The sequence below is a fragment of the Oryzias latipes genome, chromosome 21 (assembly GCF_002234675.1).
Source record: "Oryzias latipes chromosome 21, ASM223467v1".
NCBI classification, from domain to species: domain Eukaryota; kingdom Metazoa; phylum Chordata; class Actinopteri; order Beloniformes; family Adrianichthyidae; genus Oryzias; species Oryzias latipes.
In genome coordinates, this window is record NC_019879.2 from 24342269 (window position 1) to 24486447 (window position 144179).

Genomic DNA, 144179 nt, shown 5'->3' on the forward strand with positions numbered 1-144179 from the left:
GGAGACTCATCAGACCAGACAACGTTTTTCCAATCTTCTATTGTCCAGTTTTGGTGAGTCTGTGTGAATTGGAGCCTCAGTTTCCTGTTCTTAGCAGACAGAAGCGGTACACGGTGTGGTCTTCTGCTGCTGAGGCCCATCTGCCTCCATGTTGGATGTGTTGTGGTTCTGAGATTCTCTTCTGCAGACCTCGGTTTTAACCAGTGGTTCTTTGAGTTCCTGTTGTCTTTATGTCAGCTGAAACCAGTCTGGCCATTCTCCTCTGACCTCTGGCATCAACAAGGCATTGCCGCTCACAGGATATTATCTCTTTTTCTGACCAGTCTCTGTAAACCCTAGAGATGGTTGAGGGTGAAAATCCCACCAACAACCATGCCATGTTTAAAGTCACTGAAATCCCCTTTTTTCCTCATTCGTTTGCTCGGTTTGAACTGCAGCAGACCGTCTTGACCATGTCTACATGTGTAAATGCATTTAGTTGCTGCCATGTGATTGGCTGATTAGAAATTTGCATTAACGAGCAGTTAGACAGGTGTGCCTGACAAAGTGGCCAGTGAGTGTATGTTACTTTACCTCCACTCATCCATCCGTCTGAATGCCTTCTGGGTTCACTGGGCTGCTGGAGCTAACCAAGCTACTCTATCTTTGCCTGTTGGATGTATGTTTGCATTTCATTTAGAATTTTATTTTTGTCTTTCTCACTCCTGTTTTTGAGGTTTCTGTACTTTTTCTCCCCCCCCCACCTTTAGTTTTCATCTCTGTTGTGGTTCCAACTGTTTTTGTTGGCAAACAATTACTTTGGGGGGTGCCAAATATGTCAAATTTGAAGGTAACAGCCACTGTTCAGCCCTTTTTTTTAATAATTCAAAGTGACTGAATAACTGAGAGCTTTGTGTACTTTGCTCGAGGTGTAAAAGAGTTTAATAACACTGTACCTGCTTTGAGCTCAGTCAGGCTGTGTGAAAGGATCTCCGGCTGCTCTGATTCTAAAGCTTTTAACTGCCAAGCTCACCAGTGTAATAATCTAAAATTATATAAATGTAGAGCATTTCTTGCAACTATGTACCATTTAATGGCTCTGAAATTATATAGTGTTAGTGTTGTAGTGATTTTTACAACAAGGGGACATTATCAACAACAAGGTCTGATGTCACTACATCTACTTGGAAATCTATCGTAGCAAGATGTGTGCTGCTGGAAGCTGTCGTCCGTGTACACCCACCCACCCACCCTCACACACATAAACACCACCGCACGTACTTACTGGGCAATCATAGCTTAAGAGAGTCAAAAAAAAACAGAGGATATAAAGTGCTAAAATTAGAACAAAGTTTGGAGGAGAAAAAAAGACCGTCAGAGACGAGAGGTGGGAAGAAGATTCAGACCAGATAGATGGGAGAAGCCTGACAGTCATCTCATATTAATACTCTACATTAGGAACCCTTGTGATGAATAATCTGCAAAAAAATGTGATGATTTGTGCTCCTTGTAGTCTAATGTAATGCAAAAAAAAAGGCTAGTGAATCTGTATATGTGAGTTTAAAGTGCACTGGAAGTTTGGAAATCTGAGCCTGCTTTGCATCTTATAAAAAAAAAAAAAGAAACATGCTCATGCTTGACACTAAGCAACATGACACGTTAAACCGCGGCAGTCTGCTGTATTTAATGATTGGTATTCTGACAAAGCAGCGTATAATCTCCTGAGCTGATATGAACTCAGCCGTACAACGTGCTACACTTTTATCATCAGCAACCCAGCTCACATCGCATCTTCAAAGAGTCTGGCACACTCCATTCCTCCCCAAGAAAGACAGTTTTTCTTCCAAAAAGTATAAGTTTAAACCAGATCTTTAATCTGAAAACTATTTCTTGTCTGTTTCTCTATCGAATGGAGTTATTTGTCACTTTCCTCAATGCCTTAGCACCTATCTTTCTCTAACTCTTAGTAAGAAATCCTTTTAAAATAAGCTCACAGATCCACTTTTTTATTTTTATTTCTGATACCTCTACTAGAGCCAAAGAACTTCTGCTCACTTATTTATGACTCTCTTAGTTGTTTCAGATATCATTTAAGTCAAAAAAGAAAAAAACTCAAATTCTTGAGTAACTTTAGATTTCAGTGGGAGACTTAAAAGCAAGTTCTGTATTTAAAAGCCATTTCACATTTCTGAGTTAGCCATATTTTCATCTCTAATCTGAGGTGGCGTTTACTTTTCATTTTTTTTCCATATAGTCCTCACATAAAACCCAAAAGTGTGAGAGTTTGGGCATGACTCGCCTTTGTGTCTGCAGGCAAACTCCCCCCCCCAAAAAGCTCAAAGGCACTTAATGAATCATTCATATGTTGTCAGGATGCAGAATAAAAGTACATATTCAGTGAAATCACTCCACAAAAGACAGTTTCCCCCCAAAATTTGCAGCTTTCATCAATGCGATGCAAGAAGCTCAGCAAATACAGCAACAAGGCCACAAATATGACCGAAATACTATAAAACAGTGACTAATGCCCACATTAAAGCTTTATTTGATGACAGATCCCATTGTAAAAAGAACATAATACAGCCTTCTGTTTCTGGGAGGACTCATTGTGATCTCTTCTTCTGACTATGAGCTCAAACAATGATGCATCTGCCTTTGAGGGAACCTGCCTGTGCAAGCTGTGCCATCATTTGGCCGAGCAGTGAGGAGTCTGTGGAGAACTGAGCTAATTTTAGGTGCAGGAATATGTAGACCAGGTGTAACGCACTGGCCTACCTAACAAGCCCTACTTGTATTGTTGCAGCAACAAAAGAGAGACTTTTTGGGGGAATTGAAAACACAAAAACCCACCGGCATCAGTTTAATCCCACTCTGAACTGCATTTTGTTTACATTTAACCAGGAGTGACACACTCAGGGTCAAAGATCTGTTTTGCAACGCTATGGTCCAAAGAGGGCAACAGCACAGCTTCAGCCCAACCGCTCAGCATTTTTCACTTCAACTCAGCAGTGTGGAACACAAAACAAAAAAAGACCACAGAGGTGACCTTACGATCATAATACATCAAAATAATGTTGCTAATTTAAAAACAATAGAAGAAAAGCAGCTGAAAATGCCAATAAATGCAAACATGAACCATCTGCCTTTGAGTCACATGAATAGACTTTTAATCTTACCACTGAAAATGTCATAAAAATCAACATAATTTGGACATTTTTTAAAATATCAACGTAATTAAAAATCTTTTGAGCCATTTTAAAAGCACAAGTATCAGAATGGAGCGAAGCTGTAGCAGCGTCTGTCACACCTACAGGAAAAAAGGACTTTTTCTTCTTTTAGTCAAGTTCTCTTGTTAAATGTCACACAAGGTTATGTTAGTGATGAATGTGTTTTATTCCCAACAATTCCCCCTCTGATCATCCTTTATGAGTGCTCTGTATTATCTTCCCCTCAGAGCCTGGAGGCCCACGCCAACCTCTCTGTTTTTATGAACTTATTTATGTTCAAACCTATCATCAGGACGAAGTGAGAATGATTTATATCTTTACCATTCCTGCAGCACAGGCCAAAAAATTTCCATCAGACTCCTTCATCTACAAACTCACATCTTTATTATTATTTTTTGTTGTGAAATAAGAACAGTTCACTAGAGTCAGGAGCAAAACACACCAGAAGCTGCTGGTTTGTCTGCTGAGGATCAAAAACAGGTTTGGTTATTGATGGAACGTTTCCTGCAGCATTTTCCTTAACAGAGTGGCATCTCATAATGTTCACATGAGCTTTGTTTGTGGCGAAGGAAAGGGGGGTGCGCAAAAAATTCATCTAATTAAACAGAAGAAGGTCACTTATTGGGGGGGGGGGGGCACAAGTAAAGACCCTCTCCAATGAAAATTGTGTTTGTTTTTTTTATGATGGAGGACATTTATAAAAAACATTAGGATTAAAACTGAATTACTGAATATTTCTTTATGTAGATTGTTGTGAATAAGGAGCAGACAACAATATGTCATTTGAAGAAGTTTGTAGCAGAGATGTAGGTGCTTTAGTTGGTGAGCTTCAAGCTCCCCGCTCTGCTCCATTCTGATGCATCCAATTGAAGATGACTGGATCAGCATACGTCTCCATTTTCCTTGTCTGAGCTGCTATTTTGTTCAAAACTTTATGGCTGGATAGCTCTGATACTGCTAGCCATTTGTGTTGCATCGCTAAAGTTAGGTTGGGGTTGTGAGGGGCTGTAAGAGAGTGTAAACAAAGGGATTATGGGAAATGAGGGAAGGCTCACTCCCACTAACAGTCCTGCCCACAACTCAGAGGCAAATTTTCTGATGAACCACCAACGCTCCCCAGGAAGTACGTATGTCCTAGAAAACAACATCCATTTTCTTTATTTTCTCTAAAAATGGCAAACTCATTATTAAAGACCATTTGGGAACGCTATTAGAATAGAATCAAAAGATGCTCTTATTTAGATATTTATTTAGATATATATTGGATCTTATGTGGAAGTAAACTCAACCTTGATTTTATTCTGTTGACCCAAACAATGCATCTCTGTCCTTTTTTTTATTAACCCAGAAATGCTAATTCCACCCCTCCCACAGTCGGCCCCACGCGGTCGGGGCGTGGTCTTCCGGGGGGTGGGTGGGACCACTCGGGACGCCGTTAAGTTTCAAAGTAACAATGTGCTTTCCCTGAACGGAAGGAAATAACCTTGGAAAATAGAAAGACAGCTCTGCCGTGTCCGTGTGAGGTCGTGAGCGCGCGGGTGGATTTCTCCGTCAGCTCCACAGCCTCACGTTTACGCGCTTCAATTAGAGAGGAGTAGCTCAGGTAAATCGAACAGACCTATTGTGTTCGAGCACCGGGCCGGTCTGCCTCATCCGAAGCGCCCGCCCACCGGGCTCAGCGGTGCTGGAGATTGATTTAGACGCTGAGATTTACGGTGGAGAGTCAGGAGGCGGCGGCTGCTGCGCTCTCCCATCACTGGAGGACACCGACCAGGGCTTGCTCCGCTTTGCCTTCGGACTCCAAACCTATCTGGACTCTCCGACGTTCAGATTAGATAGCAAGTCCACATCAGGTTGTCTGCGTTATTTTCTTTGAGGAGGTGGCGGTGTGCGGGGCGCCTCCGCAGTCTTGGATGCGTAGTAAGCAGGGTTGGGTCGCCGTGGCGACTGGCACACGTCGTCAGCCATATAAAAAAAGCAGAAAGGTAGATTGAAGAAGAAGCGACAGGAGACGGGCGGCGCGCGCCAACACACCACCGGACTCCCCAACTCTGGATTTGACTGGAGAAAACAGCTGTTTCTCCGCCTGGTGATCGTTCCTCGTCTTCCTCTTCCTCCAGCGCTTGACCACACTTGCCTGACCCTTGCGGACATCAGCTCCTCGACTGTAGTAGAGGAGGACATAGCAAGTGGAGCTGCAAGAAACGGCGCACACAATGGCAACCGGTGCGCTCCTCCTCGCCTGCGCGCTGCTCGGTAAGTCATCGAAAACGTCTCTTTTACGCAGGATGAATGCCGTGGACGAACAGCTGCTGCTGTCACCTGCGTGAGGGATGTGAAGGGTGGAGGAGTCATTGTGAGTGTGGTGGAAGCATCACTGCCCTAAAGAAGCCCCAGCTGTGTGTTTGAAGTAGGTTAATGTGATCTGGACTCCAGTCACAGATTTAACCCCTAAGGCTCACCAAACAGACGACCTGCTGTTGTTTAGGTCTTTAATCACCAACAACACTGATGACCGTGAAGTCACTCATCAGGTGAGCTGCACAGACCTCTCTTCAGGTGAAGTCACCTTTGGTTTTCGCACTTTCTCTAGATTTCGTTGAAATTCCCCCCCCAGCATTCACACTGGCACGCCTCCTCCTGACACACATTCATGTGAGCTGTCCCAAACACCAGATGGTTTCTCTGTCCCTGGATGGGACGTGGGGCTTTTCAGCGCTGCTGGGGGGCACAGAGGATGCGAGGAAGTGGGAGTAGATAAGACGCATGTTCATTGGAGGCCCTATATATGGCCAAGAGGATTTACTTGCTTGCACTCTTGCTTCTCCTGATTTCAGCACAGTCACTTTCTCTGGGCTGAGAGGCTGTGAAAGCAAAGCAAATGCAAGTGAAGTGGAGATCTAACACTTCTAGAAGTGAAGGAGATAACAAAAGCTTTCCTTTTGCACACGCATTAGGACAAGGGAGTCGATCCAAGGCGTTAAAAAGGTTTCTGGCAGAAGAAAGTTTTGTCTTCTATATCCTGTTATACAACATCATTACCTTTTGATAGTAAAATATTAAAATGATAATTGAAAAACTTCAATATAGCAATATGAGAAATTCTTATAGTTCTGAAGTCTAAAAGATAATGGCCCCTTTAAGGATCAACACAGACGAAAACTGTTTTTACGTGTTCTGAAACAGAACACGTAAAAAGAAACATCATTTTTCTCTTAATGAAGGACATGTAATTAAGCTTAAAATTGCATTTCAGAGTATTAATTCACTCAAATCTTATTTGTGACGTAGAAAATATGCTGGGCGGGCCACAAGCTCCCTGCTCTGCTTCATTCCGATGCATACACTCGTAGACGACTAGATCCATGTACGTCTTTTGTTTTCTCCGTCTGAGTTGGCATTTGACTCAAAACTGTAACTTTAACCCCAATAATGCTCCCCAATTTTTGTTACAGCGTTAATGTCATTTTGGGGTTGTGAGGAGCTGTAAGCTAGCTGGAGAGTGTGTAGACCGAGAGCTCTCAGCAACAGGAAGGGGAAGAGGGGCGGAGTTGCTCTGCATTAACGGTCTCGCCCATAACTCGGAGGCATGTTTCTAAAGAACTACTGCTGCTCTGCAGAAACTATGTCCTGGAAAACGACACAAGTTTTTGGGTTTTGACTAAAAATGGCATTATTAAAACACCCCCTTTATGATATTGGTGTTTAGTTTTACCAAAGTGTCTGTGTTAATCAAATTCTGCCTCCTGTAGTGTTTTCCTCAATGATTAAATCTTCCCAATTACCAACTATGGTGATCAATTACCACTTAAGCGTCTTTTCGAGTTGTTTTGCACTATTTGGTTAAGTTGCATGAACCAGTTTTATTCCAAATCTCAGCAAGCTGTCCATAACTCATTATGCTACAGAGGGAGCTACAAACAAACAATTTGACAAGTGGAATTGGTTTAGTGGAATCGCTGCTGGTGTCAACAACATTAATTTTTTTTTTCCGCGTAAATTGTTTTTATGTTTCTTTACCTGTCTCTTCTCCATACAGCTTAGTTGTAAATTGAAGATCAAACTGACATTTACTTTAGAAATGAAGTCATTGTTTATATAAAAAACAATACCAGTTCTCTGAAAAGGGTTTTCCTGAATTGAAAAAAAAAATGCATCCAGCTTGTGTATTGCCATTACACAGAATGCATTGCAGTATGTTGCCATTACACCCAATGGCTAATTTAGTTGAATATTGACAGAAAGTGGTTTGTTGAGCAATACTGTTGCAATAATTCTGTGCATTAATAGATAAAAGCATAATGGAGATGCCTTGCTGAAGTTCAAACTGTGCATCAGGCTGGGAATTTAAGTCACTTTAAGAATACTAAAAACGGCTAATGTACTTGCATTTTTATGCCCAGTCACTTAATCCTGGGTGTCTAAAACCACTCCTTAAGTGCAACCTTTCTTATTTTTCTGATATTAATTTAACACGTAATACCGATGACCTAAATCAGGTATATTCCACCAATGAGAAGCAGCAAAGATGAGTAGAAAAAAGCATGGAGCCAGACACCAAGAACTGCACTTTTTTGGTGAAGGTCACCCTGATGTAGAGTTTTTTTTGTGGAAAAAAAAGGAGGATGGTTTCCAGTAATCAGCTGTTGTGTTAATTAAAATGTCCTGTGGATGTCAAGAGAAGAATGGGGCAGACTGTTCGAAGATGTTAGAAACCTCTAGATCTACAGCTAAGAGAACCACACGAGAACCCCAGGAGAAACAGTAACTTCCTGTAACTTTCACAGTCTCGGCAAAACTTCAACGGAAAACTTGATAAAAGCTGCAGTGGACGAGTCTTGAGTTCTTGTAACTTGCAGATGGGGGGGGTCAGAGGATAGACAACATTAAAGCATTGATCCGTACTAACTCGTATCAACATTTCAAGCTGGTTGTGGTGGGATTAGGGGTATGCCAAGAAAAGGATGCTCTCTTTTTTATTACACTTTGCAGTCTTTTGGTAATCTAAGAACCAGCTGAATTTAATTGAAACACAGATTTTTGTAGTGTTCTTACCATGTCTTTTTATTCAGTGTACTTGGCTACTTTGAGTGGAAAAATCCACCATTTAGCAAACTCCAAGGCTTCTCCAACGAATTGTTTTTAGATCAGATCTTGGGTTGTTTTGGTCCACACATCAGTTTAAGACCTTGGATTGTCTGTTTTCTTTGACACAAATGAAAGCTCATTTGAGTTCCAAAAGCAGACCAAACACCTGGTTTTTACCTGACAAAGAGGGTCTCTGTAAACTTCCACGTTAAATCTGTTGTTAGGAATTATTGGATAGTACAGAGGAAAAAGAAAAAGAAAAGATGGGCCCATTCACGCTGGCAGGTTTAATTTGGACTAAATCTAGTGGATTAAATATAGCAGGTGATGAAGCAGAGTGGTTTTAGGAGGAGAGGGAGCCGAAAAATTTGAATCTGGACAACAGCAAATCAAGAAAAGTTTGAAAATGTCTTCAACAATCCAGGCGTTGCTAGTAATGTCTCCAGTGTTTTGCTTTGCTCCATGTGAAACCAAAGTAAAGGGATGGAAGAAGTGAAATTTGTCTGCATTTGTTACCCGTTTGAAGAGAGTCCATTAGTCAATCCTCAAAAGAGCAACACATGGATCACCATTATGGGTCATCGTAATTGTAGAAAGTGCATGACTCTAGAATAAAACATTAATTACCATATTTTCCGCACTATAGGACACACCAGATTATAAAGCGCACTATAAATGAATGGTCTATTTTCAAAATTATGTCATTTCTAAAGCCTACCAAATTATACAGCTATACACACAAGGCATATGATGCAGATTCAAGGACATGCTAAACAGGCATTCGTGCTTCTAGCATAGCATACAGTGTTCACAATGAGCTGTCGCTACCCAATATTAGTGAAAGTAATTAGTTGGAAGTAGTTGGAAGAAGCTTTGTGTGAAATATCTTGAAGCGGTGCAAATCTGGCTCCAGGCTTTTTCTTTCACAGCTTTATTCCGATATATGAAAGGCTTGGTGTCATAGAATTCCAGCTGGGCACAAACCGCAATTATTAATTTTTCCATCATGATCACTTTTCAAATGGTTGGCACTTCCAAGAATTGATATGGACCCTTACCATACATCACTACCAAATCCAATTCCCTGATCGGTCAAAGTTCAATTGGTTTAACTTTCAATACACTTTCAGTGGAGTTTTGTACGCAGAGCCCCAAAATGGACTTAAAATTAAACAAATGCAGACCTGAATGCTAGAGTTTTGAACGCGCAAGTCTGAAACGCTTACATAGACCTTTTCGTTGAAAGTGACCGCTTGAACTCACATTGCCGAGGTTGGTGTGAATGGAGCTTTAGGCCCATGAAGTGAGACAAGAGTCAGAGACAAGTCCATCAGTCAGACTTCATTAACTGCTTTCACGGTAATTCTAGAACTTTTTTGTGACAGGTTAAAAGTTAGAAGCGTTGGCCATACAAGAGTATTTACAAGAACTGCAACTCTCAACTTTGTTAGCAACACGGAAAAAAAAATCACTGTTTGAAATTGCTACACGTCAGCTGCATTATTTACAATCTTGCCCAACTTTATTTACAACTTGTAAACCAGACTGACATTTTGACAGAACCCCTCTCAAAATTGCTTTGACGTCAGTAAGCACATTCAGAATTAATCTGGTGCTTCGAATCATAAGGTGCACTGTCATTTTTTTTAAATAAATAGTGCGGGAAATGCGGGACTATAATTAGACCTTGTTTGATTAATACTATGGTGACACTAAAGCAGATCTGAAGGCAAAAGTTACTCCAATGTTGATGTGTTGGTAAAAGAAGTGGCCAGTGAGTGTAATTTGTTGTTCACTCAACAAAGGTGTACTCTGGTGAGCCTCTGCAATCAGCTCCATGATTTATGTGCCATGTGCCCGGCAGCGCTCATGTCTACACCTGACTTTGTTTACAGATGGAAAAAATAAAGCTCTGTGACAGCTGTGTTAGGTGGAGACAGTATCAGTCATTGTTCAACCTGCAAGTGCCTCTTGAGAATTTTTTTTTCTTCTTCTTGGCAGACAAATCGGATATTGGCATTATTTATGCTGCTGAGTTTGCAGTCAGGTGTTGAGTTCATGTGCTTGTTTTTTTTTTTTTTTTTTTTGTTTGTGGCACCAGCACTGATATGAAACCTGCAAAAAAAAGGAGTTGCGTTAGGGGACGAATACTTTACAACCGTTACAAACAGGATAACTTCCTTCACCTCCTTGCAATGAAAGGGATGTCATGCTATGTGGAGTGTCTTTTTTATTTTTTTATTTATTGGTACAGTGATGTGTTTGCAACAGGGAGCAAACATGAAATTATAGTTTATAAGTCTAAATTGAAAGCTGAGTATGTGCAAAAGCTGGCTGCTTTAGGTCCTACATGTCTCTGTGCTTCCCGTTCACTTGGTTTGACAGGATCTCCTGCCGAGCTTCTGCGGAGCGGCGGTCGGTCCCGTTTATCAGCTGGTTTGAGAGCAGGTTCAGACTGCAGAGCGAAACCTCCGAGATAAGGTCCATTCCACCACCTGCGTTTGTTTATCCATCTGTAGCAGAAAAAGAAGCATTCCTATGTGAAATAAAATTTAAAAAAAGAATCACTAAAACATGCAATTCTCCTCTTTATTTTCATTAGCCCCTCTAATGAAAATAAAGAGGAGAATTGCATGTTTTAGTGATTCTTTTTTTAATCACTAAAACAAAATTGTACAAACGCAATGAATGTTTCCACAGGCCCCCCGTTTCCCTTAGCTGCAAGCAACAAATAATAAATAGCATTTTTTTAGGAGCAGAGCTGGCTATCAATGCCACATTCCTGAATCATTGTGGTTTAGATTCACAAGGTCTCCACTCAGATACATATTGATTCATTTTTGTAGATTTATTTCTAAAATCAATGTCAAAAATCAGTTTCCACAAAACTGTGTTTATTTATTATTATTTTTACCTTAATAAAGGTTATAAATTATTACATAAGAAGAGATTAAAAATTATTGTTGCCTGAAAACAGAACGAAAATTTGCAGACTCACCGTGTATTTTTCTGCAATGGCAAAATATTCAGTCTTATTATTTTTATTTTAACCCATTTAGTCTGCCAAGAAAGTTCTGAACAGGTCTTTAAATGAAAATTAGATTTATGTATTTAAGAAAAAGCGTATTTTGAAATGTTTTTCTTAGAATATTGAGCCATTGCTGATGTCTCAAACATCTTATTTTAAGGCTCATCAGCATTCATTTAGCATTAATTTTTAACACTAGGGTGCCCAAAGATTCACATTTTTTGAATTATTTTATTTGGGATATTTTCATATGTACGGAGGCGTGTTTAATTATTGCTGCTTTTTTTGCTCCCATGAGAATAGATTCTATAAAATGTGGAATGAATCTACCTTTATTGAAGATAGACCTATGCTGTTCTGTTTTATGTTGGTCCCTCTTCTGGCGCGATTCAGAAGAAAAGCTGTTGTGGAGGAAAGCAGAAACGAGGCAGAAATAAACAAAGACCGGTGTGATTATATTTTAGCCACACAAGCAGATAACTTTACCCTGTTTCAAACATGATTTGAGTTTTAGTCATCGGAAAATCCCTCAGTGCTTAGCGTGAGGAGTTGGAGATCTATGTGCTTCATATCCTCTATGCTGGTGTTTGTTTCTTCCTGGTCCTTTCTGGTTTTGACCTCCCAACCAACCAACTGTTGTAACCACACAGTGCTGTCCATGAGTTTAAGATAACATTGAAACAAATCAAATTGGTAATATCATTCAACGTTTTCTGCCCAGTCCTGGAAAACAAACTAGTTTCTTTGAGTCAAAAAATGTGAGATATCGGGACTAATTTGGGAAAAAAAAAATCTCATTGAGTTTTAGGTTCAATTTTTTGCTGAGACTCTTGATGACATTTACATATTCAGATTTTGTATAGGTCCAATGCTCATTATCTTGTTGCTACTATACTATATATTACAATAAGTCATCGAGTGCTATAGACGTCAGCTTCAGAGTGCAGTTTCACAATGGGACATTCAAACCAAAAAGTGACATTTTCTGTATTTTTTAGAGTTGAAAAGTTTTGTAGTGATACAAAAAATGAAGACAAATGATCCTCAAAAGTCTGAATCATTTCCAGGCTGATGCGATGGATACTTAGCTCTGCTGGTATGTTTCCTGGTCTAACCTGGATTTGTCGATGTGTTTGAAACGATCAGAGGTTCCACATAGTCTGCAGCGTTGGAGGTACTTACACATAAGGATGACAAGCGCCTCTCCAGAATGACTTGCCCAATCGATGCGGACTGCAGCCGCTCTGATACTTAGCAGGGTTGGATTTCCACTTCCGCCTTTGGTTTATTACGGCCTGATTATCCACTTGTTCTGTCTCTACATGGTAGGCAGAAAATTAATCGTTACAGAGGTGAAATGTTGTTGGTTTTGGAGCTCAAAAATTGTTAAGATCAATCAAACACATGCCATATGTAATCACGCATTTTGCAATCTTTAAAGCATCTGGCAGCCTTAATAATAACCATACACAAAAAAAACGTCCTGATGTTTTTTCTTACCTTTGGACAGCCTAGTTCTTAAACATTATATTTAAATGATTTACAGAAGTTGAAGTTCATCATGCAGATGCCGACTGATCCAGATGTTATTTCATACGAGACTTTTCACCGTTTCACAACATTTTTGATCAATTATCACAAAAAGTAGCTCTAAGAAAACCAACCTTCTTCTGGTTCCTTATTACTGGTTCCTTAAACTTTCACTGATTGTCTTAATATTCTAACTCTAATTTATTTAACAAAAACAGAAAAATACTGTGTGATTGTAACATTTGGGATTATCTGCAGAGAATAGAGTCCGCCCTCCATAACTGAGTCAATTAAGGAACATGAAAGTAGTTAAAAACCCATTTTTGGTCTTTTTTTCAGTGCAAGAAGAATGTTCTTCAATCCAATCAGGAATTGCATTAATTATTCTCCCCAAACCCCTGGAAGTGCTTAAAATTTAAGTAATTCTGTTTTTTTTTCAATAAAAAACTTAATGTGTGAATTTATTAAAGGGACTAAAATCTACAGTGAAACATGAAAAAAAAACCTCAAACAGAGTCGTCTCATCTGGTGGTGCTTTAGGACTCCTTTTACGAAGAGCATTCCAATTATCAGAAGGTTGAGAGGGGGTTAACTTTGGGGGGACATAATTAGATAAAAAAAATGTTTTTGCAGCAGAGTTTCACTCGGGCATTGCAACCCTTTTCAGTATTCAGAGTTTGCAGTGCTGCTCCCTGATGCCCCAAGCTTCTCCACTGTCCTAAATAAGAATGGCAGCTGAATGACCCCACCCAAAAACAGGACAGATTGTAGCTTGTGTGGCCAGGGGGCCCTCTTGGTGAGGACCTTGCTAGAGCAGCACTGGGAATGGGTTCTGACATTGAAAAGTGTGGCCTAGACAATGTTTTCCTACTGTATTTTTTACATCTTTAACATTGGATTTTCTCTCATAATATACAGATGTATATTGTTGACAGCAGAATCAGACGCTCTCCGTCAGCCTGCACTGGTTTATGCAGCTGATTGTTGCACTGTTTGCTCACCTTGTTAGATTGTGTGCCTGCTTGCTGTCTCTTCTGCGCTTGTTTGCATCATCCAAACTGCTAGCAGACCTTTGTCTTTGTGTTGCCAACGACACCATCTCTTTTGTGTTTTTTTATTTTTTTATTTCACAGCATGACACTGCTGGCTTAACTGACAACAATTAAAATGGTGGAAAAAGCAGTCAAATAAAAAGAAAAGACTGTCAGCGGGACTCCCAAGTTTCCGATCGTTATTTATTGAAAAGTGCATAATGGAAACATGTTCCAGTCAGTGTTACAAATGGATTGTCTGGTTTGACAACAGATATACTTTTCTTGCCACTCAAGTATAGATCAGTGGAAACGGATGAGGTGTGAGGCAGGAGTGATTGGGATGTTGTTCTGTGAACGGGGATTTTCTTGCTTTGTGATGACGGGTAACCTTTTCAGGATGTAGCCTCCCTCCATCTACCGCTTTCCGCTCAGAAAAGCTCAACAATTATCAGTGGTGAGCGGAGCTACAATGGTTCAGCCACACTTTCCTGATTGAAATTAATTGGAATGTTCTTCTAGAGCTGGGAAATGAATAGTTTTTATCGATTAATTTTAATTAGCCTTTTAGGGCGATTTATTTATGGGAAAATCTGTATTTTTGTTGTTGTCGTTTTGTTTGCCCTGCACCCTCCACAAAAAAATGGCAACTACCAAAAAGTAGATTTGTCCCAAAGAAGGAACAGTTTCTTGTGTTCTATAGAACTGGTTTGGTGTTGGAGCAACAAACCCACATGCTGCAAAATCTGCTTGATGGCTGTTGCAACCATGTGGGAGTTTAAAGGAATTTGTTTCAACACCTGAAACAGAAACTGTTGGATGGGAGAAGTGCTGCTCTCCGTGAGATGGTCAAACTAGCGGCAGCTCACAAAATCCATCACCTTGTTTTACAAGCATTTTTACAGCTTGTATTCAGTTGCACTTTGAGTTCAGGTCAACTTCCAAAGGAAATGTTTTTAAAATTGACGTGGAGTAAGCCCGCCCCACTTCCCATCCCCCACCTTTACACACTCTCCCATTAGCTTACAGGTCCTCACACACCCAAATTAACATTACTGAAGCCCCAAAAATGATGAGGAATATCAGAGCTATTCAGCGGACAGAGTTGATCCAGATTCCAGCTCAGACGAGGAAAACCAAGACGTTCATGAATCTATTTGTCTACAAGTGGATGCATCAGAAGGGAGCGGAGCAGGGGGCTTGTGGCCCACTGATTGTAGTGTCTACATCAACGAACTACAAGATATTTCCAATAACATTTTTTTGTCTGCCGTTGATTCACAACAATATTTCATGAGAAAAATGCCACAAGAACACGTTAAAAACACCAAAACCACTCTATTCATTACATTTTGTATAACATTTTAATTTTAGATAAAACCGTTCAGCCCCATTGTCTTCTAAGAAAAGCAATACATACATTTTAAATAATCAAATAATCAAAACTTCTTGTTTGTTGGCTTTTTAAAGGTGTCTTTTTTAGCATTCCAGTGTACGCTGTAGTTTTTTCTAATGCTATGGACCAGGCGAAAACAAGGAGACTTCCTGCTTCCAACAGTGACTTAGGAAACTTTTGGAGACAGAGCGGAGGCAGATTCTGCTTTTTATCTCCCTGCAACCTCCTGTATCACTTATGTCCGCTGTCAGTCTGGTAACTGCACTTCTCTGCACCTTAGATTTAATCTCTTGTTTTGCACCACCAACCCCAAACCGGTCTGTTGCTTTGGGCAGAGCCACATGGGTATCCGCCTGACTTGCCCACTTAAAAGCACTCCAACTGCCTCCTCCTTCCTTCTCCTCCTCCTCCTCTATTGTGGCCCTGATTTCCCTCCCACTTAAAAAAATAAATAAATAAAACAATGCAGTGTTTCGCTCACCTTTGTCCTTAAGGAAAACTAATTAAAAACTGATCCAAAATGGGATCCATCCTCCATAAAAGACAGAGCCTCTCATAAAAATGTCCCTTCCTTACAAAGGTAAAGGATGACAGCAACGCTCTCTTTCCTTTGGGAATCTGCTTGCTCCTCCTCCTCCTTTTGCCTCCTGTGTTGAGGAGCGGACTCCACTCCACTCCTCAGCTCAGACACAAACACCCACAGTGCTCTCCTTCCATGCCACCACACTCCCCTGCTCCCTGCTTGATCCTCCACCCGAGCAGATCCCACACTAGTGGGATGCACACCAGGCGCTGTAGCTATGGCGACCGCTCCCCGCACGCACTCTGCGGATGCGACACAGGCTCAGCTTGGTGTTCACGTTCCAATCTGCATGAGCACACCTTACTCGTTGTCTGTATCAATGTTCAATGTCATCTTCCCTTTAAAATCCTCCACCTAACAAATGCGATCTCTCTGCTCCCTTTGCTCCTGTGTTTAGTTGATGTGCATATGCCTTACAGAAAAGATGGGCTTGCTAGCGTGTCTGTGTGTCTAATTGCCTATGCATAAATGCATAAATTTTCCCGGTGCATGTCTTTGACAGCCTGAGAGGCAAAATGACTGACAATGCCTGGGAATAAAAAAAAGTCTGTTTGAAGAAGACTAATTAATACTTAATTAGTTCCCTTTGCAATCTGTGGCTTAACGCACAAACTTAAGGACTGATAGCAAGTTGCCAATCAGACAAAACTTAACAACTGTACGGTAAGTAGATGCAGCTGTTAAGCATAATTGTACACGGGCTAAAGATGGATAATGAGTGAAGATAGCTGTGTGTGACTTTCTCTGAGAGACAAAAGTGATTCAAGCATTCAAGAGGATAAAATGTGTTCAGATCTCCCCCCCCCCCCCCCCTTTGCCTTTTGTGTGGTCTGGAAAGTTTAGTCTAGAGCAGGTTGGAGGCTGGAGGGCTTTGTGATTCAGATGGTGTGGGGGATGGGGGACATGGTGGGGGGGTATGGGTGGTGGCGGCGGCTGGAGGGGGTTGGGACGAGGAGGTTAGTGGGGGAGCAGGTGTCCTCACGGGTTAATGGACTTTAAGGGAGGGGAAATAAATGGCTATTACTCAGTCATTATGGTAGTTGGCATAACCATTCCTGCCCTACTACCTTTTTTTAACACATTCTTTCTGTTCCTTATTTTTCTCATGATATTTTTTCTGTAGTGCAGTTTATTCAGTTTTAAAATGACCAATCAGATTTCTTAATAAAAGTAGGCCTATGTGGTGCCTGCTAGCCACGGCGTCAACTGTTCGAAACGTTTCTCCCAAACTCATTCGAGTGGCGAGAGTGGATACCATAGAAATATTGATTCGGACTAACCGCTGCTCACTGACGCTGTTTGGCTCCATCGTGGCGGAGTCCATATTGCGAAAAAATGGCGACTGAATTGAGTAGACTTTGTTGGAGCCAGAAGTTAGTCAGTATCTGTGGGTCGCCAGGTCCAGATCTCATATACAGTCAATGGAAGAAACCAGACTCTACAACCAAATGTTGTGAGTGACTGGGGTCAGCTAGCACAGGACAAAGACAAAAACCCTGGAACATCTGTCACAGGACAAAAGGGAAACAAATCAGTTCATCCTTCATTAGCACATTTATGGGTAGAGAGAAGAAAGATATAAAACACAGTGAGACATAACTCATTGCATCTTAGAACAGCATCCAGGTTTGTAGCAGGTTAATCAAAACCTCATGGCTCAGGGTCAATGTTTACTATAAGGTTTATGAAAAAGGAAAGTTTGAGCTTTTAGAAGGTATAATGCACATACTGTGATTTCTGACACATACTGCAGCTACAGGGGCAGCAGCTCTTCTTTTTCCTCATGGTTTCTATCCTTCTGAATTATTCATTCCCAGTCTGGTTGGGAGGAAGCTGTCTTGACACACTCTTTTTAGGTTTTAATTAAATGCATATGTGGCAATTCTTCCTGAGATGTGCTGCATTTGAGGACAGGGTGGCACAACCTCAGCTCTGCTTTGACTCTCCCTGTTGACTTCTGCTGCAGTGCTGTAAAGCCAACAGCAGAGTCACGCAGGACGGGATTCCAAACCGAGCTTGTTTACGCGACCTCCTCTTAACGTTGAAGGACAGGGCGATTAAACAACTTGTAACGTTCGATAAATGGCGCCTCTGCGAGATGAGCGCTTTCCTGCTCTCCCCAAAGAGATTGCTGATCCAAAATGTGTGCCGGATCATGTGGTGTACAAGAATCAGAGGAATCGCTGTGCACAGATCAAAACTGTAGCTAAAGCTCCTTTATCAAAGTGGTCAAACAGGAAGGCGAAGCAGCTGAGGGTGTAGGAGGGAGGATGAAGAGGCAGCTGTTCTCCACAGACGGATAGATTATGATCTGCTCTGTGCTGTTGACACAATCGAAAAATGTATCTAGCAGGATGGAGACAAGAAATACTATACAAAAAGATTAAAACAAGAACATTCTCCTAAGTGCCTCCTTTGATGACTATTGGAGATTCTGGCTTACAGTAATGAGTAAGAGTTGAATGCAGAAGTGTGAATAGGCCCTGGAAACAGTGGGGGGTTTCCATCCTGGTCTAACCAGCTGTTATGAGCAACAGTGCGGGTGGGGTTGTGACTGTTGTGACCCAGGGGGGCAGTAAATTAGGACTGGTTAGCACAGTGAGAGCATGACCCAGGTGTGATTCCCAGCTGGAGCTCCAGGTCAGAGATATATTGGAGGCCTGGAATTGGCAAATAAACTAGCATGACCCTTTATTTTTTTGTGTTGCTGCTGCTGCTTAGTTTTTTAACAGATTTTGAAAATCATATTCTGCATTTTGTTCCCGTGGCCATTGCCTTTGATGAAACATGGGAATGGTTCTGAGTACACTTGTCTTTGACATCTGTTATGGAAACTGTGACTCCTTTTTTGGACCAAACAGAAATTTGCATTCGATCTTCAGTCCCTACCACGCTAAATGTTTTTGTAGATCTAGTTTCGAATTGTCACATCAGAAGTGACAAAATCCAAAATTCTTCGGTCTTCTTCTGTTTTTTTATGACAGCCTGATTCAGATTGCTGTCATTGTTTTTTTTTTTTGTTTTTTTTTTAAAGTTCTTGTGAATAAACTGATATTAAACAGTGTGACCTTAGTCTATTTCCTTTATCTGACTTATATTACTGATATGCAGCAATCTTCAAATAATTTTTGATTGACAGCAAATATGAAAAATGTTGAAAAAGGACATTGTTTTTTTGCTGATCAAAACAAAGTTCTCAGATGCTGGCTGTCCCTTGAGGTCTGCTCTCCTCATTATGGCACATCTAAAGCTTGAACCGATCACATTTTATTCTACGGCACATAACAACAAACACACTGAATGCAGTGAATGCACTACTGTAAAGCTACACTCACATCAGGCTTGTGAGGCATGTTCTTGAATGCGCTTTTAGGATACGGTTAGAAGAGGCTTTGTCTGAAATGTCAAAGCGGTGCAAATCTAGTGAATTTTCTTTCACAGCTGTATTCCGATATTTGAAAGACTTGGTGTCATATCATCTCAGCCGGTACAAACCACAATTCTTAATTTCTCCTCCATGATCAATTTTCAAATGGTTGGTATTTCCATGAATTAAAGGGACCGCCTCTATACACCACTGCCAAATCTGAGTCCCTGATTGGTCAAAGTTCAACTGGTTTAACTTTTAACCCGTGGTCAGTGTTTACACGTTTTCTACGTAGAGCCTGAAAACGGTCCAAAAATGCTGAATCCCGAAAAGCAAATGTACATATATTTACAATGACTTTTCACTGGACGTGGTGGTTTGAACATGCGTTGCTGGGGGCGGTGTGTCTTCAAGCACCTCAAAGTCCATTGTACTGTTTCAAGGATGTTATAGGCTTTATCTGTGTTTGGGGGTTAACTCGTCTTCTGCAGACTGTTTACTTACGTCACATTTATATGAGAATGTAAATAATGCATGTATATTTTGATCTTTCTTTCTTTTTTTTAATTTTTTTTTTAGCAAAAAACTCTTTCAAGATATGAGTTAGCTCTTTTTACCCCAACTGCTTGGCTGAAAAGGAGCAGCAAAAGTGTAAAGTGACATTAAACATCTATGTGTTTGAAGTGAACTTGGGCTTGAGATGGAGAGAGAGAGAGAGAGAGAGAGAGAGAGTGCATTAAAAATGCACTTCTGATGCCCCACCCCCAACGCCGGCGCCCTTCCACAGGGAACTCCATGCATATCTGCCCTTATCTGCAAATCACTTAATATCTGACCGACTTCATTTACAGTACATTCCTTAAAGATATGCAGAGATGATATGGAGGGATACTGTTATTCTCCATGCGTCCGCATCTCTGTTGTTCTTGCTGTGATTAGAGCGACGTGGGTGTAATGGGCAGTTGCTGTGTTTGTCAGCTGCCGGAGTGGCCGGCCCGCCTGTCTTACTGGCTGCTAATGGAAAACACGCAGCCTTTATGCATCTGCTGCACGTCCCATTGTTGCGCCTGTTCCTTGACCCCGGAGCCTGCAGACATCAGAACTTCCAGAGCCAAGCTTTCCTCAGCAGTTCAGAGGAAGTGCCAAATTTAGCTTTAAAGATTAATAAATTAGGCAGGCAGGATGGGATTTGTTGAAGATCCTCGAGTTGGAAAAAGGGTCTGAGTTTGTTAATAACAGCCCTGCTGCACTGATTTCTGCATTCTGACGCAGATGGTGATTATCGCTGCGGGAAGGCCGAGGACAGGAGAAAGGAGCAGGAGAGTGCAGCTTCAATGGTGAAGCTTGATTCTGTCTCGCGCCCGTCACAGCGCACAAATGCAGCGATGACGTTAAGGAGAGGAAGAAGTGAGGGGCTCTCATCAACCCTTTTCTGCTTTACAGTAGAATGGCGGGTTTATTTGTCTTCCTCAAAGACAATGGAAGAAGTTTCTAAAAGCTCCTTCCTCTGTCAGTCCAGTGTGGGATCAAAAAACCCTTATGTCAAGATGGATAAAGCTCATAAAGCATCACGTGAGGCAATTCTTTTTTTGGAAAACAAACTCGTGCATTCTTTATGAGGCTATTGTAAGATATGGAAGGAGTTTTTTTTTCCAAAAAAGATTTCACTGAAGTCTTCTGGAAATCTTGCTTTCCCTCTTCCTCCAGTTTTCCTCTAATGTCTGGAAGTGTTGTTCTCCCTGGGAAGGATGTGAAAAAGTTCAAACGCTTTTGAGGGCCTGCAAGCAAAAAAGACAAAGTGCTTCTTTGGGGTGGTGGGGGGCTGTAAGCTGCTGCGTACAGGTATTCAGGAAGAGACACTAACATGTTCTAGCTGTAACTCATATTGGCAGGACATTAATATATTCTCCATGTTCACACTTTTTAGCAGCTTTTGATTCCCTGGGGGTAAATCTGGCTCTGACTTTCATAAAAGTTCCCCTCCTGCTGTGTGGCTGATGCCTGGAGAGGCCTGATTTCAGATCAGATGCAGAGGTTTGAATGTCTCATAAGACAGAGAAGAAACAAGTTCAAAACTTGCCGTGTGTCTTGTGTGTTTTCATGCTTTTGACTCCCAGCTTAGAACTTATTTTCAGATTCTCTTCAAATTAATGCTTTTTATTCGGGGGTCTTGCCCACTTTCCTTCATACTAAATAATGTGAACAAACATTCCTGTAACTTATGGGAGTTGTAAGCTGCTCATTTAAGACTTACTCTGATGAAAGTGGGGTTTTTAATGTGTTTTGTAGCATTTTTCTTATGGCATTTCTGAGTATTTTCTTTATTCCAATTGTTGTGAATTAGGAGCAAAAAAAATGCTGTTGGACAAGGCTTGTAAATACAACGTATGCCCTACAACGGTGGGCCACAAGCTCCTTGCTCCACTCCATTCTTTTATTTTTATTTTTAACTTGTCCTGTTCAACAGATGGGCAAAGAGATGAGAGCTGAAGGCCTCTTGTGTTGAACATATTTTAATTGAACAACAGCGGCTATGAATCTTCTGACAAAGCAGAGGCATGTTTGAATAAACCCCTTTTGTAATCGAGGCCAAACTTTATTCATTTTAAATCATATTTGAAAACGTCACTGAGGGCGGGACCTGTGCACACACATACTCAAATGTTATAAACATACCTGTTGGCTCCAAAAAAGTTCACCTGTTAACATGTACACAATACAAATAATGTTCACACACGCATACCTATGCATTCAAGCTAACTAGCGTGAAATATTTCATTCTATCACGCGAAATATTTGTGAGCTAACACCTGTGCTCGAGTGAGTGTTTATGTTCTTCTAAAATGGATGATGGAATGCAAAAAGAAGGAGGGAAAGTGCCCAGTCATCCCCACACCAAGACTCCCGCTGCAGCAGCAGCGGCAGCTATAACCCCCCCAACGCCTGTGCAGTAGCAGATAGAGAACAACCACCCCCCCAGGTGATCACATTCGCCACTCAGGCCAGGGCCAGCAGGACCGCCACGGGGGCCCCCAAAGCCAGAGAGCAGGGAGGCATGGGGGGACAGAGAGTGTAAGCTCCAGCCCAACTAGGAAAACGGCCCCCGCCACGCCGGGAGGGCCCAACGCGCGGCCCTGCTCCAGAAGAACGCCCACAGCCCCAGACGAGCACCCCACCACCACCCAGGAGTTCTGGGCATCCCCCCACGCCAACCCCAGGTACGAGCCAGGACCCCCCAAGGGAGACCCGCCCCGCGCTCCAGGCAGCCACCCACCTGGCCCAGGATTGGTCCAGGAGAGCAGGGGCCAGCCATACCCGCCCAGGAGGAGGTCCCCAAAGGGGAAGAGGGGGTCCACAAGACGTGTTGTAAACATGGCCCGACCAGGCTCGCCCGCAGTTGGAGATTTGGCGAGGCCCAGCTCCGCTCCATTCTGATTGCATCCACTTATAGACAAATAGATCCATGGGTACGTCTATGATTTTCTCGTCTGAGCTGGAATCTGGATCACAACTGTATGGCTGGATAGCTCCTATATTGCTCACCAATTTTTGTGGAGCTTGTAATGCTGGTTTGGGCTTGTGAGAGGCTGTAAGCTAGCAAGAGAGTGTAGACAGAGAAATAATGGGAAATAGGGGCAGGCTTACTCCATGCCAATGTTCTCCCCCAAAATGAATTTCTGATCAACTGCTGCCGCGCTGCAGTCAATCACTTTTTAAAAATTATTTTGGCTAAAAATGATATCATTGTAATTAAGACACTTTTAAAACAGATCAAAATATGATTGAAGTGGAATATTAATGCTAGGTTTATAACAGAAAATTAGAATATGCCGCAGAAATATTAACCATAACCTGACATGTTGACTGGAATTCCCTCCCTCCTGACCTCTGTAACATAGACTCTTTACAAACGTTCATATAAAACCTCAAAACTCATCTGTTTAAATCTGCCTTCTCATCTTGATTCACTTTTGATTTTCTGTCAATTTTTATTTATTGTGTTTTTAATGTTTATTTGTGACTTTTGCTTTGTACATTGTCCTTGAGTTTCTTGAAAGGCGCTTTTAAATAAAATTGATTATTTTTATTATTTACATTCATGCTGATGTTTACTAATGTACTTTGTCCCTGAGAAACTAACAAATAATAGTAAAATGAAAAATATAGTTGGTATTTTACTTTTGCTTGGCTAACCACATAAACAACATACTTAGATTAATTTTATTTTATTTTTACTAGATGTCACATAAAAATGAAATGGCAACTGGTATTATAACCTTTTAAATCCCAAGCTGAGTAATTTTTTTATTCTTTTTAAACTTTTTAAACTGACCCTAACTTTAAAAACAGAATTGGGGTTAAGTTCTACTAGCATTAGAAAAGGCCATTTTTATTTTTATTGCACTTTAAATACATGGTGGTAATGAAAAGTGATTTAGAGAGATGTAAAAGCTTTGGCAGCATACAGAAAAATACAACAAATAAAAGGAAACTAGCAAATAAAGGAAACAGTCGGGGTGCAGTATTTCAAACAAAGGCATTTCAGAAGAGCAAACAGATGACACAGAATCTAGCCACAGGGGTTGCAAGCCAGTAACTTCTGTGCCGGTCCCAAGCCCGGATAAATAGAGAGGGTTGCGTCAGGAAGGGCATCCGGCGTAAAAATTGCCAAAATAACCATGCGAATCATCCACGAGAAAGATTTAGACATACCGGATCGGTCGAGGCCCGGGTTAACAACGACCGCCACCGATGCTGTTAACCTACAGGGTGTCGGTGGAAATTTGACTACTGTTGGTGGAAGAAAGAGGGGAGGCAGAAGGGTCCGTGGCCAGAGAGAGAAGGGAAAAGGCAGGAACATAGGTTTGAGAATAGGGACTCTTAACGTTGGCACAATGACAGGGAAAGGCAGGGAGCTGGCAGACATGATGGAGAGAAGGAAGGTAGATGTACTGTGTGTGCAGGAGACAAGGTGGAAGGGCAGCAAGGCACGTAGTATTGGAGGAGGATACAAACTGTTCTATCATGGTGTTGATAGGAAGAGAAACGGGGTAGGAGTGATTCTGAAGGGGGAGTTTGTAAACAGTGTTCTAGAGGTGAAAAGAGTCTCAGACAGGATGATGAGCCTAAAGTTAGAAATTGAAGGGGTGATGGTGAATGTAGTCAGTGGGTATGCGCCACAGGTTGGCTGTGAATTAGAAGTGAAGGAGAGATTCTGGAGTGAGTTGGATGAGGTCATAGAGAGTTTTCCCAGAGGAGAGAGAGTTGTTATTGGAGCAGACTTTAATGGGCATGTTGGTGAGGGCAACAGAGGTGATGAGGAGGTGATGGGCAGGTTTGGTGTGAAGGAAAGGAATCTGGAGGGACAGATGGTGGTGGACTTTGCAAAGAGGATGGAAATGGCTGTAGTCAACACTTACTTCCAGAAGAGAGAGGAACATAGAGTGACATACAGAAGTGGAGGTAGGAGTACTCAGGTGGACTACATCCTATGTAGACGAGGTCATTTGAGAGAGGTTAATGACTGCAAAGTGGTGGTAGGAGAGAGTGTAGCCAGACAGCACCGCATGGTGGTGTGTAAGATGACTCTGGAGGTCAGGAAGAAGAAGAGAGGGAAAACAGAAAAGAAGACCAAGTGGTGGAAGCTACAGAATGAAGAAACTTGTGAGGAATTTAGGCAGAAGTTGAGACAGGTCCTGGGTGGTCAGGATGAGCTTCCAGATGACTGGGAAACTACAGCAGAGATTATCAGGGAAACAGGTAGGAAGGTGCTAGGTGTGTCATCTGGAAAGAGGAAAGACGGTAAAGAGACTTGGTGGTGGAATGAGGAAGTACAGGAATGCGTCCAGAGGAAGAGGTTGGCTAAAAGGAAGTGGGATGTAGAAAGGACTGAGGAAGGTAGACAGGAGTACAAAGAAGCGCAGCGTAGAGTGAAGAGAGAGGTGGCAAAGGCCAAACAGAAAGCTTACGATGAGCTATATGACAGGTTAGACACAAAGGAAGGAGAGAAGGACTTGTTCAGGCTAGCCAGACAGAGAGACAGAGATGGGAAGGACGTGCAACAGATAAGGGCGATTAAGGACAGAGATGGAAAGGTGCTAACAACCCAAGAGAGTGTACAGAAAAGATGGAAGGAGTATTTTGAGGAGCTGATGAACGAGGAAAATGACAGGGAAAGAAGGGAGGAAGATGTGGTTGTTGTGGAGCAGGAAGTAGCAGAGATTGGAAAGGATGAGGTCAGGAAGGCTCTGAAAAGGATGAAGAGCGGAAAGGCCGTTGGTCCTGATGACGTACCTGCGGAGGTATGGAAGTGCCTAGGAGAGACAGCAGTGGAATTTCTAACAAGGTTGTTCAATAGGATTTTAGAGAGTGAGAAGATGCCTGAGGAATGGAGGAGAAGCGTTCTGGTCCCGATCTTTAAGAACAAGGGTGACACGCAGAACTGCAGCAACTATAGAGGAATAAAGTTGATGAGCCACACAGTGAAGCTGTGGGAAAGAGTAGTGGAAGCCAGGCTTAGGAAGAATGTGGAGATTTGTGAGCAGCAGTATGGTTTCATGCCCCGTAAGAGCACCACTGATGCCATTTTTGCTTTGAGAATGTTGATGGAAAAGTACAGAGAAGGTCAGAAGGAGCTGCATTGTGTGTTCGTAGATTTAGAGAAGGCGTATGACAGGGTGCCGAGGGAGGAGCTGTGGTACTGTATGAGATTGTCTGGAGTGGCAGAGAAGTATGTCAGAGTAGTTCAGGACATGTATGAGAGAAGTATGACGGTGGTGAGATGTGCTGTAGGTCAGACAGAGGAGTTCAAGGTGGAGGTGGGACTACACCAAGGATCAGCTTTGAGTCCTTTTTTGTTTGCTATGCTGATGGACAGGCTGACAGACGAGGTAAGACAGGAATCTCCCTGGGCAATGATGTTTGCGGATGACATTGTAATTTGCAGTGAGAGTAGAGAGCAGGTGGAGGAACAGCTAGAGAGGTGGAGGTTTGCTCTGGAAAGAAGAGGCATGAAGGTCAGTCGTAGTAAGACAGAATACATGTGTCTGAACGAGAGGGATCAAGGTAGAAGCGTTAGGTTACAGGGGGCTGATGTGAAGAAGGTGCAGGAGTTTAAGTACTTGGGGTCAACAGTTCAGTGTGATGGGGAGTGTGGAAAAGAGGTGAAGAGGCGAGTGCAGGCAGGTTGGAGCGGTTGGAGGAAAGTGTCAGGAGTGTTGTGTGACAGAAGAGTGCCAGCAAGACTCAAAGGAAAGGTGTACAAGACAGTGGTGAGACCAGCTCTGCTCTATGGGTTAGAGACGGTAGCAGTGAGACAGAGACAAGAGGCTGAGATGGAGGTAGCGGAGATGAAGATGTTGAGGTTCTCCTTAGGAGTGACCAGGTTAGACAGGATAAGGAACGAGTACATCAGAGGGACGGCTCACGTTGCCTGTGTTAGCGACAAAGTCAGAGAAGCCAGACTGAGATGGTTTGGACATGTTCAGAGGAGGGATAGTGGATATATTGGTAGAAGGATGTTGGAGATGGAGCTGCCTGGCAGGAGGGCAAGAGGACGGCCAAAGAGGAGATACATGGATGTCTTAACAGAGGACATGAAGTTGGCTAACGTTAGGGTAGAAGATGTTCATGATAGGGTGAGGTGGAAAAGGATGATTCGCTGTGGCGACCCCTGATGGGAAAAGCCGAAAGAGAAAGAAGAAACAGATGACACAGAGGCAATAAAGGGCAGGTAATGCAGCTTTTTATTTGTTGATAAGTTAGGAAAGCACCAAGTGATCATCAAATGTGGTCATTTTCTTTCTATATATCAATTTTTAATTGAACGTTTTGGGGTAATCTGATTAAATACAAATTAAATAAAGAAAATATAAGAAAATATAGAAAACATAATAGCTTTTATGTATCTACAGCACAAACTAAACAAATTTATCTAAATTTAACTGAATAAATTCAAACTTAACATGTAATAAAAACACCAAAAGAATGCAGAAAAATGGCAACATCTTTTTTTTATTATTGTTTCCAAACCTAAACCACCACAAAACCAACCCAACTTCCATTTCCTCTTAGCCTCAAACCAATAGCTTAGAAAATGAGCTTTTCCTCTATATTTCATACTATCAGATATTATATTAAAATGTTCCTAAAAAGGGACATAAAATTCACACCCACACAAAAGAAAAGCCCTTTTATTGAGGGACTTTAGCGATATATTTGTAGCAGTCGGCGTGGTAGCTGTTAAATCACGGGGCTCGGTGTTTAACTGGCCGACCCTGCGCTGAACGCTGCTTTCAGTGGCATTTGTTTACTCTTCAAAGCTAAATGAGCACAAATGAAGCAGGTTCCATTATTACCTTGTTGTAACAAAAAAATCTGCTGTTGATATTAGCTGTGCTGGAAGACGAGATCTAATTATGATGTAATTAACAACTCTCTGAATATAGATGAGGGTAATCACACCGTTTGGAAAAAAAAATAGAACTGATTTTTATTAAGTATTTCAGTATTAGCTGATGGATGTTGTGAAATATCAGTCTATGAAGGTGGTACATGTTTTAATTTCTGCGTTCAATGGATCAAAATATCAGATGCCAATGATTCATTCTTGGTGCTCGACCTATGACGAAGCTAAAATGTTAAAACAAAAGAGGATGTTTGATTAAAAAGGTTTAAATTTCTACTTTTAAAACTGCATTTAAATCAGAATCCCCCCCATGAAAAGCAGCAGATCAAAAGAGTCTATGTACAAGTTCACAGACACCACCAGTGGTGGTGGTGATGGATTGCTCAAATCTTCACTTTAGAAGATGCCAACACTGCTGAGAGTTTCCTCCTTATTGCTCGCACCCTGCAGCGGTTTTATTATACACCTTTTCAGGTGTATAATTATCACTGGTCATGGAGGAGGGGTGTGAGGCGCAGGCATAAATGCGAGTGGCCTCGCTGCCGTTTCCGCTGAGAATAAGACACTGGCCATGAATGATTGGATTAGTGCTTAACCCCCACCTTCCAGTTGGTTTAATCCTGTTTGCAGCTTTGTGCGTGTGTGTGTCTGTGTATGTGTTGCGATGGAAATGATTTCACTCTCATTTGTGTGTACAGGCGGCGAACAAAAAGGACGATTTCTTTGTGTGGTCAGTCACCATCACGCGACAACGCTTTGCTGCATCCTGAGATGCTGTGTGGGTTTCTGCTGACGGCTAATCAGTGATGAGACATGGAGGGGGGGGGGGTACTGAAGGTGGGGAAGCAGGACATCAGCGGTCTGCACAGAAGGAGATGAGCTTTAATAATGGAAAATCTGAGCCGTTGTTGAGCAAACACCTGCACTTTTAGATCAAGGCTGCGCAGCCAGAGGTGAAGCAGTGGGGGGAGGCCTGGGGGTGGCAGATTATTGAGGGAAAGGCAGCGGAATACAGTGATCAGTTTAAGGTCTGCAGTGTTTGGTATGTCATTGTCGTCCTTTCTAAACAGCCTGCAAATCGATGAGCACTTTGAAGTTTCACATAGCTGCTTAAATCCGACCTGAAAGGATGCAGAGAACCGCGAGGCAAACAGAAAAGACAGGAGCGTGTGGAGAGAAAAGAGACTGGAGAAGGATTGGCGATGGCTGAAACATGGAGAGAGGGAGTGCGAGCAGTTAGACGCAAGGAGGCTTGTTTCAGGGGGGATGACAGGAAACAGGCGAGCAGAGGAAAGCTCTTAGTGCACCAACACAGTATGAGTAATATACTTTTTTTTTTGAAACATGAGAAGCAGAGATGCAGCGGTACAGTTCTGAGCTGATCGGAGTTGGAAGTGAGTAGACTGCCAGATTATCCCACTGACGTGCCGGAGAAGGAAAACAGGCATCCATGGTCTGACTTGGTACCAGTGGTTCCGTCTCCTTCAAGCCATTACACACTCTGCCAGGTATTGACGACATTTCTGAGTCAAATCTTTAGATTCCTTTGCTCCGTCTGGAAGAAAAAAAGCAAAAAGCGATCAAACATACCGACCAATAAGGACACAGATTACATAACATCTGAATAAATTACATATATATCATTTAGAATGTTTCAAAGTACAAAAAAAAAGAAAACGCACTGAATTGCTAATCGGTTTAGCTAACGTGCATCTGCACAGTGTATTAATCTACTCCCACGGAGCCGCAGTTTAATATTTCTCTCTGCCACAAGACCCTGGGGGACTCGTGAGGAAATATGAGTTTATATGTTTTGTTTTCTTAAGTGGTTTATTTATTCCGCTCCATTTCCATATGAAGCATCAAAGGAAGCAGCTGAAAAGGCTTAGCAGTTTGTAAAAAAAATAAATTGCAATATGCATGTGAGCAAACGGCAGCAAACTGCTGAAATGTCAAATTTCAACCATATTCCTGCAAATTGACCTCTAAAATGTGCATTCTAGGGCTTTGATGCGACCTTTATATTTTGTACGAGTATCAGCTGACAGTTTTAGGGATTCACAGTTTTATTTTCATCCATGACAACCTTAGAAAATGTTAAGTTGCTGCATTCAGGAGTGCATGATTCATGCTTTAACGAGTCCTGCTGGGTCTCCGCAGGAAAAGTGATGCCAAAAGGAGTGATTACTCTAATCAGTTTTCACTTTGAAATATCAGCATGACGGAGTATGAGATACGTTCAAAGGAAAGATTCAAAAAGAAATCATCTTTTCTAGGAACCACGTCTTTTTTTTTGATTGTTCATGATACATATAAATGTGTCCCTGAAAGCCCAGAACTGCAGGTTGGACATGAAATGGGTGACCTATCTATCGCAGTAGAATGTACCCCTTTCTTCCTGTCTTTTATTTTTTGTTTTCAGGGAGGCAAATCTTAGATATAATGAAGGGTCACAAACTCTAAAATAACTCAAGCATTATGTGAAAATGCAATGTTGTAATAAACATGGAGGATTCTTATGTGAGAGTTTCTGACATTGAACTTAAAGCGTTGAAGTCAGAGAAAACAAAATGTTTAACTGAATACAAAGTCCTTAAAGGTGCTTTAGTGCTTCTTTTAAAGCTAAAAGTCTATTTTGTGATGAGTTTATAGCATAGAAAACTTTATACGAAAAGATTTTGGAAATAAAGATTTTTTTATTAATGTGTGATTTCTAGTTTTTTCCTTGCTGATTTGGTTTAAAACGGCTCAAAGCCTCAAATCAAAAACGTTTTACATTCAGTTTTCATATATCAAAATACTTAAAAAGTTTTGTATTCAGGCTTGGACTCAGCCACTCCCACTATAGGGTGCAGCTAGAATATCAGGGGGTGGCAAGTCAGGGTGTGATAAGAGCTTGGGGTGTCATATCCCTTTGAGCCCCTAAAATGCATAGTAAATATGTTTACTGTGTTTGTAAACGTGATAACCTTTTTTTTTTTCTTTTTGATAATTTTGGATCAGTCATGGTATTTATTGCCCCCCCCCCCCCCCTTTTGTACACACCTATCTCCAGCCTTGTTTGTGATAACTTCTCCGTAAAAATTCAAAAAACAATAAAAAGAAAAAGCTTTATTTTATTTAATGTTTGCGTAGGAGTGCACTTTTTGTTTTTGAAGTTTCTCTGTAGAAACTTAAGTACAATCCCTCTGAAATTACATTTTATATTCAAAATCATTTAAACTGAAGAAATAAGAATAATTTCTGCTAACATAAAGACAAAAAAACATTAATTTGATTTATTTATATTAGTTTTGTCTTATTTCCATCACGTATCTCTTTTTATCCCTCACTTTTCAAAATAAATGTGTCACATTTGCATCACCCAGGGGCCACATATTTCCCTCTGTCCCATATGTGACCCGCCGAGATGAATGCATAGGACATGAATGTGTAGCTTCCTCTTCTTTATAGTCTTTGGGGGTGAGATGAATACGCTTTTCAGTATCTAAGTAAAGTTCTTTCCGTACATGGGTGTAAATGAATGGAATGAATAAAACAAAGCAGGTGGAGAAATGTGAGTTGGAGTGTAAGGTTTAAAAAAAAGTGTGACAGAAAGTTTCAACAAAATGGGAGAGGATGTTGCAGTTAATAAGCTTTTGTGGTGAATTATTAATGGCGAGCATTGTGCTTGCAAACACAGCCTCTTAACAGGCTTCGTTTCTCCCAGACGCACGTGCACGCGCACAGACACAGCTGCAATCCCCAGTTGCTCATGAAAACAGGAAACAGCGGCCTTGTCACTTTGTCTTGGATTTGGGGTATGTGTAAGTGCTCTGTTGTCTGCGGCTCCTGTGAGACGGATGTTTGCAGTTGTTCCCTGCGTGGCGCGTTAGCTGGCGTGAGGGAGGTTTAGGCAAGCTTCAGATATGCTGCGAGTCTGAATATACAGTAGTTTACAAATAAGTTAAATAATATAAAAATCATGGGGGATTTTGATGATCAGTCATGTTGTCTCAATGCACTGAACAGACACAGTCCTCTGTGCTTTATGTCAGAACCCACTCCATTCTTCTCAGAGATTAACAATATTTAAAGGTTTATTCAAATATTTGCATCTTTCATGGTTTTCTATTTGTTGGTTTCTGTGATGTTATAATTAAAACTTTTGTCTGTTTACTGATCATGAATCTGTACAGTCATACAACTTCTAAACAATGCAGATGAAAATGTCCTGATCAGTAAACCACCAGACCTTTTTAAATTCATCAAAAGAAGCATCAATTAGAGCAAAAACTCTGCAAAATCTCATTATTGCAACTGCTTTCTTTGTCCTAAACACACAAGTCTTAAAGTTTTGGTTACTTGCAAACAGGAATCAACAGGCAGGAGAAGCAAGCCGATCACAGTAATAATGGGTTTTGCTCTACCATTCAAATTGGCCAATCTGCTCTTGAGCAAGGCCTCTAATCTCAGAAATGCTGCTAACCCCCAGATCAAACTTCCTCTTGATCTTGCTATTGTCAAATGTGGAGAATTCATTTCTTTTTAGGAGTGTTGCTAAAAAAATATCATGGATAATACCACAATTCCATAATTAAAACAATTTAGTGGAAGTCTGAGGTTAACCAGACGGTCTAGACCTGCTCTGGACAGGTCTGCTAGAACCAGCAGTATTCAAATTACAGGCCTCATTAGTGTCTGTAATCAGAAAATGGAAGACTTCAGCAAAAGGAGCTAAAATATAAATATTGCGCGAGATAAAAAAAAAAACTAATAATCAAATTTATAACTGCTTAAGATCTTTTTTCTTCATTCTTTTTGGCAAATATCAAGAAAGTTTAGAAAAAATCTGGAATATAAGAATAAATGAATAAAATGTTTTAATAAAGTTTCTCTGAGATGGAAAGACCGTTTGAAGACATAAACGGAAATCTTTGCAGTTTAGTGGATGACCCACAATATTTGTATTTTTAATTAAACCACAGATTTTCTCTGGAATCTTGGTGCTTTCCTTTAAACCAATCAAATTAATAGAATTCAAATAAAAACTTACACTCGTTTTTCTTTTACAAGTTTGTATCTTTGTGTTCTACCCATTGACTGTCTATGAGAGTGACCGCCCCTTCCCCCCTGGTATTCCAAAAAGGAAGTACTCACTGGCTCCAGGAAGCCAAAATCCCATAAACTTCTATAGAGAAATTGAGAGGACTATTGCTGTAATATTGGGCTATATAAATAAAATTGAATAAAATTGTTAAATATTATAATAAAATTGTGGTTTTTTTCTCCATATTTTTTCTGTAGTGAAAGTTTTTCAAGTTATAAACTGGCCAATCAGAGCCATCAATACAAATATGTAGTATTCAAAAAAAAGTATTCAAAACATTTGATTGACAGATTCTCTCAGGCCCGCTTTAAGTGGTAGAGGTGTGGCCTTCCAAGAAGCTCACTCCTGATTGGCAAAAGTGGTTATTTTAAAAACGTCTATTCAGACCAATCACTGACGGTTTATGGCTCCAACATGGCGCTGTCCGTATCGCGAAGAAACGGTCACTAAATTGACTTCATTTGGAGCTGGAAGTTGGAAGCCGTTTTTGAGAGGTGACATTATTACGCTCTCTCGGTGTAGTTCTCTTATACAGCTAGTGCTTCTACCCAGGAACTGTTTTAATGTTTTAATGTATTCATAATTAAATATGCCAGGAAGAAATAATTCATTTGAAACCATTGGCTCTGCTGTGTCACAGCCTCCTAACTATTTGGATTTGCTGCTTCCCCTTTACTCAAGGACAATGCTGACATCCCAGCCACACAAACCTTGTCAGCCGACATGAAGCCAAATGAACAACAACAAAAAAAGTAAAATGGCCATAAAAAAAATTGGGAGCAGCAGGTTTTGTTTGACTCCTTCTGGCTAAAGATTTTGTGCAAATCCATCCCTGAGCTTCACCTTTTCAAACCACAACAATCTTGACATTTCCAACTTTTCTCTATGCTGTAAAATGGCTTAGAGGCACAGATTCCTGTTTCAGGTTATTACTTCTGCACTTTTATCGTAAATATCGGCATTATGTATGACATTATCTTTCCATTATTATTTTGTTTTTGTACCAAACCAGGCTTTAGTGATGGGCTCATGACCAAAGTAAATATCAGCCTCGAATTGCGTCACACAGAACAGTGTTTGTTGTCCGCTTCAAAGGGCCTGAAGACACTATAACCCCTGGAAGCAGCTCTTTTCCAGCCCCAGCTGAGCTCTCACCTGACTCCCAGATGGCTTCCTTTCACCTCTGTGTTGTACAAGCACATTGTTGTCCATAAGGTGAAGGGCTGAAGTGTAAGTGCTTGTAATGGCAGTGAGCAGGAACAAATGATGACTCTTAAAGAGTTGCCGGGATGTTGTGTGGTTAAAAGCTGTGTGCGAGTACAGGGTGCATAAACTCTGCCACTGATAAATATTTAAACTACAGTTTTGTAACCTGTGTTCTCCTTTTTCCCGTCTCCATCTTTCATCTTTCCTTCCCTCTTTCTCCCCCTTTTCTCTTCTTTTTCCACCTTCCCTTGTGTGCAGCCGGTGTTGCTGAGGCTCAGAGAGTGGTGACGGTGCAGAGTGGACCGCTGGTAAGGACAGAGGGCTCCCATGTGACCATCTGGTGCAACGTCACAGGCTATAAAGAAGGTCTGGAGCAAGATTTTGAGTGGTCCATATACCTCCCATCGGCGCCGGACCGGGAGATCCGCATTGTTAGCACGGCTCAGTCCAACTATGCCTACGCTGTGTACGCCGCCAGGGTGAACAGCAAAGAGATCTACGTGGAGAGGCTGAGTCGTGACTCGGCAATGCTCCACATCACCAAAGTGCAGGCCAAGGACCAGGGTGTGTTTGAGTGTTACACCCCCAACACTGATGGGAGGTTCCTTGGGTTCTACAGTGCACGCACCAACCTCACCGGTGAGTCTCCATACGCCATTACTGCTAAATGAATAATCAAGACATTAACCCTTAGTAGTCCAGGGCCTTTGTGAGCTCCTTTTTTCTGCTTGATATCAGTCTTTTTAGTACAACCCCAGCTTCTTTTTTCTTGACATGAATCTTTCATTAAGTTACGCAATAATTCCACAAAGAACCTGAAACTGTCCCAAAAAAAAAAAAACCTCAATTCAAAGGGGTAAATTTGGTCATTTTTCACTACAAAATGCACACGAATTGAGATCAAACAGTTGCATTTTATAAAAAAAAGATCAAACATTTAGAAGCAAAGCAAAAATGTATAAATTCACAAACAAAGCAAAGATGAGGACTGAATCCAAATAGCTTCTGTACCCCTCTGGCTCCTCCCTATTGGTCACTTGTTGGGGCATAAGAAGCTGTGGTGGCATCCGAAAGGATTTTAAAAAGGAGCCGTAGCAACTTAGGCCTTGCTATCCCTCCGCTGGTAGGGTGATCCGCTTGTGGGTAAAGGAGTAACGTATTTCTTCTCGTGGGTGGGTTCCGAACCACAGAAGTTTACATTTAAATGTATTTTATTAATCAATGTGACACTTAAATTATTTTTTGTTTTTATACGACCCTTTTTAGTTACAAAAGTTATGTATTTTGGTGATGTAGATGACTGGTTAAAATTGACGACATCAAATGGTAGAAACTTCAGAGTGTCAGAATGTGAAGACACGACCCCCCCCCCCCATATCTCTCTGCTTGGAGGGATACATTTACGAGTGGGGAAAAGCTGTAGGGGTAGGGAGGCAATTTGGATTCTGCCAAGGTCAAAACAATGTGAAATATGTCTAAAAAAGAACAGGCAAAGCTCCAAGGACTTATGTTTGTTTTAAACCAAAAAAGAACATTTTGCAAACGTTCTCTCTAAATTTCTCTATGGAAACTAAATGTGACTGGCAAACTCACCATTGTGTTCAGAGAATTCAGAAGGTTAAACAATAAATTAGACACCGCTGACCATCATCTAAAGCAGGTAAAGACTACGACTCTCTGTTTTAATGTAGCTTTAAATTCAACAAATGTGCAATCTTTATGAAAAGATGCCAGGAAATGTTTGTCATTTCTGACCTAAAAGAATCCTTATCTATGTCGTCGCTTCAGACATAATAATGTCTTCCCTCGTGGTTTGAACATCAACACACGGGTCCCAATTTTGATATTTGAGGCCATAAATAGTCCTCTAATTATTGTACCATATGTCAGTAAATGGCTTCACTGCTCTGAACACAAATCAAGTAAATTAAACATGAAGTGAAGCTAAATAAGACATAGTAGACAAAGTGAGATAATGAAGCTTTTAAATGCAAAATACTTCAGTGTTTAGCTTAAAAGGACTTTTGCTTTTGATAATATCGAGGAAAGATTTGTCTTGGAAGGTAGGGATTTTCTCACAATCCCTAAACTATGAATTTATGGGGTGACATTGTGAGAAATCTTGTGATTCCCACACCTACTCCCCACACCAGATGTGAGAAAAACTGCTCTGATCAAGACATTTTGTCAACCCCACTCCCTTTATCTCGACTTTGTTATGACTGGCTCTGGGTAAAGGTCTGTGTTGCTGTGGCTGTTTTTCAGGTTTTGTGTGTTGTGCACAAGTCAGAAGATTCTTCCACCAGCTTTGGGAGAAGAATAAAAATCTAGAAAATTCTGCAATTTTTACTTTAAGTGAAAGTAATTTGAGAAATAGGTAATGGTGATGGAGAGTCATCCCTGATGCTACGTTTACACCCGGCTTGAAAATCGTGTTCAAGATTCCAATGAAAAGTCTATGGCTTCACATACTAGGAAATACTACTAAAAAACTATATAGTGCACGACTATCTTGTGTCCTGGACACCACGCTCAATACTTTTTTTTTTTTTAAACTGCAAGCATCAAATCACAGATTTCACAAAGTAAAAACCTAATATATACGAGTATTTAACAAAGACTTTGATGAATACACCTTAATCTGATGAAGAAAACTTTGATGGATAATAAAAAAATAATTTAAATGGATATTTTCATAAACATTGTTCAAATGCAATCCATTGTGGTCCATATTTGCCAATCTAGTGTGCATATGCACACTGGTTTTTAGCAGAGACTTCTGGGAAATTTCTAGGGCACTCGATTTTGGAATTGTAGATTCGAGCACCCCTGCAAAATGGTGAACACACTATTTAGTACGCTAAGTTAGCAATTAGTGAAGGAATTTGAACAAAACTTATGTAAACACGCGTATATGTGCGTTTTAGGCTTCTGCGTTTAAAATTCTCGCGTTCAAGTTTTACGAAGTACGTTTTTAGGATCGTTTTGGGCTCTACCTAAAAGTTAAACCAGTTGAGCTTTAACCAAGTAGGGACTTGGATGTATAGGTGGCACCTTTTTTCAAAATAAGAAAGTACCAGCCAATTGAAAAGTGATCATGAAGGTTAAATTAATGATTAGGGTTTTTGCCTGGCCAGTAGTCTTCAGAAATTGTCATAGAGCAATAAAAGGAAAAAGTCTGGTGCAAGATTCAGGAGATTCAACACCAAGCCTCTTCCAACTGTAAGTCCACGCACTAGTAGTGGGTAACAGTCCATTGTGAACACAGTTTGTGTTTAAGAAAGCCCGTTGAGCGCGTTCTTAAACAGCCATCACATGCCTGAAGTGTACATTGCGTCATTGGCTTGTAATGAAACAGTGAGCCTGTTTACATATCCAGAAAAACTGGATATCTAAGAGTAATCAGACAATTGCAAACTGCCTTTGGAAATGCGATGTTCAGAAAATCCTGGTTTGCAATTCTTTGTCCTTTTAGCAGATTTATTTAGGAAAACGTATATTATGACTCAAGTTTCAAACATCCTAAATCCAGTACTTTAAAAAATGTTCTTTGTAAACACTCAGCTACAGCTATAACATCAGCTTTGCTAATTTGAGAACTAATATGTCTGGATAATGGACAGCACATTGCTGTTGTGCTCTATTTTTGCTGCGCAAGGAGGAAACAATGGTTTCCTTGGAAACACAACACTACCCTGGATCCCACATTTCCAATGTGCGACTTCCTCCATTTCCTGCCAATATTGGATAAAAAAAACATTGGATTATCTTGTTGACGTGATCACTTGAAAACTCAAATAATTAAAAGGAAAAATTGGATAATGTGATATTCGTTTGTAAACGAGTTCCTTGACGGATAGGAACAGTTTGATTCAGTCATTCAGGGCACAAAAAGGAACAGCTGCATCATTTGCTTTATTCGTGCAACGGTTTTGTTAATTTACAAAAAATGTATTATTCTGCAGGGTTCCTTTTTTTTTAATTCAGGCGGAACAAAAAGAGTTGTTACCACAAAATTGCACTCAGCAGACCCACAGCTGCTGAGACTTTTCTTCTGGCTCGCTCGCACTGCACTCATTTCATCTGTGACCAACCCACAATGAACAGCAGAGGTGGAAAGAAGGGCTTATTTAATAAAAGTACAATTCAAACAGTTTAGTGGAGTAGAAATCAGGAGGTTTTATGGATAAGACAAGTTTATATAGACATAATACGATGAAAGTGTTCGAGCTTTGAAAATTAAAATTCTATTTCTCATTGGCATTCATTGGTTTTTAGGGTCAGACAGATTTATTCGGTTTCTGCCGGTTGTTTGCCTATGTCTGCTTCCATCCTTTGACATTTTCCATTCCTGTGTGCACCCAAAGGTTTTTTCTGTATGCTGTTTTTCATTTAGTCTTTGTATTCTTGATCTGCACTTTAATGGACTCTTCCATTAGTCACGTCTCTCCTCTTGGTCTTGATTCGAGAAATACAAGGAGGCTGCTTTTGCGTAGGACAAACTTTATAATCCCTCATGTCAATTTCCACTGCAAGAGAGGAAATGACATGTAGAAACGGCTCTAAGTAACTGTTAACGTCAGTCTAGTTTCACACGATCCCATCTTCTTTGGGAAAAACTAAGCTCATCGTTTCTTACAGACACGTATTGCCTTTCCATTGATTCCATTTTTTCCCTCAGGCTGCCTCAAACATCCCCAGTTTGTTGGCAGGATGAGTGACTGTTTGGAAGTTCTTCCTTGTTTCACTCCATTTTCAGACTCGTTTGGACTCTGCAAAAGGCGGCGCCGGAGCCACAGCTGTCATAGTTTGGGATTTCATTCTCTGCATAACTTCAGACTTTAATCCCTCACACAGCTGACCTTCCTTTTGAGGCCAGGCAACTCGAGTGGCAGTTATTTGTGTCCCTGTCAATAAATTAATGTGACATAAGTTGAAAAGTCATCTGAGTTGGACTAGGAAACATTTTCGAATAATAAATTCAAGTGGGTTAAACTGTTTCAGTTGAGCTTTTTGTTGTCATGCTAACTCTGCCCACTGATGCTGTTGGGAATTTAAAGTATTCTGGCGTTTAAACCTTTGAATAACGTGCTTTTGAGTTCCAGTTTGAAAACTGAAGATCCGATTTACTGATTGGTTAATTGTGAGTAAAGCTTAAAGGACAAAGACTTTCAGGAGAAAATGGTTGTGTGCTTTTGGTCCATTCATCTTCTCAACCCGTTTCATCCCTTTTGGAGTCACGGGGTTGCTGGAGCCTGTCCTGGGCACTGTTGGGCAAAGGTAGGGTACACCCTGGACAGATCGTCATTTTGTCGGAGCACCACACAATCAGTTACACACACATTCACACCTAGAGTGATCTATTTAACTGTGATTCACGTTTTTCTCAGCCAGGATTCGAACCAGGGCCTTCTTTCTGTGTGGCGAGAGTGCTAACCACTACACCACTGAGCAATTTTGAAGTTTACCAAAGATTGAAACAATCCAAAGTGTTGCTTATACACCAGAACAGGCAACAACATTAAAACAAATAAAACAAAAGGCTGCATAACAGCAGAAGAATATTATGCATTGTTGTATTATAACATTTTTATGGTGCTTCAGTGACTGCTGGTTTGGGCTAACATGGAATCTCTTCCCACCTGGTCTTCAAAGAATTTTAACGTCTGTAAGGACCTACAAGAGTGTCTGACTCAAAGTCTTGAGGGCCGACCTCATGCTGGTTTTCCAGAAATTCTGCGTCATGTACTGCTGATTACCTGGATCAGGTGTTTTTAGTCAATAAGGAGCTTCAACGGCATGTTGGTTGGAAAACATGTAGGACACTGGCCCTCAAGGCCTGCAGGTTGACACCCTAAAGGTACAAAATTGACTAGAGCTGCTTTTCAAAATAAAGTTTTAACATATTTTTTTAAATGTCTTTAGATATGTCTGAGGACAATGAGGGGATGTTTCTGTAGCTTTGTCCATACGTTTTTAGCTGCTTTTGATTTCTCAATTTAAAAAGTATATATGAAGCTTACATTTTGTAATTACTCAAAATATAAATATTTGTAAAAAAAAACAAAAAAAGACTATTGCAGTTTCTGTGCTGATATGCCCTCTCCTGCATGCATAACGTCAAGTGGGCTCAAACCTGCGTGAGCGCACGCTCCACATATCCAGGAACAGGCTCTGACCCAGAAGCAGAGAAAACACAAGGGACTGAGTGTCTGTCTTATAAAATATAGTTTGCAGCTTTTATAAAACAAGCTGCATAGTTCAAACTCCTTGCTTCACATTATTCAGTTGATCTGAACTAAAATATTTCAGATTTTACATGAAATATAAGTCATTGTGAAGTTGCACAGCTGTGACTTCAATTAACTGTCCTTTAGCATACTGAGTGTACATATATAAATCCACTTCCCGGTCTGACAGTGAGTCACTTTAGTTTTGATACTTTAGTGCAGTCACGTTACAGTTAACTGTGATCCAGAGAAACGGTCAACATTCCTGCTGAATATCTGTTGACCTGTCTTGAATGAGTCTTCTTCTGTGACTTGGATGCTTTTCGGTGTCCGCTGTCAGCTCTGAATGTGGAGCAGGGCTCGGCTGCAGGTTGCAGGGCTGCTCAAAGCACGTTGTATTTATAGATCAGTGTGTGCGAGTGAGAGCTAGACGGTGCTTGAGCAGAGGTGTTGAGGGGCGCAATCTGAGTTTCTCCCTGTGTCTCTAACCTGTTAACCCAGTTTCAAAGGTCAGAGGTGCACAGTGGGGTCCCTCCCATTTATTTAGCTTTGTCCCTCCACTGTGACACTAGTGCTTGTATGATCTCCAGGCAGCTGCTCATCACTACAGACCCTTTTCATTAAACGGTGGCTGGTCTTTGCTCCTTCCTGCCTCCCATTTTCTCCTTTACCTTCTCCTTGCTGTTGTGGGTTTACCTACATTCATCAGTGGTGCCACTCTCTTTAATTTCCTCTCACTGTGCAGGATTAAAACCTTTTTGCTGACATTCCCTTTGAGGATATGTGCTTCAAAGGTGATGTTTAAAGACAGCCATTTGCAGAAGGTACTAGGAAGGAAATTGAGGGGGGTAAGCAGGCGAGACCCACCTGAAATGCCTGCGCATCTGCTGCTGGTTGGGTAATGGTGGAAGGTGGAGCAGCCTCTACCTTTAATGGTCAGTCAGTTAAGGCTTTGGCACATCATCCGTTTTATCCAGCGACGCCTTTCTTAACACGTGGCATCTTGAGGGGAAGAAAAATCTTTGTTGATATCTGTTTTTGTGATGAAGGTGATGTCCATCACCTTGATTAGACAGTAAGGACACTAGTTCTGATCTCAATTGTAGTTTCTCCCTTCAGGGGTCGCTGCAGTAAATCCTCTGCATCCATTTAACTCTATCTATTAGGGCCTTATGAGTGGATATGGGCTGTTTAAGGGCGAAAAATGGCCAAACCTGCATGAGGCATGCAGGTGTCCTGCAGGAAATATCAAGGTCATAGACTGCTTGGTGAACCCGTAGAGCGAAAGTGTTCATGTACATTTTTTCTACAGGTTGAAAGTAAGGGGGAAATAGGCGAGACGCAGACATCCAATTTTTTTTAAGTCTCCCTGCACACTCTGCAAGGTGCCTGCTACTGCTGTTCTCATGATTAACTCGCTCCTTGCATGCAGCCTGACTGTTAGAAATGAGAAAATTAGAAACCGTGTAGTTCGTGTGGACATCCCACAGGTGTCCTGCGGCCACTTATGTATTACCCGCCCACCCTGTGCATGCAGCTTACTGACGACTACAGTGCAGCGTAAAGGGCCACACGACACCATTACCCATATGTCAAAAACATAATCTATACAAATACTTCACGATAGACTAACCCTACAAATGGTAATGGTACCTTCTATATGCATAGAAAATAATAGAACAGGGTATGTTCTACTATTTTTACCCAGATGGGTGCATGTGAGTAAAGCTTAATGCACTCCAAGCTAAGGTCATCTTTCATACTTCTTTCTTTGGTCACTCTCTGGGTTTTTGGCCTGCTAATTCAAATCTCTGTATTTTTCACAATTTTTGCTGTTAACATGTTCAAATCATCTCAATCTGATTTACCTGTCTGTATTTTTAAAATACATGACACTTCTTCTGATGTACTTATTCTTGTCCAACTTCGTCACGCCCAAAGAGAACCTCAACATCTTCATCTCTGCTACCTCCAACTCTGCCTTCTGTCTCTTTACTCAGAGCCATTGTCTCTAAACCAACAACATTTCTAGTTTTACCAATCGTAAATTCCTTCTTCTTTACATCCACCCTCTGTAAGCGTGTTACCTTCCTTTGATTCCTCTCATTTAGTGTTAGATTTTGGGATTTGACCAACTCTTTAGCCGCCCTTTCAGGGCAAACCTCCTCCTCTAGATTTCCTCCATCTGCTCCGTGCTCTAACCACAGTGTCATCTGCAAACATCTGTGTCCGTTGCCATTTCTGACCTCATGGGGGGCCGTCCAACCTTTTACAGGTCTCAGCTATTTCTTGCACATTTCCAACGTTATATATATCATATAAAACCACAGCTCCTCTTTTAACAAATGTCTTTTAACAAATGTTAGATAAAAAGTGTTTTATTTAAGATAGTTTGACTGTTCAGAATTTTGTTTGTTATTACATCTCTAAGCGGATCTGTCCATGTTAATGCAGTGTTATGCAATCACTCCATTAAAAAATGTTTAAAGTAGCTAGCCATACATTTTAGGAATAAATAATTGCTTCTTCCAGAATTTGGTTAAAGTAAATTTTCTTGTGCAGCTTAGTATCTAATGTGAAACTAAAGCTTCAGTCACAGTTGAGTGTGTGCTGTAAGATGTTCAACAACAATCCTGTTTCTGCTAGAGTGCTATTTAATTTTTTATAATCTTTACAACAGTTTTGTTATTTTTTGTTATTTAAATTAGTTTAGGTTTTTTTTTTTCAAATGTTAATGTAAATTATAATTTCTTTTTAAGTGGAAGTACTGTTGTTTTGGTCTCTTGTGCAGCTTTTTTTGTGCTTGCATTAAACCATCACAGCGGATGTTGCAAAACCCTTATTTAGTTAGAATTTGGGTGTAAGTGTTTGACCTTTAATATTTACTAATGAATTTTCTTATATTTTTGATTATGATATTATTTTCTCAGAGTATCTGACCTGTTTGCTTTGGAGCCTTTTGAACCATACGCTGCTCACAGTTCCTCTGTGCACAAATCCATTGTCTTAAGCTGGAATCCCAAAAAGCTCTGTTTGTTTTCCGCTGAGTGCTTGTTTCTGTGCGCTTGCTTGTGTCTGTGTTTGACTTCCTCCTACACATCAGATTGCAGAAGACAAGTACAACAGCCTGACATGGCCACCATGGCTGTCCTTATCCTACGCACCAGCCTGTATGTAAGCATGTCCAACTGCTAGTAGAACAGCGAGCCCTGGATCTGCTGTGGGATGCTCAGAGCGGCCTCGCTGCACTGCAGGAGTCATCATACTGGCGGATACATAGATCCTCCACATTTGACCTTCAGTTACTCAGAGTGAGGATCAAAATTAGTAATTGATAAGACACTTTTGTCCAAAGCAACCCATACAAAAGGGATGCATTTAAGTTCCACTCTAATCAGATTTTGATCTATTGTAAAAGCGTTCCCAGTGGTCTTTTATTTATGATTACCAGTATGCTGTTCTTAGGCAAAATTAAAATACTGCCATTTTCTAGGACATAGTTTTAGTAGTAGATCATTAGAACTGCGTGAGCCTGCCTTAATTTCCCGTCATCCCTTTGTTTACAACACTAGCTTTAAGCTCCGCACACCCCAATTTAACATTACAGGTGTAACAACAAAAATGGCGACCAATATTGGAGCTATCCAGACGCCTGCTTGGATGAGAAGGACAAAGGCATGCATGGATGATTTTGTCTGCAAGTGGATGCATTAGAATGGAGTGAAGCAGGAAGCTTGTGGTTTGTAGGGCCTACATCGCTGCTGCACGATATGAGAAAAAAAAGAGATATTATTAATCAATATTGCAATGACAATGTAATTTGCGATACATGAATAAATAGCAAAACTACCAATGACATCATTTTTATTTCACTGCAACAGTTTAATTTAAATAAGAGTAACCCTAATCTACATATGAGGCGAGCATTTAGCATAAAATGGCTCCATCTGATTGGTCAAATGCATAAATGGATTTATTTGATTCGTTAACTACTTCAAGCTGCCATAAGATTGTTTCAGCACATTTAAGGTAACCATTTATTGCAATTTTCGTCGTCTTTTGTAATATGTGTATTGCACATCTTGATATCACGATAACAATACATTTGTGATTTATAGTGCAGGCCTAGCTGCATGCTTTTTCCAACAGAAATGCAATTTTTTACCTTAATTTTTTTTACAAGTATCCTCCAATATGAGAAAAATACTACAAAAAACATGTTGAAAACGCCTAGATCATGATTTTCATTGGAGTGGGTCTCTAAACGTACAGGAAAATGGTGTTGGGTTACTATAAAGGCATCAGTAAACAGACCTTTAAGTACAGACGTTACAAACTTTAGCTCTGTTGCTTGTGATGAAGACCTTTATTTTGAAACCTGAAAAGGCATTCTAAGATGTGACAATTGGAGAAAAAAGGAACTTTAAAGGCCTGTTCACACCGGGACGAATTTCGCCGGCGATTTTCGCCGACGGTTAACGCATCGTGACTAAACAAAGGGCACCAATGAGAGTGTGCACACCGAGGCGAAAAAACGGCAAGCGCCAAAGCGTCAAAAAAAAAAAAAAACGCCTCGGGTTCGTTTTTTTTTTCGACGCGTCGCGTCGAAATCTATTCGACCAATGAGAATGGCGCTTTTGCACACGTGTCTGGAGCTTCTGAAGTTACAGTAAAACACAACTTGGGGGCGCTCAAACACAAAACTGCCTTGCTGAGCACACATACCAGCGAAGAAGATAGACGCCAAGTAGCGTCTACACTGCCGCGAAGAAATAATGACGGACATTCTTAAATATCCCCTTACCAGGTACCAGTTGGAGCTACTGGTGCTTGAAATATTCATGTTTTCTTTGTATGATTCTGACAAGCGCGTAAATACTTGCTCTCTTCTTCTGAGTGAAAAGCGACTTTAAGAATCGTAAAGTTGCGCAGCGCCACCTTGTGTACAGGAGTATTTCTGTTTACATTAAGCGCCATCTAATGTCAGGGAAGGAAATTGCATGTTCGCTCGGCTCATCGTCAGCGAAAATCGCCTGGGTGTGAACACAAAAGACGTGGCGAAAAACGCTGGCGAATAACGCCTGGCGAATATTCGTCCCGGTGTGTACGGGCCTTTAGATCCCACTCTAATAAATATCTTGTTTTTGGTGTTTTTTGCATATTCTTGTAGCATTTTTGTAATGATGGAGGACATATGTCAGGAAATTACGATCAAAATTGCATTTCAGAGGATTTCTTTATTCAAAACAAGCAGGCTTACTCCGCACCAGCAGTCCCGCCCGCAACTTGGAGGTGAATTTTTTTATGTATTACTCCCGCTCTACAGAACCTATGTCCTAGAAAACGACACAGGTTTTTTATTTTTGTCTAAGAACTGCATAATCATAATCAAAAGACCACTGGGAAGATGATAGGAGTGGGTCTTAAAGAAATTCATCTTGAGATATATGTGGGGTAGATGTTTCAAATGAGAGAAAGCCTTGAGAAAAAGAAAACTAGAGCAAGGATGGACGGCATTTGGTGAAAGTGCCAATAAACTTCAAGCCCTCCAATTTAGTTGGTTTCACCTCCTGGGGATTATGACCGCAGAGCCACTTGAATTAAGTTCATAGCGAATAGTGTCTGATGTGGCCCTTAAGGTTAATGTAGTCACCAACTATCATCCAAGTCAATAAAAAACAATTTTCCAGCAAAAAATGATGAGACAAAGAGAGATGGGAAGAAGAAAATGCTTTATCAAAAACGGAAGTGTTTCAATTACTGGTAAAAACAGCCCTTTTTTTTAGAATTAAGCACTGAAAAAAATTCCACTTAGCAGTGAGTCATGCTTACTTTTCGAGAAAAGAACAAAAAAGGTTTTTTCTAATGTCATTTTGGCTTGTATTTTTAGTTTTTTTTCCATCTTGAAAGAAGTAAAGCCTCCTTGTCTCAGACGAAGCTAGAAATTGCTTCTGTTTATGGTATCAAAACATCATAATCCTGCATGGAAATGTTTTTGTCAACTTGCAGCCTTTTGTGCAAGTTTTTGTTGGTCGGCAAAGGCGGGAGTGGCCGAAGGGTTTTCAGCGCTGTGGAGATTTTCCACAGTTAAACATCATTCTGTCAGTGGCTGAATCATGCTCGTGCTGAGATCAGCAGTGTGAGTGTGTGCGTGTCTGATTTGTGTGTCTTCGGGTTTTTCTTTTTCTCAAGAGAATTGATGTGGCCATGGTGCACTCCTCTACTTTACTTAATGATACAGCCCAATCGGGAGACATGTCATCTCACATTCTGTGTGTTACGCTGAGTGACACGGGGAGCCCACCCCTGATTTTTCCCGCTCTCATCCACATCTAAATGCTGCTCGCTTCATCAATCCTGAGCTTCTAGATTCGATTTCTGGACCCCACATTGGCGCCCTCAACCGGTGTTGGTCATGCAGGTATATGTCTTTGTCAATACGGTCGATGCCTGAGCCCACATCCCAGGAGAGAGGCTTCAAAGTACAGCAGGGAAGGATGTGGTGATTAAATAAGTGTAGAATGGGGGGAAAAAAGGGGGAAATAAAAGGGCCATCTTTTAGAAAATGGAAGAATAAAGTCTTACATTGAAAAAGATGTAAGACGTTCCAAGATGGGGTTAAAATGTTTGGGCGAAAAAGGGTTGTATATCTTACTCCCTTCGTATTGATTGGAAGTAAAAGTCAGTGGAGTGTTTTGTCTCCATTTTCACCGAAACTTAAAAATGTTGCCCTCCCTTTCCCACTGGCCTCGGCATCACCTCTTGTTTATTTTATAATTCCATTTTTTTTTTCTTCCTGACATTTCTGTGCGATTGCGCTCTCTCAGACTGGCTCAAAGCTGCAGACCAGGCAGGGCTCCAAATGGAAAGAGATGTTATCAGTGTGTCGAGCTCGCCATTTCCTCGCAAATCTCATCTACTTTAGTGGACACGGATTTCTGCCAGGAATGCTACAGCTACTCTCGTCTAACGTACATGGACGCGTGGGAAACGTGGGTATCAATAGAATATAATCAACGTGCACAGCAAAAAATAAAGAGGGCTATCTATTGAGTTCAGAGGTGGTGTGTATACTGCCAAACACATTTGTGTTGATTTTCAATGTCGCCACTCTGTCAATGTTATGAACCAACTCTAGTATGATTACAGATTCTTTTTTGCCATACGTCTTTGTTTTAAGTAACAAATAAATTTCACAAACTCTGGTTCTGTCCTGGAGCTGCAGCAGATCTCGTTTTTAAAATAAAGTCATAAAGGACGTTTCTGTCGGAGTCAAAAGACTTGGATCCAACTTAAAAAAAGCAAATTATTCAAAGTGGTCCTAAAAACATTTAAAAGGGGTTGCGGTAAGTCTTATTAAATATTTTGATATTAACAGGACAATCCTGACTGTCAAAGAGATTTGTTGGTTCAGGAAACTCCTAACAAAAAAGTTGTTAAAGTGGAAAAACTTCTTGGCTTTTATAAAACCCATTTAAAATGATTTTCTGGTTGTTGATAGGGAAACCTAATATATGCTTGCCTTTCCCAAAATTAATAAAAGCCGCTTTTTGGACAACCACTTTAGACTATGGACTCGCTCTACAGATTAATTTACCTGTCAATCAAAGAAAATTTCACTTTTAAAGGGGCACTTTTGAACTGAAATATGAACATTTTGTACAATATTCCCAACTTCTCTGGTGCTTAAAGTTGTATAACCCTATAAGGCAATAAAAATTCACTTTCTTGGCAGTGGTCATTTCACTGCAACAGTTTAAATAAAAGTCAACATAACTTCAACAATTATACTGCATGTTATCTTAATGGGGGTTGGGAAAAAGCACATCATAAAACCTGACAAACACACCAAAGAGCAAGTATCTACCTTTTAGCTAGTACTGGCTAAAAGTAATATGGACAGCAATTAAGAACAATATAGGCAGTGTGTTCTTGAGAAATTTGAAGGGTTTTTCTGTCCATGCATCCATCGTTAGAGAATGTTTTACTATTTCACGGTAAGGAAAACCAACATTTGACACGTGCACTGATATGTCACCTGTTTTATTGAAAAGTGTCTCTGAAGGTGAACTACTAGCAGGTATGCAGAGATACTTCATACAGAGCTTGTTTACATGCCGGAATGTGAATTGGTGGAGTTTTCACCGTGCCAAGGGGTCTTCCTCACCGTCTTAGTGTGGACAGTAAGTAGCTACAGAGCTCAGTCTCTACAGTTTGTGACAGATGCATAGCAGAGGAGATAGTGAGTGGGGCTGTCTTGAAAAAACTGCCCAGTGTCTTGTGCCTCCGTCAGGGAAGCATTGGGTTTCAAGGTAACCCTTTATCACAGTTTTTGCCGTCTTATGCGATAGGGTAATCGCACATGCTGAAGTCGCAATGATGCCAGGTCTAGTATTAATTTGTAAAGCTTCTCAAATAATTATTGTCCAACCATTTACAGTAGCTGAATCCAAATCAAATGACTACTACTTTCCTTCCCTTAGCACCCCCACCTGCCCTTGAAAGGAGGAGTTAAGGGGTAGGACTAGAACTACAATCATCAACTCAGCACTTCCAGTTAATTCCAAAGTTACTTTGATCTAAAGCACTGCTGATCAGATCTAGCTTCAAATCTATTTAAATCAGCTTTTATGTGTTAAGCCCCTCATTTACTGTAAGGACAAAGAGGAACAACAGACGACAGTTAAGATATTGGAGAAACGATCTGATTTCTCTCCCGAGGAGAAAGAGGACCAAACGTTTAAACTTCAGAAGCACTGGTAGTACTCACTCAGATTCAGATCTGCAGATAACCCACTAGAACCTGACATCTAGATGGAATTGTATGGCAGCATCTGAAAGCAGTGCAATTAAATCTGCTTTTTTTTCCATCCAAGAGAAGAAAAATATTAACACTAAAAATGAACAAGCAGCATATTGGAAGTTTATGTCTAAAAGTGTTTTGTTCTCTGATTATTATAGTTGCATGGGTTTGTTTGAACATCTCTATTGAATTATTTTAAATATGATTAGGCTCAGATTATTGAACCCCATGGACCTTTCTGACCTCTGGAAAGGAATAAAGCGCTTATTCTTGGTTAGACAATTGATGCTTAGGTGTATGAAGCAAGGTATAAAGCACAAATGAAAATTAGAAGGAGCAACATTTCCAGAAGAAAGTGCAGGGTCGAATGCTATATTGCTGAATGAAAATGAAACCTCAAGGGTAATAATTGGCAAAAAAATAAATAAAGAAAGAAAGAAATGATTAAAGTTGACTAAATAAAGTGTAAACAGCACAATAACAAAAAAGATATTTTTGTGAAAAATGCCAGCGCCGGGTATCGAACCAGCGAGCTTCTGCACCAAGGATTCCCCATGTTTTTCAATGGAGGGAAAAATCCTGCAAATCCTGAAATATCTTGAAAAGTTCAAGGATTTGAAGGACCAAAAGTCATAGCTGGAAAGCAGAAAGGGGTGAACATTTTAATAGTTGAATGGTTAAAATAGGTTAAAAATTGTAGAAGGAATTAAGCGGCAAAAATGGCAGAAGATACTATAAGAAATAAATAAAGAGAAACAGGGAAACGATGGGTCGAATGCTTTATGGCATTTAACCGTATGTCCAGTTTCCATGCGGTTTGGGTTATGAAAAAAGTTGTTACATGCCCATCTCACCCTCAACCTCACATTGCTGGTGCAACAAAAATGGCGAGCAATACTGGAGCCATCCAGCCATATGGTTATGAGCCAGATACCAGCTCAGACAAGGAAAACAAAGACGTGCTTGGATCTATTTGGTTACAAGTGGGTGCGTCAGATTGGAGCAGAATTTCACCGTAGTGCGTCCTTTAAACGGCACCCATCCAGTTGACTCGATTAGCCCTTGCTTACTTTAAGGGACCTGTTATGTATTCTTGTGAGACTCGTGGAGCCCAGCCGCAGTGTGAATTCATCATGAATATGGATGGAGATGCGTGTGCTAACAAGTGTTTGTGTTATTACATGAGTTGGGGAGTGGAAATTGCAGGGTAATAGGCTGGAGTAGTCATCCAGTCTTGAGCAGTCACACAGCTGCTGCATTGTTTGATGTTCACTGCTGCTTAGCCTCATCTCGGCATAAAAGGGGCAGAAGGCTTTTCCTTGTTCAAACAAACATCTGCTAATTCCTTCTGACACACACTCGCCTTGCCATCACACTCCCTTTGAACATTTATATTAGGTGCTCAAAGCACACAGACCTTTGTCCTTTTCCCCTTTACTTTTTACCGTTATTTAAGCCCCTTCAGACACATTAACAGAACGTTTTTTATCATTATAAGTACTTAACAATTAAGAACGCTGTCAAAAAATAACAATGTGTGCTTCACTCATTATTTAAGTCATCAAAAAAGAGGAAAACTTCACTGCTTGAAGGCTTTCATAACTCGCATTGCCTGGCCCAGCTGTGATGGCTGGTGCTTTCCCACTTACTGTTTATTTCAAAGTGAAGTGCAGTACAGACCTTCGTCCATTCTTAGGGATTTGACTGAACACTTCCCAAATTCAAAAGACTGCATCGTGTAAATGTCACCAAGTGCAAAAGGTTTTGGACTCACTGGAAGCTGTGTTTGGATGGGAAAAGTCTGAGCAGATCCCATTGAATCAGGAAGCAGGATAGGATGAATGTGAGTCCAGGAAGTTTTCTCTAACCACTATCTTACTGATAGTGAAATGCAAGTTAGGAGGAATGGTCAAAAGAAAAGATAAACAAGAGATAAGTTTAGAGTCCAGTTGACCTGTTTTTTTTCTTTCTGTTTTTGCTTTAGTGTGAGTCAGTGATCTGGGAACATCTGAATTGTTTTCCAATGATGGTTTCACTCCACTATGATGTTTGGAGCAAAAGTGGTCTAAATTATTGAAATGCTAGACGTCCATTACTTCACTTTGATGTTGTCACATTGTGCTACTCAGCATCAAGATTCTGCTAGATGAGATTTGGTTGCCTTCAGGCACTTGTGATGAACCAAAAAGTTCGGGACTATCAAACTGAACTGATTATGCCATTTTTAGCCGAAATCAAAAAAACCTGTGTCGTTTTCATAATTTCTGGACATAATTTCTGTGGAGTGACAGTAGTTCATTACAAATTCCCCTCTAAGTTGAGGGTGGGAAAGTTGGTGTGGAGCAGGCCTGCCCCCACTTCCCATCATACATTTGTTTGCATGCCCTCCCACTATCTTACAGCCCCTTACAACCCCAAGCTAACATTACTGGTGCAATGTGAGTAAAATTGGAGCTATCCAGCTGTACAGTTTGGATCCAGATACCAGCTAAGGAGAGGAAAACAAAGACTACAAGCACTAGAATGGAGTGAGCATATGGGTTACCGTTGAAGGTTCTATATCACGTCTTCAACCTTTTTTCAATTACATTTTTCCTTCGGCCCCTGATTCATAGTGATTTGACTAAGGAATTACTCAGAAATACCATTTCAATCTTAATTTTCTTTATACATGCCGTTCATAGGAAAAACGCCACAAGAACATGTTAAAAACACCAAAAGCACAATTTTCATTGGAGTGGGTCTTTTAAAAATCAGTGATTAGGCAAGAAAAAAAAGAGATTTTTTGTTAAATCCATACGAGTCTATCCGTCAATCAAAAATGCATTGTCAATAATGCAAAAATTTAAGCTATAATATTTTCTAAACAATTGATTTACCACCTCTCTTTACCGACTTATTGTCATGAATAGGAAGGTTGACCAAAAAGTAACTTTTGCTGTAAAGTTGATCTTTGTAATATAGGAATCGATGAGAATTGGCTTCATTTTTTTAAACATTTGTAGAACTGGAATATTTGGTGTTTCCACGTGGGGTTAAACTCAAAAACGAAAGGTTGCGTCCCCGCTAACACTTTAATAGCGCCTGCTTTTTGACATACCGTAAGACTTTTCTACATCGGTTTTGCACCAATAATCAACAAATGGCTAACGTAAAGTTTTGCATCACGGCGCAAAAGCCGCTTTTCCATCACAGATTCAGCTGATTTACATTGATTAAGTAAGCAATTTACTACTGTGTAGTGTTGCAAATCAGTGCAAGGCTGCTTTTCTGTGCATCATAATCCGCTGGAATTACGTTAATTGCGTAAAACAAATGTAGTTACGAGAGTCGAAAGAATGTCAACACAAAGAAGACGTGGCTGCAGACATTAACGGTCAAGACTTGAAGTCCCCCCATATCACTCAAAAAAGTGTTTTATTTTAACTGGCAACCCTAACAGTTGTAGTTTTTTTCTCTCCCATTTTAAGCTTTAATGAAAGTATAATTTCTGCTTCGGACCAATGATGTCAGACGCCATCTTGCCTGCAGCAAGGTCCATTTTGTCAATACTGGACCTAAAGCTTAGAGGCTTTTTAAACCCTGCAATCCATTTGTACCAAGCTGTACCAACAACGTGATCGGGGGTCATCCTCAACTCCACTTTAAATACTCTTTACAATCTGCGCCAGTCACCAAGGACAATGTTTTTGATTTTTTACTCCTATGAGCCTTGAGTTGCCTCACGGGTCATCAACTCCCAGTTTTTAAATTGTTTGGTTGTCCTAACTAGATCTAGTCTGTTCCATCGGGGATTCTGGACCTTAATGAGTTAATATGTCCTATTTCCACTGAATGCATACCAACAGGAGAGGAAAGAGGGGCATCAACAACTGGCTGCACTGGTTAAAACTGACCAAAAAAATCCATATAACGAAGGGCTTTATGGCAGAAATGTGAGAAGTCCTCAGATTCTCGTGAGTCCAAAGTCACATGTCGGAGAGCGCTTCCCCAACGCGGCATCAGCATCATCACACCCACCTCATTAGCCTCATTATTTGATATGAGAAGCTGAGATTTGGTTAAAACGTCTAATGTAATGAATTCGAGTGTGGGCTGTAAAGCCAGCCAAAGGCTGGTTTAGAGTGGTGGTGACGAAGTGAAATGAGAGTACAGAAGCCCGAGAGGTGAAGCTCATTTAGAAAATGCAGTAAGCTGATGACTCTTGCGTCGCATCTCAGGGACGTGACCCTCTAAAATCAGTTTTTATGATTTCTAATATTGCCCACGTGCTTGAACTAATTTAAAAGATTTACAGAGGAATAATCCTGCATGCACATACCACTCACACAGAGGTGGGGCAGCTCCTCCCTCCCAGCTGACTGCGGGGCAGATGACAGACATATGGTGCCACCTGTGCCCTGCTGCCGGGGTGGCAACTCCGGGGTGTGAACAAAGAGAATCTCGTGTGTGAGCAGGGTGGGGCTGGATTGGCATAATTATAATTCCCCTCAGTGCTGGCAGCTCAGACAGACAGTTGCTCCCTCATCAGCTGCCCTGTTGGATGGATGCCTGCTGATTGAGCGGCGCTCTCCTCCCCTTTCTGTACCCCACGCTCTATTTTCATTGTGCTTCTCTATTATTGAAATAACAAATGCCCAGCCGCCTGGGCTCAGCACCTGTGACATTCAACCTTAGCCTTGCCCCTTGTTCTGATACCCCTAGATTTCCTTGCTGTGTGTTTGTACTCTGGGTAAGCATGGAAATGCCCTTTTTCAGGCTGTGAAGTATGTGGAAGTTTCCAAAAAAGCAGGGCTTTGTAGTCTGATGAAAATGCAGGGATATGCTTTAAAAGGCTTGCACACACCTACACCCGCACAAACACACAGAAATGGTCAGATGGCTGGGGCTATAACTGGTCTTATCCTCAGGGAAGACTTAATTGGTCGCAGTGCTTTACCATCTGGGGCTACAGTGTTGATGGAGGAGAGATGAAGGGAAACGGTGGGAGCTCCTGTACAGAGGAGGGGGAAAAAGAGGAGAAAAGGATAGATGTGCGATTCGAGGACAGAGCTAATTAGTATTAATATGTACCCCTCCACAATTATTGCAATCACTACATACTTGATAAATGCTGTTTATAAAGCTCAAATGGGAGGGTGCACAACTGATTGCACATGATGTGTCTGAGCGTGCGTTCGCCTGCAGGTAGGCGAGATTTTTGGGCAGCAGCATCAGTGTGTTAGTGGATCTGGGATGTGTCCTTTGTGCACTGATGCTGGCAGCCAGAGCTAAACCCAGTACATGTGTTAACAACCTCCATGACACTCAACAGAGAAAACAAACACACCTACACACAGGTTGTGTCCTGCTAGTTCTCTCCATGTGGGGAAATGGAAAGAAAGGTGGATAAAGTTGTTTTAAACTCCCACTCTGTTCACCTTTAGATCTATTTTAAAAGTGCTCCAAAAATTACGATTATGCCATTTTCAGCCAAGATTTAAAAAAACGTGCATCGCTTTCTATGACATAGTTTCTGCAGAGCGGCAGTAGTTCATTCTAAATTTGCTTCTGCAGACCCTTTTCCCCTCCCCATTGCTGAGAGCTCTCTCTTTACTTGCTCTCACACGAGTTGACAGCTCCTAACGACCTCAATCAATGCAGATGCCATTTCGAACGAGGAAACGCAAGAAATTAATGGTTTCATTTCTCTGCAAGTGGATGCATCAGAATGGAGCGGAGCAGGTGGCTTGTAGCCCGCCCAGTGTACTTTCTGCGTAACAAATTGTTTTTGTTTTAAAACCGAATTGTTTCGTCTGCTTCTAATTCATGGTTTGAGTGGAGAATTACTCCGAAATTCCATTTTTAAGATTAATTTTCTTTATATTTGTCCTCCATCATCCATAAAATGCCACAAAAAAACCTCCTAAAACACCATCTTTACCAGAGTGGATCTGACTGATCAGGGCTCCAGACTGCGAGCAATTGGTCGCATTTTGCGACCAAAATTTGAGAGTGTGCGACTGAATTTTACATCCAGTCGCACATGCGCGACCAGTAAATTTGCTTCCCCCACCCTTCGTATTTTTTATACATTAAACGTGGAAGGGGAACGTCAATGATCAATGAAATAATTAATGAGACGCAAGCGCACACGGACGCAGGCAGACACACACACTCGCGCACATACTCATGAAACGCGAGCACGTACACTCTCGCGTGATGCCTGTGTGCGAGGCGGCCACTGCGTGTGAGAAGAATAGGGAAAGCCACTCTGTGAGTGGCTAAAATGCGTGTAGGGGGAGGGGCCTAGAGATAATCGAGTGCGCGTAAACATCTGTGGGAAGGAAACTGAGACAAATATCACAACCTGATATGTGCGTCTGAGCTATGGGTAAGCGAACTATTGATTCGTTCTTCCGACCTGCGGCTAGTGTACCAGTGCCAGAGTGTACAGCAGGGGTCTCAAACTCGCGGCCCGCAGGCTATTTGCGGCCCCCAAGATGATATTTTGCGGTCCCCGCCTTAATATGAAGGTTTAATGTAACTGCAGCCCGCCAGTTTGTATGAATGACACTTTTTCATCGTCGTGCACGGAGCTGACCAACCAATCACAGTGGGGTAAATGACTCTTGGGGGCGGGACAATGACAGGGCTTGAAAGCAGGAAACCTGACAGCTCCCTCCCCGGACCACATTTAAGGAGTTCCTTACTTTCCTTTAGAATGTATTTATTCGCTCGTAATTTTCTAAATACATGCAGTCCGTGCTGAACTTTTCTCTGGGCCGCACAGACCCGGAGGAAGGTTTGGGTTTTGGTTACGGTTACGGCGGCGCATCAAAGCGTTTATGCCGTTACGGCAGCACACCGCTCCCGCGGGAGTCGGGTCAGCTGAGGAGAATAAATGTCCCTCACCTACATGCGTGACAGCTAACGGGGCTTGAACTTTAAATACGTGCGAGCAAAAACAACATTAGTTTTAGACACACTGAAAATACGTGGGGAAAATGCAACGATCGACGCGTTTGAGATGAACCAGCGGCTCGCCTAGATCGTTGGGGAGACCGGGGGGGGGGGGGGGGGGGGGCGAATCTGCAGCAAGACTGAAGGAGGACAGGGAATTGTCCTTAACATTCAATTTAGTTTTAATATTCTTCTCCCCCTTAGTATGATCTGTGTTATTATATATTTTATGATTATTTTAATGTTTTGTGATGGATGTAGCCTTTTTTTAATGAATTGGTATTTTAAATTATTTTAATTAATCACTCCACTACAAAAACCATCAGGAGACATGTCCCATAATGCATTGTTTTGTAGTCTGTAGGGCAGCTTTCAGTCAGTTCAGTTTCCAGCTGTGTCCGGGTAGGTTTGCCCCTTGCCCCACCCCTTTCTCGATTGACAGTTGATGTTGGAGCAAAAACAAAAATATATGTCACACACCAGGTGATCTGTGCAGCGTTGAGTTCACCTGGGTGATCTCAAACACGCTTATTGTGCATCTTGGCTGCACCTATTTGGTGTCACAAAGATAAATTTGTACTGTCATGACAGTGATGCTTTTGTTTTGTTGCATCTTCAAAAGTGCAGAATAAAATGTGACACTGAATTTGAAACAGCACATTGTAATTTCTGCATCTATTATTAAAGTATTTATTAGTAATACAGTGGAAATTAGTAGATTTGGTTAGAATGTTGATTTACGGTATGCGCCCCTAAATTTTCTGGTTGCGCCCCTAAAATTTTCAGTTAGGGGCCACTGTGCTCCTAGTGAAAAAAGTTAGTCTGGAGCCCTGCTGATGAAGAAACGTTTGGACAGAGACAAAGGAAGGGGATGGCGCTAAGATGGAAGTAGAAGGAATGTTTCCCATATCTTGGCATGATGAGTGAATCTCTGATCCTTTAAAGGATTTTTGTTAGTGATAGCGTCGCATACAGTACTTCTCATGTTCTTAGGGAGATTTGCCTTTCATACTCCCACCTTGCTCCCGACTGCCCCTCCTCTCACGCGTTGCCTCTCTAATCTGCCGCATACTTTCCATCTTCCACACACACTTACTCAGACGCCTTTGCTTGCCGGGCCTCAGTGGGCTTTGGGTTCTGTCCTGGAAAATGTTTATCGTGCTTCAAAGAGTTAAATCCTCCCCTTCTGTCTTTGTATGAACTGCTCCTCACCACCGCTCCCTCTCTTATTGGGACATTCAGCCTTTTGGGTCAGCATAATATTCTCCTGCCATAATAGCAAAGCCCACTCCTTCTCTGAATGTCTTTGTCTTTTCTTCTCTCCCACCTTCCTTTTTTTTTGTTAGAAGCTTCTTCTGTATCCATTTACATTAACAAAACATTGCTGCCTGCATTGAAAAACAACATAAAAACCCCTTTGTGAAAGTGAGTTCCATATGCACTGCATACAGCGTGTGTGTACATCAGTCTGATGCTGTGTTATCTCTAAAATAGGGAAAGTAATCTAAGTTATTTAAACATGAAATGAAGTTTAATTTTGTTGATTGAATTAGTCAGGAAATTGTTTCAAACGTGGCATAAAATGTAGCTAAAATTTAACATCTTTGTCGAATTAAAACATGAGTTTTATTTTGAAATTCTGGAAAACGGCACTAATACATTTTGCACATTATTTTCTTGATACTCACCTGCTATAGGCACAACTGTACAATTGAAGGTAGTCTAAATTGGTATAAAAATTCACTGAAAGTATTAAGCTGTTAAAAAAAAGTATAATTTTACAAAATTCCTTTTTATTAAGGTCACAGTAAACGGTGGAGTCATTCTAAGGTGCATTATGAATTCAGAGGGGCTCTGATGTTTCGGGCCTCTTCTTCATTTTTAATAAGCTTGCCTGCTGGCAGAGCTGCCGTATCTGATTGCATCAGCTTGTTAGTGTCTTTCTTCTCACAATAGACTTTACTTTGTGCCTCAATTTAGTTTGATTTTTTAATAAAGCACTCGTTACTCATCATTTAAGTGGGCTGATGCACCCTGCAGCGCTGGAAAAGTTCAAGAACTGGACCGCGTCCAGCAGAATGCTAGACCGTCTCTGCTTACAGGGCCTTCGATAAGCCAACCGCAGCAGCCGGACCAAAGGCTGAGCAGTGGATTGACAAACTGAAGCCTGAAAGCTAGGGTTAAACCAATTTGGGCTTTCCTCTGTCCAGCTGACTTGTAGCAATGCCAGGGTCACAGGAGAATTGGGTTGATGGCAGCAGACTTGGGGTGCAGAAATAGAAAACTCCTGTCACTATTTTGTTCTGAAACCTCAGCCTGGAGTTTAAATCCCTAACTTTGATGGTCATTGTGTCCATGGATAAGACGCATAACATCCCCATAAACTGAATAAAACTTTTAATTTGGTTTAAACTTAGATATCTGCAAAAATATTACAAAAAGAGTCTTTGTGTTATTAGACTTCTGCATCAAATGGAGATCATAGATGTACTCTAATCTGTGTCTAAACTGTGTCCCACTCAATGCATGTTGTAGTAATCAATACTATTGGTACATTTGTATTCTTACACAACTTTTGTGTTTAATTCTCTCACTTTTCTGTTCTTCATTTACTAACAATCTCCATATAGCATTCAGGATGCAGGATAGTAGATTTGTCAAGCTAGTTTATGCCTTCCAGATGCAGCTTGAAAGCAGAAGTTGTGACAGAATCTGTGCAGGAAGCTCATCTATGATCCAACGCTGCACGTTCTGCAACAATATCCAGTATGCAGCCGTTTAGGATATGAGTCTGATGCATATTTTACTGACGATTCATAAACTCCTGTAGATAAAAGGAGAGAGGTCACTTCACAGCAGGAATACTGGAGATTATTTATGCTCAGAATAAAAAGTCTGACTTTACATCCTTTAATATTAGAGTGCTCCATCTACAGAATAGGAGAGACAGCATAGCAAAGAGACCTGTCCTGCTGGCAAACCTTTTGCGACACTCTGGCATACTGGCTGGTGCAATTGAAGCCCTCAAACGTGAACTGTCGTGACCTCACCTGTGCTTCTCAACGAAAAACATACCATAATGCAGTGCAAAGATTTTTATGTTTTTATATCTTTTTTCATTCATCTCCTAAACCCGCTTTTGTCCCTTTCGGGGTCACAGGGCTGCCGGAGCCTTTCCCGGCCATTGGTAGGCGAAGGCAGGGGACATCCTAGACAGGTCGCCAGTCTGTTGCAGGATCACACACTCGCATTCACAGGGACAATTTAGAATAATTATCTAACTTGTGAAGCTTGTTTTTGGACGATGGGAGGAAGCCGGAGTCCCATGAGAAAACCCATGCATGCACTGGAAGAACATGCAAACTCCACACAGAAAGGTCCCCCTTTGGTGTTAGGGGGCCTTGTTTCTGTTAGACAAGAGCGCTAACCACAGCGCCATCGTAAAGCTGTTTTTATAGCTGCTTCCCTATTTATGAAGTGGATTAAAAAAATAGATTATTTAACTTTAAACATGACCTTCTATGTTTTTGTTTTGACTTTTCAAACAGTTTTTTTGGCTTTTCTGTTCAAATCAAAACAGCACTTTAAAACTCCCAAGTTGTCATAAATAGAAAACAAAGCAATAATTATCAAACAGATCTTTTAAACCAGACTAAATAAGTTTATTTGTGATGCAAAATCTTATTCTTGAGCTTAGGAGCCGAGGGAACCACTTGAAACCAGCTTCCAGTGGTCACTCAAGGAACTGCAACTCTTTAATATTTTAGGTTTTTGTCTAACTTTAGAGCAGAATGATCTTGCTCTACCTATAACTGACCATCTGAAATGTGATTTAAATCTAAATGTAGGCCTTTTTATATAATTAATTAAATTATGGTAATTTTTTAAAGCCTATTTCAACAACAATTGGAGTGTTTTGAGTTGTTAAGCAACTGGAACAAACATAGAGATACAAAGAACATATGCAGTCTGTCCTCTAAAAACTTCATCTCCTTTGTGCTTAAGCTATTATGATGAAACTTGCCGAAAGAAAGATGATTAAAAACGGGAAGTGATAATTAGGAAGTGACAAGCGAGCTCTCTGGAGACTAGGAAGCTCACCACATTGTGTGTCAGACAGAGAGGGGCCATATATGAGCTGTAGAGGGGTATAGATGTTGGTGGAAGAACGGGACGGTGTCTGAACAGGAATGACCGTGTAAGAAGACGCCAAAGAATGCATGAAAGATCCTTTTATTAAATGAAAAAGGGCCTTCTCTTTTCAGTCACCGTGACCTTTGTGTCTGAGCAGAGGACACACACCCACGCCATCGCACCTGCTGAGACTGATGTTCTGCTGGCAGCAGACAGCTCACAGCTTCACAGCAAAAATGTCATAACGGCATCTGTGAACGCTCTCACACCCCCTCCACCGCTTTAAATTTAATCTATCCTCACATTTATTGAACACTGGAGTTGAGGCAGCCTAATGAGACAACTGGAAAAGAGATTTGATTGGCTAAGATTATGCAAACTCATAATTCAAACCATGATTTCTACGGGGGGAAAAAAAATCCATCTTTCTATAAATATGAGAGGCATAATCATCTGTGCACTCGTGATTCGTTTGTTTTCACATTACATCTTGAATGTTATTAAAGGGTCATTTAATCCTTCACAGAGTCATTGTGAAATCAGCGTAATTATCACTTTCACACTTCTGGACAAAAGAAGAGAACATTAGGGAGTTGGCAACATCTGTGTTTTCACAGTTTAAGAGTTTGGAGCTGGATGAGCTTTTTTTGGAAGACTGTGTGTGTCTGCCTGCTGACCAGTGGGTGTTTCCTGAAGGTGACATTAAACACTATAAACTACAGGAAGCTGCCAGCAACCAGAGCTTATTTTATGGTATTTATTTGCAGTAAAGAGCCTTAAATAACGTCTGCTTCTGCTCTTATGTCTCACCATAATGCCTGGAGACTTTTGTGATAAAACCACACTAACCTTCTCATTTGCTGTTGTCAGATTGGGCAGTTTACACCACAACTTTTCTACTTACTGGGTTGATGCAGATCCATTGGGGAGAAGTCTCGGAGGAAACAGGCTTTGGCTCCGACTTGTGCGTCTCCAAATGTTTGTCATAAGTGACACAGAATTTTGTGTGAGGAGATGAATGTGTAAATACAGACAGAATAGGAAGTCTGCTCTGCGAAGAGTCGGAGGTAAATAAAAACTGTTTTCTATTTGCAATGAGAGAGCGTAGCTGCTTGTTCTTCAGTGTGGAAGTGCTGTTCTGACGCTCCCAAATAGATCAGAGAAATGCAGCAGATAACTATGGTGATTGTTGCCTTCTTTTCCACTCGTCCTTGCCTTTATTTTGTGTTTTTCCATTTTCATGTTTAAACTGCTACCTGTCAGTTAATTTGTTGTGTTTGTGCAGAGCCGGCTTATCATCTTTTGAGATATTTTCAAAGCATTCCCAGTGGTCTTTTATGTACAATTATGCTGTTTTGGCCCAAAAAAAAAAACACTCTAGGACGTAGTTTCTGCAGAGTGGCAGTAGTTCATCGGAATTTTGCCTCTTATTTGTGGGCGGAATCATTGGCATGGAATAAGGCTGCCCTGATCATCCCGTAGTTAACAATCTCTCGCTTTAGTTTACAACCCCTCACACCCCCCAAGCCAACATTAGCAGTGCAATAAAAATGGCGAGTAAATGTCGGAGCTGTCCAGCCGTACAGGTTTGATCCAGATGTCAGCTCAGATGAGGAAAACAAAGACATACATGGATCTGTTTGTCTGCAAGTGGATGCATCAGAATTGAGCGGAGCAGGAAGCTTGTGGCCCGCCGACTGCTACAAGCTTTTTCCAATCGTATCTTTTTGTCTGCTCCTGATTCATGACATTTTTTTGTTTAACCTTTATTTAACCTGAAAGTCATGGAGACCTGGGCCAACAGTAGGAAAAAAGAAATACACAAACACAATTCTAAGCTTAAATGTTATGAGAAAAAGGCCACAAGAACATGGTAAAAACACCAAAAACACAACTTTCAATGGAGCAGGTCTTTACCAGTCTTAAACTGACATGTATTAGGAGTGTTGTGGCTCAAACCTTCACCTCAGACTCTTTTCGGTGGCCTGGTCTCACTGCCTGCAGCCTTCCTTGATTCTTTTCTCTCAGCATGAGCAGATCAAGCAGCAGGTTGGTAATAACATCAAATCCTCTATTGTTAGTGTTCTGGGTTGCCTAAAGGGGGAGTCATGACCGTTTTGTGGCTCCCAGACAGAATCAAGCCAAAATAGTTCTGTTTGTACAAACAGAAAGAGGCCCGTTTTGGTGTAGTTTCTACGACGGAGCAACAAAAAACATTTTTTTGCTCCAGGTTGTTGCTCCAAATGTATGTCTAATGCTTGTTGCGTTTCCTCTCAGTGGACTTTGATACAGTCTGAAAGGCAGCAATGTGTGGGTTCAGGTGCTCAAAGAGCAGCAGACGAGCCGGTCAATCATAGCTGTCACATGGCAGACAGCAGCGTCTCTCAATAACCTTTAAATCTGAATCTAAAGTAGTTATTTTCAAAATGAGCACAAACAACAGAGTCTAAATTCAGCAAAAGTTTGCCAAAGTTGTGTACTTTGTCTCTGTGTAGCCCTCAGAAAAACTGGTGACCTTCCAAAGGCAGTATTTTGTCTTTTGCCTGATAACTGCTGAGATGGGATTCGACAGCTTCCAACCACTGACCCTGAACAGGAGACAGCGGCTGTAGACGTTAAACAGATGGATGGGTGCCTCACTGAAAGTAGACCCCTTAGAAATTTAGAGTTAGAACTAAGTTTACCTTTTTAAAGTATTTCTAAAGATACTGCTTACTGCTACCAAAAAATCACAGCTGATAAAACATTTCATCTGTCACAGTCTAATCATTTAGTCATTTAGAAAAACTTCAATCAGAAAATGCTGGGGTACGTTTTTGTGTGGCCGGAAAAACCTGATTGTTGTTTCACTCGTGTCCCCTTCATGGAATTGGTCTCCAAACCTCAGCTGTTTGCTTGAATTCCTTCCCTCCTGAGAAAGTCCTCATCTGTGATGCTTAAGAACTTTGTGTTTGAGTGGATTTAGGCAATTGAAGACCCACGCTGATGAAAACCGTGTTGTTTTTATGGGTGTGTTTTTTGAGGCATTTTTCAGATGATGGAGGACAATTATCAAGAAAATTGAGCTTAAAATTGTGTTTCTGAGTATTTCTATATTTAAGTTGTGCATCAAATGCAGAAGAAAAAATGTTGTTTGCAAAAAGAACATATTTGATATGTAGAAAATACACAGAGTGGGCCACAAGCTCCCTAAGTGCTACAGTGGGCGGCCCACAAGCTCCCTGCTGCATTCTGATGCATCCACTTGCAGACAAACAGAGCCATTTACGTCTTTGTTTTCCTCGTCTGAGCTGGAATCTAGTTTAAAACGAAATGGCTAAATAGATCTGATACTGCTCTCCATTTTTGTTGCACCGCTAATATTGGCTTGGGAGTTCGAGGGGTTGTAAGCTAGTGGGACAACATGTAAACAGAGAGCTCTCAGCAACGGGTAAGGGAAGGTCGCCCACAAATTCAAGGCAAATTTCCAAAGAATGACTGAAAACTAGAAAACGAAGATTTTTTTAAATGTTGACTAAAAATTGCATATTTATGATTAGAGGAGCACTGGAAACACTTTTACAATAGATCAAAAGATGATAGGAGCTGGTTTTAAAGAAAACGCTAAGCAGATATAAATATAAAGATATATATTTATATATATATATTTATGTAAAAATTGTCCTTTGCCATTCCCCCGATCTTTACCAGCATCTTTGAATTTTCCTCTCAGTGTGTCTGGAAACCTCCCCACTGATCCACTTCTCTTCTCACTCTTACTCAACAGCAGCACTCGACCACAAGAACAAAGAAGTGGAGAGTGAGAATGTGAATGGCCGTGTTAGAAAATGGGATTGCGGAACACGGGTGTAGGCATGTTTTCTATCCGTGTACGGGTAACAAACAGTGAGTCAGGACGCCTGCGTGTGCTGCATCCTGGGTCAGTGACATTTGCTCAGCGATGGAGCAGGGCAGCGGATCGCTCACTCGGTTTGTCTCTCAGCAGTCCTCTAAGTTTCACTGAGGAATTAACAGCAATTACCCTGCTGGCTTTGCCAAGTGCCCATTTGCTTTGGAGCAACACACGGATGCAAACAGACACTCAAGACCATTCCCTACTGGAAAGCGAGTACCACTTGAGTTGTGGCTCAGCCTCTTCAGTTTTTGTCTGCGGCACAGAGGGGGACATCATACAGGGCCAAAAGTTTGTGGACATTTCTGTGTGTGCTTTAGAAGCTGCTTTAATTGTATCCCTTTTGAATAAGAATACACATTTTAAAGACCCACTCCAGTCATGTTTTGGTCTATTGTTAAAGCGTTCCCAGTGGTCTTTTAATTAGGATTATGCTGTTTTTAGCCAAAATTAAATTTAAAAAAAAGTCTTTTTAGTTTCTGCAGGTTTTTTTTAGAAAATCTCCTCTAAGTTGCAGGCGGGGCCCATGTCCTGGAGCAGCCACGCCCCCCCCTTCCCATCAACCATAACTGAGAACTGCTGTCCTGCCAGCTTATAGTCCAACACACCTTACATTACTGGTGCAACAAAATTATTGATGCTTTCCAGCTGTACAGTTTTCAGCCAGATGCCAGCTCAGACAAGGAAAAGTAGATTTCGTATACTTCCATTGTTCTTTACTACTATCTTACGAAAGCCGCTGGTCTGCTTCTGATTCACAGCAATTTCAAATGCTATTTTAATTTTCTTTATTTCCCCCATCATCAGAAAAAAATGCTACAATAACATGTTTAAAAAAAACTCAAAAACACCATTTCCTTGGAGTGTGTCTTTAAAGACAGAAATGCTGCTTTGATTTACCTGGTTCTACCTAGATATTGTTTGTAATGGTGCCAGTTAGTCATCTCTATCATCCTAAATGCTGAGCATTTGTAACCATGGCAACATCCAAAAGCTATCTGGGATCTCCTCCATCAGCATAGATGCATCTGCTCTTTTCTGATATTGAGAAAACACCAGCTCACACCAACATTTGACAAAAAACAAATCCAAAAATTTAAGAAATTCATATTTGTTTTTCTTTAGAATGGAAAGAAGGATACTGAAAAAAACTGCATGCTTTATGAGTTATGTAATCAAATCACTCGTCTTTTTTGGCTCATGTCAAATTTCTCCTTCGCTGCCGTGCCCTCATGTCTCTCACTCTTCCATAATGTGTGACTCGACTTAAAAAGCCAACTTGAGGGATGACAGCCGTCACTTCTTTCAAAAGGCTGAAAAGGTGAAAAGCAGGAAAAGATTGAGATGAAAGAAAAAGTTGAGGATTCGGTAAAAAGAAAAAAAAGGGTTTTTACAAAACTTGCAAAGGACTGACGGCATCTGTGTTGGTGATACAAGCACACATGATGGTGAATATATTTATCTAAAAATGTGAGACATTGCATGACTCACAGGTGAACAACGCAGCCTCTCAGTTCTGAGTTACTTTCAGGGTTTGAAAATGTCATCATAAACCAAAAAAACCTTTCAAATGTCATCTGTTTCATAAACTTATTTTTATCTTGAGTGTTTATGAGTTTTTCTTTTATTCAGCTCTCCAAATTTAAAAGGGATATTAAAAAGGCCTTCATGTTATTACTTTTCAAATCTATTTAAAAAAAGAAAAGAACATAAGATAATGCTAGTACTAAAATAGGATTTTAGTTTTTCTGTTTTTTTTCCTTCTTTACTCCAAATTCCCTTGAAGTTTCTGTGACAAAAGTAAAAATAACAAGACTTCGCTTCCAGTTTCCACCTTCAGTCTCTCAAATGGTTTTAGGTAATGAGCCATCTGGCAAGTCAGGTTAAATAAACCCCATGAAAGGACCAAAACTGTCAGAGTGCCAGGCATTTTATTTTATTTTATTCTTTTCAGTGTACTTTTGCGGTAAAATGTATTCAGATCTACAAGCTGATTGTCTCTTGAAAGGCATCATCAATGTAAATTTAAATGAATAAATTTCTGTCTAAACTGCAGGAACAAGCATGAAACGTAGCAGGTGCTTTTCTGTTTTCCTTAAAACTGACCTGGTGCATTTTTGCTCTGTTTTTATTTTATTTTATATGATGTCGTCCTGTTTAACCATGAGCTACTCTATTAGCTATTTTAGAGCTTTGAATTCCAACCCCTTTTGTACTGAAGTAATTATGATCATTTTTTAACAAACTTAGGTAAAATTAGTTACTGCATCACCCAGAAGTGCCAAATGCAGAGATGGAACAGGAGAATGTCATCTCATTCTTTTCTTAGCTAATCCCTTACAGATTGAGGTCAGCTGGTTTTCTAGAGGATCTACAGATGCAGATTGGCTGATGTCTGTCTGCTTATTCTGGTCTGCATGTGGGGATCTGACTGGGATGAATTCCCAGTAGCCTGTGAGACGAAGTGGGCCTCAGGTGACGAGGCGGGAATTCGTTGGTTTTTTTCCCTCCATAGGTGCATTTGCAGAGCCGGAACATGACTCACTTTTAGAACTGGGTTGGTGTTGGTGGGTGCGGTTGTTATAGTAACTCCTGACTGTTCTCAAAGGACCCCTTGGCATCACGTGGGAGGGTTGCTATGGCAACAGAAGGTTGTAGCGTTGGTGTGCTCTTGTGGTAAAAGTAACTTTTGTCTGTTGGCGTCACTCACTTGTTGTAGAAGGAAGACGGTGCAGTTGAATAGCAGCTCAGGAGGAGAACAAGCTGGACTGAAACGGAGCACAGAGGCTGCAGAGGTTGTTGGATGACATCGTTTTGTTAAGGCAGTGCTGTAAAAGCAAAGGTTGTTGGGTGTGAACTACTTTTAAAATCAATTAAAAAAAATAAGAAATGACTATAAAGGAGATGAAACAGGCTAAATGTATTTGGGATATATTGTAGATTCACTTACACACTGCACAAACGACAGATTTTTTTTTTTTATTCGTTTATAGAATGCAACCATTGTTTAATTTGATCTAAAAGATAATACATTTTAGCATAATCGGTTTCTTTTTATTGCAACAAGCGTTCTGTCATACAGTGTTCTGATGGTTTGTGATGAGAGGCCTTCTCTGCACCACACATCCATCCCCTTTGTTATTAATATTTCTAAATGGTCAACCTTTTATATAATGTGTGCGCGTCTTTTCTCTGAATCCCTAATCTACTCAGACCAGGCTTAAATCATGAGTCGCCACAATGACACTTGGTTGCTTGAAGTGACCTATTTGCTCCTTATCAACCAATTCCCTTTCGGCCCTATTGGCACAACACTGCCCATATTTTGGCTTTTCTGCCAAATAAACCTGTTTGCTATTGTTTCAGAGGAGCTGTCGGTCGATGCTGAAATGAAACTGCCAGTCTCTGACAGGTTTGTCGTTTTGGCACCCAACCCAAGGAAAGCAGCAGAAACACCAACAAATGACACGTTTTAACACTTGATTCTAAAATGTAGTCTCTATTTACAGGTATATATTGAAAGTATTCCGTACACCAGATGTTAGATGAGTATTATTTACCACCAACATGCACGGTTAGCAGATGGTACTGTCTTTGGCTCGATTCTGTTGTATGTATTTCTAAACTCTGCTATATTTTGTGAAATTGTTTCTTTTTCTTGCTGCCCAAAGCCTCGTTTTGTCGTTCTTTCATCTTTAGTTAAGAGCAGTTATTAAATGGAGAAATGTATTGTTACAGTCTGTCATCACTTTTTCCAAAATGGTTAACAACCATGTATTGTATTTGACAAGCCTTCAAGTGCAGCTTTAGCACTTTATTTTTTTTTTTGTCGAAGTAACAGAGAAGAATCCTTTTTTTTTTTGCAGCTCACATGCTGTCCTTAAGGAAGTGTCCCACACAGCCCTCTATTTAAAAACACACATCACACTGGTTGCCTTAAACAACCCAAAAAGACCTTTAGAAAAGAAAATGTTCTCTTTATTTATGTGTTTAGACTGCATAGAAACATTCTGAGCTGTTATCACACATCAGTGCATCAATAAATCAATGTTAATCTGCTGAAAATGCAAAAAAAACTAAAAAAAAAAACTAAAAAAACAAGGCTTATGCAAAGGAGATTTGCTTCTGAAAGTCTTTATCTGAGGAGCATTTAAGTTGGACTCAATTACTTTTTCATTTAGTGCCACTCGTCTTAATGTTGTTTCTCCCTGCGATGTTAAACCATTAAACCTGAGGCGCCATTTAGACAAAGAAACTGTAATTTACATGTGTTGCCTCGAGTCCTAGTAGATTAAACATCAGCAACTGCATATTAACTTCACCGTCATTTTCCTTTGCCTGAATTTTATCTTTATTTTGTTACAAATGCGATACTAGTATTTCTGATTATTTGGATGTTGTTTTGAATCTTAAAATGAAAAAAAAAGACCTTTCTTTTTTAGAAAAAGAGTCTTTTTTTCCCCCCAAACCCTTTGCTGCTTAAAGGATTTTCATTGCTGGTTCTGGCACTTCATAGTAACCGTGACAACTGGATAGTTGTTTACGCATCACAGCAGCTGATTGAGACCTCCTAAGCCCAAGATAAGACAACGTAAGACCGCAAAGCCAGAGGGGTTGAAGGGGAATTTTAAATGATGTTGAGAAGTGGACACCAAGGAGTCGGGACGCTCTTCTTTGCGGCCTGCAGTGGTTTAGTGTGTGAGATTTAAGACTTTGTTGGGTTTAGATGAAGACTAGATGACTTAACTCTGACAAATGACTGTATAAGAGCATCTGTGCATTTCAGTTATGGGATTTTTTTAAAAGTTTAATGATGCCATTAGCATTAAAAAAAGCCCTTTGTTTATAATTTCTTGTTTTCCGTGGTGCACTTTTTATTTCTTTCATTTATTATTTGGTTTTATAGGAAATTTGTGTTTTAAGTTATGAATGATGGACTGACTTTTAAAAAAATGTTGTTCTAGCAGTGACCGTGAAAAATAGATGTATCTCATCTATCTTTCCTTTACTTGCATGATGACAGTCGTTGCTGTTTCGTGTTGGATAGAATCAGCTGAATTCCATCAAATCATCAGCTCTCGCAGGATATTCACACACTGCAAAAACAGCCCCCTTTAGAAAAGAGTCAAAAATTCTTACCCCATTGGTAGATTTTCTTCAAATAAGCAAAAATAAATCAGCCAGAAAGGAAAGAAAAATGATCTTACCAAGAATTTGTATTTTAAGAAAACAATCTAGTCGTTTTCTCAAACTAGGATTATTTGTGCCTAAAAACTTTCTTGATAACTTTTGAAAAAAAGGGCAGATCACACCTCCTGGGTTTCTTAGGAGCTCAACATCTTCACAAAACAGTTCTGTAAAAATGTACCGGTACTTTTCAAAACAAGTTCATGAATATAGAATATATAATATTTAAAAAAAATCTTTGATATTGAAAAAATCCGCCACTAGACCTAACAGAGTTTGTCTTGGTAAGATCTATTGAAATAAGTTGGGATTTTTTGCCATTTAAATCAACTTAAAATCTTGAAATTAGTGATAAACACTCATATTTGGGCTTTTTTGCTATAGAAACTGGAAAAAGTATTTCTTAAAACAAGTGTTTTTTGCTAAAAAAATAAATAAATAGAATAAATTATCTTCATAGCCGGTATGTTAATGTTTCCGCCAAATTTAAGCAATAAAACAATCCAACATTATTTATGTTTAGACAATGATCCTCTTAAAGTGAGACCAGAATTACACATTTTATACGTAAATGTATGTTTATTTTCAAACTTCTATCTTGCTGTGGTTAAGCGCACCTTCCCTGTTTTTAGTCGAATAAAACATTCCAGTTTCCTTAACCCTTCCTTGTGCTATCCTAGGCATTTTAACGTTGGGAGTTGGGTCATCTAGACCCACTAGACAGTGCTCTGAACTTTTTTTCTTCAATGATTTGTGATCTTCACTGGTGTCCATGGATTACATGAAATCTTTCCACCTTTATCCACCTTTGTCATGGTAGGGAGAACACGTCAATGTAAGGGTGGGGTCATCTAAGATAGCACAAGGGTTAAATTGAGCTTGTCTGTTTCTAGAAATAAGACCTTTGACTTTTCACAACTTCTGCACCAAAAATGATGTATAGTAAATAAAAACTAGTTTCAGTAGCACTTTTGTTTAAAATAGGATGTTAAAGATCAAATGGCTTTTGATATTTAGGATGCATTTAGATCTCACTGAAAAGTTGCTTTTTAGTTAGTTTTGTTCTAAATCAAGTTTTATTCAAACCAACAGCTAGACACAAATACGTGGAGAGATTTTGCAGGGTATCTGATAAATAAAATAAACATTCACATCCTTAGTCAGTGTTTTTTTTTTTTACTTCTTAATGCAGTTCCCTCTGACATCCTAACCTTAAGTAGCTTCTTAATCTTAAACCCAGTGGAGGCATAAGCATATTGCACAGTGACAAAGTACATGTCCAAAAATACTTCTTCAGATGACACGTTCATTTAAAAAAAACCTGTTTATTTCAGTCTCTTTGCTGCGTTCTTCTTGCTGTCGTCTGAAATGATCACATCTTGATGTCTCTTCTCCTTCCCTGCACCTGACTGTCCCTCCCCTCCCTCTCATTTAGTCGGCTCTCAACCATCTGGTGTGAATTCTCTCCTTCCTTCTCTGGAGAACTTTAAATAGAACTGCTCCGAATCTGTTGTGATTCGGCGTGAGATATTAAAAGGAATTAATTCGAGACATTGGATGGATCTGTGTTTTATTATTTCTTAAGCCAAGCCATGAGGGATCAGAGCCTCCTTCTCTGCCGTGTTAGATTTAAAACGTGACATGTGAAATTCAAATATGGAAGAGGAAATGGAGGGCAGTCACCCTGGAACAGAATCTGGCTGCACTCGCACCTTTTCCTGGGAGAAAATGAGATTAGCAGCCTCTCACCGCATTAACACTGATAACTTCCAACTCACCATTGTAGTAAAACCCAAATGGATTTGCACTGATCACCTGCACACATCATGGCGGTTCGTTTTGATGAATGTATCTGAAGCACAACGTTTTAAGATTTTAATAAATTGGATTCCAGTTGGTGAATGCCCACCTTAGTTGGCTTGCTCATTTTCTTTTCCTGCTTTTTGTCTTCTCTTTTTCAGTCATCGCTGACTCTCTGACAGTAACCGCTCCAGCCCAGACTCTTTCCAAAATCGAGGGGGACACATTACAGCTCACCTGCGAGGTTTCCCGGACCACCGAGCAGCACACTCACTTGTCGGTGGGTTGGTATCTGAGGTCTCCAGAGGACGCGGCAGCTCCGCCCCAGGAGCTGGTCACCCTGTCTAGGGACTTTGTTCTTCGCTCTGGAGGACCCTATCGGCAGAGGATGGCGGCGGGGGACCTCAGGCTGGATAAAACCAGCGCCACAGCCTACAGGCTGACCATCCACAAGCTGCAGCCCATAGACCAGGGACTGCTCTACTGTCAGGCAGCCGAGTGGATTCAAGACCCGGACGGAAGCTGGTTCGCCATGACCCGCAAACAGAGCGAAAAGACCCAGCTGCGCATCCAGCCCACTGGTGAGTGATTGCACGGCTTTAATCAGAAACACTTCAGACGAGCTAGAAAATTTTAGGAAAGAAATGAGTCTGTATTTCACAACACAATCATCATCACAAAAGTGGGACAGGACAAAACAGTGCTTTTAATTGTGTAAAAAAGGAAATTATAGTAATGACATACAACATGTATTTATAATCAAGAATAAGAACAAATGCAGTGTCCCACAAAGAGGAGCTGTGATTTGTCAGCTTAATGACAGAAATCAGTTAGATTTGAAAACAACAACCTCTCTCAAAGAAAAAGCAAGGCAGTTAGATAAACAAACAATAAAGGAGCACAAAGGAAATGAGATATTTTAAGTTCACATTTTCTGTCAATAAATGGTCATTTGTCTTATAATAAATTATTTCATGTTGTTTTCTAATATTTCTACATCCTCAACTTCTAACATCTATCTATCTAGTATGGTGTTTGTCATAAACCTATTTTTGTTGGCAGACGATGCATGATGTGGACTTTGATTTTCTCAGGTTTGAATGGCATTTTTACATTTTTGGAGATTTTTGAACAGAAAATTTAAAGTCAACTGAAAATTCAACTGAAATTGAGGCTTTATTATGGTCCTTTGATTCTGATTATGCTGTTTTTAGCCATAATCAAAAAAACCTGGATGGTTTTCTGGGCCATAGTTTCTGCAGACCGGCAGTGTTTCATTAGAAATTTTTATCTCTGGGTTATGGGCTGGAGTGTTGGCTCCGAGCAACCCCGCCCGCCCTTCCCCTCCCCATTGATGACCGCTTGGTTCAAGGAGCCCTGCGTAATTTCTACATCACAAATAAACTTTTTTTGTCTGCTGCTGATTCACAACAGTTTGAATAAAGAAATCCTCAGAAATTCGATTTTTAAGCTTATTTATCCTAACACATGTGCTCGACCATCAGAAAAATGCTACAAGGCTTCCGGTGCCTGGCGGGGGCGGTGGGGGGCTCCGTTGGTCGGGGGGTCGGGTCCGGTGCCTGGGTGGGGCGGGCTGGGGCGCTGCGTGGTCCTCTGGGCTTGGGTGTGGGGGTGCGTGGTGGGGGGGTGGGGTGGTGGTCTGGCTTGGCTTGGGGGGGTGGTCCCTTTGCCTGTGCTGGGGGGGGTTGGCGGGGGGCCCTGCTCGGGTGGGGGGGGCCCAGCGGCGCCGGATGGGCTGCCCATCTGCACCTGGGGCTGGGATCGGCCCTTCCCTGGCTCTGGGACGGGACGGGACAACCCTCTCGGGGCCCCCGGTCGCTCTGGGTGTCACCCGCTTCGGCTGCGGGGTCTGGGGTGGGGTGGGGTGGGGGGCTTGTCGGCCCTGTCCTGTGGGGGGGCGTTCTGGGGGGGAGGGGGGGCCCATTATTAGTACGGGTCGGGGGGGCTAGCGGGTCGGGGTCTCCGCTGAGGCAATCAGTGGTTGCCTCGGCCGGTTGGCCTCCTCGGTCCCGTCGAGGCCTGACCAGAGCTCTTCTAGGGCCGGCGTCTGGGGGTGGGGGCCTGGGCTTGCTCCGGGGGGGGGCGACGCTTTCTGGCTCCTCTCTCTCTGTGTGGGGTGGGTGGTGCCGGGCCTGGGGTGTCGGCGCCTCCGGGGGTGGGCCCCTGGGCTGGGTGGCCCTGGCCCCTTTGCTGGGGGTGGGCTGGGGGACGGCTGTTTGACCACCGGGGGACAGTCTACCAGCTGTCCCCAACTTACCCTCTTCCTTATATAACCTCATATTAGGGTGAGGGGGTGGGGGGTCTAGCCTGCGATGCGCCTTGGGGGGGGCTACTTGGGAGTGGCCCCCCTCCTATGGTTGCCGTATGGAGTGGGCCCCCCCTCTTTCGGTTTTATTTGCACCTTAGACATGTAGGGTCCTTGGTAGGGGGGGTGCTTGGACATCACTGCAAGCAAGCAGCAGATGTCCTCCTGGCACCCTACCCGCCAATTTTAACCGCACCTTAGACATTTAGGGCCCCTTGGTGTGGAGGGTGAGGGGACATCACTGTGAGTAATCAGGAGATGTCCCCTTAGTGCCCTACTCGCCAATTTTAACTGCACCCCCCTTAGTACACACACCCCTCCCCCTTCAATATATACATTCAAACATAAACACACACACATGCACACAAACACCCTCTCAAACACCCATACACGCACACACATTTTACAAGGAAGGTGGGACCTGGGTCCATCTGTCCCCTACCCCTTCCCTGGTGGGGGGTGCGGGCCCCTTGGCGATGGCGGCCGTGTCCCTTGGGTGCCGGCTCCCTGGGCCCGGCGGTGCTCTCTCCGCGCGGTGGGGGGGTTCATATTACACCTGAGCCGGGGGTGTTCGTGTCCCTGGGGGGTGGGTCCTGGTCCTTGCCCCTGGGCGCTGGGCCCCGCCAAACTTCCAACATGGCCGAGCCTGGTCGGGCCATATTTATAACATCCCTTGTGGGCCGCCCTTTTTTCCCCGGGGTTCCCCCCTCCTGGGCGGGGGGGGCGGGCCCCTGCCTTGCTCCTACCTGGACCAACCGTGGGCCGGGTGGGTGGCTGCCTGGAGTGCGGAGCTGGTCTCCCTTGGGGGGTCCTGGCTCGTACCTGGGGTCGGGGCGGGGGGATGCCCGGAACTCATGGGTGGTGGTGGGGTGCTCGTCTGGGGCTGTGGGCGTCCCTCTCCGGTGGGGCCCTGCGTTGGGCTCTTCCGGCGCGGCGGGGGGCTGCTTTCCTGGCTGGGCTGGGGCGGCGCTCTCTTTCCCTCTGCGCCTCCCTGCTCTCTGGCTCTGGGGGCCTCGCGGCGGTCCTGCTGGCCCTGGCCTGGGTGGCGGTCTTGGTCGCCCGGGGGGCGGTTGTTCCCTGCCTGTTCCCGTGTGGCGTTGGGGGAATTCCGGCTGCCGCTGCTGCTGCGGCGGGGGTATGGGTGTGGGGGTGGCTGGGCGCTCCTCCTCCTTCTTTTCACATTCCACCATCCATTTTAGAAGAACATAAACACTCACCTGAGCACAGGTGTTAGCTCACCTTTGCACTAATAGTTTGCATGATTGAATGAATGAAAGATTTCACACTAGTTGGTTTAAAGGCATAGGTATGCGTTCGTGAACACTATCTGTTTTGTGTGCATGTTGACATGTGGACATTTTTGCGGCTAGCAGGTGTGTTGATAATATTTGAGTGTGTGTGAACAGGCCCCGCCCTTTTTGTACTACATTTGAACCGTACCGTAACGATAAACAACCAGTAAACCTGTCTGCTCTATGCTGCTTCATGGTCTTACCCCCCTTCCCCTCCTATTATCACCCTCCTACCCCCCCCCCTCTCTCTAACGTCCCTCTCTCTTCTTCCCCTCTTTCCTTTTCCGTCCGGTCCAACACCAAAGATTTTCAAACATGATTGAAATTAATAAAGTTTGGCCTCAATTACAAAAGGGGTTTATTCAGACATACCTTTGGTTTGTCTGAAGATGAATAACCCCTCTTGTTAAAATAAAATATGTCCAACACAAGAGGCCCTCAGCTCTCATCTGTTTGCCTAGCTGTTGGACAGGACAAGTTAAAAAAAAAAAAAAAAAAAAAAAAAAAAAACAAATGCTACAAGAACATGTTAAAACACCAAAAAGACCATTTTCACCAGAGTAAGTCGTTATTTGGTTAATGGATGATACAGTTCAGCAGGAATTGAGAATTGAGTGAGTGAGAATGAATACATCCTGCAAGGGAACTCCAAGATCGGACAAGACAATTTCCCGTGTTGCTAATTTCAATTTCAATTCACTTTTATTTAATTAGCTCAATGTCACAACACATTTCTCTCAACGGGCTTAACACCGTAAGTCATGAGTAACCAGGCATCAAACCATCCACCCCACCCCTGTGTCAGAGTGCAAACCTGTGCTCTTTACTTTCTTATCCACAACCATGGAGATGCTTGAAGCCATTATGTAGGAAATAAGAAGGAATGGGAGGTAATTACACGGGTCCACATCCCCTCTGTCCTTTTGACAGCATGTGGGCCCGGTTCCTCTGATTACTGATCAGTATCTTACACTAAGCTCATTAGCTTACTAAACAGGGCTTAACCAAACCTCTGCAGACTTTCGTGTTTGTGTCTGTGCGATGGCCGACATCCAAACGGAGCATGCGTTTGACCCAAGAGAACGATGTCTTCTACAATCCGCTTCCAGATCCAAAAATGCAACAAACGTTTTTTTGCCCTTTTATTACTGCCAACAGGAACTCCAGGCTTGTAAGTTCTAGAGTGCATATCGGAGAAATTGTGTTTGCCGTCAAAATTAACGGAAGAGATGGCATAAAAGGAAGGAAAGACAAGAAGGGGAATGGGGTGGCACCGGGATAAGAAAATAACAGATCGCTGTATGAAAGACGTATGGCAGAAACAGAGTGCCTTTTTAAGATAATGATCTAGTGAGCTGTCAATCTCAGCCCAGACTCGAATAAGTAACAAAAGCTGCCATTTAACTCCTCGCATGCCGTTGAAGCTGTTCTGCAGCTGTGATCACGTCATTTCCACTGTAGTGTGTAACACATCAACAGAGATCCGCTTTGTTTTCAACCAAGATGTGGACCATGAGCTGCTTCCACTTTATTACTAAAGTGGCGTAACAGCAGTTAACATCAAATGGAATCATTTTGGCTTCCTCCATCAGCCGCCGTGGACTGATGGGTACTAGATGTTGCCCCAGATCCGCTTGTGTCGACTGGAGCTGCAACTCCGATATCCTGCAGGTTTTTCAGAAGAATTCCAGCTACTTCAGGGAGAAGACTACAGAAAGAAGAGCTCCCCCCTCAACACCCTTTGTCACTCCTCTGTCTTGCCTGTAATTTATAATTGATGGAACCGTTGTTGCATGACAAAGAGCATAAAGCCGTTGCACCACGGTGGACAGATGTTGGTGTTCAAATTCTGTGTTTGTATTTATTATTTGAAGCTTTTTTTTGGTCCTTTTTAAGCAGAACGTTTGTGTTTAATGCAGAGGGGGGAGGAAAAAAGCTTCTCTATCCTCCTATAAAAGATGGAAGAGGCAGTTCTAACACAAGCTAATCACCTTCAGCCGGTGTCGTAGAATGAAAAGAAACAGACCAAATTTTTGTGCACCTTTTCCTTTCTTTTTATCACCTTCTCTGTTCTTCTCACCTCTCATCTACTCTGTTCCTTTATTCAACATCAACACCCACCTTTTCTCATTGCTGAGTTTATTTTTGGCTTAATCTTTCTTTTAATAAAATTTACCTCAATCACAAAGACACACTCAAATGAAAGTGTTTTTTTTTTTGGGGGGGTGTTTCTAACGTGTTCTTGTGGCATGCTTCTGTTGATAATGGGTACATATAAAGAAAATTTAGATAAAAATTGCATTTCTGATATTCAAATTGTGGTGATTTGTGAGCAGACAAAAAATACAGTTTGAAAAGCTTGTAGAAATTAGATTTGGCGGGCCACAGCTCCTTGCTCCACTCCACTCTGATGCATCCTGTTGCAAGTTGATGTTGGGCTGCACACTTTAGCTGAAAGAATTGTTCCATTTAAAGTCTTTGCATTTGTACTAAAGATCATTCATCAACAGTCACTGAATGTGCGGTTCAGTGGATCCTCTACTATGTGCAGCCATCACAGCTTTTAAATAGGGTGCAACTTTAATCTGGCATTCTCCTTTTTGTCCCAACATCCAATTTACCACCATCACAGATGGTCAACAGCTTCTTTCTTTACCTAAAGACGCACATCTGGATACAGTTTAAAAAATTCAATATTTACCGGATGTCCAGGTGTCGAAAGAGCTCACCACATTACCATAGCTAAAAGATCTTGCTTAGATCTTTCAGAACAAAAATCTGTGTCAGTTTCAGAACACTGTCACGTTTGCCTTTTTATTGCCTCCACACCAGTTTCATTATGGCGCCTCCTGCAGGAGATCTAAGCACTTTTACCACTGAGTTTTCTTTAAAACCCTTGTGCTATCTTAGATGACCCCACCCTTACATTGACATGTTATCCCTACCATGACAAAGGTGGATAAAGGTGGAAAGATTTCATGTAATCCTTACCGCGAAGGGGGGTCTAAGGGCAGGGATGCCAGTATAGCTTAGTCAGTTTGTTAGTTCATTTTAGTATTTTCCTATTGAACTCTTTGTATTCGTGATCCTTTTGAGTTCATGTTTTACTTCGAAGCCCATCGAGACGACTGTTGTTGTGATTTTGGGCTATACAAATAAAATTGAATTGAATTGAATTGAATGGACACCAGTGAAGATCACAAATCATTGAAGAAAAAAGGTTCAGAGCACTGTCTAGTGGGTCTACATGACCCAACTCCCAATGTTAAAGTGCCTAGGATAGCACAAGGGTTACGGAAATCAAATTTCACAATAAAATGCTTTTGCATCCTCACAGACACAGCAAAGCATTTTCATTTCATATAAATATTTGTAGCCTTTTCTTCGCTCAAGTGGAAATCAACTGAATAATGTGTGTAACACTGCAACCTCTTTGTGCTGTGGTCATGCATATATTAGTGACTCGCTGTAAAAGGTGACATTGCTAAGCACAGAAGCAGAAAACAATTAGCATAATTTTATTTAACTATCACTTATTAGATTATAAAGTCCAACAAACAGTTGAACCAAAAAAATAAATTACTGTGTCGAATTTTATGTTTGTTTGCTTTTGCCCAAAGGCATGCGGTTTTTTTTTAATCAGTCGTCCATAACAGGCCACAGCTCTGAATGTCAGCAGCTTCCCGTCAGTCTGTACGGACTCCAGCTTAGCTTTTCACATTTAGAAACGTGTGAACAATTACACCTACCTCCTGCCGAAACAGTTCCCAGCATAACTAGGTCTGCAACAAGGGCGAGCTTTGAACTTTTCCACATGGATGCACTTTCAGGAATCATGTTTACAGTCTTTGTAATTACAGCTCAGGGCTACAAACCCATAGAGATGCAAAGCAGTTGTTTCTGACACTCACTGTGCCTGTCATCTGGAAGCTAATGTAGCACATAAAACTGGACACAGACACACTGCAGAGCATGCACAGGCAAAGAATAATAATAATTAAGCACACAGAATAAAATGCAGTGTTTGCTTTTTTCTGTTTTCTAAGACGGTAGAGCTGGAGAGGAAGAGTCAGACTCTTTCTTAGACAACTGAAGCAAATTTTAATTGGCTGTTTCTTTCATTTCTCTATTAGAGCAGCGACACTAAGACAAGGATGGAGGAAAGATATTGAACTTAACTGAAACTGTATGTTTTCGAGTTTTCTCTTTAAAAAAATTTCTTCCATTTCAGAATATGAAAATGCGCATGGATTTTATTTCATTCACTTCTCAGGCATCATAAATGGGTCGTTTTGCACAACAGCCATCTTTATCTGCTTCACTGGAAATCAATGACTTGAACGTGCGAGTTTTTGTTAAGTATGGCGCTCTGCTTTTTATTTCTTTCAGATCGGGACTTCAGCATCCAGGTGAGCACGGAGCGACGGTCCTTCACGGCCGGTGAGCCGCTGGAGCTTCGCTGCACCATTGAGGCGCAGAACGTTCCAGAGCGTTTCTTCTCGGTGTCGTGGGTCTTCAGCAGCTCACCGGTGGCCGTGGTGGGCCCCAGTGCCGTGCCGGTCCTGGGCCCCGATTACGTTGCCCGAGAGGCCGCTGGTCTCATGACTGTGCGAAAAGAGAGTCCCAACGTGTACCTGCTGAAGATGCAACGCCTGAGCCCCGACGACGCCGGGAAGTACATCTGTCGCGTTACAGAGCGAGAGAAAACGCCCACAGGGGACTTCATTGACCGCAGCAAGAGGTCCCGCAACGTCCAGATCACAGTCCAACAAATCAGTAAGTAATGAGTTCACTGCCTATACTGACCCCGCCCCTATATGCTGCCTCATGAAAGGCCTACATTATGTACATGTGCTGTCTCTATTGTTAGCTTTGTGAAAGAGCAGGAAGGATGATGCTGCTCTTATTCCTGATGCGTTTTCTGTTTGAGTGGTTTGCCAAGGATTGGTAATGCAGCTTTGTTGTATTGGCATTGACTTTAATGGGAAGGGGTAACAATATAGGAGGATAATGGAGAGCCACAGAGTCCAGACTCAAGGAGGCTGAGCTACCAGCCATGAAATGAAAGTGTGGAGAAAGAAAAGAGGCAACGAAAGGCGTCTCGAGGGCCCTTTAAGTGGTTCTCTGGGTTAAATTAATATGTTCTGCTGGGGCGGACCTCTGCAACTGCCAAAATGCAGCTGGCCTTTGGGGGTGGATCAGTGGATCAAGCTCGTATGTGGTAGATACAAATGTACAAACCTATAAAACCACTATGCTAGATTTTTGAATATTAATCTGCTGCATTCCTGTCTCTTTATATCTTGGAAGAGTATGTTTATCAGTTCCTTAAAGGCAGTGGCCCCCAACCCTTCTCAGGTCACAAACCAGTTGAATCCCATAATATTTGCATGGACCAATCTGCTGTATGAGGCTGAAGTGGGCATCTGGTTGTACTCTACATTTTGTGTAGGAACCATGAAATGTGATTTAGATTTTCCCGTCATCCACCATCGTGACCCACTATATCCCTTTTGGGGTCACGGTGTTGCTGGAGCCTGTCCCGGCTACTGGTGGGCAAAGGTGGGGAACACCCTGGACAAGTCGCCAGTCTGTCGCAGGGCACACGATTATTCCCACACATTCACACCTAGAGACACTTTAGAGCAGGGGCGCTCACACTTTTTCGGATGGCGATCTACCTTCTAGACAACAAGCTCTAAAACACCTACCCCTCTTTCTTTCTCACTCAAGTGAATCATAAAGGCTTTTCTGCTGTTTCCTGACTGGCTATTTTCATCAATTAGAAACTTTCCAAATAAGTTTGATTTTTGTTAACTTTCTTAACTTGGGGTTTCAATTTAGCGTTCTGTGCAGCCTCTTTAAGAAAGTAGTGGATGTATTTTCAACTTATGAGCCAGCTACTTGACGTGTGCCCATTGACTGTAAATGAGAAGTGGACAGAGTAACTGTAATTTCACCTATAGAAAATGGTTTACTTCCAGCTACAACGAAATGAAGTCAATTCAGTCACCATTTTTTCGCAATACAGAAATCGTCATTTTAGAACAACAAATCGTCAGTAAGCAGGGATTGGTTCGAGTCGGTCTGAGTCAGTGTTTCTATGGCAACCTCTCTTGCCAATCAGGAGTGAGCCCGTTGGAAGACCACACTTCTACTACTTGAAAGCTTATTTCTCATTAGAAGTCTGTGGGATTATGCCTTTTTTGGGACCAGCGAGTACTCCCTTTTTAGAACCCGAGGTGTTGGAGGATCACTCAGTCCAGTTCCCATGCACAGTCAAAGCATGCATTGAGAATGAGTCGGATGTGGTGGGGAGAATCAAGTAGTTTTCCAAAATAAAACTACTTTTGGAATCAGATTATAAATAAAACACAGAAGCATAGCTGAGGTTTCTATTTCTCTGGGGCCTGGTATCAACCGGTCTGTGGTCTGGGGATTGAGGACCACTGCCTTAAGGTGTAATAACAACTACATAGCAAGTCTTTTGAAACAGCAGTTTGCCTTGATTCCAACACGTCATCAGTTCAGTTAGTCAAATAAACATGGCAGAGCCTGCAGGAGTCTCTGCAGGTTGTATATTTAAGAGAGATTGTTTTTAATAACAAAAGCCTTTATTGACTTGTAAAGATATTCACTGCATTCAAATAACCTACCAGCCATTGTTGCTGTAAAAGGATAGTCCAGGAAAAATTAGTTCTTCAGTGCAGCTGGCTTTTGTGGCATCTTGTTCCCATTTGCACACACAACTCTAGATGTGTGTCGTGGCTTTGAGTGTTAAAGTTAGAGTCAGACGAGTAATGAGAAGTGATCAGAGCTTGAGTTGGTAAATTAGCAAAAGGGACAGCAAAGACAAATGGTGGTAAACACCTCTGACAAACGAATGCTGATGGATAAGTTTACCTTTGGCACGATGAACCACGGAGGACTCAGCTGACAAACTGAATCTGTTTCTTGCTGATAGAAATTGCACCATTGTAAAGAGTAGAGGCTTAGGAAATAACAACAGAAAAAGGATATTTGAAGATGTATTTAAGAAAAAACTTTGTAGAAAACTATAGTTCCCCCCAAAAATGTGCTCCATATTTTACTTCTGCCATCACAACTGCAACCAAAGACTCAAATATTCTGGTCGTGTCTAGACGTTCATGAGTAATTCAATAACTGCAAGAAACCCAGCCCTTAGTTTTCCCTCAACCCTTCACACAATGTTTGTTTGATGAGGTTGGTTTAAATAACAATGATGGCTGAAAAGATAAAGACCTGGTCATGGGACAGCCAAACCTAAAAAAAAATAGATAGTAGGGCTGTTTCTGGGTGTTTCAGCTTTCAGAGCAGCCCATCTTGGAGCAATTTTTTTTAAAAATGATTAAACATAGACATATTTTCCCTGGACGGATAATCTCATAAGTCACCCAATGCATTTTGCATGGTGAAATTTCAAGTGGGACGTACCAACTGTTGACCAACTGATCAAGGTTACATCAAAATTAGTTGGGTACAAAATCAACTGGAAAGTTATTTTGGTTTCACCCATTTATCCACCCGCCTGATATTAAAGATCCACCACAATAAAAATCTTGTCTTTTGGTGTTTTTAACATGTTTTTGTTGCATTTTTATAATCATGGAGCATATATATTAAACAAAAAATTCAAAATTGGAATTCCGAAATATTTCTTTAATCAAATGGTGTGAATTAGGAGTAAACAAAACAGATGCGTTTGGGAAAAACTTGAAGGTGTCCCAAAGGCGCTACAATTGGCGGGCCACAAGCTCCCTGCTCCTTTCCATTCTGTTGCATACACTTGTAGACAAATGGATCCATGGACGTCTTCCTTTTCCTCGTCTGAGCTGGTATCTAACTCCAAACTGTACAGCTCCAATATTACTCACCATTTTTGTTGTTAGTTTGGGGTTATGAGGGGCTGTAAGATATAGGGAGAGAGAGTGTAAACGGATGTCGGGAAGCAGGGCAGGTTTTCTCCACGCCAGCAGTCCTGCTCACAACTCTTAGTCAAATTTCTATTAGGGTTGGGCGATGTCCCCTAAATTGGCCGTTGACGATGTTTGCTGTCAACCATTGGGATGGACGATGATATCTTCGGGGGGGGGTTAAAATTTTTGTTCTTATATAATTGCTACATTGTTACAAGAGCGCTAATTGTTACAGGAGCGTTATGTGTGGGAGATTAAGACTGCGATCCGTCCCGCAGCTCTAAGGGTACGAGCTACCGAACTCAGAACCGGGTCTAAAAGTGTGTGTCTGAGCAGAGCTCGGATCGTCAGCACACACACAGCGCTTTGGGGCGTTGTTAGCTTAAAGCAGAAATGTCGCTCAGTCCTTAGAAACTATTCAAACAATCACGTGGATTTGTGTTTCCAGTCGTTTTCCGACTAAATAAAGGCTGATGTTATTCCCACATGTTTACGTGCAGCCAGGATGCAGATTGCAGCGCCACCCAAAGCTAACGTTGTTAGCCCGTGTTAGCATACTGCTAATCCTGGCTTCTTTTCGGCTCCGTTCAGAAAAAGCACTGACCACACGGATTAAAATTCAAATGATGAGCGAACAGGTGCTTCATAATAACCGTAACATTATTAAAAGCACGTTTAGAAGATCCTCTCGTATATTACCGAGCTGACATGTCTATGTATATAGCCGCTCTGCGCTGTTTAACATTGTTCTGTATTGAATTGTTACATTCAATAAAGTTTGGAAAAAAAAATAGCCGCTCGGCGGAACTCACATCCTCTTCCGGTTTTTCAAACCCTATCGCGCATGTGCGAATGATTTATTCTGACCGAAAGTGTGACCTTAGTGAGCGTTTGTTATATTCTGAAAACATTTTTCTGGGCCCATGTACACGGTTGGATTCTAATCCGACCATTGATCCCATCAAGATGTTTTGCACATGTAACCTTATGGTGTCGACTCGCAGCGTGGCGGGGGCGTGGCATCACGATGGTGTCTCTCCATCGGGATGTCACTCACCCATCGCACAACCCTAATTTCTATTGAACAACTGTTTTTTATTTTGGCCAAAAAGGGCATAATTTGCAATTTAAAGGCCACTGGGAATACTTTACAAAAGATCAAAAGATGATTGGTGTGCCACACCCCTTAATCAAATCTTAGAGCCACTAAAATTAAAACTCTTGATTGAGCATAAAAAACAAATAATCCCTAAAAAAAACAAGGCATTTGTAACAAACATAATAAATGTATTTTTTTTACACTAACCTGTACATGTGTTTATTTTTGGTAATAAATAAAACTTTACTGTTTTTACTTGCATATTTATTTTACAAATATAATATATATTTTTTGATGGGAAGTTGGTCTCTTGTGACACCGGCCTCCAGTGGTCTTTTGATGAACTGCAATTCTTGCTACTTCCTGGTTGGCATCACATTCAGAAACAGAAGCAGGATTGGAACTGATACGGAACCAAACTGTGTGTGTGTTTATTTGTGTTGCAAAATTGGAAAGCTGAGCTCTGGAGAAACTGGGAATCGACTTGGTTGTGCAGCAAACCCTTGGCAGTATTTAGCCAACTGCACCAGGCTTTTTACTGATTTCCATTTTCAAATTAGCTTCAAGTGCCGACGCTAAAGGGCTGTCCACTGGTTGCAGAGTTTAATAACCAACCATCTCCTCTTTGGTCTCATCTGCCCAGAGGGATATGTTCTAGATGCTTTATTGGATTGTTTTCCTAGAGAGGAGGAGTTTTTGCTCTTTAGATTTTTTAAGATTCTACTGCTGCTAATGACAGATGTGTAAGATGGTGAAACAAGAGGTTTACTCATTAACAAATCACCATTTCTGCTTTTTGACTTACTTTTTGACATCATTTGGTCGTACTTTATTTCCTACTCATGGCTGTGTGTGTGTCCCTCCATCCTCCCTGCAGGTTTGTGTGGAACATGATTGAATATAGGACGTTCTTAGCTGTGGAAAAACCTATGAAACTCTCACAATTAAAGACAAAGGGAAAGAAAGGGATGAAAGGCTTCTCCTTTGTTCTTTTGAGTGATAGAAATAAGAAGCAAGTTTATTCTATTTTCACAGAGGGCTTATGCTTATTAGGAGGGTCGGTGAGCTGAGAGCGAGCAGCAGAGCTTGGCTGCAGGGAAGGGAAGAAAGTGAAAAAAGGAAAAAGACGGGAGCCACATGCTCAGGAGGCTGGAGAATTGGCTCTACGGGGGGAATAGATCTATTGGGTCAACGAGAGCTTCACGATGTTTGATGGATGTGGAAGTGACAAGAATTGAGATAAAGCACAAAACAGGAGTGAAGAGAAGACTTTTATCCCTCTGGTCTGATGTGCCACAGAGTCCTGTGATCTGAGCCTTCTTTTCCTGCCTGGTTGCGAGGTTGGTGAACAAACTAACAGGGTTCACGAAGAGAATCTCAACCCACTCGTACTAATTTATATCTCCTGTGTAGCCATCACTGTGTAGAGCCCGGGGCCCCGCACTCACAAACGCATGCCACTATACATGCATGCACATGAGCCTCACTTTGAAAGGATTGGGATGTTCTCCTGGGAAAAGAGACAGGGACTTGTTTTTCCTGCCGCACATGCCAAAATGGCTGCTGTGAGAATCAGACTGGAGTTGGATCCTGGAATCTTGAGCGCCAATTAGCATTAAATGAATCTTTTTCTTTTTGACCATTTCTTTTGCATGAAATGATGTTTGGATGAGAGACAAACTGCAGAGGACTTCAGTTGAGGCCCCACATATGTTCAGTTTTTCACTGCGTTTCACTTGGATTCAATTATTTGTAGCAGTCCAGCACAACAAAGGCTTTCCAACAAATAGATTTTCTATTTTCAGAGCTGCCTACTATGGCCACACATCTTGCTCTCTCTCTCAGCCTCTTACACACTCCCAAGCACACAGACATGTTGCTCCCACACTGCAAATAAACACTTTAAAGGATGGCGAGGTTTCATCCTAACAGGGCATCCATATGGAGGGGTGCAGCCAAGTCACATGACTTTGAATGAATTAATATGTAAGCTATGAGTTGATTTTTTTTTTTTCCTGTTTTGTTACTAGAGAGAAAATGCACACCAAAAAGTATTTTAATTTTGAAGTCCCACTCCAGTCATCTTTTGATCTACTGTGAAAGCGTTTCAAGTGGTCTTTTAATTAGGACGATGCTGTTTTTAGCCAAAATCAAAAGAACAATGTTTTCTAGGACTGATTCTGCCTGAGCGGGACTGTTAGCAGGGAGTTAGCCCGATTTATTTACCATCATCCCTTTGTTTACGCTCTCTCCCGCTAACTTTTAGCCCCTTACAACCCCAACCTAACATTACAGGTGCAACAATAATATAAAGACATAATATTAATATTGGAGCTATTCAGCCGTACAGTTTTGAGCCAGCTCAGACAAGGAACACAAAGACGGACACAGATCTATTTGTCTGCAAGTGATTGCATCAGAATGGAGCAGAGCAGGGAGCTTGTGGCCCACCGATCATCAGTTCTGATGAAGCTTTTTGGATGAGTAGTGAAACTTCTTCAAGAAAAGAAAGACGTCCAGTTGCCTTAAAGAAAAAAAACAAGCTTCGGTTTAATCACAAATATTTCAACCAATAGCTAACATGCTTGTGATTCAAATGAAATTCAAGCTGCAACAAGATTATCATTTGAGATAACTGCTTTAATCCTCAAAAACAGTTTGATTTATGCCACAAAAACAGGCAGATGGCTTAATCAAGTGCAGCAGGTTTATTAGCTCAGCTGAAAGTCTACAAATGACAGGCATGAGAGCATCAGAGGAGAGACAGGGTAGTCAAAGTCCAGGCGAGAGCCGCGGCAGGCAAACAGAGTTAGGGTCAGAAGAGATAAGATCAGGTCAAATACAACGCTCAGAAAGGAAGGCAGAGTGACACAAACAATACATCATACTGAGCTGTGGTTAGTGCAGAACCTAAGTATGCTGTGGTTGAGTGAATGAGAGTCAGGTGTGTACCATCCAGGAAGTGTGTGCTGGGGGTTGCTGGGAGTTGTAGTATGGATAGAACTCTGGGGACGGCTCCCGCCGGTGACCAGAGGGGGAGACAGAGTGCTGACTAATTAGTTTTGCTTATTTATATCTATGTTTTATATATTTATATATATATTTGGGAGCCGGTTTAGCTCGTGCTGGTTTGCGGCGCCTTCCGTCCGTGAAACCAGGGTTCGAATCCGGGCTGCTCCCTGTTGCCTTCTCTAACTCTGTGCCAGTCCTGAGCCCGGTTGCTTTGAGAAGGTTGCGTCAGGAAGGGCATCCGGCGTAAAACATTGCCAAGTTTACCATGCGACTTGTTCGCTGTGGCGACCCCTGATGGGAAAAGCCGAAAGAGGAAGAAGATATTTATGTATATATTTGTTATTTTTGTTATTTGTTTGTAAAGACTGACTCTGGATTTTTTTCCCAAACACAGAGAGCAACATCTCGATGTCCCTGTCCAGTAACTCCTCGGAGGTCCTGGAGGGCGACACGATCCAGCTGACCTGCTCGGTCCACTCCACCATAGGCACTCTGTCTTTTGTCTGGCAGTGGATAGAGAAGCAAGCAAGCGGACCGATCCAAGAAGTGGCCTCTGTGGATCGGGAAGGCACGATTCGGCACGGTGCCATGTACAGGGACCGCGCCAGTTACGGCGAGATTCGTGTGGAGAAGATGCGAGGGGACACCTTGACTTTGTCCTTATACAACGCCCTGCCTGCGGATGAGGGACAGTACCGCTGCACAGCCACTGAGTGGATTCAAATCGGCACTGAGCCAGATCTAAACTGGGAGAAGATTGGAGAGAAAACAGCTGCCGAGACGATCAGCGTGAAAACTGTTGGTAAGTGTTTGAACCTAGTTCAGAAAAAAAAAACCCAGTCTGTGGTCAACAAGGCATGTAAACTTTCTGGTCGGTCCAGTTCTTTCACACACTTGAGCTCAGAATAACTGATAATTCTGCTTGCCTCAGCAGCGCCACAAAGTCCACTTAGTTGAATAAGCCATGGTTTATTCATGCACCGCTTAGGGGAAAGAGCTATTATGACAGACACACACTCTATGACACCACCTGCCTCATGTCAAGAACAGCGCTTCCATGACAACCACGATGGAGCCTCACACACTCATATGGATTAGTCGGAATTATTAGAATGGAAATGCAGCGCCACAGTGTTTCACAGTCTGGGGCTCTCCTCTTTCACTGCTGAGTTAAGCTGAACATCTACAGCTCAGGCTGAGGAAACCACTGGAGCGGAGCTGGCAGGAGCTGGCAGGCCAAAAGCAACGGGTGTGATGCCGGAGCGCGCACACACTCCACTAACGGCTTAGCTCCCTGCAGCAGCATGCAGAGAGGAGATGTCAAGTTTTAAGTGGCCATTTGTCAAGTAGGGCCAACAAGAGAAACATTAGTTTGAGAAGCAGGAGACACAGTAGACGTGTGAGGGAAGGAGTCCAAAAGCTTCTGGTCTCATTGCCGTCAGAATCATCAGCATTAACTCTGCTTCTCCTCCATGCTTGTTGATCAAACGATTTCGGTATGTGCAGTGTGGGGTGACGGTCATTGTGTTTCCATCATTTTTCTCACATTAGCCTCCAGCCATAGATTTATTGGAGCCAAGCTGGATGTACACATAAAGCTCTTTTTTCTTTTTTAAATCCCCCTTTCATTTCTTTATTTTTTCTTTAAAAAAACATTTTTCACCCCCAATTTCCACTCTCAAGTTCAGGCTGCAACCATATTATCAGAGCCCCTGGATCTTATTCAGTCTGTTGCCATTTCCTTCACAATCCGATGGGAATGGAACAGGAATGCCCTCTGGAAGCTGGATGTACTGGTTGCCACAGTGAAGACAAAAGGTGCTCTGCTGAGAGTCATCTTTCCATCTGATTGGCTTAAGAGGCCCCCAGGGAAGTCTGGGACATGTGCATAAATGAAAAGCCTTCGTAAAAAGCCTGCAAGCAAGCATACGGTGTAAACTGACTGGCAGGGTACTCCGAAGGACAGCACGAAACCAAAACGAGGATAGAGTTATATGGAAATTGTGAAATCCTCTTTTCTGTCGTAGAGGCATGTAAAGTGTGAGAACCATAGATGGATGGATGAATGGAAGGGAAGAAGGGTGCTGGGAGATGAGAGATGGAGCAAGAAGAGAGTTATTGTCCGTAAGGAGAATTATGGCCACAGGCTGTAGCTAAGTCTGGACGGAAAGACATCGATTACTGTGAAGGACACCAGCAGCGATGGCAGTCAGAGGACGCGAATAAGCTGAGCTGTTGACAAACAAAATATAAGAGAAATCGGCCAAATCAATGATGGAACTAAAATCTGCACATCTCCGTGCTGCTTTTTGCTTTCTTTCCCGTGTCCAACCAGCATCCTCAGATTCAATTGTATAATTTACAATCACTGAAAAAAAAAGGAAGCATGGGATGTAATAGTGAAGTTCTTTAGAGAAAAAGGGAGTTTTCTCATCTCACTCTCATCTTTGTTCCCTGTGCAGGTGTGTCTTGCCAATATCAAGCACTGTTGGGTGAATGTCTTTAACTCAGTGGGGACAGTTAAGACTTGGCAAGGAGCTTGGCGTAGACTGAACAGCGGCTCTTAGAGAAAATATTTCCCCCGGGCTTTCTTTGTTGGATCATCATTCATTTTAAAATGCACTCTCACAAGAGCTACTCATACGAAACAAATGTCTTTACGTTGGTGCCATCATTATACAGCTACTTCTGAAGAGCTAGTTCACCATCAAACAACCTGAAAGAAAGTCATCTGTAGATGGTTCTGCTCCACCTGCATCACGAGAGAGCAGACTTCATCACAGGTTCGGGCTAATCTACTCTTCAAAATAAAAGCATTGTCTCTGAACTAATCCGCCGAGCCCGGTATAAAGCCGTGTTCAAACTGACTGCCGTTCAGGCATCAAATTCCCGCTCGCTGCATCTTTTTTTGACGCACCATAAATTTGTGTTCGCTGTCGAATTCGATGCTCAATGTTTGTCCTAAAGTTGTGTTCATTTGGGAGAAGCCGCCGACAACTTTTTAACCTCATCGCTACATGGAAGCACTGACAGTATATCTCAATTACAATCCACAGAAGACACGAATGGTGTTGAGAAATTGGGTTTATTTATTTTTGAAAAGTTCTACAGAGGCATCGGTAAACACATCTCCGTTTCTGGGTTCATGAAATCATTGTCTTTTTTTTTCTCCTTTACGGCTACCGTTACTTTCTACTGCAAAACGATACGAGAACGCTCAGATTCTCTTCCATGTTTTTAATTCATGCTTCTTCTCCTGGTTGCTGTCAGGAGCAAATACTGATACACAAACCTGCAGTGCCCTCTACTGGTTGTTAGCAGGATATTAACTAAAATATGTTATATCTGAGGTTGCTGTTACATTCTATAGGCAATTTTGCTTAATTTTGAACAATCCGATTCGTTCCAATATAGTGACCCCTAAATCGATTCCAGTATATCTTTAGCCAAAAATTGTAAACAGTGTGAGACTTCCGCAGGGCTGACATTACTGCCTGCTGCTTCAGCGGGGCAAGTGCGAGAATGGTAAATTACCTATACTTACCTAGCTCTTTGCTACCTTTTTAGAAGCTCAAAGCGCTTTACAGTCGCATTCAGCTGTTCACACACAAATTCACACGCTGATGGCGTCTCCGCTGCCTTAAACTGGCGCCGACCCATAACCTCTCAGGAGCAATGTAAGGTTCAGTGTCTTGCACTAAGACACTTTTACACATGGGCAGGCAGGGTGGGAACTAAACATGCTTCCACATAGTGGTCGACCGCTCTACTACTGTACCGTGGCTGCCTCTAAAGAAGTACCTGGACAGTATTTCCACACATTGCACCGTAATGATGGCTTACCGTATTTTCCGGACTATAAGTCGCACCGGAGTATAAGTCGCACCAGCCCAAAAATGCATTATAAAGTAGAAAAAAACACAGATAAGTCGCACTGGACTATAAGTCGCATTTTAACTTTCACAACCTTATATGACACAATCATAGCAGACTGTTTATCTAATAATTTCACAGTAATTTTTTCTCAAACTTATTTATTTATTCTTTTCATGAAGCATCATTGGCCAACTAATACTCTGTTTTCAGCCTGTAATTGTAGAAACAGTTTTCACTTTTATTGCATTTCTGAATTTATGAAATCATTGGAAAATAGAATATTATGTTGTTAGCCTTCAAGATCTTACTGTAAAAAAAAGTTTGCTGATTCTCTGAGTCACTTAACATCCTGTTAACACTTAACATACCTCAAACATCAAATTGACCCAGAAACATCATCTCTGTTCCTCACAAATGAACATAACAGGAGGGTTAACAATGTATTTATTTCAATTTATTTCTAATATAAGTCGCTGCGGAGTATAAGTCGCACCCCTTGCCAAACTATGAAAAAAAGTGCGACTTATAGTCCGGAAAATACGGTAATCGTTTTTTGTTCCGCGTTTTTTATTTCTCTACCATAACATGTGTGTTGTCCACTGTGCCGGGGCTTGGTCGTGACATCACGCATGTCAAAAAGATGAAAATTTACAATCTTCATCTTATTGCAAATAAACATACCCTGCCCCAATCCAAATGTTATCTTCCCAATATCAGTACGTAAGGGTTAATGGCCGACGAAGTGTGCGTTATTACTTTCTAACGCACGCCGTGGAAGCCTGAACCGTCCGACGCAAAGCATAATTCCACGAAGTGCGTTAAAAAGTAATAACGCACACTTCGAAGGCCATTAACCCGCTTATACCATGGTCACTTACAAAACCAATACATAGTAACCAGTTTTTTAGTCCTTAATTCTTGTTTTTTTTCCGATTTGGATCGCTTTTCTCACAAAAAGTGGACTGTTTGTTACGTGATGCGGCAGCGCATCGTAACAATTAGTCCGCGCAGCACCACCGCTGCAGTCAAGATTTGGGGATATATATATGCTGATCTTTCCGATGGGTTGAATCAAGCATCAGTTCAGAGAGAAAGTTCACCTCTTACCGCTTGTTTTTGATGAAGTAAAATTTTGTTTTAAAGAAGCCGGCGCAGTGATACAAAACATTTAAGCTAGGTGACCGGAACTTCTTTTTTCACCGTGCGGTTATCAGGTTTTAACACACACCCAGCATCCAATCAGATCCAATCTGAATCCAATCCAGTATTCACCCGGACCATGGTATAAAATTGATTTATTTCATTTAAAAATGATTTTATAATGGTATAGGTCGTTTCATTACCAAACTTACCTCAGATAGATCAGTCTAGTTGGATGGTAGGACTATAAAACAATACATTGATACGTCGATGAAACGTTACTCACCTGATGTTCTCAACTTTCTTTTTCCTTTCTTTTACCATCCCATAGAGTCTTCTTTCATGCTGTCTGCCTCATCTCGGACGCCCTCCATAAGCTATGGAGAATCCTTTGACATCCTGTGTCTGGTCAAACCACGCCACAACCCGCGTGTCCCCACATCAGTCACCTGGCGCTTCATGCCCTACAGCGCACAAGATGAAGGCGAGGATCAGGGAACGTTCAAGGACCTAGTGACATTCACCCGTGAAGGCACGCTGCAGTGGGGAGAGCAGCTGATTGGTCTGGGCACCCGCACCACTGTGGACCGTTCCCACTCCAACACGAACTTCCGGCTGTCTGTAAAGCGTGCGGGGCCTCGCGAGGCGGGAAAGTACCAGTGCACGGCCGTCCTGTGGAGGAAGAACTACGACAACAGCTGGACTGAAGTGGCCAACCGCACCTCCAACCTGCTTGGCATTAATGTCATAAGCCCAGGTAAGGCTGCATGACAACCCCCCTACTTTTGGGAAGGAGGAGAGTGCACCTAATTAAAACAGACAAACACACAAACAGAGATCAGCACAAGTTTAGACGCACACACAGGAAGAATCCACCAGAGCTTACAGGATTGCTGCTCTTTCTAATTGCGCTTAGTCTTTGGTTTAGTCACTAATTGGAGTGTCTGTGGATGGATTTATGTGTGTGTGTGTGTGTGTGTGTGTGTGTTTGGTTGGAGGACTGGGTAGAGTCTCCTAATGGAGTGTGATGTTAAATTGCTAAATATCCCACAGGAAGAGAGAACGAAGTAAAAGTAGCAGACAAAAGGCAAGGAGCGAGAAAAAGGATGGAGGAGCATAGAGAGCGGTCGGTCTCTCCTTGAACCGATTTCCTCTGTGGAGGCATTAAACTGTCTGCACCGTCTTCCCGGCCCTTTGTGCTCCGCACCCATTAAGACACAACCCAATTAGGGGAGGACCACAAACAAAAAGTGCACACAACTCATGTTTTCACCAGCTTGTTGTGGACAAACTGGATGATGCTTTGTTTATTCAAAACAACATGGCAAGAAAATAGTAATTGAGCTTATAAAAGTATAAACATTTAATTTTTTAGGCTGTTAAAGACCTTTTTCCGTGAAAATTGAGTTTTTGGTGTTTTTAACATCTTCTTGTGGACCTTTCTGATCAAGAAGGACATATACAAAGAAAAATTAAGCTTAAAATTGCATTTATGACTATATTTTTATTCAAATTGTTGTGAATCAGGAGCAGACAAAAAAATGCAGTTTGAAAAATCTGGGCAGACCACAAGCTCCTTGCTCTGCTCCACATTCTCAGATGGATAGATCTACACAGGGTTGCTCCGCATCAACTGTCCCGTCCACAACAACAAGGCAAATTTCTAATAAATTCCTGCCGCTCTGCAGAAACTATGTTCTAGAAAACGCCACAGGTTTTTTGATTATGGCTAAAAACATCATTAGCATAATTAAAAAAACACTTGGAACAGTTTGAAAATAGATCAAAAGATAATCAGAGCCAGTCTTGAAAGCAGTCCAGCTGTAGTGGGGCTTACTGTTGTCAAATTTAAAGTGTTGCGTCCAGCGTCAGCCAGAGGCACACGGACACTCGCTCTGCAGAGCCGGTCTCTCGTTCCATGCTGCTATTGATTCAAGCAGATGCAAACAGATGTGGCACGCTGCAGATGTAAACTCACAAACAGCTCTGCGAGCAGAGGTTCTCCCCCGGCTGGTGACCGACTGCACTCTGACCCTAATCATTCAGGCAGAGCCGACGGCTTCCCCAGCCCCATCGGGACTTATTTAAAAATCAACCTATCATCCTGAATGCTCAGTTACGCTCTCCCAAGTGTAAGAGTGACTTTGGTTTACCTCAACTACAGAAATCTTGGACACACGCGCTCACACCGACAGGTTTTTTTCTTCACTTCCTCCTTCACTCTCTTTCTCTCCACAACAGAGTTATCAGTTACCTTGGTGATACCATTGGTATCCGTGACGATGTGATCAGTCGCTGACTGAAATCCAATCAGTAACTATAGCGGTGCGATCATCTAGTGTGTAAAGGTGCTGTTGCACAAGAGAGTGATTCTCCAGGAGAAACTGCCCTCGGACTAGTATTTCCTCTTTTTGTTTATTTTCTGGTTTTGCATCTAGACTTCTCTTTTTCTCCTTTCCTCTTCATGACCTTTTTTTACCTCTTTCCTCATGTCCCTAAATGTTAACCACTTCTGGCTAAACGAGCATCTGTTTTTTTCTTTAAAGGTGGATTAAGCAGCCGTAAGTGTAATCAAGTGAGACAAAAAACACAACATCTGACCAGATGCACAATTGAAACTGGAAATCATGCCGGCACTGGTTCTTTTATACATACGTGCGTGTTAGATTTATAGCATGAGTGCCCTTGCATCATGTGACGTCTTTCAAAGACCTTTCACATGCTTACAGTGCACAGGGGGGACTATCTTACCCCTGACTCAGAGAAACACAATGACCGAACTGCCCCCCTCAGCCTTTTGTCTCATCTTGAGGGGAAAGTTGCAACGTTCACATAAGACTATTTTCAAATGACTCTTCTTTTTCTATGATTTGGGAACTTCAAAGAGAAAAAACAATGAACAGAAATTGCACCCCTGATCCAATATCCGTAGATCTGGAATTAGCCCAAGGGCAAAGCTGGATGCGGATAAAAGCTGCAGCAAAGCCAGCGAGGCTGGTCAGCACTATGTTTTGTCAGATTGTGCCTGTCGCAGACCCACCACCTGTCCCATGTAGTATTACAGGCTACTAAACCAGAGTTCATCTCTGCGCTAACCTTTAAAAAAACACTCCGATCATCTTTTTGGTCTATTGTAAAAGCGATCTTAGTGGTCTTTTAATTAGTGCTGTTATGCAAATAATATTTTGAGCGATTTATAAATCATGACCTGTCATTAATTATGCTAATTATTCATTGTGGCTCAGTAAAAGATCATAACAAAACTAAAATAGAACCTTTATGAAGTTTTTATTTTATTATAACAGACTTCTAACCTTTTCTTTTACACCACCAAGGGCTAGACAGTTTTTTAATCTCGAACCATTGAGAAAAAACAAAAACAAACATTAGGGCCAGAGTGCTCCAAAATGAACAAAAAACCACAGGAACACTTTTCTGAGCAATCCAGAAAGTATTGACGACAAACCTCCTATTAATACCATAACACATACGTTGGCATTTGTTTATTCCAAAGTTTATCAGAACAGCAAGACGACAAGAAAAGACTTGAATAATTTGCATTTTCCTTTAACCAGTTTTTGAATGTGATCATTTTGATGACTGGAAAGCATCAGAAAACAGAAGAGAATGGAAGTAGGAGATGTGACGCATTCATTTATGATTAGGGACACCTTGTCTGGCTGTCTTACATTATAGCATTTTTGTTTTTGGGTTAGTTTTGTGAAGAACTATAAAATAACACATTGTTGACATCACAGCAGTAAAGAGCGTATGGGGACACTGACTGAGACCAATAGATAGATAGATTGATTGATAGATAGATGACTTTATTAATCCCACAATGGGGAAATTTCATTTATCTCTGGCAGCAACACGACATTCAGAAATTATCTATATAATATAACATCAATAAAGGACATCACAAATGACATTTATATTAATTAAAAATATTACTAAAATTATTATGAAAAATTATCAAAAATGAGATTCTTATTAAATAAAGAAATAAATATTAAATATTAAATACAGCTGCAAAAGTGTAAAGGTATTACACTTAATAATACATTCATTATAATATAATTATAATACGTCATACATTACACTTGTAATGCATGACGTGTTTCAGCTGAGTTTAAAGGAAACATTCCTGTTAGTAATTACCTAAATTATAATGTGCTAATTGTCCTATAACTAATTACCGTAGGTACTATTAACGCCATAATTTGACACCACTAATTTTATTTATGTTTATTCTGTTTAAGCCAAAACCCCAAAAAAAAGAAATGCAAGTAAAGCTTAATTTTTATTTATTTTTATGCTCTCCATCATGAGAAAAAGGCCATAAGAGAATGTTGAAAACACCACTTTTACCAGAGTGGGCCTTTAAAAGATTCAAGCATAGGTTCGGCGAAAGGAAAAAACTTAAAATCTCCCTGCATACATTTCCAACTTGTACACACACAGCGAAATGATAATTACTTTTATGTGGAACAAGATTCAATATTAGCCCTCACACCACAGGACATCCATGCACATACAGAGCACTGCAACCCAAACAACATGCAGCCTCCTGAGCAGCGGCAAAAATATTAGATTTCACGTGAATGAGTTTTCCCTCTGTCTCTTTCTGGAATGCAATAATGGCAAACACTTGTTCATCTCAGCTGATCTTCGGAGAAGCTCGGGTCTCTGCCACACAATCTAATATTATTCACTCATAATAGAAAAAACACACATGCCAGCACACACAGAGCTAATTATGCAGAGTTTTCCCCCGTTTAGATTAATGATGATTTGGGGAGATCGATACACATTTTTCTCATCAACTGAATGCGCACAGAGCTGCGTTGTGTGTTTGGAGCGAGGAGCAGGATATTAAGTCTGTCTGGTTATTGGCTGAGTTAGAATAATGATGGTTATAATAGAGGGAGGTGTCCCACTTCAGGTTTCTCGTCATCTTTCCCCCCTCAAACTTTCCTCTAGCTTATAAAGCACCTCCATGCAGAAATAGGCTTTTCTCCCTTCATGCTTTGGGCTATCTCACCGTGCTTTACGCCGTGTCTGTGCCGTGGCAGATTGCACGATATCCTCTCATTTCATGTCATTGATGTAGTATCCGCTCAGCCTCTGTAGATGACGTTTGCACCCCCCCCCCCAATAATTGGAGATTCCAGCTTATCAGGTCAGGAGCAGGAGGTGTCTATCTTCATTATAGCCTGGTTCTTCACCTCCCAACTGTATTGTTTTCCCTCCATCTCCCCCCTATTGTCTTCTTTTTCCGTCACTTTCACTTAACTGCACCCCCCCCGCCTGCCCGCCCCAACATCATTTCCACTCGTGATTTTTCAATATTTCATAATTCCCTTTTCTTCCCCCTCACAATGCTCCCCTTCATATTTACATTTGCCTCTAAATAGCTTCCCCGGCACCGTCTTTATATAATGAATAATAAAGATGGGGCACGTGTTTGCACAGATTAGCCGCTAGATCACAGCGACTGTTTGCGTGAAAGATCTTCGCATTTTTGGCTGCTGTTGATTTACGACGGACGCAAGCTCACCTGAAGCCAAGGATGTGTGGGGATGCAGCTTCATATATTCAAATAATCAGAGTTTGCGTAAATGCTGTCTGTTGCACATAACCCCAAAAGGTCATAAGGTGTGATAAATAGACTTGGAAGGGTCACTCGGACAGAAAATACTTTGATAAAAGGCTTTTGATTAATCACGTCTTTTTTCCAGGCGTTCAAGGTCAGATTCCTCCCCTGGAGGAAAAAAAAAACCCTCACACTGTCCGCTGTTCGCTCTCACACACACACACACACACATATGATATTCTGTCAAAGATAATCCAATTTTGGCTTCATTTCCATGTTCGGCCCAATCTGCAGACACAATGAGATTCTCTGTGCTGCGTCGCTCCATCTTTCTTAAGCACACGTGTGTGCGTGCGCACATGGCGGCCCTCCTGCGTCCTGCTGCTGCTGTAATTGAAGTCGTAACTCAGAGCCAGGTACAGTGCTGCTCCTCATGTAAATCACCGGCTAATGGCAGCAGAAAGAACTGCTTCCTTCTAAATACACTGGAGCTCACCTGGTTTTGGCCCAACGCATCGGCCCTCTGGACATCCAGGTCTTTCTGAAACGCAAGCGTAGCTCAAAAAATAATAAATATACAAATAGAGGCTTTTTCCTTTTATATTGTTTTTATATAAAAAAGGAAAAGGCCAGTTATTTTAGTCTTGATCTACTCCATAATAGGAGTGGGATTATATAAATTTGATTTTTCCCACTTGTTTTCCAGCAATACATCAAATTCTACTGCCATTATTTAATAATCATATTTAGTGACCCTAATGTGACCCAAGTGTGTATTTTATGCATCATGAGTTATGATTATAGATAAATACACTTTTATTTTCTTTGTACATAACGTACATCAATGCTGTTCAGTATTTTTGTAATGAGTTTGATATATGTGTGAAATGTTGTTGTATTGTTTAAAATCAAAGCTAGAAATTAACCAATAAAATCAAATATAAAAAATCAATAAAAATGAAAATAAATTCATGAAATTTTTTTGCATGATTTTTATAAATATTTATATTTTTGGCCTTATCTTTAAACACACAAAGCACAGATAGATGGTAATGAATTGTTGTTAACTGAAACAACCAGTTTCATGTATAAAGCATTACAGTAAGGAAATAAAAACTGAATGTAAAAAATGAAGAAGAAAAGCACAAAAGACACTTTGATAATATTTGTTTAATTCATTTTTTTTCTGTGTAATATACATCCAAGGCAAGAAGCAATGAAAAAAACTAAACATTTTTTCTTCTTCATGGGGTTGTAAACTTTAGAGCTTTTTACCCAGTGTACTTTTTTTTGTTAAAGTAATTTTCTTCCTGCTCTTGGTTTATTTCCTAATTGTGAACCGTCCTTCTATAATCACACTTTTAATTCAACAAAGATTACAAGAAAATGATTTACTTGCATGCGACCCCAGGATCTCCTAGACTGTATGGTGCAGGACCATCTAATACCCTGGATTTTATTATAATGACACATTCTTACAATTTTAATTTATTTATCTGCCAAAGTAAAAAAGCTGATAAATATGATTATTTTATAAAGAAAATGTATTGTACGACACGACTGGTACGTCTCTGTAGTGGGGAAGCAAGAGCTAAACGCTACTAATTAACTGGCTAAATTGGAGAGCTGTCCGTGCTCCATACACCGCACGACTCCCAACAGTCTCAGAAAGAGAAGCAAAGAGAGAGGGGCAGATTACGTAATCTCCTTTCCGGCATCAAAGCCCATTTATTTTCACACCCACAAACAGCCAAACAGCATGGAACGTCACTTAAGTTCACAACCCTCTGACTCAAGGTTTCACCAAAAAGCTCTACACTTCCCATGAGCCTTTGGGGCTGAAGGCGGGGCAAACCCCCAGATCGTCACAGTATGAATCCAATGTGTTCTGAAGATGATAGAAAAAAATATGTATTTTTCAAATAACAAATCATTCAAATGCAATGCATTATGGTCTATATTCACCAATCCAATGAGCATTGATGCAAACTAGTTTTATGCAGAGTCCTCTGGGAAATTTCCAGGACACTGGATTTTGGAATTGTAGATTCGGACACTCCAAAAAAGGTGAATGTCTTATATATTGCACTAAGTAGAGAGGGAACTAGGATGAGGAAATTGGAATTTGCTTGTTTGCTCTGCACCAGAGTCCAGATGAGCTTTCATATCTGCACAACATAAACAGACCGTCCCAGGAAGCAGGTTTTGGTCTAAACCAAACTGTTCTGACAGGAATCACTGAATTCATTGAATCATTCTCAAGTCTCATCCAAATTTAATTTAGCGAAAAATGTGTTTGGGTACTAGAAAAGTTCAAAGATTAGACTTATCCCAAAGATGAAAGTTAAATTAAGTTTACGTGGTAGCTTCTTATTGAATAAATATAATTCAAATTGAATATTAATGCACATATAATTAGTCTTTTGTACACTTGATCTCTGATCCCTGAAGATAAGCGAAACTGACTAAATGTGTTTCCAACAGAGCAACACTGTTTACATAAAGGCCTGCATTCTTTATCAAAGGTTGACAAATAGTTGCACCCACCTTCAACTTAAGCAGCAAAGGAACAGAACTTCTGTTTTCAACGCGTCACTGTGGTTTGTTTTTTTAATTTATTTATTAATTCTGATTAAGACTTTATCATTTTTAACTATTTTTCCCTGTTTACCTACTGTCATCCACATTTGACAGCCAGGCAAGAAGACCAGACCCATATTTAGGTCACCGAGATTATTTTAGCTACAATAGAAGAAAATTAAACTATATGATTCTCTTTGCAACTATCATTAAATTAATTCCGATTTCTATTCTGGTCATAATGATATTTTTGATGAACTGGAATAAAGATGAAAAGCGCTAATATCCATCTGACACAATGGGACCATGGATTCGTCACTGCTTTTCGGATGGAAACTCTTATTATTTTTTTCTTATTTCTGTAGGAGACATTTTTAGATGAGGGGACCTCGTCCATCATAGTTTCACTGATCTCTGTCCACAGGAGCAAAGGTCCAGTCTGGATGACATGCGGTTTATTGATTAATTCATTTTTTCTACTGAACAGCAAGAAAAGCCTTGGTTAGATTCACATGTATGGGGTATTGACCCGTACGGGTGCTGGAGGTTTTTGGATTGTCCTGCTTGTAGAGAGGAGCAGCCCTACCTTAAGGGGAGCGCATGTGTGTGGGACGTCACCAAAATGGAACGTACCATTGTTGTGCGTGTATTTTCAAGTATTTGTAAGGATAATGCACATTGAACGTACTTATGACGTACGGGTGTTGCTGTCGTACAGTGCCACACTCCAGTGGTTAGTAAGGTGCGAGTAATGACCCCTTATCGAACACGTGCAAATGCTGCACACACAGGATGTGCAGTTAATGCCTAAGTTCCTGTAGAATTCTCATTCAAATTACACTCTGTCTAATTTCCTAAATTCTAACAACCAGGCTGCGCACAAAGAATCCCACTTATCACCTGAACAGCACTAATGAGCGCAGGTCAGAGGGTTCAAGGAGGTTTGAAAAATCGAAAAATCCGTTAGGCACGCCTGCGTCTTCCCTACTTAACCCTCATGTGTTATATAATTGTTCACTATGACCTGTCTGTCACCTGCAGCACACCTGTAGGAAAAAATGCACATGAACATTGTTGCTCTACGAGCTCACCGAGTTGATATATTCTGCGGGACACCTCCACAGATTTGCCCATTTTTCGTCTGCAGACAGCCTGCATCCACCTGTAAGTGCAGTTGTAACTAAGACCTATGAAAAGTATCAGTAAATTAAAGAGTCGTTCTTGGTGGAGATGGTCTGACTTGTCGTGCAGGTTGTGGATTAGCCCAAATGCTATGCAAATGCTAAAGGTGGAGCAGGCTCCATCAGGAAAACTGTAATTCTTCTAGTGTGCAGGTGGTGAGACTGCTTGCTACTTTGTGGAATCCCCTCTGTAACATGTTCTCACTTTCTGTCGCTGACGTCTCTCTTTCCTAGACTTTCCTTTTATACATTTCTTCTTGGCTCTTGTGAAAATCCATTCACTTTGATGATTTATCCCTTAACTTCTCAGGTTTTTTTTTAATCATCTTCACTTCTTAAAAACCTCACGTCTGTCTGCCTTCTTGCTTTTGTTCATTCCTCTCATGTCCTTTTTTTCTCTGTCACTTGTCCACATTTCCTGCTCATAAAACGAAAGCATTGCAGCAGAAATGTAGCCCTGTGGATAAATTGTTCGGCAGCGGGCCTTCGATACACATTAGGCTGCTAAAAAGACCCCAAGAAAATGTTGGGGAGAGACCTCACCTGCACTTCAGATGTTCACGCTTCATTATTCACCAATATTGAGGAATATTCATGAGGCAATGATTCTTCAAAATGAAGACTGTGACAAAAGGAGTGGTTGTTAAGTGAGCCCCAGAGTCCAGCCCGCATTAAAGACTTCTCTCAAAACAGCAGCACAGGAAAAAAAATTGAAATTGAAATTATTTCCCTGGCAAAAAATAAATAAAAAAGACATTCTGTGATTTACCACATAAGGCTCTGCGAACACTGCTAGATGGATTTGTAGATTTATTGAAGTTTATTTCCACAGAAGTGTGTGCTAGTCAGAGCCGGATGTGCTCCGAAGGTTCACGCCTATTCCCTGTCTTCTACTTTTCTTCTGCTGTGGTCCACAAAACTGATTTATGGGGTAGTTTGATATCTTTTCAAATCCAAACCTGTTTGTGGATCTCTTCTGACTAGAAAAATTGAATCTTCAAGGGAACTCCTAAAGCAGTAGTCACTAACGGACAAAGAGAGGTCCAGACCCAGACTTTGATCCCAACGAACATCATAAATACAATTTGATAAATAAACACTTAATGGACCCCTTCTATTTTAACTGCAGACATGCCCGTTGAGCCAGTTACACTGCTCAGCCAAGCAAACTTGTGCTTTACAAGTTGTAAAAGTGGAGCACACAGAAGATCAAGAACATGGGGCTGAGTCACTTAAAACAAAGGTAGAAAATCAGAAAACTGTGTCAGCCTTTGAAAAAAGTTTAGGCAACCAGTCAGAAGAAAAACAAAGATAAGGACGGCTGCACAGAGGAAATTTAAGGGAGTAAGACAGACGAAACGACGGGAGAAAGTCAAGAAAAATGCACAGAGGGACAGAAACAAAAGTCACAAATGGTGTTCTCCAAAAACAAACAGTGCAAACAGAATGTTTATTTTGGATTGAACAATTTTATTTCTGGTTAGACTTCAATTCTGGAGCCCAAGGGAAACAATAGCATGGGGCTCTGTGCAGGTGTTGCATTAATTATTTCTTACTGGTCCACGGCATCAATGTCAAGAATCCAAATGTTTTGATAAATATTTTAAAGCTGAAATCACCTTTAAATGTTAAAGACATGCATTTTATATTATATACATTATTTTTACCTTGAAAAGAAAATCATGTTAACCCCTCACTTCTTAGTAGGAACCAATGACAATCTTCCGTCGTTTCTTTCATTTGTCAGGTTTTACTCTAGTGGCATCAGTAAAAAAAAAAAATTATAAATATAAAAAAATATATATATATATATATATATATATATATATATATATATATATATATATATATATATATATATATATATATATATATATATATATATATATGAACAAATGTATATTTCTGTCTTTCTCTTTGTCTTTTCTCTCCTTTTCTGTCCCTTTTCTCATTCTTTACTTTTGTTATTTATATAGTTTATTTGATTCTGTTCTTTTTATTCCCATTTCCTATTTTTGTTTTAGTATTTTTGGAATAACTAACCACATTTTACCTTTTTGCTTTTATTTTTTTCTAGATCCATCATTTAATCTCTGCCAGCCCAAAATGTTAACCAGTTGGCCATAATTAGCCATAATTCATTATCCTATTAAAGTTTATTTGCAACTAATAATAATAAATATATAAGTGAAATAGAGGGACAGGGAAAAACCCACAAATAATCAAACACTATGAATTCTAGCATAACTGATCAGCCTATTATGAACAAAAGTGGAAATCGTTTTTGTATTCTTACTTTTCATGAGTTTAAGCGAGGTAAAATCTAAGCAAATCATCTGTGAAATATTATTAAAGGGGAGTTTGATTTTCAAAAGCTTAGTCTTTTCAATATGAAATTTTCCAAGTATTAATTAAACATTAATAACTAAATCAAATATGTCTTGAGTTTACTCCAAAAGGATTTGGTGTTTTTCTAATTGTGTATTAAAAGGCAATTTTGCTGTAAAAATCCTCCCAACATGCATTCATAAAAACAAATGATCAACTGTTTTATATCATTATCACAAAAAGCACAGTTGTTTTCCTGCCTGCCTCGTCATTTGACAAATGAGACACCTTCATCAGCTCTGAACATCTATCTTCACTATGATGGATTCTTCAAAAGAGGCAACTTTTTCTACATTGGTTTTATTTTTAAAACATGGATCATCAATGAAAACTTGTCCATCCATCCCAACCCAGGTTTAAATAATCAAGACATCATCAGTCATATACGTCAAGTTACTGATCACACGGAAATGTCAGAATTGTAGTGTCACAACTACACCCAAATATTGGTGATATTGACATTTCACTACTAGAAATGTTATCCTTCTGGACCTTTTCTTCTAAGGGGACCCTCTTGTGTTTCAGTTGAGTTCCTTTGTTCTGGAGGAAGCATCACCTTCAAAGAGCAAGAATTCTCTGCTTCTCAGATCCTTTCTTTTTTTCCATCTCTACAGAATTTCAATAAATTATCAGGTTTTAAATGTCTCACAGGCATTAGAGCAAGAAAAAAGAAAAAAAAAACAGAAGTAGAGTCAACATAATTGCTGGAAAAGATCTTCTGTCATCTATTCCAAGGATGCTTCTGTTAATTTTCCGACATGAATCAGAGCGGTCGGATAAATAGGATTTTATTTTTTTATGCGACTGACGTAAAAACTGTTTTATTGAGCCTTGAGTCTGCCTAGCAGGATAAACTCCTCAAACTTCCCCAGCGTTGCCTTGGAAACAGCAGAGGCAGGTGAACACAATAAGAGACTCCGACCATTGAAGTATAAAAATGGGAGAAAAATGCTGTTTTTCTGTAAGTTTTGCAGAGTTGATTAAACAGCTGGCTTATGTGAAATGACTTTCATTTCCACTCACAATTGACTGGCACTTAAGCCACTACCGAGCGGTAAAAGCAAGTGTCTCTAATTACGGATTTGTCATAGTTTGTGGATAAACCCTCGAGGCTAATTAAAGAAACAGAATAGGTGATAACATGAGAAAAGGTATCGATACTCAGCTGTTCAGGGACTGCACACTCATGATGAGTGGCCTTGTTAACCGCGGATGATTAAACTGGATCCTGCAACAACACAAAGACTCCCCTGTTGGTGCCATCCCAGTGTGTCGAATGTTTGGCCTGTTTGCTGCTTGTCAGCAGATGTGTTGATGTTACTGGGAGATTGACGGAAGCAACCTCACTTTCTGTGGGGGTGGACCCGGGTTGGAGGATGGCAGGCTGGTCTGTCTGTGAAGTTGCTTTTGCAGCAAGAATTGAAGCGAGGAATCCAGACTGAAGTTATTTTGGGACACACACACACACACACACAAAATCTCCTTTTTTTACTTGGGCCATAATTCCTGCCTTTTATTTGCTCCCTTGGTTCCTCCTCATTCCGCATAACAAATACTATGGTGGCCCAGAAGGGTCATAACACAACACATTAACTCTCAACACAACACAAAACTTATCTCACAACACAACACATTAACTTGCCACACAACACATTAACTCACAACACAACACATTAACTTACCACACAACACATTAACTTGCCACACAACACATTAACTTGCCACACAACACATTAACTCACAACACAACACAATAACTCACAACACAACACAAAACTTATCTCACAACACAACACATTAACTTAACACACTACACATTAACTTGCCACACAACACATTAACTCACAACACACTACACATTAACTTGCCACACAACACATTAACTCACAACACAATAACTCACAACACAACACATTAACTCACAACACAATAACTCACAACACAACACATTAACTTACCAGACAACACATTAACTCACCACACAACACAATAACTTACCTCACAACAAAAACTTACCTCACAACACATTAACTCACAACACAACACATTAACTTACCTCACAACAAAACTTACCTCACAACACACTAACTCACAACACAACACATTAACTTACCACACAACAAAAACTTACCTCACAACACATTAACTCACAACACAACACATTAACTCACAACACAACACATTAACTCACAACACAACACATTAACTTACCACACAACACATTAACTCACAACACAATAGCTCACAACACATTAACTCACAACACAACACTATAACTCACAACACAATAACTCACAACACAACACATTAACTTACCTTACAGCAAAAACCTACCTCACAACACATTAACTCACAACACAACACATTAACTTACCACACAACACATTAACTCACAACACAATAACTCACAACACATTAACTCACAACACAGCACTATAAATCACAACACAATAACTCAACGGAAGTTAAGCTACAATTGAAGGGCTTTTAATCTGAAATTTCCACTGGGCTGAGCGGCTGACTACCTAACAGAAAGTAACGTCACAGTGAGCTGTGGAGGGAGCACAAAGGAAAAAAGGAAAAAAACTTGCTGAACTGACCCTAAAAAACCCCAAATAATGCATACCCGCCCAAAGCCATTTTTACCCGCGAATTTAGATCCAAAACTGCCCAATCTGGCAACACTGCTGCTAGCTTCTCTTGTAGAAAAAACGTGCTCCCTCCACAGCTCACTGTGACGTTACTTTCTGTTAGGTAGTTAGCCGCTTAGCCGAGTGGGAATTTCAGAATAAAAGCCCTTCAATTGCAGCTTTACTTCTGTTGTGAGTTAATGTGTTGTGTTGTGAGTTATTGTGTTGTGTTGTGAGTTATTGTGTTGTGTTGTGAGTTGATGTGTTGTGTTGTGAGTTGATGTGCTGTGTTGTGAGTTATTGTGTTGTGAGGTAAGTTATTGTGTTGTGAGTTAATGTGTTGTGTGGTAAGTTAATGTGTTGTGTTGTGAGGTAAGTTATTGTGTTGTGTTGTGAGTTGATGTGTTGTGTTGTGAGTTAATGTGTTGTGTGGTAAGTTAATGTGTTGTGTTGTGAGAAAAGTTATTGTGTTGTGTTGTGAGTTGATGTGTTGTGTTGTGAGTTGATGTGCTGTGTTGTGAGTTATTGTGTTGTGATTTAAAGTGTTGTGTGGTAAGTTAATGTGTTGTGACCCTTCTGGGCCACCGTACTACAAATCAAGAAATAAAACTTTTTGATTAAAAAGGCATTTCTGCTAATGGTTCCATATGGCAAACGCTGTTCCGCTCCTATTTCTTCTCTGGGCTGCCAAGTTCAGACTTCAAATGGAGAACTGCTTTGTCCTGTGCCAACCTAATCCTTCATAGTTGCACTTTAGAAGTTTCTGAGGTGATTCTCCAGCAAAGAAAAGAGAGGGTGTTGCCAGGAGTCCACAGAGCTCTGCTGTAATTCCAGATGGAGACGTTGTTAGGCTTCAGTCTAACGAGGAGAGACGCCATGAAGGTGACTAATGTGTGAGCTGAAGATTGTGTTGTGAAACGAGATGGTCTGGCTTTGCCTCATAGCTGTGCAATCTTTTTAACGCACTTAAAGGCACACATGCTAAATATATTATAATGTAAATATGGAGAACTACAAAGATCCGTCATCTGAGCATGCTCACCGAGCGTTGAGGCTTTGTAGGCAGATGGCTGTGACCGGAGGCAGCCACTCATCAGTCAGCCACAGTGAAGCCCATCACGTGCTACAGTAGGAGGCTAACGGCAAGAGGAGCTTATTTGTCTTCATTTATGTAAGAAGGGAAAATTTTCTACAGTCTCCATTTTACATTCCTGTGTCTATAATTAGATGGGCAACAGTCGCATTTTCCCACAATGCCTTGTCACATCAAAAAGCCTGAAAAATGATTTAAATCAACTTAGATGCAAAATGATTTTGAATTATTTCAAAGCTTTTACCAAATTAAATTAGTTTTAGTAGAAACATACACAACTTTGTAAAAGGAAGAGTAAAATTAGAATTCTAAATCTCTTTTTTATGGCTAATGCCTATTTTTCTTTTTTTGATCTGCTTGGATTTAGATTTCAATAGCCTGTGTCTTTACCTCTTAAAAAGATATTAAATTATCAAAACATGCGCTACTACGACAATGCAATAAGAGCCTGAAAAATGGGGGGGGGGGGACACTAATCTTAAAAAAAATCAGTAGAGAGTAAAATCTAGAAAAATAGTTTCACAAAAGCATTAAAAACAGAAAAAAAAGCTTAATATCTAAAAGTTGAATAAAATTGGTTAAAATAAAATGTTATACAGCCCAATAATGAGCATTTTTTGCTTGTAAAGAAGTGACTATTATCTTTTTTGTGTTTATGTATCTAATTGTTGCTTAATTGCAATGACAAAAATCTAGTGTAATAAGTGAAAATGACTGATTTTAGAATAAAATGTGAACGAAAAGAGAATAATACCATCTTAGAACTATTTGGCCCATATTAATAAATCCTCATGAGCTTAGAAAGGTGTAGAGCAGAGAGAAGTTAAAACAACTTAAAACCTGCAAGAATATCTTGAATGTCCAAAAACAATGTCTGAAATATTTCACCTTGGAAGAAAAATAATTTTATTAAAACGTTTTTCAATAGAAAAAATAATCCTATGTTAAGAAAATATACTGACTACAATTTTTTCTTAAAAAAATAATTCTTGCTAAGATCAATATTCCAACCCTATTGGCAGATGTTTTTTTTTTTGCTTGTTTAAAGAAAAGTATTCAAATTATAAGATATATTACTCATTTCTAGAAGACCTGGTTTTGCAGTGTATTGATTTTTTTTTTTACATTTTTACATATAATGTTGATAATTGTCACCTAGAAAAGAGAGAAGCAGCAAAACTTCTCACATCATTTTAAAGTTTCATTAAAAAAAAAGTGCTGACCTTTGTGTCAGTCTGAGCGTCAACCCAACAGCTTTTTGTCCTTAGACTGTCTTCATTTTGTTGAAATAGGGTTTCTGTCTAATGATGGGATTTTTAAATATGACACGGATAAGAGATTGATCTTAATATTCATGGAGTTTTTGGCCCGTTTTCCCGCTAAGAAAGCTTTTTGCACAGAGGAGCATTAAGATTTCCAAAACCTGACTCACACCTAAAATAGACTCAAATTCAGATGTTTTGAAAAAAATAAGAGATGCCACGGGGCTAAAAGCAGGATAGAGAAATCTTTTTTTTACGCGATCATAGTGAATCACAGAGGTTTCTCTCCCTCATATAACGGCCAAACTTAAAGGACTGTTTAGGACGAGGAGAACCTTCACCTAACTGTGTCTGGCTTTCAGGTTGAAAGTGCAGACAGCAGTCAGAAAAAAGGAGGGAACACTGAACCAGGATCATCTAAAAGAGTCGATGCTGCGTTTGATGTCATGAATGTTGTTGTCAGGGCAACACAACCATATTTTTTTGTGCAACACATCCAACTTTTTTATTTAATTTTTCTTCTTCAATTACTTTTCTTTTTAGCAGAAAAAAAGCACATATAGAATAAACAATCCTTGGTTTCTGTTAAAGAAAACAAGATTACTCTCATGTGTGCAAACACAAGCTTTGTACTTGGCAGTATTGAGATGTTCTTTTTTTTCTCATTCCTCCTTTTATGTATTGTCTTTTTTATTTCTTTCATTTATTGTCAGCGTGTGTGTTTTTATCCGTGCGTTCTCCAGGTTTCATACTAATCCATCCCCCCTTACGGTGGTTTGACAGTGGGTTCTCTGGTGAGGGTCACAGCTGATGTACCTGCAGCTAATCCTATCCCCCAAACCATGTTGCTGTAACCAATCCTGTCACAGCACTCAGGGGATCTTCTTCTCCCTCTCCATGTCTTGGTCACACCCTTTCATCTCCTCTCCTCCTTTCCTGGCTTGACTTTATAAATACACTCCCTCTTTGTTTTTGCTCTGGCAGGCTGACAAAGCTACATGCTCCTCTTTTGTCTTATATCTGATCTAATAATACTCTGAACAGTGTGTTTCTTCACCTGCTCTGCATCTTATCTTGGATCTCCATTTTCAGGCTCGCCAACTTGTTTAGCTTTTCCCTCCTCCTTGTCTGTCCTTTATCCGTCTGCCTCCCCATTCATCTCGATCCTTCCTGCCAAACCTAACTTTAGGTCGTGTCTCATGAAAACAGAAATATGTCATCCGTCCTGACATCTTGACTGTCTTCATGTCTGCTTGATACCTCTCTCCTCTTTGTAGAAAGTCGACTAAAGGTGCAGAAAACCAACCAGTCTCAGGTCTACCTGGAGGACAGCCGCGTCAGGATTAACTGCTCCATCACCTTCCGGAGCGACCTGGACACCCAGCATAGCGTTCTGTGGTACGTGAGACGTGCAGCTGGGTCAGAGGTGGATGAGCTCCTGCTGGAAATCGAACGCTCGGGGGCCCTCAAATATGGCGACTACGCAGACGAGGAGAGACTGAGACTGCGCGTGCAGGCAGAGAAGCTTTCGCCTCGCCTGTATGTGCTGACGCTGAACAGGGCGGAGAGCAGCGACTCCGGTATGTACTACTGCCTGGTGAAGGAGTGGCTGAGAGATCCAGAGGGAAACTGGGATCAGCTGTCGCAGGATTCCTCGGGATACACCCAGGTTCTGGTCAAACAGCCAGGTGAGGACGCTACAGAACATACCTGTCTCTAACAAAACTCTAAGTTTTTCTCCATGGCAGCAGCAGCAGCTGTAACTTCATCAAAAGCTGTCATCAACTAACCTTCTATCTCACCACTGCATGTTATTCAGCTGCTGGAGGGCATCTCTGTCTGACTCTACACGTGTCTGGCAGGTATAAAGGATTCGCATGACTCAGCTGACTGACAAACCGGGAGTCAGAAACCTGGGCTCCAAGCAATGATGACCCCACTACCCCCCACATGCTGACATCCCACCTCAGCACAAAATTTTTAGTTCTCAACTCTCTGCTTCAATCACGTTTCATTTGATGCTGGTCTTCATTTTTTCCAAAACGCAACCTTCTGCTGTAATTTGGATGGATTCAGCCCTAAGGTTTTAGCGAAAATAAATACATATTGGTATTGATTAGGCAGCTGTGTTTCAAAGCCATGGGGCTTCAATTTGGGCCTGAAAAACATTTATGCTTGGTTGATTATTCTGGTTATATCTGTTTACCTGTGTCCTGTTTGCCGCTGGGACAAACTCCAGCCCCTCTTAAAACAGATATTAACACACTGGCATTAGAAATGCTTCGAATGTTTCTAGTAAATGGCAAGAGATTTTGAAACCTTAGAGACCCGCTCCACTGAGAATTGTGTTCTTGGTGTTTTTAATGTGTCTTTGCTGCATTTTTCTGATCACATATAAAGAAAATTAAGATAGTAGTATTATTGGTATTTCTTTAATCAAATCATTGTGAATCAGGAGCAGACAAAACAACACAGTTTGAAAAAGATTGTATTTGTTATGTCAGAAATCCCTGCTCTGCTCCATTCTGATGCATCCACTTATGCTCGACTAGATCCTTGTACGTCTTCTTTTTCCTCGTCCCAGCTGGCATTTGGCTCAAATCGAACAGCTCTAATATTGCTCACCATTTTTCTTGCACCGATAATTTTAGGGTGGGGGGGTTGTAAGGGGCTGTGAGATAGCGAGCAATAGAGATAGAGAGCTCTCAGCAAGAGCTCTCTATCTCTATTGCTCGCTATCTCACAGCCCTCCTCGCTATCTCACAGAGCTCTCAGCAAGGGCTGCACGGCGGCGCAGTGGTTAGCGCTCTTGCCTCACAGCAAGAAGGCCCCTGGGGGACATGAAAAACACAACATCAATGGGGGACCTTTCTGTGTGGAGTTTGCATGTTCTCCCCGTGTATGCGTGGGTTTTCTCCGGGATCTCCGGCTTCCTCCCACCGTCCAAAAACATGCTACATAGGTTGATTGGCAACTCTAAATTGTCCATAGGTGTGAGAGTGAATGGATGTGTGATTGAGGATATTCCACCCTGCAACAGACTGGCGACCAGTCCAGGGCATCCCTTGCCTTCGCCCAAGTGGCCGGGATAAGCTCCGGCAACCCCGTGACCCCGACAGGGAATAAACGGTTAAGAAGATGAATGAATGAGCTCTCAGCAATGGGACGGAGAAGGGGGGGTGATGATTTTTACATTTTGATTATATTCTATGCAAAGCACTTTGAGTGACGTGTTGGAAAAGTGCTAAATAAATAATGATTGATTTGATTTACCGGTAATTTGATTTGATTTGATGCCCTGCAGCAATGGTTCTGCCCACAACTCGGAGACAAAATCCTAAAAAACTATGGCAGATCTGCAGAAACTGAGAAAATGACACAGGTTCGGGCTGATAATTGAAAGACCACATGGAACACTTTAAAAATAGATCAGAATGTTATTAGAGTGAGACTTTAAGCTTCTTAAAAACACTGAAACCTCCCTCTCTCTAGCTTACGGCCCCTCACACCATCAACATAACAGAAACAGTACAACAGAAATGAAGAGCAATACCGTAGCTATCCAGCTGGACATAATTTTGATCCAGATTCCAGCTCAGACGGGGAAAACAAAGACGTACATGGATGTATTTGTCTTCAAGTGGATGCATTGGAATAAAGCGGAGCGGGGAGCTTGGGGCCTGTCGCCTGTAGCACCTATGTCATAAATACACTCTTTTTCTAATGGTGTTTTTTTCATCTGCACAATTTGGTTATAAAAAGAAAAACTCAGAAACTCAAATTTAAGCTTAATTTTGACATATTACATATGTCAGATATCATGAAACAAATTCCACATGAACATGTTAAAAACACCAAAAACACTATTTTCAATTTAAGACAAATTGCTGTGAGGTTTGTGCAGAAAAAAAACTAACCATTGTTATGTCAAATTTTTACTTAAAATTTTAAAAAAGTTCTGTTTCAGCCTCTGATATAGAGCATTTGACTGATAAAACACAGAAACTACACAAAAATATATAAAAAAGGCAGGTCAAGAAACTGACAGTCAATGAATTCAGGCCATGAATCCAATAAAAGTGTTGTTGTTTTTAAATTATCATTGTAGCGACACTAAGTGCAAAAAGAATAGAGAAGATGAAGCAGCTGTTTGGTTTCTGGCTTTTTGTCACACTCAGAGTAAAAAAAACAAGATTAAGTTTTAGGGGAGAATGACTGGAAAAGCCTGTACAACAGAATACAACCAAATGCAACGTGTCATCCCAGAATAACAAGAGCCTCAGGCCAATTAGTGACAGCAATTTAGTCACAATTTAGCTTAAGCTTAGCCCATTTCAAAAAATGAATTGGTAAAACAAAGCTTTAGCAATAAAAGGATGGAGGGTTTTATTAATTATGGAAATGTATGTTTTTAGCTGTAATTAAGCAATTTATCAATATTTCTATCACAAAAATAACATTTTTCTATTGGAAAAAAAAATTCCCCTTCAGCTCCCACTGAATCCCTTTCAGGGTAACTGGGCTGCTGGAGCCTATCCCAGCTAAAGTTGGGTGAAGGCCAGGAGATGCACAAGGAGAACATGCAAACTCCTCACTGGAACAACCCAGCAGGGATTTGAACCAGGGCCTTCTTACTGTGGGGCGAGAGTGCTAACCACTCCTGGAACAGGCGATACAGTTTTGTATTTAATTCAACTCCAGATAGATTTTGTCGGCAGGGGGGTGAATACGTCAATCACAATGGACTGATTGATCGTGATGGAAGTTTGATTAGATCGAGGGTCATTAAAGAAAATAAATAATGAACATATACCTTCTGTCAGCCAATCATCATTCTCGCCATGGAGTACATCACTTGATTGACATCACTCCAAAAAAAAGAACTCGAAAATAATGCACACGAAACGTTTCTGTTGGCGCACACCATGTCATATAACTATGACTATATATATAAATGCAGAAGTGAGGGCACCCGAGTTGGTGCATAATTTTTCATTTTTTACTCGCTTTTAGTATGGTCTTCTATTCAGAGGTATTTTTCTCCAAAACTCAGCTTCTTGCCAGGTTACTTATTTACAATTCTGAGTGATGTCAGTGACAATGGCATCTGTCCAGCAGGATTTAAAGCAGCTGCTCTGCAGGAATACTGTTAAAGCGAAAGGATGGGAAGCTGAAGAGATGCGTAGGCGTGCACACCTGCACAGGAGAATGCATTTACTCTATTCTTCTGTGATTATTCTTTTTAGACCCACATTTCATATTTAACCCTTGTGCTGTCCTAGGCACTTGAACATTGGGAGTTGGGTCATCTAGACCCACTAGACAGTGCTCTGAACCTTTTTTCTTCAATGATTTGCAATCTTCACTGGATTACATGAAATCTTTCCACCTTTATCCACCTTTGTCATGGTAGGGAGAACACGTCAATGTAAGGGTGGGGTCATCTAAGATAGCACAAGAGTTAAACGTCATGTTGTCTTTAGGAAACGCAAGATTCAACCACAAGAAATAAAAGAATCAAGAATCCCTGTTTAAACACTGATTAAACAAACAGACACAGACTTTGCAGAAACGTTGAAAATGTTCTCATAAGAGGTTCAGAAAAGTCCCCTCACTTCTTCTTCCGTCACATATCCTGCTTCACATTTGGCTTTAACAAAAAGATGAGATCATGTTGGCCCATATCTGTTGCGGACTGCTCTGAAAGTGGGTCACATGGCCGCCCCCCAAATGTTTTAGCACACCCATGCAGACAGGCATGCTTGCCTTTAGGAAGCGCCCTGCTGGGAAGTTGAAAGACTGATGATGGCCATGGGCAGCACAGTAACATTTCTTCATTTTTCTTTGTTGTTGATAAATCTGGTGTTGTATTTGCAGAATCGACTGTTTCCTGTCATTAATTAGCTGAAAATACTTTAGATCACCTCTTGAATGTTTTCTGGTTATCAGATGTTTCTCATTAGTTTCTCGGTCACCGAGGACACGTTTTTGAATAACCGTGTAATAAAGGAAATTTCCCAAATGAGAAATTGATCCCCAAAAAAAATAATAATTTTAAAACTAGAGTGGAGGAGTGGGGGCTATAAAATATAATGTGGAAAAATAAGAGCTGTTTTTAGTGCAGAAAAATATCAAAATTGAAAAAATAAAGTTCATTCTGTGACTCAAGTGAAAAATAAAAAAAAAACTTTAAGATTTATGTAAAAATTCCCAGAAAAAACACGTGAAGCACATTTAACCCTGGAAGGGGAAAATTTTGCCACAATTTTTTATTTATTTTATTTATTTTTTAGTGCATTTTTTTTCACTTTTTATTTTTATGTTTTTTTTTTTTTTATCATTTGGCTGCTGTTAATGGGTGATACCCAAAATGAACAAACAAACGACTTTGTCATTGTAAGATTACACCTATTTTTTTTACATTATTATTCAGATTTTATTGTTTTCAAATTTTCCTCATAATTGTATGACTTTTTTCATAATTTTATAACTTTTGTCTCATATATATTTTTCATGGTGGTCCACTGTATTCTGTTGTAGATTTAAAATTAAAAAAAATCTTTTAAACTAGAAAAAGCTTTTGAGAAAAACTCTGTGACCAGACTTTTAAAAGCAAAAAAAAAAAAAAGATAAGGTCAAATTTTTCTGAAACCGTTTATGTCTGCTTTAAGTCCTCTGCGAAATTCACAATCAAAATGTTTACCTGAATTGTTTTCTTTGTTTGCTTTCCACAGAGGTTCGACTACAGGTGGAAGAAATGGAGTCGAACATAACGGTGGAAGAGTCCGGTTCCATCCGACTGGGCTGCATCATTTCCTCCCAGTCGTCTCCAGACTCCAGCTTCTCCGTGTCCTGGTACGTGGATCGCTCTGAGGACGAGAACTTCGCTGCCCTGCCAGGAGAGGACGAGAGTGACCGCGAGTGCGTGTTTTCCATCGCCCACGACTTTGTTTTTAAAAAGGAAAACTGCAGCCCCCAAGAAGAGGCGGGGCCGAATTCCCGCTTGCAGTTTGAGAAAATGACCCCTGACCAGTACAGCCTGACTATTCACGGAGCCCGACCAGCAGACGCCGGCAGGTACTACTGCCGCGTGGAGGAGTGGCTGTTCAACCCACGCTACATATGGTACCGACTGGCCACCAACAACTCAGGGTTCACCACAGTCAACATTTTGCAACAAGGTAACCCTTATAAACTGTGAGTTTCACTTGGATTAATGAGGAAACTGATTTTATCTGTGCGTTCCATGAAAAAATTATGAATTATTTAAACCGATGCATCAATTACATACACTGAAATGTTAACCCACAGCAAATATTTCCCGGCTCTGAATTATTTTTAGTATTAAAGTCTAGGTAGCCAGAAAACATAAAGAGCTTCCGAGCATTTTCTCACAGCTGGCATTTCATTTTTAAGACCTCTTTTTCCTTATTTTGTCAAACATTTTATCACCTCTATTATTGATGTGGTTGTTGATTCATCCTTTATTTCTCCAGGGAGAACATAAAGCACAAATTATAAATAATAATGCTGGCTTGGCAAGAGGCAGAAAAACAGCTATGAGGTTGGGAAAGGGGGAGAAAACCAAAAATTCAAGGAGACACTTAAAAAAGCAAAACACAGATGAATATCATCTTCATAAATGTAGAAGCTGTCAAACTGTGGTTAAATATTTACATGTGTGAAAGCAGGAAAAGAGATGAAAGCATTTGGTTTTGAAGTAAGTTCCAGTCTTTTATTGCAGCAGAGACCTAGTTTAGGAATTCTCAGCGTCATTCAGTGTTTAGACAGTAGCTTTCTTAGCTTTATTTTTGTAAACTAAAAACAAAAAAATATATAGTTTGATCACACTTTTTATTGGATTTAACAAAAACTGATAAACAAATTGATATTGTGTCTGAAAAAAAGAATTTATTTGCAGGCATGCTGGTAGATTAACAAAGAACCAGCCGCGTTTCCTACAGTACAGAATTTTCCTGCAAAATTATATCATATAATATTATATTACATCATACAATAAGATTGTACAATTATTCCACTGTTAGCTAATCATAGCATTTTATTTGTGTTTTAGGGCTGCAAGTAATGACTCATTTGGTTATTAACTACCATTTATTTTGTCAGTTAAATCTCTAGTTAGTTCACTTTGGATGTTAGAGTTTTAGTTTTTTGGTTTTTAAAAACACATGAACCCACAACCTGATAAAAAAAAAATACCCTCTTTCATTAAAATCTTTGTTGTATATCTCATTCCTTTTTAAGCGTCATGGTCATGGACGCCTTTTATTAGTAAATGATGCATAATCTAAATAAAAATAAAGGACTTCAGCAGATCTGGTGGCTGTTGGTGCTCAGTTTGCAATTTTGCTGTAGCTCTGTAGCTTCTAAATGTGCCACTTTGTCAGAATGAAGCTAAATAGCACAATAAGTCCCACTCTGATCATCTTTTGATTGATTTCAATTGTAAAAGTGTTCCCAATAGTCTTTTAATTAGGATTATGTCGTAGAGCGGCTGCAGTTGATAAGAAATTTACCTTTGAGTTGCGAGCTGGACCATTGGCACAAAGCAACCATCTCTGTTCCCTTCCCAGTTGCTGAGAGCTCCCTGTTTACATGCTTTTCTGCTAGTCTATGAAGACTCTCATTCATCCTGGTTGATTCCATCATAGTAGTAGGTTTAGGGGCTGTCATCTGGAATTAGTTTTTAAAGTTAGAAGACGTTTCAACCTCTTATCCAAAAGGCTTTGTCACAAATATGCTCTTTTTCAAACTTCATTTTCCCCCCGCCTGCTCCTGATTCACAACAATTTGTAAAAGAAATACAATTTCAACTTAATTTACTTAATAATGTCCTCCACTATCAGAAAAGGGCCAGAAGAACATGCTAAAAAAAAAAAAAAATCACAATTTTAGGGCAAAAACAAAATGAAAGGCTGCAGATTTTCAGAACAATTCATTTTTTTTAGAACATTTAATTTTTGTCTCTACATTTTTTAATCTTTTTTTATCTTCTATCCTAGGTACTTCACTCATGTTAGCAGTTACACATATTAGATCAGCTGTTGTCAGAAAAGTCGTTTGAAAGCAGGATCTTAGTCATTCTTTTCTTTACCATTCATCATCCAAATTTGTTTTTTTTGGGTCAGTCAGGACAGGAACAAGAATAACTTATAAATATATATATATTTTTTTGTTTTTGCAGACTCTACCATCCATTCCGTGGTGTGCGCCCATGACTCCCTCTTCTACTTTGTTTTCTTCTACCCATTTCCCATCTTCGCCATCCTCCTCATTGCCTTGCTGCTGGTGCGCTTCAAGAACCGAAACAACAACAAAAGCCAGGAGGGCAAGAATGGCGCTCCCCTCCTATGGATAAAAGAACCTCACCTCAGTTACTCCCCCACCTGTCTGGACCCTCCCGTCCTCAGCTTGCACCCAGGCACAGTCGATTAAGCTGGACGCCACCCCCTCCTCTGCCTCACACACATCATGGACTTGGTCAACACCCGGCCAGGAAGCAGATCTGGACTCCACCGTTGGACCTAAGTGTTGTCTGATGCCGTGATGAATTATTCGTTTTCAAGTTTCTGCCCTGGCGGCTCTTTGCTTTCTTTGTTTACGGATATACATTTGTGTGAAAGAGAATGAGAATGTGCCATTTCAGCAAAAACTGCAGGACGACTCCCGGTTAAGTTCTCTGAGAAGCCTAACCTCAGAGCTGTGCTTTGATTTTTTTCTTACTCCAGATAGTTGTCTATTTTTTAAAAGGGGGAACAAAACAAAATCGCGGCTGGCTGAAGAGATTTCTATTCGATTTAAGATTTGAGCTACGGACGTCTACAATCAACTGTGGCATTAGGTGGACGCCGAAAAAGTCTCACAGAGGAGCAGCCAAAGCCTTGTCCACTATGTTGGTTGCCATAGCGATGCGGTGTGCCCACTGACTTGGTTGCCAGGCTGCATGGAGACAAAAGCGGGGACACACTCGTCTGTGTCCCGAGTGAGGTTGTGTGTTGCCCACCTGCCTTGGCAGACTGAAACAAGTCCTGGTTAGCCACAAAAACACTGCCAGACACTCTGGCCTGAGTGAAAGACTGTCCCGTTCTTCTCTGCCCTCTTTCTTTCCTAAAAGAGAATTCTGGGGGGACGAAACGAAGGTTCTGGACATTATGAAGAGGAAAACGAGCAGCTCTGTCCTGCTGGGTACTTTATCGTGAGTGAGTTTTCTTTTTGCAGTGCCAAGTCCTTCCACGCTGCCGGTTTCTGAACTTTGTCGGAGAGCGATGAATTTAAGGGACAGATTGTGAATATGTCTGCTTTTACCACTTGCTGTGGATTTATGAGCCTTGTTGACAGTTAAATGTTGAGCCAGTTGGTGAATTACAGTAGAAATAATACTAGCACATTTTTCTAGGTCGCCCAGTATGGCCGTTCCGTCCCGTCTTTTTGGAAATATTTGGTTATTATGAAGAAAGACATTTTAGGGGCCAAATAAAGACAAATTAACTGCCCATTGTGAGAAAATCTAACAAGGGCAAATGTTTGATTTATGTTTATTTTAAAAAGTTTTCTATTTATTATTTTATACTATTTTGCATAGCTTTTTAATGTATTTTTTTCCTTTCATTTGAAATACTCTGCAAACTGTCTCGCTTGCGTTGCTAGGCAACTGCACCAAGCACATTATGTCAATAGCCTGTGTGTGTTGACGGTGTGGTAGAAGTAGAAATGCAGATCTGTCCTGCGAACTGCAGTCTGTAGCATTTCACACCAGGCTGTGAGGTTTGGTCAATGTCACAACACTGTATATTTATATATATATTAAAGTTGACTGTGGCTTTAAATGTACAATAGTTTAACAAGTAAGTCACATTAATTAATTCACTGAATGCTTTTTTTTTTATTTCTTATGTTTTGCTTGTTTCTTTAGTGAAATGTGATGTAAACATCAAAGTAGGATGTTGTTGGACAAAGACCTAGTTGGGACTTTAATGGCAGATTCCGGCTGAAGCTGCCAAGACACAAATGATGCAAAAGGGTTAAATAAATAAAAAAAAGTCCAATCTTCAGCCAGCAGAAGCTGAACCCGTACACTGCCAGACCTGAACATGGACAGGAAAAATCCCCCCCCCCCCCCCCAAAAATTGACATTGTCGTCTCAGTTGTGTCAACATGTATATTGCATGACAATATCGCTGGAGGGATTTTAATGTTTTTGTAAACTTCCAACAGTTTAACTTTGTGTTTCTGTGAGAAAGCCCAAAGTGCAACCCCCACCCCACCCCCCGTACTCCACGCAGCATCTCCCTGAGCGAGAGTCGGCACGAAGCCCAACCTTCAATCCACCAACGAGATGCCCATCAAAACATTTCAAGTAGTTCAGTTTGAGAATGTGAGTTGTGGAGATTGTGTTTGAAATTATTGCTCATACTCATCTTTTTAATGCTTTGCTTTTATGCATCACATCATTAAACAGATTCATTAAAAAAATGGTATTTTGATGGTACAAGTTTAAGACACTGAGTTTGAAGAGTTTTGATTTGTTGATGAAGGTGTTGAACTGCGTTAATATATCACTTCTATGTTAGACAACGGTGAATTTAATAAATGTGTAGTAAATATACAACAGGTAGGAGTCATTGGAGAAGTCCAAACTATTACGGTAATTTTATTAGGTTTAGAAAAAAAGGCCAAACTAAATCCATCTTCACATAAAATTTCAACACATTTTTAGGAATTGGGGCAAATTTTTGTCTTCTCTTCGGGAAAAAAAAATGCTTTTTATGTAGGAAGCTAAATTTTTTATTAAAGAAAACTCCAGCTTTGTTTAGTTTTGTGCAAAAATAATTTACATAACCCAACAAAAAATTTTTTGTCGGTCACTGATTCTGCACGTTGTCCCACTTAAGAAGATAATAGAGGTTTGTAAATTTCATCCTAGAAACCCTTCAACTAAAAGAGATAGAATGTAAAAAAAAAAAAAGAAAAGAATCCAGGAAATCAAATTAGTTGATTTTCAAAGAGTTTTTTTGGTTAATGATGCAGAAAATCTGAGTTTATTTTCAACACAAAGGCAAGAATTCTGGCCCTTTAATACGGTGACCCAGAAGGGTCACAACACCCTTAACATTTTTTTTATTTATTTATTTATTTTTTTTTTTTAACTTGTCCTGTCCAACAGCTGGGCAGACAGATGAGAGCTGAGAGCCTCTTGTGTTGGACATATTTTACTTTAACAAGAGGGGTTATTAATCTTCAGACAAACAAAAGGTATGTCTGAATAAACCCCTTTCGTAATTGAGGCCAAACTTTATTAATTTCAATCATGTCTGAAAATCTTTGGTGTTGGACCGGACGGAAAAGGAAAGAAGGGAAGAAGAGAGAGGGACGTTAGAGAGAGCGGGGGTAGGGGGTGATAATAGGAGGGGAAGGGGGATAAGACCATGAAGCAGCATAAAGCAACAAGTTTACTGGTTGTTAATCATTATGGTAAGGTTTAAATGCAAAAAAAAAAAAAAATAAATAAAAAGGGCGGAGCCTGTCCACACACACACTCAAATGTTATAAACACACCTGTTAGTTGCAAAAATGTCCACCTGTCGACATGTACACAAAACAGATAGTGTTCACACGCATACTTATGCCTTAAAACCAACTAGTGTGAAATATTTCAGTCATTCAGTCTGTTGAGCTAACACCTGTGCTCAGGTGAGTGTTTATGTTCTTCTAAAATGGATGGTGGAACGTGAAAAGAAGGAGGGAGAGTGCCCAGCCAACCCCACCCCAAGACCCCCACCGCACCAGCAGCGGCAGCCGGAATCCCCCCAACGCCACACGGGAACCGGCAGGGAACAACCGCCGCCCGGGCGACCAAGCCCGCCACCCAGGCCAGGGCCAGCAGGGCCGCCGCAAGGCCCCCAGAGCCAGAGAGCAGGGAGGCACGGAGGGAAAGAGGGCGCCGCCTCAGCCCAACCAGGAGAGCAGCCCCCCCGCCGCGCCGGGAGAACCCAACGCAGGGCCCCACCGGAGAAGGACGCCCACAGCCCCAGACGAGCACCCCACCACCACCCAGGAGTTCCGGGCATCCCCCCGCCCCAACCCCAGGTACGAGCCAGGACCCCCCAAGGGAGACCCACTCCGCACTCCAGGCAGCCATCCGCCCGGCCCACGGTTGGTCCAGGGAGGAGCGAGGCAGGGGCCCGCCGCCCCCGCCCAGGAGGGGGGAACCCCGGGGAAAAAAGAGGGCCCACAAGGGGTGTTGTAAATATGGCCCGACCAGGCTCGGCCACAGTTGGAAATTTGGCGGGGCCCAGCACTCAGGAGCAAGGACCAGAACCCACCCCCCAGGGACACGAACACCCCCGGCTCAGATGTAATGTGAACCCCCCACCGCGCGGAGAGAGCACCGCCGGGCCCAGGAAGCCGGCACCCCGGGGACACAGCCGCCGTTGCAAAGGGGCCCGTACCCCCCACCAGGGAAGAGGCAGGGGACAGATGGTCCTAGGTCCCACCTTCCTTGCAAAATGTGTGTGCGTGTATGTGTGTTTGAGAGAGTGTGTGTGTGCATGTGTGTGTATTTATGTTGGGATGTATATATTGAGGGGGGAGGGGTGTGTGTACTAAGGGGGGTGCGGTTAAAATTGGTGGGTAGGGCACTAAGGGGACATCTCCTGATTACTCACAGTGACGTCCCCTCACCCTCCCCACCAAGGGGACCTAAATGTCTAAGGTGCGGTTAAAATTGGTGGGTAGGGTGCTAGGAGGACATCCGCTGCTTGCTGGCAGTGATGTCCAAGCACCCCCCCTACCAAGGACCTTACATGTCTAAGGTGCAAATAAAACCGAAAGAGGGGGGGCCCACTCCATACGGCAACCACAGGAGGGGGGCCACTGCCTAGTAAACCCCCCCCCCAAGGCTCATCGCAGGCTAAGCCCCCCACCCCCTCACCCTATTATGAGGTTATATGAGGAAGGGGGTAAGTTGGGGACAGATGATAGACTGTCCCCCGGTGGTCAAACAGCCCCCCCCCGCCCCCCCCCCAGCAAGGGGGCCAGGCCCACCCAGCCCCGGGGCCCCACCCCCGGAGGCGCAGACACCCCAGGCCCAGCACCACCACCCCCACACAGAGAGAGGGGAGCCAGAAAGCGCCGGCCCCCCCCGGAGCAAGCCCAGGCCCCCACCCCCAAACGCCGGCCCTAGAAGAGCTCTGGTCAGGCCTCGACGGGACCGAGGCAGCCAACCGGCCAACACCCTTAACATTAACTCACAACACAACACATTAACTCACAAAACACAATAAATCACAACCCATTAACTCACAACACAATAACTCACAACGGAAGTAAAGCTGCAATTGAAGTGCTTTTATTCTGAAATTTCCACTGTGCTGAGCGACTAACTACCTAACAGAAAGTAACGTCACAGTGAGCTGTGGAGGGAGCACGTTTTTTCTACAAGACAAGCTAGCAGCAGTGTTGCCAGATTGGGCGGTTGTGGTTCTAAATTTGCGGGTAAAGTGTGGCTTGGTCACAAGAGCTCCATGTGGACATAAATGATGATCAGTGGAGATCTGTGCTTGGACAAATTCACTCCTCATCAATATGTGCCCGGCACTGTATCATTCAATGTAAAGTGGTTCATAGAGCTCATTGGTCTAGAAGCAGACTTGCCAGAGCTTTTCCTAGTACTGATCCTAACTGTTTAAAATGTAATCTAGGCCCTGCAAATCTTACTCTATGTATTTGACATGACCGTCTCTTCCTGACTTCTGGGACTCTGTATTTCACTCTTTATCCTCTGTCTATAACGTCAAAGTACACCGATCCCCAATGACAGCCCTTTTTGGTATACTTCCGGACAATCATTCTCTACCTCCTTGGTTAGAGGACCTTATTGCCTTTCTGACACTACTTGCCCGTCGGACTATCGTAATGCACTGGAAAGATCTGCGCCCACCCACTCACTCAAAGTGGATAAAAGACTCACTTTCTTTTATTAAGCTGGAAAAAATCAGACAATCTCTTAATGGTACTGGATCTAAATTCTCTGAAATGTGGTCACCTTTTTTAGAGCATGTCATGTCCTTGACCTTAAAACCGACCCAGTGAACTTTAAATACATTAACAGGTATGAGGTGTTCAGTGTCTCTGCTGTTCTTAGATTGGTAGCACAGTATACTGTTTGTATGATTTTAAGAATGTATAATAGCGAACTACATTAGGCCGTGTGGCTGTTGGAGTTCTATGTACTGAAGCTCCGTGAACGCACCACGTAGAGACGCTTAATGGACCGGGCCCTGTCATCTAACCTGTTGTTGGGGGTGTGCCCCGCCCCTCCTCTTAGAAATTGTGTTCTTTAAAGCTTGATACCGCTGCCACGTGTGGGAGGAACTACCAGATAAAATAATCAACTGATCGCTACATGGAGTGGTGTCTGTGTATCCATTGTGCTATCCCAGGTACTTTAACGTTGGGAGTTGGGTCATCTAGACCCAGTAGACAGTGCGCTGAACCTTTTTTCTTCAATGATTTGTGAACCTCACTGGTGTCCATGGATTACATGAAATCTTTCCACCTTTGTCATGGTAGGGAGAACACATCAATGCAAGGAAGGGGTCATCTAAGATAGCACAAGGGTTAAATCAATGTATGGTAGACACGGAGAATGTGGCGAGATCGGGTTTATTATTTTGAAGAGTTCTGCATGGTAATCATGTTTCCATGTTTGAGTTCATAAAATCATCCCAGAGAAAGTCTCTGCTTCAACTCCTGCTGTGAAAGCTGCGTCTTAATCTGACATCCGTATTGCCATCTCTCTGACAGAGTTTGAAGCCAAAGCCCCTCCCCCGCCTCTCTACCTGTTCACCTGTTCATATCATCTGCAGCTGAAAGTTGTCTTCCCCCCGCGCTCCTCGATGTAGTCTACACAGAGAGCGCAAAATACGGTCATCATAGCAGCAGGTTGATATGATAGTCGGGGCGCTCCAGCGCAGCACAAAGATGAAAGAGCCGCATGCAGGTTATAGTGGGGATAGAGCAGGTTAAGAAAATGAATGGAAGAAGGCCGGTCCGCTGAAGAAATATTCAATACTGTACTCCTGTTATTAGTCTGAACTATCTTTTATTTTGAAAAATCATCGGATCGGGTGCCATATCAGTCTAGTAGGCGGGGAAAAAATCAACGAAAGCTGTGTATTCTTGTTTCTCCTGATCTAATAAAAGGAGTACAGTATTTAATATTTCTTCAGTGGACCGGCCGTCTTCCATTCCTTTTCTTAACCTGCTCTATCCCCGTTATAACCTGCGTGCAGCTCTTTCATCCTTGTGCTGCGACTATCGTGTCAACCTGCTGCTATGATGACCGTATTGCGCTCTCTGTGTAGGACACACTGGAGGAGCGCGGGGGAAAACAACTCTCAGCTGCAGAGGATATGAACAGGTGGAGGGGCTTTGGCTTCAAACTTCAAACTGGGGGGAACCAACCTGAAATAAACCAATCTTCAATAACGAGCAGCTTAGTGAGAAGAAATCTATCGGAGGAATTATTAGAAAATGGAAGATCACAGACAATCTCCCTCCACCTGGAGCTCCTTGCAAGATCTCACCTGGTGGAGATCAACTGATCTTGAGAATGGTAAGGCATACAGCCCAGAGCTACACCGGGAAACTGGTCAATGCCCCCAAGAGAGCTGGGACCTCAATTACAAAGGTTATTATATAATAGACAATGTCCTCATTGATTAAAATCCAGATCCAGAGGAGGACTGGGAGAAAGTCATGTGTTCTAATGAGACCAAAATGAAACCATCTGGTATTAAGACCACTTGCTGTGTTTGGAGATGGAAGAACAGTGAGATACATCTCAAGAACATCATACACACTGTGAAGCATGGGGGTGGAAACATTAAATTTTGGGGCTGCTATTCTGTAAGGGAGGCAGAAAAAGTGATCTATATTAAGAAAAGGATGAATGGGTCATGGATGGTGAGATTTTGGTCAAAAATCTATTTCCATTAATGTTAGAATTGAGGTTGAAATGTGTCTGGATTTTCCAATATGATGATTATCTCAAACACATCACCCGGGAAACAAAGGAGTGGCTTCATAAAACTATTTAAGGGTTCTGGAGTGTCTGTCTCTGAACATCAATTCAATAGAGGATCTGGGAGGGGGGATGAACGTCTGTGTTTTCCAGCAACCGAACCAAAACGGCACTACTTTTGAGAAGATCTGCATGGAGGAATGGACCAAAAGAGCAGCTACAGTGTGGAAACCTGGTGAAGACCTCTGGGAAGTGTTTGACCTCTGTCATGTCCAATTAGGGTTAAAGTACACAGTATTGAGGTGAACCTCCCCCTCCTAGTGCATGTCAACTGTTTCAAGTCGGATGTCTAATAAATCTAACTGATTCCGTACTTTGGCAGTAACATCCAGTCCTGCTATCACCTGCAGCTTTCTTCACAAGCCTGAAGATATTTCACAGATAGAATGCTCAAAATTGTTATTCCAGTGACATTTTTGAGATATTTCCCTTGAAGTTAAACTCAATGATTGCAGACTGAAAGTTTTTACTCCTAAAAGAAGGTCAAAACTGTTTTAGACGGAGGTAAAAGCAGCATGAGGAAGAGTGAGTGTAATGTTCAAACTAGTATTTAGGGTGGAGGCAGAGTTAATGAGAAAATTATTTCAAACCCAGTCACACAAACCACCAGCTTTTGATTTGATTTGATTTGATTTGAAATGGTTTATTTCAAGCAAATTAAGTAGAAATAATACACAACAGCAATATAAACTCTCCTTTGTACTGGTAAAACACGTCATATGACAAACTTACTCTTCAAAAATGGAACATTTTGGTTAACACCGATGTCATTAAAGGCTTTGCCACATTAAATCTTTCTCATGAAATCAGTCGACAGTAAAACTAAACCAAAAAAAACGAAGTGCACACACTTTAATCATGCAAATCAGGCTGCAGCAGACAGATCATATCTGCTTGATGATGAACAGGAAGATAGGCTGACAACAGAGTTTTCAAACTTCCTAAATTCAGAAAGAGTCTGCAAATGCATTTATACACTGGTAAAAATTAATTTAAGTGCAGACACGGAAAAATTTCATAGTAGGATTTAACACAATGAATTAATTTAATTCAATAAATAATGCTAATTTATCAAACAGCAGGTCAATGAGATTGTCTTAAAGTGCTGCACGTTAAGCAAAATGGTGCAATTAAACAACATCTATATAAAGAAAACTTAAACACGCGTACAGTGTGCCTAAATTAAGAAAGGGGTGGTCAGAGTGTTTAGCATTATTTTAAAAATGAACTTTAGAGAATGCTGTTTTGCATATGTCTAAAAAAAAAGGCGCACATTGCCAGTCACTGATGACTCCAGGTTGCTTAAAATTGCATCAAATCAGAAATAACCTTCAAACTTTTTCTGTCACCATCATTTTCAGTGCAACTGCCAGCAAACAGTTCAGGTTTTAACTTAAAATGTAATGAAAACAAAATCAATATTTATTCAGCATCACAGATCTGTGCTATTTCATTTCTTTGATAATTGAAAATTATTTTTGAATTACAGTACAATTAAAATTGATGTAATTGAACCTGATTGATAGATCTTTCTACTTCTGATTTCTTAACTCAAAATTCAATTCAAGGTGTCACACAAAAAGAACATGAAACTGTAGTTTTGTTCTTTTTGAAGAAATTATATACGGATGTAAATACATACACTCAAACACGCGCACAAGCGTATTTGCTGGTTGAATGATTACGGTTCATAAATCTTAAACAGTCCCAGGTTGGGTAAATGGTGCCACAGAACAGCTGCAAATGCAAATCGCACATGCCCCGACCCAATTCATGCAAAATTGATTCCATCTCCCTTGATTTGTAGGAGGAGGAGGAGGGAATGTGGTTGCAGTGTAATGTCACAGCTCTACCACCAGCACTGTCTCTGCACAGACAAACTCTGTTTCTGTGGTAACCGTATCCTCCTCAGCATCCTCCCCAGATCCTTCCAATCACCCTGACAATGATGCATCTCCATTATATTTGAGGGCTCTGCAGGTTTCAGCGTAGAATATCTTGTGTTGAGCCAGTGATGCTTCATTTTCACTTCCCTATTTCATACCACCTCAGTTTGTTTTCACTTCATAAAATATTTAAATGTGACAAATGTGACAAAACAAGTCAAAATAACTTACCGGTAGTTATTGAGTTAAATGAAACAAAACCATTAAAGTCCATCTTCTTGTTTTTGCTTCCTTGCAGATACAATTTTTAGTTTTTTCTTGATGTAGATGAAATTTCTCACAACATGCATGATTTATTTATTAGCTAAAAAAAAAAAAAATTCAACAAACCAGCTCTGCTTTTATGGCAAAACAAAGGTTGGAGCTTTTCCAGCCACAGCTACTTGTTTGCTTTCTAAAAGCTCTGTATCTAAAACAAAACCTGTGGGTTATTTACTCTGCAAGCTCAGTGCGCTTCTTTGAGTTTGGAGAACAAAAAGGATCGAGCCCACCAAGGAATGAATGATGCACGCAGTTTTAAGGATGCAGCCACATTTGCTGATTTTCTATAGAAATTAATGCAAACGTGTCTGATGAAGCTAAAAATTAAATAAATCAAGCAGAAAAATGATGCTCAAGTGTCGCTTTCTATATTCTGTCTTTTTTATTTATTTGTTGACTCAGGATATAAAGAGAATTGTTGTTTATTGCAAAAAAAATCTAAAATTACTTCATTATTATTAAATAAATCTATGTTTTCATGAAAATTGCTATTTTTGTTCATATATATTGTGCCACATTTGCTGCATTGCTTGAAATTTGGAAAGTAACAAGAACACCAGGAGAAAGAAGACCATTTTTATTTTTCTTCACGTTTTTTACGCAAATGTATTAATATATATATAGAGGCAATGGATTTTAGAAGTGTCATGATTGAATATGATACCTGTGCCATCATTGGGTTTATTCAGATTCCATCATCCATGCTGTCTGTGCCTCTGAGAAAAAGAAACTTAATCCCTAAATTTTTTTTTTTTTTTTTTGCACCCCAATTTTTTCTTCTGTTTTTGTTTTTAATGCAGAACTCCTGTGAGGAAAGTTGTGTGCTTAAAAGTAAAGGAGAGTCACAAATCCAAAGCTCTTGCTGAGGATGCAGGCTTCAGACTACACTCTTGAGGCAAAGCAAGGCAGCTTTATTTGTTCTGTTTAAACAGTTCTACAGAGATAAGCACATAGTATTTAGCAAAGGGCAGCAGTCAGGTGAAAGGGTTTCCATTCTGAGACTGGAGTAGGGGTGTGCATTTAGAGCGATGCAAAAGCACGACTTGCATTAATCTGTTCACTCCCTGCAAAGGTGAAGTGAGGCGCTGACAGGGACAGGAATGAGAATGCATGTGTAGATCAAGCATGACTTTCTGCAGGGGAGATCTTCTGCACAAAGGCGTGTCGACTCCCTCGCACTGTATGTGCATGAGACAGATGGCCTGCTTTGTACTTAGAGATGAACCATACAGGAGGCCGAGCTACAGAATTAACAGCAAATGGACTGTGACTCGTAGATGAGGCATGAGAGCAGCTTGCTGCACTCACCACAGTTGGACACCACGCTGCTTTGTTTTCTGTGACTCACAAGTGATGTGAGGGTGAGTCAGAGAAAATGCACAGCAGTGATGGGAATAAATGAACTTCACATTCATATTTCAGCTGATCGAACATGAGGGAGAATGAAAAAAGGAGAAGAGATGTGCTGCTGAACAAGACAAAAAAGATCTGCTCTCGATGTTTTAGTAGTCATCTGTAATCTCTGAGAAAATTGTGCAAGAAACAGCAATCGATTGGTGTTATAGGCTGCTGGTTTTTTAAAAAGCTGGGCTTGAGAACCAACTGTGAGGAGTTTGCTGATTATTTTACCAACAATTAACGGCTAATTTAAGTTCAAACGCAACCTAGGACTGCCACACATTATTCATTGCAGCCTAGAAACATTCACACATTTACAAACATGCGCACTGCAACAGTTGCAGCGCATCCATAATTGATCATTGGTGAAGTCCACTGACTGCTGAAGATGACGTAAACTGATGCAAAGGTTTCTGCACCATTCCCCCTTGAAATTCCAGCGTTTAGACTTTTGACTCTCTGAGGCCCAGTGAAAGAACAGAGAAGCACATGTAGAACAAATACAACTGTTCCAGGTTTCTTTGAAAATCCTCATCGTTGTCCAACTCCCAGCCTTTCCTTGAGGGTTCTACTTGTGTAACCTTTAGGTACAACTAATGGATATTTAGGGATGACAGGACTTTAGCTATAGTAGGAAAGGGGTTCTGTGATTAAAGATTTGATTGACTGGCAAGCATACGTTTCATAGTTTTAGTCAGTCTGACAATGACATTTACAATAACACAAAATAATAGAAATATAACCACGTGTCAGCATCAGGATAACAGGAGAACATGGATAACTCAGGAATTAGTTGAACAAATAACCTAAAAGTGCTAATGTGGCTTTTGTGGTATTTATATAAAAAAATTGAATAACGCAACACATACATGCCTACTATGTAAAAAACCTAGTGTGTACATCACAAATACCAAGTAGATACCATAAAAGTATATATAGTATATATACATATATACATCCCCACTCCCATGTATATATATATATATATATATATATATATATATATATATATATACATGATTTGTGACTCTCCTTTACTCTTAATATAGTACCACATAAATACACAGCATGTACCCTGTAAGTACAACGAAAGTACCTTTAAATACCCTGTAAGTACTGTACTATAAAAGGAAGCATTATTAATTTGCCCACATTACATCCAGTAAAGAGAGAAATACATGATTTGAATTCACCCTTTTAAAGCAGTGAGTCACATGACCACATTTCCATGATTGGAGCATTTTCTTTCCTGTTTTGTAACACTATTGACAGTTTTCTGCAAAAAAAGGAGAGTTTGTGGCGTGGTGTGCAGACTGGTAGAGGACTGTGTAGCAGCGGTTTATTTACAACCTGTAGAAGCTTTCTACCCAGGAAGCATTTCACTAAAATAAAGGCAAGTATGGATTTCCGATGCCTAAAGTGCTGGTCAATAATACCCTCTTCACATGAATGACACTAAAGTACATACATGTTTTATATGCATTGCAGAGCTAAAAGATTGAATTTATTGTTTCTTCCTAAAAGGATTCAGTTCTGGACTCAGTATCTTGTTGCTTTATCAGAGGAGTCCTCCATCAACAGATCCTGCAGAAACATCACAGTGAGTTCACATTATGAGTCCGCCTTTGGGCATCTCTCATATCAGTTTAAAAATGGAACTGAGAGGCAGCAGGGCTGAACAGGTTCCCTCCCACTTTCCCTCCAGTGAATTAGCTGCTTGGTTAGCCATCATTATGCATGCACTGTGCAGAAGCCCACCGTGCTGCAGGGCAAAGCAAAGAGACCTTTTTGCAATATCACCCCAGCAAGATGTTTTCAATGATTATTAAGACAATGCTCACCATCAGATGAGGCTTTTCTGCAGAAGTAAAGCTGGTAACAACAGGGAGCTAATCAAAGATGTGCTTCTTGTTCTCCTGTGGGACGCCTAGTAATTAAGAACAAGCAGAAGCAGGCGAAGGGGGTTCTCCAATGTGCCTTTAGTGCTGAGGAAGAGGAGGACAAGTTCACTTCATCACAATTGCAGGAACACAGAGAGGCAAAGAAAAGCAGTCAACAGTCAACAAAGTAAGTGGCATCAAAAAAAGAAAAAGAAAAAAAGAAAAGCGTGTTGTGCTGTGACAGGCAGCAGCAGCTTCAAACAGTGTCTTTAAATTTATTGTAACCCAGAGATAAAAGAAAAGGTTTGGGAAAGTTTGGTCTATCTGAACAGGAACAGGAACAAAACAACCTTGAGAAAAAACAGTAAAAGAGGAAAGATGAAAGGATTTATAAACCCATAACACTAAAGTTTCAAAATGAAAAAAGTCTTGAACCGGGGGGGGGGGGGGGGGGGTTCCCTGTTTTCAATTCAACTAGTGTAACTGTGAACCTGTGCATTAATATGTTTTATTACAGTCAAAATTCTCATTTGGATTTGCAGATTGATGACTTGCCATCCCGCACTAGTCCAAGGAGAGAAAAAAGTTAACTAGGTGCGCAAATTTTGGTGACTTTTCGAGTATGTGGCGGGGGTTACATTTTCACTCAAAGTGGAAGAAAGAAATAATAATAATAATAATAGTACCCTTATGCTATCTTAGATGACCCCACCCTTACTTTGATGTATTCTCCCTATCATGACAAAGGTGGTTAAAGGTGGAAAGATTTCATGTAATCCATGGACACCAGTGAAGATCACAAATCATTGAAGAAAAAAGATTCAGCGCACTGTCTAGTGGGTCTAGATGACCCAACTCCTAATGTTAAAGTGCCTAGGATAGCACAAGGGTTACTGAAACAAAGCAAAAACAATATAGAATTTTTTTGCGGTTAGGACTGACTTTGTCTTTCTTTGTATTTTGTAGTTTTATACTCACTAGTTATGTCATTTTGGTCTTTTTCATTTCTTTTGAGGGCTTTTTTCACCTCTTTGAGTTTTTTTGACATCATTACGAAAAAAATTTATACATTTTTGCAGTTAGGGCTGTCCGGTGTTTGTGTATTTTTTGTTGTGCTACACACTAGTCATGTCTGTTTGGGCTTTTTTCTTTTAGACTTTTCTTGGGCGTTTTGTACCTTTTTGAAAACTTTTCTGTTGTTGTGAGAACATTTTGGTCCTTGGAGTCAGTGACTGCTGCTGCAGGCCATGATAATATCTTGATGCAAATTAGAAAAACATCATAATGTTCAGCGAGCAAACCAGATTCCACGCATGTTTTGGATGGCGACTCTTCTTCTGCATTGCTGTCTGCAGCAAATACTGATACATGCCTACCTCTTGCTTACGGAGCTTCTCAGGGTCTCCATGGTGGTTCCGGGGGTGGAAGTGGCTTTTTTTGTGGATGTTATCTTGGCTAAAAATGGTCCATCTATCTTGTTTTTTGGTGACTGACATTAAATTGTCATGATAACGTTTTAGGAGGATCATTCTAGATCCCCAGAAGATCAGTGCTCCACCTCTGTCTACTTCCTGAAAAACCAAGGTTCAGAAATGCCTCAGTTTTTTAATGAAATGTGTAATCCATGACAGATTATGGACTAAAAAAAAAACACTATTCTGAGAACGCTCTGGGATTATCTTGTCTTCAGGAAAAATTTCACATCTGAATGATTTGAATTAAACAGAACAAATTTGAATTTGTTCATTTGACAAGAGACACAAATATGGATCTTAATCATATTTAGTGTTACAGATTGCCTCATTTAGTAGCCAAGTTCAACTTCAGGTTTCATTAACTGAAGAAAACTGTAACAGATATTCAAATATAGTGAGCCTGACTCATATTTTCGAAACTTCTCTTGGTTTTCAATGCACATTTTCAGTAGCCTTTCAAATGTTCCATTTTTTTACGGGTCCTCAGCAGGATTCTCAGCAAAAGACACCAGAATTTTTGTGGCCAGCCATGAAAGCCAATTACTGATCAATTGCTGTTCCACTGCTTTTCTCCTCTCCAGACTGCTTTAAATTAAGCCTTGTGCTATTTTAGATGACGGTGGAAAGATTTCATGTAATCAATGCACACCAGTGAGGTTCACAAATCATTGAAGAAAAAGGTTCAGCGCACTGTCTAGTGGGTCTAGATGACCCAACTCCCAACGTTAAAGTGCCTAAGATAGCACACAAGGGTTAAATTTCACTGGCTGTACAGTGGTGCAGTAGTTAGCACTCACACCCCCCCAGCAAGGAAGCCTTGGTTCAAATCCCTGCTGAGACATTTCTGCGTAGACTTTGCATATGAAACTGATGGCCGACAAAGTGTGAATTCTCAGAAATGTATCCACACCCAGCAGCCAATCAGAATCGAGCATTCACCCGGACCATGGTATAAATGACGCTCCAACGCCTTTTCTCAGAGTAAAAGCCTGCACTTTCTTTTATTCATCTGTGACTGAGCAAGCTTTTTTCTCTCCAGCTTTTTTAATTTCAAAACAATCAACAAATGGTGTGTGAAGACTGCAAGGCAATCTGGAGAGAGACAACAACTGTCAGTTAGCAGATAATGAGGCTCCAACATGGCTGAAGAAGTGTGGAGCATGTGTAGGTGCCGACAGCTCCCTCGCTCCAGTCAGCGCTGTCTGTGTGAGGCGGCAGTCACACTGGCATACAAAACGCCTGTCACAATCTATTACAGCTGAAATTTGTCACAGGAGATTCCTTAATCATTTACAAATACATGTATCATGTTGCTCACTTCAGTGGCACGCGCACGGCTCCGACAGTCAAACACACCCCGACCCACTGGGCAAAGATGACACTATATCATTTAGAACGAAAACACTGATTTCAAGCATCAATATTTGAGCAGGTTTGTAATTGCCTCCAGGACATGTGCTGCATTATTGAGAGTGAGCTGTTTGCAGACTGAAGCTTGTAATGAGCAATTTCCATCGACAGAAGAGCATCTTTCAGCAAGATGAAGAGATGAAGATGCATTAGCGTCCGCTCCTTCCGGATGTCCTCATTAGGCAGATTCTACAGTCAAGTCAGACGGAGCACACTGATCTAAAAAAAAAAAAAAAACTCATGCTGATCACAACTTCTTTCAAAGCGTGATGATGTTCACACACATCAGCAAATGTGCCTGATTTTGGTTGTTTTCAGAACTTTATTTTGAAAAATTCTTATCCGTTACCATTTTTAAAAGCTGAATACAGAACTGATTACAGAATCTTCTCTTATGCAGTTGTGTCAAAGCTTTCCCCGAGGAAAAAAAAAAAGGTTTAATCAATTTTTGTGTCCATAGTCGCCACCTAGTGTGAAAAACATGACACTGCAGCAAAGGTCAATTTCATCTCATGGCATCTCTTTTCTTGAGGTTTGAGGATGTTTTATTTTTAACCAGAACTGAGAGAATAAAGGTCAATCTATGTCAGAGCAGAAAATGTGCCAAAAGACTCTTGACATGTAAACTGATTTGTTAAGCAAAGCAGCTTCCGACAACATTTGCCTCCAAACATCCTTTGGTTCAGGTTCTCTTTTGCTGCCTGACCGGCAACATTTCCATCATGATGTTACGAAAGGAGCAACTTTATCCTCTCTGTGTGCTCATTGATTTGGGAGTTCAGTCGTGGCAGAAGAAGTTCGGTTTTGACATTGAGAGGTTCAAGCTTGAACTTTTAAGCATTTAGGAATCTTTTAATCCTCTTTTAAAACAGATGCGTGTTTCTCATTAGCAGAGAAACATTTTCAAGCTGCTGTCAAACCAACAACTAAAACTGCTTTGCAAATTGGAGAAATTCACATTAGTTTTTTTTTTTTTTTTGCAGATCTAACATCGTTTCCATGACTACAGGGTTATTATAGTATGAACTAAACTTGAAAATGTTTCCCAAAACTATAATTTGGGGAATAAATCAAAGAATAAGACCACTTAGAATTTTAGCAAAACTGTTCAACCTTTTTTATCTTTTAAACAAGATTTAATGGAAGAAAAAATAGTCAAACTTTTACAATTAACTCAGTTAATCTCCATGAATGATTGAAACGACAGACGATCTTTTCCGGAATGTTTCTGCAGTTTTTTTTTTTTTGCTCCAATCTTGAATTCCATGATCCGCCATCCTGCGCTGAGATGAGACTCGGAGGTTAGAGCCTCATCTTATATCTGACGGAATCCAAACCGGCACAACTCAGCCTCTCCGGCCCCCGCCACCCCAACAAGTCCACGCCGAGGCCGGTCCACAGGATGTCAGCGGTCCAGCGAGCGCTTCTGGATTGCCTCGGCCACCGCCGTGCGCAGGAGTGCGATGACGGAGCGCGGGTCGTCGCTTCCAATCACAGCGCTGCCCGACACGATCATGTTGGCCCCCGCCTGGACAAGACAGGCGCGAAAGGTGAGGCGTGCGTAACACTAAAAACGATCCGGGCGTACAGAATGCTGATCTTTTACCTCGGCGCACTTGTGAATGGTGTCGGGACCGACCCCCCCGTCCACCTCGATGTCCAACGAAGGGAACTGACTGCGCAGCCAGCTCACCTGTTTGCATGCACAGAAGGCAGACGCTCTTTAGTTACATAGAAAGAAAAGATGTCAATAAAACAGACATAATATTTTAACCACTTTCTGCTAAAAGTCCGCTTTAAATAAAAAATGTAAAAAAAGTTATTACTGAAGTTTGGAAAAATACTTCATATCTTTCTGCCAACTTTGATCAATTTGTACTCTGTCCCACTTCAAAACTGATCATTCTATGATTATTCTATCCCAAATGGAAAAAAATCATTTCAAACATCAGCTTTTTTGACCATTTCTCTGGAGATATTGGGACGATTCAAACTTTAAAAACCCACTCCATTCATTTCAAAGCATTTCTGGTGAGGTTTGAACTATGATTATTCACTTTTTTAGCCAAACGATAAAAAAAAAGACCTATTGTTTTCTAGAACATCATTTCTGCAGAGCGGCAGTAGTTCATAAAACAATTGCCTCTGAGTTGTGGGAGGGACTATTGACGTCGAGTAACCCCACCCCCCATTCCCCTTACCGCTGCTGAGTTGGGAGCAGGGCCCTTGTGTCTTTCCTGTGTATTTTCTACAAGCTCTGTTTCAACCAGCTTTTTTTGTCTGCTTCTGATTCGCCACGATATGAATAAAGCAATACTCAGAAATGCATTTTGAGCTGAAATTTTTTTATATGTGTCCTCCAGCATCAGAAAGAAGCCACACGAACATGTTAAAAACGCCAAAAACATGATTTGCATCAGAGTGGGTCTTTAAAGAATCTACCTGGTTTTAGTCCCAACTTTTCTTTAGCGACCAGAGGCTCCACTGCGGCAGCAGAAATGCTTCATCCCCCATCTTGCATTTGTTACGTGTTGTCCTGCTCTGTGGCGGCGGTCCCTGACAACATCCAGTGTTTGGCAACTGTCCCTACAGCCAACTCACATTCCTACACTCTAATCTGTGTGTGTATAATCTCCACCTCAGACGTTCTCTTTACAAGATTGAACATAAAACACACCTAGATCCACAAACAAATGATATTTATAATGTAAGATGTTTGTGGATTTGGAAGCTGACCTATGCAGCTTTCACTCAATAGATAAAAACAAAATATCAAATAAGGAATGAAAATAATGTTTTTGTCACCAACTGTTAACGTCGCAGGTTCATTTTCTCTAATTATTTCTTTGGTAGAAGATAAACTAGTATTTTTTTTAATTATTTTAATAAACAAAGTGACCATTTAGATTATGTCAGTCAGAAATTGTTCATCTAAACCATTAAACTTCACTTTCGGCTAAATCACTACACAGTTTGTCATCCGTAGATTAAACTTTATTGCAAAGAAACACTCACTCATATAACTTATTTCCTTTGAAAGCCCCATTCCATTTTAGATCAAATTAAAACCATTTGTGTTTCTTTCCTAGGACAGAGTTTCTGCAGAGCGACAGTAGATCATTAAAAATTCGCCTCAGAGTTCTGTATGGGGCCGATGGTGCGGAGTAACCCCACCCGCATTTCCCATCATCCATCTATCTACGCACTTTCCGGCTAGCTTACAGCCCCTCACACCCCCAACCCAACATTAGCGCTGCAGCAAAAACAGCGAGCAATATTGGAGCTATCCGAGCGTACAACTTTGAGCCAGATGCTAACATCTGTGTATTTTGCTTTTTAGATTCTTGAGGCCCATCCAGCGTCTTTTCTGTGTACAAATACAGTTTTTCACACAGCATTGTTTTCGTCTGCTCCTGATTCACAACAACTTGAATCAAGAAATAGTGAGGAATGCAACTTTAAGCTTCATTTTCCTTATAAATGTCCTCCATCATCAGAAAAATGCTACAAAAATCGTGAAAAACACTAAAACCACCATTTTCATAGGAGTTTATAATATTTTCTTGTAGGTTTGAGTGGGAGGAGCCTTCACTGGATTCAATTTTGATTTGAAAAAAAAAAAAGTCTGTAAAACTTTAAGAAAGCAAATGGCGGACAGAACTGCTGCGGCATTCACACTCCTGACGCAGCATTCACACTCCTGACGCAGCATTCACACTCCTGACGCAGCATTCACACTCCTGACGCAGCATTCACACTCCTGACACCTCCCATTACAGTCTGCCATCTCTGCAGATCCAAGTCGCCGCATCCGCCACTCCTCTAACTGGGACTTTTGACGGTATTTCATGTCTCAGTTTCAAGATAAAAAATAAATAAATAAAAAATCAGAAGAGCAGAAGTTTAATGAGCGTGCAGCGGGACGCAAAAGAGAGAAACTCAGACTAGGAAGCGGGACGTTTGTTGAAGCTGCAGCAGCAGCAGCAGCGGCGGCGGCTCATCTGGGAGCAGAAAGGGAGGTTTGGAGAGACGCAGCAGACATTGGCATGCAGCAGGCTCCTTCTGAGGGGGGGGGGGGAGTCAGAGCTTTGAGGAGGCAGAGCCACATCTGAGGCTGGAAACGAGGAAGCCGAGTGGGAAACGGATCCACTGCTGAGTGATGACGAAGCAGCTTCACTCAAACTCTGATTCAACCATTTTTTTCCTTTTATGGGGCGCAATTACTCATATGTGTTAAATATGTTAACCCTTGTGCTGTCTTGTGGGGTCCAGATGCCTCGGAGGCACGTTAACATTAGGAGTGGGGTCATCTGGACCCCACAAGACAGCACTAGGGTTAATTTTGCACTTTTGCTTGATTTTATGCATCAAATAAATAGGATAGAGGGACCAACATTGAAGATCCACAGAACAAGCTGCAAACCTGGCTCATATCTCTGTTCTTACCTTCGGCATCATGTCATCCATGAACTTCTGTCCTCCAAAACCGGGCTCCACAGTCATGACCAGAGCCATGTCGATCTGGTTGGCCCAGGGAGCCAATTCTTCCACCGTAGTCCCGGGTTTGATGGCCAACCCCACCTGCAGCAAACCAGAACTGTTTCAGCACGCCTCATGGTTGAACCCGTCCTAAATGAGACACTGCAAAAGTCAACGGCTCGTCCGATCATCTTGATCCAGAAAAAAGTGATAATCCAGGAAAATATTCAATACAAAAACCCCCCCAGAAAACAAGGAAAATGTGAAAAAGTACCTCAAAGTATATTTTCCTAACAGTTTCCTGACTATCCGTCTGCTGTATCCATCGAATTAATCCCTCTGTAGTTTTGACAACCATTAATAATACATTTATAGCTCTATTTCAAGCATTACTGCATTTATTTTTACTTAAAATACAACAGTGTAAGAAATTACACAAAACAATTTTTTAATACTGTGATTTTCCGGTTTTTTTCGATCAGATTTAACATATTTTAAAGATCAAAATGCATAAATAAAAGATTTAATCAAACAATGATGGTTAAGGGTCCAGCATGTGGTTGGAAACATGTTTTTCATGATCCTTATTATAACTTTTTCAAACACATTTGATGAACAGTGTGTGCAACATGTGGTCATTAGGATTTTTAGAAACAAGGCAAACAATCTGAGACATTTTTCACAAACTTTTGGATAGTTACAAATGATAATAATAACCTTCATTTAAATGTCTTTTCCAAGAAATTCCAATAACTTGCAGCATAAATCTTGAATTATTTTTTTTTAAATAATTCCTACAGCTGCATAATAAAATGTTTATATAAACGGGATCAAAAATGTGGTGTTCTGAAACATGTCAGGAAATCTTACATTAGAACTTTAAAAAGTGTTTTACTAAATGGATTTTGGGGATTAAAAGACAAGTTTTAAAAAGAAGGAAAAAATATTTTTGCTCTATTTATTCCCCTTTTTTATTTTTCTGCCTGACAGGCGCTGCGTCTTCAATAAAAAAGGCTTCTGTCAATGTTTCTGCTGTTCCACAGATCTGCATGTCAGAGGATGAGATTGAGCTGCAGAGGAGCTCCGCCCGTCACACGCCGCAGCTCAAGCAAACACAAATCTGAGGACTTTGTGTTCAAAGGTGTGTTTACAGAGCACATCAGTTGCTGACAGTCTGGGCTGCATGTGGATGCCTCAAGTACAACAAGTCTACAACAAGAAGCACAAACACTCTGTCAGAACGCATAGATGCCAACAACACGCAGTTCTGACAGCTCATGCAAGCCTTCAGCCCACACAGGAACCACCATGCTGACCCCTCAGGGTCACAGGCTGGTCAGTTGAGAGATTTTAATCTGAAATACAGGTTCCTGCTTCATCCGCTAATATACGCAATGGATTTTGGAACTGGAATGTACGGTGGCCCGGAAGTGCAAATCCCATCAACATATCACCCAATGCAAAACCATTTTAAATATCACTATTCTGAATGCAAACCAAATGATAAATACATTTACATTTTATCAATTAAAGTAAAAATTCAAAAACCTTGTTTTCAGAAATCAAAATTTTGAAATGTTAAACATGAAACTAAATAAGAAACCAGAACATCACTGATTGTTGAAGAGTTTTGAAAAACTGTGATAAAGACTTGATTGAGCAATCACCCACATTTGCAGAAGCTTAATGAAATATCTTTTGACCATATTTCCATGCTAAATAACTTCCTGTAGAAAAGGTGACCAAACGTCTTCCTTTCATCAGTGACGTCCCAAATCTTCGATTTCTGGAAATTACATTGTTTTTCTGAAACGATTCCTTTTTATTTTGTTTCTTTTTTGTAACTGGGTTTTAGTTTTTTAGAATTCTTAATTTTTGTATTGTTTTCTAAAATGTAATTTTGTTTGTATTATTTGTTTTGCTTTTAAATTGATCTTTAAAATGTTTTTGCATCGAGTGATTTGCACCGTGCTATAAACAAATCAATACTTCAAGACCCACTCCAATCCTCTTTTGATCTCTTTTAAAAGCATACCCAGTAGTATTTTAATTATGATTATGCCATTTTTGTGTCGTTTTCTAGGACATAGTTTCTAAATTCACCTCTGAGTTGTTGTTGGTGCAGAGTGAGCCTGCCCCTGCTTCCCGTCATCCTTCTGTTTACACCCTCTCCCACTAGCTTACAGCCCCTCACACTGTCAACCTGACATTACACGTGCATGCAAAAAAAACGGTGAGTAATGTTGGAGCCATCCAGCTGTACAGTGTTGATCCAGATTCCAGCTCAGACGAGGAAAACCAAGACGTACACGGATCTATTTGTTTGCAAGTGGAGGCATCAGAATGGAGCGGAGCAGGGAGCTTGTGGTCTGACTATTGTAGAGCTACAAGCTTTTTTACGCAGCATTTTTTTCGGCTGCAGCTGATTGACAACATATTGAATAAAGAAATGAAAATTTCTAAGCTTCATTTTCATTAGAGTGGGTGTTAAAAGGAATCAACCTGCTAACAGCACTTTGCAAACGTTTCCCCAAAGGTTTTGAGCCGTGACTGTATCTAAATACCATAGTGCCTCATAGCAATGCTGCAGTTTGCAGTTTCTCCACCATTGCTTGTGTTTAAACTCCTTTTCTCTAAATGCAGAACATCCGTGTTGCTGCATTCTCTGTTGCATAATAAACCCCTTCTTACCAAGACTTCACGTCTTCCGTGACTCAAACATTGATGCATTCATTAGAGAACTTCCACTTCAGGTACTGCTCCTCTCTAGTCCACCCCAAAGACTAAAACATCAGAAGTTCTACCTAAAACCCTTGACTATAAAGCCAGAAAGTCTTCTTTCCTCACCTTCATTCTGCTTTCTCGAATCTCCTTGATGAGGTTTCCAGGGTTGGTTGTGGCCTCCAAGTGGAAGGTGTACTGGCTGGCTCCTGCTGCAGCCATGGGCTTCACCCACTGCTCCGGTCGGGACACCATCATGTGCATATCTGTGACAACACTACACTGTTTCTGCACCTCAAACAGCAGGACAGTTTTAAATCAGCTTTGTGGTCCAGTGAGTGTGCGGCTGATTTCTCACCAAAAAAGGGGTCTTGGCCCACGCATTTCCTAAGGCACTCCACCATGGGGTGACCAAATGTGATGTTGGGGACAAAATGCCTTCGTGGGGGAAGAGGAAAAGATCAATCGAATTGGGAAATCCTTAGCTGCTAACGTGTGAAAAAGTGCCTTTTCCAATAACGATAAATTGTCAATAAATAGTAAAACTAAAAGGAACGATATTTCTTTAAAGACACATTATTTTAACCTCACCCAAGTTTACTTTGAACTAATAAATTTAACTTTCTTCTGGTTTAAACTAATTCTGTACTTTGCTAGTTTTTAGCGGTTAGCATTCTAGCTAACAGTACTTGTGAACTGACCCGTCCATGACGTCCAGGTGCAAATAGTCCGCCCCACACTCCATCATCCGCACACACTCGCTGCCCAAGCAGGACAAGTCGCTGCTCAGGATGGATGGACCTATCTTTGCACTGTATGCCATGCTGTGCTTGGTGTGTGCATACAGCCTGGCAGCGGCACTGACGAAACGACAAATTGTGAGATACATGTTGCTCAACTTCCGCTAAGGGCCTTCAAAATAAAACGCAATGGCTTAAAACCATATCTGTATTTTTGGAGTTACACAAAAACGGAGGGTTTAAATACATTCACGTTTCAAGTTACACCAAATTCTCAGCTGTTATTTTTTAACTGATTTTAAAACATTAGATATTTAATTCTGAGAATGGGTCAAAGTTTTACTTTTTTTGTATGTGTACAAGTCATGTTCGGAGCTCACACTTCCGCTTTGCAAATCAGACAATACTTATCTTTTATCGCTAGATGGCGACAGACGCTTTTGATGAATTCCACTTATAAACATAGTTTAACTTTTTGTATTTACTTTTATTCTTTTTTTTTTTGAGCATGTCAATATGGAAGTCTGGTTAATAAAGAAAATTAATTGACGAATAGAAGAAGTGTTTTTTTTAAATAAAGTCGTAACAAATAAGAAAAAAATGTCAAAAATCTGAGCTCTTTTTCAGGCTGTTTGTACAACAAAATAATCTTCTACTTTCCTGCTGCTACTACAGTTATATATATAATTACAGCTATATATATATATATATATATATATATATATATATATATATTTAATGTCAAATACATCACTAAATGTAAAAAGAAATGTGAAAAAAGAAATGTATTAGTTAACTGAGTTACCACAAGTAGAGCTGTGGATGCAATTCAAAGCACACCTTCAAACCAAAGGGCCTCCTTGTATGTAACTATAGAAAAAACAATAAACCAAGACATCTGGAAGAAAAACTGTTTTCACATATCTGTTGCATCTTATGCTGCTTATGCTCCAAAAACATCACACTTACGATATTTTCCGAGTTCCTGAAAAAAATGATGTGTTTCAAACTTGAAAAAGAAATCTCTACAAAACCCTGTAAAGATAGTGCTAAAAAGCTGAAACTGTAAAAAAAAAAACAAAAAACACCAGCGAATTGTTCTTGTCAGTGATTGTTGTTGTGTTTGGGCTTAAAATAAGCCAGCATCATCCAAAAAGGTAAATGTTGGACCCAGATGGGATTGCCAAATGAACCATAACTCACATTACAGCTCCACATTAGTTGTGTAGTTGCATCAAAATGTTGCAACTTGTCAAGTTGTGATGCCATTGCAAAGCCCTTAAACTCAGGAAACGTGTGGGTGATGCTAAAAGCGTGAGTTAAAACGACGGCTCGTGATTCAGCGCCACAGACTCTGCAGGGAGGAACGGACCAAAAGTCCAGGAAGGTATTAGGTGAAGCTCTTCTGACACTGTCTAAACAAACAAAAATAAAACAAATTTATAGACTGAATGATTCCAAATAAATGTGAAAACTTTGCAGAAGGTGATGAAACTTGCTTTTTTTATATTTATCCTGGCAATTAAAAAAACAACAACTTTTTAATCACATTTTCTGTTTATCAGTTGTCAGTTTGTTTGTTTTTTGGGGGGAGGAAATGTTGGACAGACAGCTGCTAATTATAATGTCATGATTTAAAGTAATGCAACTTTCATTTATGATGGCCTTGGATTAGATCCACTGAAATAGTTTGAATGCTTCTCAGATGGGTGTGGAGGGGAATTAAAGTGCTCCGCTTTTCATAGAGGAGCTGAAACCATGAAGAGCATCTCACAGTCTGATGGACTGAACCGAATCTGACATTTACAAGTTTTGGCCACGTCTTGTGTTGCTGCTGCAGTGATCGAAACACTTTTAGCATGAAGCCCCTTAGCAGACAGGCAGGCATGATGCATGGAGTTTTGCAGAAAGGTTAAAGCATACTTGAGTTTCAGGGAGCCGGGGCCTCAGGAGACTCTGAGCAAGGCAGTAAAACAAGCTTCGGTTCTGACAGTCGTAGAAGTTTTATTAGTAGGTTTAAAAAGAAAAAGAAAAAAAAGTCCTTCATCTGCAGAACGAGTCTCTTAACCTGCTGAGGGAAGATGATGATTCATTGCATGTCGCATAAAGAGTCTGAACGAGATGAGCAAGAGGTGATTGAACTGTCTGGTTTATGATCAAGGTTAATGCACCCCCACGCACCCCGCCTACCTGCTTAATTAAAGGGGTCCTTCTTCTAACTGCAGTTAAAAAGCATTCCTTACCTTCTGCCAAAAACACAAGCTGACTGGAGGCTTCTATTTACTGAAGGCCACCATTGAAAGCATCTTGTTTTGGTTTAGCGGAGCAGGAAAAGCTCAGGAATGTAACTCATACTCGCTTTTTGGAATTTTGTTCCTGTTTTCTGTGGAGGTTTGTTGACATAGTTTCAATCTGAAAACACCCCCGTAGTTTTGAT

At 41.0% G+C, this 144179-nt stretch overlaps 2 protein-coding genes and 1 long non-coding RNA gene across 4 annotated transcripts; 1 reads left to right on the forward strand and 2 right to left on the reverse strand.

Moving 5' to 3' along the window:
* Window positions 1–4253: 4253 nt before the first annotated feature.
* LOC101171453 (immunoglobulin superfamily member 3) lies at window positions 4254–119823 on the forward strand. The gene is made up of 9 exons (XM_023950580.1): window positions 4254–5462; window positions 34190–34570; window positions 71081–71500; window positions 78927–79313; window positions 86980–87387; window positions 91933–92358; window positions 109609–110019; window positions 115066–115512; window positions 117534–119823. Exons 1-9 carry the CDS (start codon window positions 5423–5425, stop codon window positions 117782–117784), a joined length of 3171 nt encoding a protein of 1056 aa, XP_023806348.1. The 5' UTR covers window positions 4254–5422; the 3' UTR covers window positions 117785–119823.
* On the reverse strand, window positions 10518–16120 carry LOC105356836. Its single transcript, XR_002292870.2, has 4 exons — window positions 15761–16120; window positions 12505–12640; window positions 11653–11723; window positions 10518–10807 (listed from the first exon to the last, which is right to left on the reverse strand). It is a non-coding gene; the product is annotated as an uncharacterized LOC105356836 (long non-coding RNA).
* Window positions 119824–134567: 14744 nt separating the features above from the next.
* rpe (ribulose-5-phosphate-3-epimerase) lies at window positions 134568–144001 on the reverse strand. Of its 2 annotated transcripts, XM_023950851.1 has the most exons (7): window positions 143986–144001; window positions 141704–141862; window positions 141361–141440; window positions 141129–141268; window positions 138249–138383; window positions 135409–135495; window positions 135094–135330 (listed from the first exon to the last, which is right to left on the reverse strand). In XM_023950851.1, exons 2-7 carry the CDS (start codon window positions 141823–141825, stop codon window positions 135208–135210), a joined length of 687 nt encoding a protein of 228 aa, XP_023806619.1. In that variant the 5' UTR covers window positions 141826–141862; window positions 143986–144001; the 3' UTR covers window positions 135094–135207. The 2 variants fall into 2 exon arrangements, with proteins under 2 accessions (XP_004081840.1, XP_023806619.1); XM_004081792.4 differs by lacking the exon at window positions 143986–144001 and having other exon boundaries at window positions 134568–135330; window positions 141704–141901.
* Window positions 144002–144179: the final 178 nt, after the last annotated feature.

Coding starts and splice junctions, on each gene's coding strand:
- rpe (XM_004081792.4), bottom strand. CDS start 141,891: ATGTATCTCACAATTTGTCGTTTCGTCAGTGCCGCTGCCAGGCTGTAT. Junction 141,269..141,360: donor GGGCCAAGACCCCTTTTTTG/GTGAGAAATCAG, acceptor GTGTTGTCACAG/ATATGCACATGATGGTGTCC. Junction 135,331..135,408: donor CCATTCACAAGTGCGCCGAG/GTAAAAGATCAG, acceptor TGTCTTGTCCAG/GCGGGGGCCAACATGATCGT.
- LOC101171453 (XM_023950580.1), top strand. CDS start 5,423: ATGGCAACCGGTGCGCTCCTCCTCGCCTGCGCGCTGCTCG. Junction 5,463..34,189: donor CCTCGCCTGCGCGCTGCTCG/GTAAGTCATCGA, acceptor CCTTGTGTGCAG/CCGGTGTTGCTGAGGCTCAG. Junction 71,501..78,926: donor GCTGCGCATCCAGCCCACTG/GTGAGTGATTGC, acceptor TATTTCTTTCAG/ATCGGGACTTCAGCATCCAG.